The sequence below is a fragment of the Marmota monax genome, unplaced genomic scaffold, assembly GCF_021218885.2.
Source record: "Marmota monax isolate L192 unplaced genomic scaffold, Marmota_monax_Labrador192_F-V1.1 WCK01_AAM20220418_F8-fsc00061, whole genome shotgun sequence".
Taxonomy (NCBI): Eukaryota; Metazoa; Chordata; class Mammalia; order Rodentia; family Sciuridae; genus Marmota; species Marmota monax.
This window is the reverse complement of record NW_026695230.1, coordinates 8,650,746-8,774,829: the sequence shown is the minus strand read 5'-3', so window position 1 is coordinate 8,774,829 and position 124,084 is coordinate 8,650,746. Positions and strand designations below refer to the sequence as shown.

General features: G+C 46.7%; 2 protein-coding genes and 1 long non-coding RNA gene across 3 annotated transcripts; 2 read left to right on the top strand and 1 right to left on the bottom strand.

Annotated features, from left to right (window-relative positions):
* Positions 1 to 12,837: 12,837 nt before the first annotated feature.
* LOC124088539 (uncharacterized) lies at positions 12,838 to 83,573 on the bottom strand. The gene is made up of 4 exons (XR_006850372.2): positions 83,387 to 83,573; positions 28,603 to 28,748; positions 18,621 to 18,756; positions 12,838 to 13,128 (listed from the first exon to the last, which is right to left on the bottom strand). It is a non-coding gene; the product is annotated as an uncharacterized LOC124088539 (long non-coding RNA).
* Positions 65,495 to 67,392, top strand: Myod1 (myogenic differentiation 1). The gene is made up of 3 exons (XM_046438227.1): positions 65,495 to 66,121; positions 66,768 to 66,846; positions 67,142 to 67,392. The coding sequence occupies exons 1-3, from the start codon at positions 65,495 to 65,497 to the stop codon at positions 67,390 to 67,392; spliced, it is 957 nt and encodes a 318-aa protein (XP_046294183.1).
* Kcnc1 (potassium voltage-gated channel subfamily C member 1) lies at positions 79,962 to 123,323 on the top strand. Its single transcript, XM_046438229.2, has 4 exons — positions 79,962 to 81,865; positions 111,976 to 112,909; positions 119,735 to 119,923; positions 121,929 to 123,323. Exons 1-4 carry the CDS (start codon positions 81,296 to 81,298, stop codon positions 121,991 to 121,993), a joined length of 1,758 nt encoding a protein of 585 aa, XP_046294185.1. The 5' UTR covers positions 79,962 to 81,295; the 3' UTR covers positions 121,994 to 123,323.
* The last annotated feature ends 761 nt before the right edge of the window (positions 123,324 to 124,084 follow it).

The window sequence follows — 124,084 nt, the reverse complement described above, 5'->3', positions numbered from 1 at the left end:
TTAGTCAGAGGCTGTATGGACAGAGGCAGAGGGCATCAGATTAAGTGAGCCAGCCTTGGCCTAGTGTCTTTCTGCAGTCTCAGTTTGGGAGGGTAGCCCTGGGCTTTCAAATGTGTTTTCCACATTCAGTCTGTCACTGGTGACCAGCTTTAGGAGCTGGCCCTCCTTGGCTCCTGTCAGCAGCAGTTCTCAGCTTTCCTGCTCCACCCTCACCATATACCCACAGGAGGCCATAGCTTCTCTTGGTCATACCCCATTGCTGGAATTACAATGTGTCTGGCTGTTCATCCCCCACCTCACCTCTCTATTCCCATGCAGTCACCACCTACTACCTGTTCCCACCAGAACCCAACCTTCCATTCCAGTCTTTTGGCAAAAACTCCTAGTCTTGTTTCACAACTTGTTCTTGGGGAAAACAACTCTTTTAGGCCAAGATACTCTAGCAAAAGATTAACATGAGGCAAATCACTAATGCTGCTCTGCATTGTGAGAAGTCGAGATGTAAAAACTTTGAACCATTGTCAGCATTGCCCAGTTGCTCTCTGAAAGGCCAGTACCAGCAGTGTTGATGTGAGTGTTCACAAGTAGAATTTGGAGATGTGGATTTATTAAAAATAAATCTTTTAACTACATCATCCTACTTCTAGGCAACTGTGGTAGACTGAAAAACAACCCTCCAAAAATGCCCACATCTAACCCCTGGAAACTGTAAATACATTGCCTAACATGGTAAAAGGGACTTTGCAAATGTGATTATGTTAAGGATCTTGCAATGGGGAGATTATCTTGGATTATCCAGGTATGCCCAGGTAAACACAGGGTCAGAGTGAGAGAGAAGTAGAGATTGGAGTTATGCATTTTGAAGGTAGAAAAGGCAGCTCTTCCCAAGGACTTCAGGCAGCCTCTAGAAGCTGGAATTCAAGAAAATAGACTCTCCCCAGGTCCTCCAGAAGGAACACAGACCTATTGTTCCCTTGATTTGAGCCCAATGAAACTGATTTCAGACCTCTGACGTACAGAATTACAAGAGAATAAATTTGTGTTGCTTTAAGTCACTAAGTTTGTGGTAATTAGTGACACCAGCAATAGGAAACTCATAACAGCATCTAAAGAAAGAATTCATGCAAAGAAGCATGTGCCAGGTGGCATATTGCATCATTGTCCTAAGTTTTAAAAGTTAGTAGCAACTTTAAATGTCTATCAGTAGGGAACAAGTAAATAACCTGTTACAGTCCACTATATTATGTAGCCCTTTTGTGCACTGACATGTTGGGCTCTCTGGTATATGCTAAATGAAGAAAGGAACTTGTGGGTTGGTTCTCACAAAATGACCTACCTCCTTTATGCCCCTATAAAAAAATGGGACACACAGATAAATAGACTGATAGACACACACACACCACCCTTATGTTGGTCTCATTCCCTTGAAGGGTTTTCAGCACTGAGCAGGGCCCTTCCTGGCTCTTAGGGCCAGCTAGTCCAATGGCAACTGGAAGCAACCTTTTTGGTTCTGAGAATCCCAAGGGCTGTAACTGTGCATAGGAGGATGGATAGACCAGAATAGACTCAAAGCTCTAGGGACATCCATGGCCTCTCTTGCCTTCCTGTGGTTCCTCCCCACTCTCTGCCCATGACTTAAAGCCTGAGACAACACCAAAGGCCACACACACAGGTAAGGAAACAGAAGACCAGAACCAGTCTGGCTACTCAGAGAGTTGGTGGCCAAGCAGGGTGGCTGCCCAGCCTTGGTCCCCTGTGACATATTTGCAAACACGAGGGGTTTTGAGCCGCAGAACCATCCCATTCTCCGTGGTGCAGGCTCAAGTTCCCGCCCTGATTTTCTGGGCTTAATCCTCTTCCTGTGGAAATCAATAAGGACATTGTGATGGAATGATTCACGTTCAAGGTCAGCCCGGAGCAAATTGGAGGCGACATGCTGATTTTACTGCCCTCATTGAGAGGGGAGCCAATCCTGCTCACAGGCCCTTTAACCCTTTCCTTGCCTCTCTCATCACCTCCATCAGCACAAGCCCCAGGGCTGGGTCCCCATAGTCTTCTCACCCATGTGTAATCCTGCATTTTAGATTTTCCAAGGTTCAGACCACTCAAGGTCTCAAGGTCTCAAGATCTTCGCAGCGTTTGGGGAAAGCAGGTGGCAAGTTCAGGAACAACTTCAAGTTGAAGGTCAAATGCTCCATGAATAATTTCCTTGGCCACTTTCTGCCGAAGGAAATCTCTCTCACTCTCTTTCCCCTTCTAGTCCCCTTTTCTTGAGTTCCAGTCTTTCTTTGGTTGTCCCACATGGAAAGGTAGAGGAGATGGGGAACAAAATTCCTCTTTTGTTTGTAAATTAGATCTTTTCTGTGGATAACTTTGTTTCTTCTTCCTGTTTAAAAAAAAACAACCTCCAAATAGGTAGTCTTGGGTAGCTGGAAACATATGTCAGGAAAGATGAAGAGATCCTAGCTCCTGTGTCTGGAGGTGCTACCATCTTTAGCACAAGTCTCCCAGGGTCATATGCTCATGTACATTAAGCCAGGGCCCAGGCACTCTGGGAACATGTGCTGGAGGTATGTGGGACATGGAACTGAAGGTGACTTGCTTTCTTTCCCTTGGGTATATGGCCACATCTAACTACAAGGAAGGCTGGGGATGTAGTCCAGCTGTGTGCCCAGTTAAGAGGAAGAGATGGGTCCAGGGGACTGCATCTTCTCAGTGAGGAAGTGGAAACAGTGATGAGGACGATGCTGAGAAGATGAAAGGACAGAAGAGAGAGAGGGCATGAGGTCAAGGGAAAATTTATTTGATGCTTTGCAGAGGCAGTGATTTTACCATGTGTCCTGGAAGGAGCCAAAGCAGAAGGAACTTGCTGAGAGAAATACAAGGTTTCAGAGGGCCCAGAGCTGACATGAAGAGAGATCATGAAGGATCCAGGGACTTCTGGCTAAGGTGCCCTAGATCTTTATTCATTTGTATCCCGTAGGGTTGGGCATGTGCTCAGGGTAGAGCACTTGCCTCATATGCACTAGCTCCCAGGTTCAGTTCTCAGCAACACACACACACACACACACACACACACACACACACAATTTGTGTCCCTAGTATATAACACAGAAAGTAATGAAAAATAAGTGAGAGTGTATATCTAAGCTTGAAAATGAGAAGCCAGACAGCAAGGAGTTAAAGGGTGCAAGGGTGGGCAGAGCTGGGGAGCCAGGTGCCCCCCAACATATTGTGACAGTGCCAGTTAATCCCCTACAGCAGGCAGGAGGCCTGCACAGCTGTCTCTCCCAAGCTGGAATTGCACCCTCCTACTGCTCCCCGGCCCCTTGCCCAGAGTTCCTGGCAGACCAGGGATTGGGTGGAGGTAGGTAGAAGTGGGCAAGCAGCATGGTAGGGAATTGGTCCAGTCCTTGCACCCTTGCAGAGCTCAATTTTCTAAAGCTAACTTACTCTCTAGGTTTGCTACTCAATGCTCACTTGCCATGAAACCCCCACTACCTCCTCCCCAACCAGCCAAACCCAGCCCCACCCTTGCTCCTCCCTACATATGGTGTCCATACCTGTTTCTTTACTTCACTTGGAATAACTTGTTCCTTATTCTCCCTAGGCTGTCTCTGCCTACCCTTCAGACCAACTGCAAAACCCCAACCCACAGGATCCTTCTCTCTGGCCTCTAACCACTCCTAGCTCTATGTACTCCTAGCTCTAGATGCTGCTTATCTAGGGCTTGCATGCCAGCCTGTGTCCATGCTCTGCCCAGGGGAAAGAGATGTTGGCCTGGCTCTAGGAGTATACATTTATTTACCTACATCTTCATTCAACAGCTGAGGAAGGTAAGGCTTAGAGAGGCAAACAACTTCCACAATTGGAGAGTAGAGAAATCAGGACTTGAACTTATATTCAGACTTTCCTACTTAGCCAGGGAAGAAACCAAGAGGATTGCTGGGTGCCTGATGACATATACTGTAGGCCCCCTACTCTGGGAAGCTGGAGGGGCAGTGAAAAGAGGACTCCAGTCTCTCTTTGTCCAGTTAGCAGCTGGAAAACATTGGCAACTTTCTAGCCTCAGTCCCCCATGTTGAGGAGGAGCAACAGGTTCTACATCCTAGGGTTGGCATGAGAGTCGAATGAGATCATGGTTGAGAAAGGGGAGGACAACTGCAGTGACTGTGCTCATGTGTGAGGCTGCCAGGGCATCCCAGCCCAACTGGACTCAGGCAAGTGAAAAGCGGGAGAAAAGAGCTCAACCTGGCCCCCACCCACCCTTTACTCAGCAGGATCAGGACTCAACCCTAAATCTTTACCTCTGCTATGCCCCAGCCAGCTGTGATACCCTCCTCTGTCCACCTGAACTAACTTACTGGGTAGAGAGAATTGGAGCTGGAAGGGGATCAGGAGGTAGTAGAAGAGTCTGGATTGTGGGGTCAGGTTGTGGCTCAGACTCAGATCACCCATGAGATTTAATCTCTCCAAGTTTCAGTTTCCTCATCACTAAAATGGGAATGCAAATCAAGCAAAATGAAGGTGAGAATCTTTATAAGTAAAGTCCCTGGCCTATAGTATGCATTTAATGAATGGAGCTATTATTACTGCTACAGAATAACTTATAGTTGGTCATCTTCAAGCTACACGTTTTCAGGAGCAGAAAAGTGATACCAGAAAGGGACAGGACTTAACCAAGGTTCCACTGCAAAGTGAGTCATGGTGGAGGCAGCACCAGACCCAGACCCAAGGATCCTTTCATTGTCTCCACCAAGAAGTGTTCCCCAAGCTCCATCGCAGTGTGGGCCTTCCTGCTCTGACTGCGAAGCCTCAACTGTCTGAGTCACCCACAGCCCTTCTAGCATCTCTGTCTTCTTCTGAGATGAGAAGCTCCCCAGGTAGGACCTCTTGCTTCTGCCTGAGCCTCTCCCAAAGTAACTATCATATGACTGAGTCCTTTGCAAGGAGAGCTGGCCCAGCCAGGGAATCCAATTCTTCAAGAAGCTTTCTGGGACTTGGCTAAGCAGAGGGATATCAACTTTTGAGATGGAGGGGAGAGAGGAGAAAGAGAAGGAAGGGTTAAAGCCTCAGCAGCTGGGGCAGGCAGCCTGCAGACGGCCCAGCCCAATGCTGGGAGGCCTGCACCATTCCATTCCTTTGCAGATCAGTTACACCCAGCTGTCTCCCTCCTTACTGCCAGTGCCCCTTGGATTAGGCGGGAAAGGCTCCCCGGCCTGCGGCCTGCACACGGCCCATGGGGAACAACGCCTGCAGCCCACGCCTCCACGACAGCTGCTGAGTGTCAGGCAAGAACATAGATCAGCATGATCCTGGCAGAGGTGCCCTAAACCCAGACCCTGCCCCCAACATGTGCAGAAGGGGCTGCCTGTGGAGAGAGGGGGTCTGAAAGGGATTCGGGAGGTACAGGGAAGGGACTTCTCCCAAAAATATCTCCTTTGCTCATATGCCACTGTAATTCAAAATCCACCGTTAAGCATTTTAAAACTTTGGGTCACCCAAAGACACCCATTAAAAACTATGCCCATTAAAAACTCTGATGCACTGTCGATAGGAATATATTGGTAAATGTATAAAATTTTAATTTTAATTTGCTAAATACATATGAAGTCCCTTAAAAAATATCTATTCCTTTGTCTCAGTTTCCACTGAGAATTTTAACTCAAAGAAGGAATTACCTTAAGAAATAGTTTATAACATGAAAAAAATGGCTGTGGATTCAAGAGTTAAAAACAAAAAACCCTGAAGTCATGAATATTTTCAAAATGCAAAATCCAGATGAAATGACAAAAGAAAATTTAAAACTTGAAAATATCTGTATCTTTACTGGAAAACATGAAATGTTCCATCAATAGGCCAGAAATATGAATATGTTACTAACAAATGGGAGGCAGTGTGGCGTACAGGTTAGACAGATGGCTGGGCTCTGATCCTGGTTGCTTCCCTTACTAGTTCTGTGATGTTGACTAATTACTGAACCTCTCCAAGCTTTGGTTTCCTCAACTGTAAAATTGGAATAGTAGTTATAATAGTTGTGAGAATTACATGGGGATTAGGAGAGATCATGTGTGGGAAACATCCCTGTGACCCCCAACATCAGAGGGTACGACCATAGAAACCAGCACCACTCATGAATGAGTGGTTGTAGGATATCTCTCCCTGCCACCTACTAACATGGCTGCAAAGAACCCTCTCAGGGTACCAATTCTGATATCCTAGACTGTTGTTATACATACTATCATTGTTTATTTGAAAAGAGTGGACAACCTCAAAGTGATGCCCAAGTTGAGATGGGAATGTATGCTGCCCTCAGTGAAATACTATCAGTACAAGAAACGGAGAGGACATGAACAGTGTTCTAATTGATTTTTTCAGCATGATTCATGAGGCTATTATAACCATACAATAGGAAGCGTATGTATAAAAACATATTCGGGGGAAAAATGAGAAAATGTTCAGCCATGTGATGACGATTGCACAACTCTGTGAACATAATAAATATAGAATGCTATTCTTTTAAAGGATGGAGTTATGGCAAATGAATTCTATCCCAACAAAACTTATGTATGGAATCATTGTCAGGATAAGAAAAGCAAGAACTATCTATATGCTGGCTGCAAAAGACAACATTTAGAAACTGATAATTTCAAAGAAAAAAACAAAAGTTTTTATATTCTGCAAATGATGAACATGAGAGAGTTGGGATGCTATAATAACATAAACAGTAGACTTTAAAATAAGAAATATTTCCAGAGACCAAGAAGAATATTTCATAATGATAACATACTGACTATATCAAGAATGTACAAATGCATATATGTAAAAGCATTTTATATCATAGCCCCAAAATACATGAAGCAAATTTATCATAATTGAAAGAATAAATAGATAATTCAAAATTATAGTTGGAAATTTAATATTCTTCTCAGATACTGATAGGGAAACTAGACAGAAAATTTGCAATGATGATATGGAGAACTTAAACGACAAAGTCAACTTGTCTTCAAAGACATATGTTAATCTTCTCAACAGCGACAAAATAAACAATTTTCAAATGTTTAAAAATACTTAGATTGAGGTTCTTGAGTCTAAATAAATTTTAAAGAAATATTATCACCCCAAAAATATTTCCCAATCACTAGAAAACTAACTAAAAAAATTAACTAAAGAAAGAATCTCAAAATGTTCAAAAGTTAACATATTTCTTTGAAGAAGACTTTAGAAGATGGAAAGATCTCCATGTCCTTAGATAGGCAGAATTCATATTGTCGAAATGGCCATACTACTAAAAGTGCTATACAGATTTAATGCAATTCCTATTAATATTTCGATGACATTCTTCAAAGAAATAGAAAAAGCAGTCATGAAATTCATTTGGAAAAATAAGAGGCCCAGAATAAGTCAAAGCAATTCTTAGCAAGAAAATCAAAGCAGGACTCATCACAATATACTACAGAGCAATAGTAACAAAAATGGCATGGTAATGGAATAGAAGACACAGAAACAAACCCACATAAATACTAGACAAAGGCACCACAGACACACATTGGAGAAAAGATAGCCTCTTCAACAAATGGTGCTGGGAAATCTGGAAGAACGAAATTTAACCTCAATTTTTCACTCTACAGAAAATTCAACTAAATGTGGATCAAAGACATAGATATTAAACCAGAAACACTGAACCTACTAGAAAAAAAATGTAGACCCAACACTCCAACATGTCAGTTTAGGCACCAACTTCCTTAATGCATGAAGCATTTTTCCTAAAGCGCATGAAGGAAAATCAAGAATCAATAAATGGGATGGTATCAAACTAAAAGTCTTTCTCAAAGCAAAGGAAAAAAGCCAGCACAAAGAGAGAGCCTACAGAATAGGAGAAAATCTTTGCCTCCTGCATTTCAGATAGGGCATTAATTTCCAGGACATACAAAGACCTCAAAAAGTTTAACACCAAAAACAAACAAACAAACAAAAACAAATAACCCGATTAATAAATGGGCAAAGAGACTAAAGAGATACTTCTCAAAAAAAAAAAAATACAAATAGTCAACAAATACATGAAAAGATGTTCAACATCTCTAGCAATTACAGAAATGCAAATTAAAAATACACTGAGATTTCACCTCATTCCAGATGGCAATTATTCAGAATACAAGTTACAATAAATGTTGACAAGGATATAGGAAAAAAGATATAACCATACATTGTTGGTGGGACTACAAATTAGTGCAACCACTCTGGAAAGCAGTATGGATTCCTCAAAAAACTAGGAATGGAACTACCCTTTGACCCAGTTATACCACTCCTCAGTAAGTATCGAAAGGAGTTAAAATCAACATACTACAATGACACTAAGCCACATAAATATTAACAGCAGCACAATCACAATAGCTAAACTATGGGACCAATCTGGATGCCCATCAATAGATGAATGCACAAAGAAATTGTGATATATATATATATATATATATATATATATATATATATATATATACACACAATAGACTATTATTACTCAGCCATAAAGAAGAAAGATTTTATGACATTCACCAATATATGGATGAATTTGGAGACTATCGTGCTAAGTGAAATAAGCCAATCCCCATAACCCCAAAGGTTAAATATTCTCTCTCATATGTTGATGCTAACTTATAACAGGCAGGGAGGTGGTAAGGGGAGGAATAGAAGTTCAGTGGATTAGTCAAAGGGGAATTAGGGGAGGAGAGATAGGAATAGAAAAGATAGTAGAATCAATCTGACATAATTCTCCTATGTACATATATGAATACACCACAGTGAAACTCAACATCATGTACATCCACAAGACTGGAATCCTAATACAATATATTCCATGTTTGCATAAATACATCAAAATAGATTCTGCTGTCATGTATCACTAAAAAGAACAAATAAAAATAAAAATCAGCACATTTTTAAATAAAATAAGGAAAAATCACAAATGAAAACTTAAAATAATCGAACTTAAAAAAATAAAAACAAAATATGTGAAAATTATGGAATATAGATGAAGTGGTCCTTAAAGGAAAATGTATAGTTTTAAACACAGAAAGGGACAAAGATTCAAAATTAATAATCTAAGCTTCTCACTTCAGAAGACTTTAAAGTGATGGCTGAATCAAACTCCAAGTAAGCAGAAGGAAGTTAATCAAAGAATCAGACAGAAGCCAATGAAATAGAAAAAAAAAAGCATTAAAAGAAATTAAACCAATAATGGATAAACTTTTAGCTAGACTGACCAAAAAATAGAAAAGAGAATACACAAATTACTAAAAACAAACAAAACAAAAGATCTAAAGGAGGGGCCATTGCCACAGACAGAATTGACAGGGAGTATTATTAATAACTTTATAGTGACAAGACAGATTATATCAAATTTTAAAATTTTGAGAAAGACTTCGACTTGGTGTTACATACCTATAATCATAGCTACCCAAGAGGCTGAAGCAAGAGAATTTCAAGTTTGAGGTCAGCTTCTGCAACTTAGCAAGACAGTGTCTCAAAATAAAAAATAAAAAGGGATAGCAATTTAGCTCAGTGATAGAGTGACCCTGGGTTCAATCCCCCAGTACAAGAAAAAAAAATTTCTGAGAAAGATATAAATGACCAAAATTGACTCAGGAAGGAAGAGTAAATATCAAAATACATATCAAAAAAAAAAAAAGAAAAAGAAAAAAGAAATTGAATTGATAATTAAAATCATTTCATAAAAAGTTTATTTCCCCTCACAGTTTCAGAGATTCAGTCCATGATCAGGTGATCAGGTGACTCCTTAGCTCTGGACAGGAGATGTACAGAGAGCACATGGTGGAAGGGCATGATGGAGGAAAGATGCACAGGAAATGGCAACCAGGAAGCACAGGGAGCTCCACTCACCAGGGACAATATAGTCACATCTCCCAATGACCCACCTCTTCCACCTACACCTTCCTAGTTACCACCCAGTTAATCCACATTTGCAGAATAATTTACTGATTAGGTCATGAGTCTTATAATCTAATCAATTCACCTCTGAACAGTTTTGCATTGTCTCAAACATGAGCTTTTGAGGGCACCTCATATTTAAACCCTAACAACAGATTTAACATAAATTCTTTCAAAATAAAAACTGCCCAATTTGTTGTATGAAGCTAATATTATCCTATTTGCTAAAGATATGAAAAGAAATAAAATAACACTTCAGTCTCCTTCATAAAGTGGGTGTAAAACTCATTATCATCATAATATCTAATAAAATATTAGCAAAAAAATACATCCAGGAACATATAAAAAAGTCTGTATACTATGAACCAAGTGAGGTTTACCTGAGTGATTCAAGGTTGGTTTAACATTCCCAGATCAAATAATGCAATACACCATTACTATGGTTTGGATATGGGTAGTGTGTCCCAAAGACCCATGTATTAAATAAAGGCTTAGTGCCTAGGGTGATATAATAGGGTTATGCAGCTGATCATTTAGGAGTTAGGCCATTGAAGGTGCTTCTTAGGTCATTGAAGTTATGCCCTTGAAGGGAACTGTGAGACTCCATCCTTAAGTTGTTCTTTGCTTCCTGACTCATCATGTAAGTGGTTTGCTTTGGTATGTTGAGCTGCCCCTGGCCAGAGGCCTAAAGCTATAGGACTGCCTGATTTTGGACTGGAAACTCTAACACCATAAGCCAATGTAAACCTTTTCTTTTTATAAGTTAATTGCCTCTGGTATTTTAGTACAGTCATGCAAAACTGACCAATATAACCATATTAATAAAATGGAGAGCAAGTTTCACTCTACTATCTCAACAGAAAGAATAATGATAAAATCCAATACCTATCATGATAAAAGGAAAAAAAAAGACTCTTAATAAAGTAGGACTAGAAGGAAACCTACCAGATAAAAGGCACAGCCAAAAAAAACCCCCCAAAATCACTTACAAATAATATCACACTTAATGACCAAAGATTGAATGCTTTTACACTAAGATTGGAATTATAGTCTCACTACTTCTACACTGAAAGTTCTGGTGTCCTGAAAGTTCTACCAGTGTAGTAAAGCAAGAAAAGGAAATAAAGGGATAAAGTGGAAAGGCAAAGGTGAAATTTCCTTTGTTCACAAATTACTGCTAATTTATGTATAAAATCCTTGGAAAATGATCAAAAAAAAAAAAGCTACTAGAACTACTGGATGGATTTAGTAAGGTAATGCAATACAATATGTCAAACTCAATTGTTTCTATAAAATAGCACCAAACAACCTGAAAATGAAATTATAAAAACAATTCCAATCACAATAGTATAAGAAAGAACAAAATACTTTGGAATACATTTAATAAATATACAAGACCTACATGCTAAAAACCTCAAAGCCTTGATAAGAGAATTTAAAGAAGTGAATGTCTAGAGATAACTTGTTTATGGGTTGGAAGACTGAACATTGTTAAGTTGGCAATTTCCTCCAATTTTATCTATATATTCAATGAAATCCTCAACAAAATCCCAGGCAAACTTATTTGGTGGGATTTTACTATAAACGTATTAAAAGGTAAGTGGCAATGTATAGGAACAAAAAGTGGCCAAAGGAAAAAACTGGACAACCAGTTTTTGTCTAGGATATACCGCCTTTATTCAAATCTTCCTAATAAGTTACACTAATCAAGACTGTGATATGGGCCTAACTTTATAATGGTTCAAAAGTCATGTTCATTCAGTAGAAATGATACTTCTAATTTTGAATTTTGATCATTTCTTGGGCTAAAAATCTGTAATATGTAACTCTCTTGCAAGGCTGGGAAGGGGAAGCTCCCAGAAGCTCCCACTGGTCACACCATTACAAAGAGAAATAACTGATATTCCACAGCATACTTTTATTAAAATATACTATTTGGTAGATTAGGTGTGTTAAATGCATTTTTTTTTTGCAGTGCTGGGGATTGCACTCAGGGCCTCATACGCCAAGCAAGTGCTTTAACACTGAGCCACATCCCCAGCTCCTTAAATGCATCATTGACTAATGATGTTTTCAACTTATGACGAGTTTATTGGGATATAACCTCATCATAAATCTAGGAGCATCTATACTATATTAGTTGGCTTAAATGCCATAACAAAATTACATAGATTGGATGGCTTCAACAACAAAATTTATTTTCTCCCAATTCTGGGTGTTGAGAAACCCAATATCAATGGGAGAGCAAATTTGATTCCCAACGAGGGCTATCTTCCTGGCTTGCACGTGGCTGCCTCCTCACTATGCCCTCACTTGATGGTGAGAGAGATACAGAGAGATGAAAAGATAGAGATACACACAGAATCTTCCTATTCTTATAAGGCCACAGTCCTACTGGATTACAGCCCCACCCTTATAACCCTAATTAACTCCTAAAGACCTTACCTCCAGATATAGTTACATTGGGCATTAGGGTTTCAACATATGAATTTGGTATTGGGGAGCATAATTCACTTCATAGCAAATACCTTCTACAAGGGGCACCCAAACCCATGAAATACATATGTGTAAGGCTTACAAAATATATGATATATATAACATTACAAAACACAAGAAAAAATTAAGGATGACCCAAATAAATGTGATTTTGGATAGTAAGACTTAATATCATTTAGATGTCAGTCTTCCCTAAACAGATATATAGATTCAATGAAATTACAATAAAAATCCAAGAAGAATTTTTTGATAGTAATGACAAGCTTGCCGCAGTCTGGCTGGGCACAATCAGGAGCCACTTGTCAAAAGAAACTAACTTTATTTTTAGAACCACACACGACAAACAAAATAGTCTCTCAGGAAAAACCCTCAGAGCCTCAACTGCCACCACCGGCTTTCCCCAAGCCTCTCTCTCCCACACAAGCTTCTCTCCACCTCCCACAATCCTCCTGCTCTTGAGGCCGATTGGCTGGGTCACGTGGGCGGAGCCAAAAAAGTCCCCCAATGAGCAGCTCCGTGGTCTGAAAGGGCAGGGAAACAGTCCAATGAGCATCACCGCAGAGGAGCCAATCAGCTAGATGTTGCTGGGGCCGCTGTGAGCCAATCATCAGCCAGCAGCTGGAAGTTTGCTGGCAGCTGGAAGTTTGCTGGGGCCCCTTTGGCTGTGGCTCTCAACACAAGCTGATTCTAAAATTTACATGGAAAAATAGAGTAAGTCAAAAAAATTTTGAGAAACAACAAATGTTACAGTGACACAGCCACATTAATGTTTATAGCAGCTAAACTCACAATAGCTAAACTGTGGAACCAACCTAGGTGCCCTTCAACAGAATGGATAAAGAAAATGTGGTGTGTGTGTGTGTGTGTGTGTGTGTGTGTGTGTGTAATGGAATATTACTCAACCTTAAAGAATAATGAAATTATGGCATTTGTTGATAAATGAATGGCGCTGTAGAATATCATGTTAAGTGAAATAAGCCAATCCCTCAAAACCAAAGGCCAAATGTTTTCTCTGATATGCAGGTGCTATTTCACAATGGGGTGGGTAGCTAGGGAAGAATAGTTACTTCAGATTAGGTAGAGAGAAATGAAAGGAGGGGAGGGGGTTTGGGGGTAGGAAGAATAGTAGAATGAAATGGACATTATTACTCTATATACATATATAATTATACGATCAACAGAATTCTACATCATGTACAACTAGAAGAACAAGAAATTATACTCCATCATTTATGTATGATGTATCAAAGTGCATTCTACTGACATGTATAACTAATTAGAACAAATTTTTAAAAAAGAACAAATGTTGAAGACTTCTACTACCTGATTTCAGGATTTACTATAAAACTACAGTAATAGTAGAGTGTAGTATTGGCTAAAGGATAAATACATTGATAATAAAACAGAGTCAAAAATAAAGCAAAACAAGAGTAATCAAGACAGTTTCATTCTAGCACATGACAAATATATTGATACAACAGAATACAAAGTACAAGAATAGATGCATACATACATGGACAACAGATTTTCAACAAAGTTGCAAATTGGGAAAAATATTTTTTTCTCCATAATGTAATGGATAAAGAATGTTCCATGTCATTGTGGAGAATAAATATTCTTTTCAATGGTGCTAGAACAACTGTATATCTGTTTTAAAACAGACGTTCTATCCATGTCTCACATCATGTACCAAAATTAACTCAAAAGAGATCATAAATTGTACTATTATATAACTCTTAAAATCAGGCAGTTCTGAGGCATCCAACTTCATTCTTTTTCAAAGTGTGTTATCACTACCATAAATCCTCTGCATTTCCACATAAATCTTCAAATCAGCTTATCAACTTGTGCAAACATTTCTAAGATTTCAATGATAGTGTACTAAATTATATGTAAATTGGGGGAGAATTGACATTTTAGCAATACTTTTATGATCTATGAACACAACCTATCTCTTTTTTTTTTAAAGAGAGAGAGAGAGAGAAAGAGAGAGAGGGAGGATTTTTTTAATATTTATTTTTTAGTTTTCGGTGGACACAACATCTTTATTTTATTTTTATGTGGTGCTGAGGATGGATCCCAGCACCCAGCGCATGCCAGGCGAGCACTTTACAGCTTGAGCCACATCCCCAGCCCCCTATCTCTTGATTATTCAGATCTTTTCAATTTTTCTCAGCAGTGTTCTTGCAGTTTTTAGTGTATAAATAAATCTTGTGTGTCCTTTGGCAGATTTACCCCCAAGTATTTCATGTTTTGATGCATTACAAATGGTATCACTTTTTAAATTTTAACTTCTGATTATTCATTGCTGGAATATATAAATACAATTAATTTTTATATATTGATCTTTTATCATGCCATCTTACTAAACTCACTAGCTAGGTCTAGCAGCTTATTTTTATATTCCTAAACAGATGACTGTATTGACTGTGGAGGAAAAAAAGAGTTCTATTTCCTCCTTTCCAATCCGCATATCTTTTTTTTCCTTGCCTTATTACACTATCTAGAACCTACAGTGCAATGTTGAACAGAAGTGGTAGAGAACATATCCTAGATTGGTTTTCAAACTTAGGGAGAAACTATTCCATCTTTTACCATTACATATGATTTTAGCTGAGGGCTTTTCTTAAATGTACTTTTTGAGTAGCTGAGAGCGTTGCCTTGTATTTCTAGTTTGCTGGGAGATTCTTTTTTTAATCAGGGATGAATCTAAAAGTTTATCCAATACTTTCTTTATACATATTGATATGATTGTATGACTTATTTTTCTTGATTCTGTTAATATGGTGAATTACATTGGTTTATGTTTAATTACTAAGCCATCCTGGGATTTTTAGCATAAATCCCACTTGTTCATGATATGTTCATTGTTTTACAATGTTGAGTTTAGTTAGTTAAATTTTATTAAGAATTTATGTAACAATGTTCACAAGGAATACTGGTCTACATTTTTTTCATACAATTTTTTTATTCTATTTTGCAACTAGAGTTACCACTGGTCTGATAAAAATAAGTAAGTATTCTTTCCTCTTCAAATGTCTAGGAGAGTTTGTATAAATTGGTTTTATTTTACACCTTTTTTGCTTTATTTTTCTGCCTGTTTTTGGGCCTGCTGACTATTGATTGTTTGGATTCCATATTTATCTTCACTATTACTCTTGATATTTTCATTTTAGAATCAGTTTTCTCTCTGACATCCAATTCCCTCTTCCAGAAAACAATTTTTAAAAAATACTTATTTATTCTCTGGCAATGGTTTATCTGAGTTTTTTTCTGTCTGAAAATATATATTTTTTTCATTTTCAAAAGATCTTGTTTTACTTTGTTCATGTAGCATTTTAATAATGTTTCTCTTAGGGGCTGCAGGTATGGCTCAGTTGGTAGAGTATTGCCTTGTATGCATAAGGCCCTTGCTTCAATCCCTAGTACCACACAAAAAGGAGAATGTTTCTCCATTGTCTTCTGAATTGCATAATTTATGATAATAACTCTGCTGCATTTCTTAATACTTATAAGTGTTCTTCTACTTATAAGTTGTCTTTTTGCCCCAATTTTACAAGATTTCTCCTTTATTTTTGATGTTCAGCATTTTGAATGTGCTAAGTCTAGATATGGTTGAGGGGTTTTGTTGTTATTGTTTGTGTTTGTTTTGTGTTTGTTTTTGATGTTATTGGTTGATTAGTTTATACCTATTCTGCTTGTGGTTCTCTGAGCTTCTCAGATATGTGATCTGATTTCTTTCTTTATGTTTGGGGAAACACTTTGTCATTATGTTTTGAAATATTTATTCTGCTCTATTCTTTTTCTCTACTCTTTCTGAGATTCCAACTGTACATTATTTTGTTCCACAGAACTTAAGTGCTTTATTCTGTTCCCTGTCTCCGCTCTTTTTTTTTGAAAGAGAGAGAGAGAGAGAATTTTAATATTTTATTTTTTAGTTATTGGCGGACACAACATCTTTGTTTGTATGTGGTGCTGAGGATCGAACCCGGGCCGCACGCATGCCAGGCCAGCGCGATACTGCTTGAGCCACATCCCCAGCCCCACTCTTTTTTTGACTTGTGTTTCAGTTTCATTAATTTAAAATTGATAGAGCTGATTCTTTCTTCATCTATGTCAAGTCTATTTTATGTGTCCATTGAATGCATTCTTTATCTTTTTATCTCTGTTACTATGTTTTCTATTTCTAACATTTCTATTTGATTCTTTTTTTAATAATTTCCAACTTTCGGCTGAAAATCTTCATTTGGTTATGTATATTGTCCACTTTTTTCCACCAAGGCCTTTAATTTCTTAAATATAGCTTAAATATTTTAATGTATTATAAAGGATTATTTATGTAGACTCCTGAAACAAGTAGTCCCTAATCACAATGACTAGTCAAAATAAAGGCCTTAATTCTCATTTGCATACAGCCTGAACAGAATAACACATATTGTGGTTACAGGCTCTCTTTCAAGTAGTGACTCAAAGGTCCAGACTCTTGTTTCCTTACAACTCATAGTGTCACCATCTTTATGAAAGGCTGCCAGGTCATCATTAAAGGGGAAGAAGGAGCATAGGTAATCACACATGAATTTCTCATGGCCTGGAAGTGGTGACATTACTTTTACAAACTTCCCAGTATCTGGAACTCAGTTGCAGAGCCCCAAGCTAGCTGCAAAAGAGGGTAGAGATATAATTTTTCTGTGTCTTCAGAAAAGAGATTGATCTGTTTAGTCTCTGCAGATTATTATTTTATGGATGCCATCTTAAATTTCCCTGAGTACACAAAAATTATAATTACAATTGAAAGTACTTTTCTATTACTGTTACTACCTAGTTTTGCTTTTTGTGGTGTTTCCTGTACTTATTCAGTTAAATGACTCCATTTCTTGATGTTGTATTAATTCAATAAAATCTGTCCAGAAAATTCTCAGAACTTGTCAGCTATTACTGTCTTTTTTTCTGACTTTCCAGAGCTACTGTGCTTTTGTTCTTAGTTTTCACATTTTTCCCTGTCATTTCAATAAGATTTTTGGCAATGAGTTAAATATTTGAACTTGGTAAAGTATCATAACAAGAATGGCCATTTTTATACCTTTGTTTTATTTATCAATTTATTTATTTTTATATGGTGCTGAGTTTTAGACCCAGTGCCTTAAGCATGATAGACAAGTGCTGTATCACTGAATCACAAACCCAGCCCAACAAAAATGGCAATTTTTATAACCTTCTATGATCAACAAGTAATTTCGTGTGTTTGAGGTATTCCGAGAACTTAAAATTTCACTTTCTTGCAATGGGCAATTCAATAAATCTTTTTTTGATTTCTTCAGTCATGGAGATCATGATTAATCTCAGATATCAACTTAGATGCTAGATTAATCAAGATTCTCCAGAGAAATGAGAAAGGGGGGCGGGGGGAATGTTATGGGAACAAAATCACATGATTATGGAGACCAGAAATCCCCACCATCTGCCATAGAACCAAGAAAACCAGTGAGTGGTGGAATTCAGTCCAAGTCTGAAGGCCTGAGAACCAGGAAGACTGCTGGTGTAAGTACCAGAGTCTGAAAGCCCAAGAACTTACAGTGCCAATGTCTGAGAATAGGAGAAAGATAGATGTCCCAACTTAAGAAGATCCTTCATCCGCTTTTTTGTTCTACTCAGGTCTTAACAGTTTGAATGATGCCCACCCATATTGGTAAAGGAAGATATTTTTTACTTAGACTGCTGATTCACATTCTAAACTCTTTCAGAAACACCCTCATACACATATCCAGAAACAATGTTTTGTCAACTATCTGAATATACCTTATCCCAGTCACGTTGACACATAAAATCAATCATCACAAATAATTGATTTTTTTTTTCTCAAAGAAACTTCACCTCAGCCCTCTATCTCAGTGTCACAGAGTAAAATCTAGGGAATGTGAAGAATCAAACTTTATCAGAACACTTCATAGAACTTAGTATTTAGATGAGCCTGGTATTTAGATGAGGTCTGCTCTATCAATCTTGGAATATAGATGGAGCTAGAGACAAGACAGAGACAGGTGAAACCTTGGTTACAGGGGTTTGCCCAATAGAGACTAGAGTTTTGAACCAAACTAATAAATGGGTCTTAGAATTTGAATACAAAGCTGAGAAAAGGACTTGGTTACTTTGATAGTAGGAGCAGAAAGTGAAAGACTCACCAGGAGAAACCTGATAGGCAGTAGAGATCCTAGTGAGTAGAGCCATGACTCAGCAGTCCTTGAATGAGTAGTTCCGTGACTCAGCAGTCCATGGGCACAAGTAGTACCATGAATCAGAGCGTGTGGTTGGTGGTAGCTGACATGGAAAAAGTAACATATTTTAGTATTAAAGAACAGTTTGTCAGATTGCCTGGATTATCAATGACCTCCCAGTTGCTGAGCTAATTTCAAGACTATGAATTTAGTCACATTGTTGTTTCTGAGTTTTTATGAGTCTGAATACATAGCTGTCATTTGTGCTACAATGAATTCTGCTAATCAGGTCTAGCAAGGTTCCCCTTCCCAAAGAGAATCCCAATTTTATGCAAATGTCCACATGTCTTCCTCATAGTCCTTATCCCAAACTTCAGTAGTAGATCCTGATTAGTCTAAAAATCAGGTGTGTGAAAACTTTGTCTTAGAGAACTAAATGGTAAATGTTTTAGGTTTGAGGGCTAGGATAAAACATGAAAAAAAAAAAAGAAAGCTATTACCTGGAGATATATATATATATATATATATATATATATATATATATATATATATATATATATATTATGTATATATAACCTTTCAAGTGTAGCTATATAAAATGTAAAAGACATTCTTAGCTTCTAGCCTGTGAATAGTCAAGTAGCTGGCTTAATTTGTTTAATGGGCGTTCCAACCCCTGGACTAAGCCAACAAGCATAGTACTCTCCTGGTGACTGTTACTGGTTCAGGATGCAGACCTATAATCTCAAGTTGCCCAATGAAACTTAAAGACATACGTCCCATAGTGGGAGAGAGATTATTTTCCTCCTTCTCATTAAACAGAACAAAAGAAAAAAAAATCACCCTTATCTACTGGCAGCTGTCTTACAATTAGGAGGCAACAATCTTAGGAAATGGAGTAAGACAAAATTGAGAAACAGAAAATCTGAATCCTTGATGACATGGTTAAGCTGCTGAATCAATCAGTTCTGAAGCCTAATTCATCTTTGGACTTCCTGTTTCATTAATTAATAAATGCTTTTACTGTTTGATCCAGTTGGGGTTTCTACCATATGTAAATCCATTCTGCACCCATATAATCAGTCTTCCATTGCTGAATCTCTTCTTCATGAAAACAGAGATAGAATCACACAGACAGAAACCTAGTAAGATTAGGTTTGCATTTTATTCTGGGATATTTATTCTCCTCTCAACCCTCAATCTTCTTATAAACTGGTCCTTGACTTTGGCTCCAACCCACCCTCATCTCCAATCTGTAGACCACAGATCTATCATGAGACACTTTCAAGACATGCCTGGCCTCCATTAACTATGAGTCCAACTCAGTCCTTGAATTATTAACAGTAAAGCATCATCTATGCCTATTGCAGGACCCTACATGTGTCAGCCTCATAAGTGAGAGCCTGACAACCAGCTTCTCTTCCTGGCCCTGCTACAACTCACTGTGTAATCACTCTTCTCTCTCTGGAACCTAGCATTCTTCTACATGCTATAATTGAGCTGGACTAGATACCTCAAGGTCTCTCTTAACTCTGACTTCCAGCATTTCTGGACTTTAAGATTTATCTAACTACCAATTCTGGTTAACTCAATATGCTGTTTTGTATTTGGCATGTAGCCATTTAACATTGGTCTCCTGTACTGTGTGATGAATGTGGAAGGTCTCTGTTTTCTCCCCCTCCCCTGGAAGTTATGTTGGCCATTTCCTCCTCCAGCCCTCTCCCTCCCTACCAGCTACATCAGCATCCCGTCCTTCCCCATCCTGAGCCTTACTCCAATTTCAAAGCTTTCTCTGGCCCCAGCTGGGTTGAGAAACCAAGGAAAGGAGAAAGCATAATTTTTAGTCCTGTTTTGGGAATGGGCTACAAAGAAAGGCCCGTTTGAAGAGAGAAAAGAAGTAGAGCCTTTTGAAATGAAAGCTGGGCCAAGCTCATCGGAGATTAATGTAGGCAAAGCTGGCCTTGTCTGATAGGGCCCAGGTGGTGGGCAGCTTGCAGAGATTGCTGACAGATCCCATGGTGCACAGCCTGACTCCAACAACTCGTCCTCATCTTGGAGAAGATGCAGCTCCTCTACCCCTGCCTCAGGAAACTTGGGGCTGCCCCAGGACTGCCTCCACAGCAGGTGGGGAGCCAGAGCACTTAGTTGTTCCTTACTCCAGTTGCCCACGCAAGCGCACGCACGCGCGCGCGCGCACACACACATACACACACACACTCATGCACAGAAAGGGAAAGAGAGCAGACGTGGGACCCAGGCATGTTCCTCCATGGGAAGGCTGGCCAGAGGAGAAGAATCCTCGCTGGAAGTTGGCCGGAATAGGGCCATGACCTCCATCACAACTTCAAACCCTCCCTCAACCTTCCCTCATGCCTGTCACTGCCCTGTTTTCTTTTCTCATCTTTCTAGTCAATCTCCTGAAATTGGCTGGCTCCATTTGTTGTCCTTCACTTCCTCACTTCCCACTCATTCCTCCACTCCTTCCTGTCCGGATTCCTCTGTCCCTACCCAGGGAAGCTAACCTGTTCTGACGGCTTCACTGCTAGAGTTAATGAACACTTCTTGGTATTTAACCTCCTGGATCTCAATGTGAGGAAACACAGTGACAGCTCCAACCTTCCTTCCTCCACCAGGAACAGTGCTGTCTCCTGGTCTCCTCTGGCCATTCCTTTTCCACCCCTTTCACTTCTTCTCTTCTTCTGCCTTTCGGGCACTTTTCTTTCCCTTCCTTAAAGGTAGGGACTCCCCAGTGCTGTCCTCATTTCCCTTCTCTTAATGCACATTCTTCTCCAAAGGCTTTAAGCACACCAACTAGTGATGCCCAAAGCAACATCTCCAGCCTCAATCTCTCCCTCTCAGCCCCTGATTTAGCACCCTTCTGCCTACTAATATATTTTTGTAGGCACCCAAAATTCAACAAAGTCCAGACTACCATCCTTGTCTCTCTCCAACTCCTCTTCATCAGTTTTCCATCTCAGAAAAGGATACCACCATCTACTCAGTTGCCAGAGTCAGAAACCTGAGGCTCATCACACCTCCCACATCTTCTTGATCCACAAACACTTTTGATACTTCTTCCTAATAGCATTTGGACTCTGCTTCTCTCCATCCTCAAAGACCTCAGTAAACCCATGTCTCTTCCTTTCTCCCCTGGAAAACTGTAAGCAGTTCTGACCTGACCCCTTGGTCTTCATTCTTTCCCTTTTCCTATCACTTTTTCAAAAACTTCCCTGATCATCATTATTCCTTTGCTATCCTATTGTCCCTCTTCTGCAAACTATTTCACTCACAGCCAACACTATTTACCCTAGTGTTCAAAGACCTTCATGTTTGACATCATCTTGATTGCTATCCTATCTCTTCTCTATTTTTCTCTTTATGCCATCCACATGTACCCTATAACCCACCCAATGCATCCTATAATCTACCCCATGCGCTCTACAATCTACCTTATATACCCTAAAAGGCACCTCATGCACCAATTCAGACATACAGAGGAACTCCTCTCTCCATGCCTTTGCTTTCACTGCCTGAAATTTTTTTCTAGCTTCTCATCTAGAAAACCCAGATGCCATCTCCTCCAGGAAATATTTCTTTATTTTTTTTTCTTATTTTTCTAGTAACTTTCTCTCTTCTGTGGGCTGTCATGACACCCTTCACAGCCCCAGTGCAGCATGTATGTTGACCTTTACTTCATCCCTTAGAGTTCTGCTTTCTTAACTAGACTGTAAACTCCTCAAAGGACAGAAATAGTGTCTGATTCATCTTTGTATATCCACACCTTAGACCAAGACACGGGACATAACGGGTGATCAATGACTATATGATTGTATATCTAGTACTGTGGCTGCCTTCATGAAACCAAGTCAACATCAGGCTTGTTTCTCTGTCTGAAACTAGGATCCTGAAGGCCACTCTGGCTGACTGTGAACAAAGCATAATGCAGAGCAATTATTTCTGAATTGGGTGTTTTTGATGGTGTAATATCTTCCATGAACATTTTTGTGCATAAAGCTATTTCTATCATTTGGAATCTTTCCTTGGGAAAGATAAGAAAGAATGGCAACCAGACTGCCTGGTTCCTCTCTGGGAAGTGATAGGCCCTCTGTGTGGGGTAAGCCTCTTTGAAGGCCCTCTGGATACTTACCCTGGAACTTACCACAAACCAGTGGTCACTGGTTTCACATCTCGTTAAGAGGTTACAAAACATGAACAATGAGGAGACTTGGAATGATTTCACTCCACCATGACTGAAAATCTAAGGCTCAGGGAAGGACAATCTTAGAGAATCTTGGCTCAAATGAACTATATAACTGGGCCTAAAAAGTAGGACTTTCTGACTCTTGTGGCTTGCTCTTGCCCCTGCATCCCATGCCTGCCTTGGAACTGATAGTACATGACAAATTCCCAAGAAGGGAGATTAGGGATGGAAGTTGCAGAGATGGGGGAAAGTGGAAGCCTTGGGGACAGGAAGCAAGGGTTTCCCCAAGGAGGCAGTCTTCAAACCCTTCCCCATTCCTCTGTCCTCACAAGGAGATTAGCTCAGGATCTTTCTGAGATTGGAATAAGGTAGGGGAGGGGACAGAAACTAAAGCCCTCAGAGGATTCTGTGTAATCATCTGGTCTTCCTTGTGATCATTCTTAAGATAACAACAATAATAACAATGACAAGAAAATATACATTTAATTGCCTCAGCCTCTCCAGTGCCATATGAAATTATTCTTATCTTCATTTTACATAGAAAAGCAGCCTTGGACAAGTCAATCAACTTGTTCAAAGGCACGCAGACACAGTAAATGCTCACATGCAGAATCTGCCAGATTCCGAAGCACATGGGATTGACTACAGTGACAAAAGTTTCCCAATTTCCAATCAGTCCTAGGCCAGGTCTCTGTTGAGACAGTCAGGAAGGCAAGAGCACTAAATTCTGAGCCCCCACCTCTTACAAAGAGGTGTTATGAAGAATAAAAGATCAATAGGAACAGACCCACACATGGATGGACACTTGGTTTATGACAAAGATGCCACTGCAGTACACTAGGGAAATTATATATTTTCAGCAAATGGCAATGGGTCAATTGGATATCCACAGAGAAAGAAGAGAATTGTGACCACTCCCACCACCTCACACACACGCAAAACTCAATTTCAGTTGGAGTACAAACCTAAAGGTGAAAAGTAAAACAATAAACATGCTACACTAAAATATAGAATATTTTTGTCACTTTGCAAAAGTTTCTTAAATAGGGCATAAAAATCTGTAAATAATAAGGGGAAAAATTTTTATGAATTAGATCCATTTTAGACTAAGAATGCTCATTCAAAGATGCCACTAAGAGAGTGAAAAAAAGACAGTGGCACACACCTGTAATCCCAGCAGCTCAGGAGGCTGAGACAGGAGCATTACAATTTCAAAGCCAGCCTCAGCAACCCAGCGAAGCCCTAAGCAACTTAGGAAGACCCTGTCTCAAAATTAAAAGAGTAAATAAAAAGGGCTGGGATGTGGCTTAGTGGTTAAGCGCCCCTGGGTTTACTCCCCAGTGCCCTCCCCCTGCAAAAAAAAAAAGTGTGAGAAAAGGCAACATATCAAAATAATGAGAAGATATTTGAATTGAAAAATATTTTCAAAAGATCTATCTGATAGGAGGAGGAGGCTGTTATCCAAAATTTATAAAGAACTCTTAAAACTCAACAATAAAAAAAATCCAATTAAAAATGGGAAAATGTTGGGGCTGGGGTTGGGGTTCAGAGGAAGAGCACTCACCTAGCATGTGTGAGCTGTTGGGTTCAACCCTCATCACCACATAAAAATAAAATAAAGGTATTGTGACCACCTACAACTAAAAGATAAATGTTTTTAAAAAATGGGAAAATGCTCTGAATAGACACTTCACCAAAAAGAAAAAAAAATAGAGGGCAAATAAGAATGGGAAAAGATACACAACATCATATGTCCTTAGGGAACTGCAAACTAAACCAATGGTGAAATAACACTACATATCTCTAATCATGGCCAAACCCAAAACACTGACACCACCAAATGCTGTTGAGAATTTGGAGCCATAGGAACTCTTATTCATTGTTGGTAGGAATGCAGGATGGTACAGCCACTTTGGAAGACAGTTTGGCTGTTTCTTAAAACTAAACATACTCGGGCTGGGGATACGGCTCAAGCGGTAGCGTGCTCGCCTGGCATGCGTGCGGTCGGGGTTCTATCCTTAGCACCACGTACAAAAAAAGATGTTGTGTCCGCCGAAAACTAAAAAAAATAAATATTAAAATTCTCTCTCTATCTCTCTCTCTCTTTAAAAAAAAAAAAACTAAACTCTTACCATAGGATCCAGCAATTGCATTTGATGGTATTTACTCAAATAAGTTGATAACTTATGTCCAAAAAAAAAAAAAAACCTGCACAGATGTTTACAGTACTTTAGTTCTAATTTCAAAAGCTTGTAAGCAATCAAGATGTCTGTCAGTAGAGGTATGAATAAACAGACAGTAGAATATTACTCAATGCTAAAAAGAAATAAGCTATCAAATCATTAAAAGACACAGAGGAACCTTAGTAAATGTTTTTTACTAAGTAAAGGACTCCAATATGAAAAATCTATCTACATATGATTCCAACTACGTGATGTTCTGCTAAAGGCAAAACTATGAAGGCAAGAGTGGGAGGCAGGGAGGGATGAACAAGGGGAATGCAGAATATTTTAGGGATAATAAAATTACCCTGCAAATTATAATGATGGACACATGTCATCATACATTTGTCAAAACCCATAGGATATTAGAGTGAACCCTAATATAAGGAATTCAGTTGATAATGATGTGTCAGTGTGTGTCATTGGCTATAACCAATGGACCATTCCAGAGCAGAATATTGACAGTGGGGGAGGCTGATAGTGTGATGTGGGAGCAGGGACTACAAGTAATCTCTGTACTTTATGCTCAATTTTGCTGTTAATCTGAAACTGCTCTTAAAAAAAAGCCTATTTTCAAAATGGCAATAGAAAGTGGGAAGAGATATTGTCACATACTTACTTAATAAACACTCATATTCAAATTCTTATAAATCAACAAGGGAAGAAAAAGACAACATAATTTTCAATGGCAGAAATCTTTAACAGGCATTTCTCAAAAAAATAATATCCAAGTAGCCAATAAATATATGAAAGAGTCCTCAATTTCACTAGTCATCAGGGGAATGCAAATTAAATCTGCTACATAGTATTGATACCACTGAACAGCTAGGAGGAAAAAAGACTGAAAATACCAAGATTTGATACAGATGTAGAAACCAGGACCCTGTCAGCTGCTACTGGAAATGTAAGTTGGCATAACACAGTTGGAAAATTGATTTTCAGTATTTATCAAAGATAAACATAGGCATTCCCTAATACCCAACTGTCCTGCTTCTTGATACATACTTAAGAGGAATGATTATATATATTCACCTGAAGATACACTAGGATATTCAAAACAGCTCCATTGCTAATAGACAAAAATTGAAAAGTAACAAAATGTCTAACAACAGTAGAAGAGATAAATAAAAGGCTATGCACACAATAGGGTACAAGGAGAGTAAACAAACTCCAACTACACACAACAAGAAGAATAAATTTTGCAAACTTGATATTCAGTGAAAGTAGCCAGGAATGAAAGTATACTCTGTGGTACCATTTAGAAAAAGTTTAAAACCAAGCAAAATTTTGATCACGAATTTTTTTCTGTATCAGATTGTGCTGGTAATTACATGAATCTATAAATATGATAAAATTTCATAGAACTATATATCAAAAATGGGTGCATATAAAACTGCTGAAAGCTAAGTAAGATCTGTAGCTAATAATATTTTATCAACATGAAATTCCTGGGAGATGATGTACTATGGTTCTATAATGTATTGTTGGGGGAAGCTAGGTAAAGGATTCACAGGAATTCTCTGTACTATGTTTGCAATTTCTTGCAAATCTCAGATTATTTCAAAATAAAAGTTTCTCTTCAAAATCAGACATAATTAATATATGCTGCTAGTAACCTGGATGCTAATTACCTGGGGAAAATCTGAAGAGACTAGAGAAGACATTAGAGGCTCCTCAGGTCCTTTAATGGTCTGTTTATTGATTTAGGGGCTAATTACACAGATGAAAACCACCAAGCTGTATATTTCCATGTATTTTCTTCTATTTATACTATACTTCAATAAAAAGTTTGTTTTTTTTTTTAAACCAATAGGCTCCTAAAGAGTTGACTGTGCCTGGCACACTCTCAGTAAGTGTTTCTCAATATCCCCGGCTATGTTTTACCGTCAGGTTCCATCTTGTATTGTCCCCTCTGCCCAGGTGAGCACATTGCATAGCAGAGGCACTTTAGCTGACAGGACTACAAGGGTGGGAGTTTCAGGCAGATATTTTGAGAATAGCAAGATCTTCTGGCAGGAAAAATCGACCCCAATGTGAAGTCTCCTGTGCCTCCTTTGAGCACTAGCACAATATGAAAGGACTTGTTATAATAACCAGACACCCAACTTTACCAATCACCAGGTTATCGCTTAAATGATTCTACCAGTTATCGCTTAAAACAAAATACACTTCATCCTTTAAAAAAAAACACCTAAAAATATAAAATAAATCTTGACAATATAACAATCAAGCAACATTCTGTTGCTATGAAAACTTCATACAAATTACAGAGGGTATGCTCTGATTTTTCAGTTCCTGAGGGGAAGAGAGGTCCCAGCTATTTGAACATTTTGATTACAGTGCTGCCACCTCTTATCTTTCTTAAAAGAGTCTTTATTTTTACGTTGGAGAAATAATATTCTTCCAAAGTCTAAAGTGATAGGCATTGTGGAAACTACAGAATATACTACAGAAATGTCAGTTCACAGGTTGCACTATTTCATAGTAATCATCTCAGCAAATTTAGTTTTAATTTTTTTGCCAGTTTGGCTTTTTAAATGATTTCACACAAAGCAGCATTAATAATACTTCTGAAGGGTTACTTGAGAATTGTTTTTATATCTTTGGTGTGTCTGCCACACTGAATTTTTCACCCATTTTTAATGGGACTGGACTAAGAAATGCAAACAAAGCCAGTAGCTGTACTTAGTCTCTGAAATCTTATGTCTCAATGGGCAGTTGCTGTATCAATTACAGGATGAAAAATGATGCACTATAAGCCTTTCCCCTAAAGAATCTGCAGATCAGAGAACAATCATATATGCCCTGGACACATGACACAAATTTTTTTTAAAGTATTATCCTCTCAACCAAGAGGGTTTTATGATGTGGGGAAATGTGATTTAAAACAGTTGGATTTTACATTGCCTTTAGGACAATGACATTGTCCACTCTATGTTTTGTGACTGGATTATAATTTATGCATTACAGATAGAATTTTCTTTGTTTTTCTCTATATTCTTTCATCTTGTTTTAAAGTCTACAACCTGAAGGCTGGGGGATAGGTGGGACTTATTCTCCAACTTTTCTGGTTAAAATAGCCTCTAAGTCAGCTCACCCTCTGGGAGGTAGATACTCATATCCCAAGGCATTGCCTCGCGCGCCTTCCTCCCTTCTCCCTGAATGCTTTGGAGGCTCTGGGAGGAAGAAGGATGCTTCAAACCCTGGTGGCTTGGAGGAGAACCTCTGGCCTTTGCCACAGGGCAGGGGTAGGTGGAACGGGGGTAGCAACCCATATGGTTTCTGGACATGCATCTCCATCTTTCCTCAACAGTTGGTGAGCAATCTCACCATCTGTGCTGTCAGTATCTGTGCTCTCCAAGCACCCGATTGCTTTCTTGGAGATGGCCCTCTCATCTTGCTGTAGGCTCTTGCTCAAGCCACTGATCTGTGAGATGTGGCTACAACTCCCACCTGTACCTCCCACAGGCTTCTGTGTCTGAAGTCTTCAGACCTCCAAGCCTTGGAGGTCCTTGTAATTCCATACCATGGTGACCTTGGGGTTGGCCTGACAATTCTTAACTCTTGGCCATCTTCTCTGCTTGCCACAGACATGTAGATACTTCTAGATCTCTTCCATAGCACATGATAGCTCAGGTCATCAGGCTCATAACTCTCACTATGGGAGTGAAGCTGAAAGAAAATACAACAACATCATGAAAGTCTGCAGTGTTTCTCTGAACCTGTTGGGGGTGTGTTTTTATTGGGGCATCTATTGTCTTTTCTCTCCTCTATCTCCTGGATAAAGGCAGCATCCTGATCTTATCCTTTCCCAGCAATGAAGAGCTCTCTGCTTCTCCTTCCTGTCTGAAGGAACTTCCTTTACATCACTTCCTCTCCCTCCCCTGCACCAGTCCTACAGCTCAGAGGTTGGACACTGTAGGACACCAACCCAAGCCACACAGAACAGAAAAATATACAAGGAGGAGCTTGAAAATTATACATGATCCCTGAATTATGATTATGATAAAGTTTTCTATTCTCTTTCTGTTAACAAGCAGCCAAGTTTCAAAGGGCACGCAAACACTTGACAGCAGCATCCCTGCTGATGATCACTAGAACATCCAGGGACTTCCAATACACTGACCAGACAGGTGTATGTTAATTTGCATATGAAACCAATAGGTATAGTATAGCATAATTCAAAGATTTTAGAGTAATAAATGTAAGAGAAATGGTCTTTAACAAAATAAAGTGTGAATTCCAAAAGTTGAATATACTCATAGAGAAATTTCTTGTGCTATATTTTTAAAACGATGATGTTTTTGTTTTTATCATTACAATGCAGCTTGATCTTATAACTGCTTGACCAATTAAAAACTAATAGGATAGTAAATAAGTGTTATTGGTCAACTGGCAGAAAATAAAATTAACTGAATAATGCAAAGATGTACTTTAATATATTTTAGATCTTACTTCCTCTGTTGTAATAGTTATTACATATTGTGATACTGTAACTATATGTTTGAATTCCAAATCCTAAATCATATATTTGAATCCAATTTATGCACATACTTCTTTCTTTGATAATGTTTTCATGCTAATTTTTAGATGCCTTGATATATGTAATAGCCAGAATCAATACTGTTATCACCTCTGACTCATGTGGGTCTCTCCCCCCCTTTTTTTTAGGGGGGGAGAACTGGGGATTGAAACTGGGGGCATTTTCCACTGAGCTACATCACCATCCTTTTAATTTTTTATTTTAAGACAGAATCTTGCTAAGTTGCTGAGGATTTTAATAAGTTGCTTGCTGAGGCTGGCCTCAAACTTGCAATTCTTCTGCCTCATCCTCTCCTGTACCACTGCACCAGGTAGGAGCCATGGATATTTAAGCAACATTCTTCTACATTTTCCTGCTCTTCCTGGACCTTTGGCTTATACTTGAAACCTCTGCCTGCACTTCATACCAAGTAGGACCTTATGCTGGAATTGTTCTCACCCAGAAAGATAGAACAACTTCCATAAGATCATTAACAGTCAGTCAGGTCTGCACATTGGTGGACGTTTGGAACCAAAGCCTTAGCCACCTAAAGACAAGGCTGGATCTTTATTGTTCTTTAAGTTCCCTTTCTCTAAACACAAGAAAAATATCTAACATTTTCTGAGAACTTATTATTTGCCAACTATTTTACATTTATTATCTTATTTCACACCCACAATAAGTCTTTGAGGTATGCACAGCTAATATCCCTATTTTACAGCCAAGGAAAAAGAGGCTCAGAGAAGTTAAGTAACTTATTTAAAATCAAGTAGCTATGATTCGAAACCCATAACACCAGAACTCTTAGTTATTAAACTTGGGGTAATGAAAAGTGGAATCATTTGTCTATAGTTACAGAGTTTACAAGTGGCTGAACTGGGACTCAAATCCGACTCCAAACCTTTGTTCCTAACTTTGCCAGACAGGGAGAAGTAATGAAACAGAAACATTCAAGATTAGTCTGAGAGCAGCATAAATTTAGATGATCAGAGCAGGAAATAGCCTTTAAATAGAAATTGGATGGAAGGTTTATGAGACCAGACTAATCAGAGACTCATTTCAGCTGACTAGGTGGTGGATCTTATCAGTCTGAGAACTAAGTCTTTGGAGAGCACATGATGGACCTGACCAATGAGAGCCGCATATTGCGATGGGTGGGTGATGCAACTGGCCAATCAGTCACCGAAAAAAGAGGATTAGTCACTGAAACTGACCAATCAAGAACTCAGAGTCAGTTCTGGGGCCCTGAGCTGGGAACGTTCTCCTTGGAGAGGTAATCTGACTTCCTAATGGCCAAAGGCCACTCTGGGCTCTGACTGGCGCCAGGGTTCCAGGAATCAGATCTGAGGCCATTCCTGCGCCAGGGCTCATAGATCAGCCATGAGGTCAGCCGTTTGTGTGACTCACTTCGTGAAAATGAAGCGGCAGTGTGAGGCCTTACTGTTTCTCTGTAAGCATTTAAATTGATTTTTCCAGCTGGTTAAATTCCCCCCTTTGTTTTTATACAGAGGCTTAGGATGCGGCTGGATATCAGGCCCAAAGACATTACCAGGTAAAACAGCCTTCCTGCCCGCTGCCATGAAAGATCCAGACTCTGACCAAGAAAACTGGTGCATTGAAACCAGGGCCAGGAGTCCCTCTGAGGAACAGCTGAGAACCACGAAGACAGCTCTGCTAACTGACAGTTTGGGGAAGCCACCACCAAGGGCTGAGGAGTCCCTAACAAAAGACAGGGACATCTGCCTCCTGAAATATCCCACTGAGTAATGAATGACCCCACCCACTGTGACACATGACAAGAAATCACTCTCTTTAGGCCTCAACAAACTAAGACAGAAGCTTCAGGAGTCCTAGGAACTTTATTTGTGGAGATTCTCCGGGAAAGGAAAGGAGGCCCTGGAAACTGTCACTTAGAATTTGCCTTCCATTCAAAGCTTTTTCCTATTGCCACTATCATGGGTCAACCCAATTCACACAGCCTTTAATACATATGCGCACGCACCATCTTGTTTTGGATTTCCCTAGATGGTCTACTCAGAAGGTGATCTGAGAAAGCAGAAGTATAAGAGTAGGAAGAATGAGACAGGGATGTAGGAAAGAACCTCTGAGAAGTGTACAGAATGCTTCCAAGAAGTAAGTGTTCATCCAAAGACGATAGCTGGAATCTATCTGCTGCTCCTCTCCCTCACTGATTTAAGATTGTTTCTGGGAAACTTAACTGCCTTACACTATTTTTTTTTTAATTTTTAAAATTTATTCTAATTAGTTACCCATGACAGGAGAATGCATTTTGACACATTGTACACAACTTCTCATTCCTCAGGCTGCACATGGTGCAGAGTCACTCCAGTTGTGTAATCATACGTGCATCCTTTCCATTCTCACAGCCCCACTCCTTCCCTCACTTTCCTCTGTACAAACCAAAGTTCTTCATTCTTTCCCATCCACCCACCCCCAATATGGATCAGCATCTGCTTATCAGAGAAAACATTCAGCCTTTGGTTTTGGGGGACTGGCTTATTTCACTTGGCATGATATTCTCTAGTTCTATCCATTTACCTGCAAATGCCATAATTTCATTGTTTTTTTAAGGCTGAGTAATATTCCGTTGTGTATATGTACCACATTTTCTGTTTCCATTCATCTGTTGAAGGACACCTAGGTTGGTTCCATAGTTTAGCTGTTGTGAATTGAGCTGCTATGAACAATGATGTGGCTGTATCACTATACTATGCTGATTTTACCTCCTTTGGGTATAAACCAAGGAATGGGATAGCTAGGTCAAATGGTGGTTCAATTCTAAGTTTTCTGAGGAAGCTTCATACTGTTTTCCATAGTGATTGCACCAATTTTAACTGCCTTGCACTTTTAGGCAGACTTTGCACATTGTGAGCAAGCTTCTTTGTCATGGGAGAAACCCTGAACTGGAATCCAGAAAGACTCTAGCTCCTGTTTGAAGTAGGACTTTGAGAATGAATCTGTTTTAGTCACCTTTCTGTTACTGTAACAAATGCCTGAGATCATCACCTTACAGAGGGGATTTATTTTGGCCTGCAGTTTTAGAGTTTCAGTCCACAACCAGTTGGCACCATTGCTTTTGGGCCTGTGTTAAAAGACAGCATATCACAACAGGGAGCATGTGATGGAGCAAAACCTCTCACCTCATGGCTGAAAAGCAAAAGAAGAGAGAGAGAAAGAGTAAGATGCCAAGGTCCTAGAATCCCCCTCAGGGCACACCCCTACAGATAGAAGACTTCCCATTAAGCTCCATTTTTTAAATTTCCACCATCTCCCAACAGTGCCACTGTAGATAATGAAATTTTAACACATGGGCCTGTGGGGGCTACTTAAGATCCAAACCGTAGCAGAGTCTGAGCTTACACAGAACTGTTCAATACAGCAGTGGCAGGATCAGAGAGAGGCCAGGGACTGTGGAACAGCACAGAGGTAGGCTGCACACACTGACTTTTCTGAACAATTTTCTGAACTCTGATGGAGATCAACAGGAGAAAAAACTGAAATGGAACATGTGAACCAGTGTACCTCACCCACATGAGGCATGTACTATTCCACGCTTCTACCATAAAGGCATTGGAGAAAACCCTACTGATTTCTCAGTCTCACAAACTTGGGTTCAAGCCGTGGCTCTGCCACTTGGTACATTAGTAACCTTAAGCTCATCACCTGGTTGCTCTAAGCATCAGTTTCCTCTAATGTGTAATAGGATACAAATACTTGCCTTGTAACACAGTTACATGCAAAGCTCTTAGAACTTAGTAAGCCCTTTATACACATGCAGACTCTTACTAAAAGGCTGGTACATTTTGCAAAGCCCCCAAAACCCATGCCAAATGCCACCTCTGAGCCCTAGTCTGTCTCTGAGGGAAGGAGGACAGTTCATTTTCTGTAGACTAGAGCTGCCTAACATCCTGAGACGTTTAAGGCCAAGACCAGATAACCATATGGCCTCTGCTGTCCTCACCCAGAACCCTAACAGAATCTCTTGTCCTAGAGATCTGTCTCAAATCATTCAGGAGGTACAAGGAGAACAGGTCTAAGTGTGATATGTAAAATCCAATCATTACCAAAAAGGATGTGGTAAAGTTTGGTCTTTGTAGAATTATCTTGACCTTTCCCTCAATCACTAAAAAAAAAAAAAAGTATACTTTCCCCTGTGAATTTTTCAGTTTTACAGTCTGGGTTTACATACTATCAGGTGAAGCCAACAGGATATTTTAATAAGCAAACACAAATTCCAGGAGATAATACCTCTATATGTCAAATGCAATCATCTGTGGTTCTGAATTGTGCTAAGTTGCACAACCTATAAAAGACATTTTAAAACCTCATTGATTAATTTTATTTCATTTGTTCCCATATTTTTCATTCCTGCCACTCCTCAAATGTTCCCTTCAAATGACCTGAAATGTGACTTCCGTAATCTGGAAGGGATCATGCACTTTAGTCTAAAAACCTCCTTCCCTGACCTCTTCTTCCTTGAAGGCTTCAGGCTGAGCAGGAACCCCATGTCTAGATCTATCTGACATGCAGACAGTGGGGTCCCACAGACCAAAAGTTCTGCAGAAGAAAGGCCAAGCTCTAGAGCAGACTCTGCCATGAACAGACAAGTGACTGTGGGCAGGTGCCTCACTGAGCTGGGCTCTAGTTTCCTTTCCTTAAAGGTGAGGGCCTTAGACGGAAGGTGCTCTAGGAGTCAGTGGTTGTGATCCCTTGGGTATCCTGGATTTTCTGAGTCCCGCCATGATGTCCCTGGGTTGGCTAGGGGCTCCCGCAGGGCAGGATCACGTTGCCCCAGATTCCAGGACTGGCTGCTGCACAGACCCAGGATCGGGTGACAGATCCATCCAGCCTGGACTGGCTCAACCTCTATGCTACAGCCGGGGCTGAAAAACCAGAGCTAATGCAAGCCAGCTGGAGGCCAGGACAAGATTGATGAAGGATAGGGAGAGGATTTGGCTAGGGTTTGGGGGGTTGTGGGGGGGGTAGAGAATAATTAGTCTTGCCTGCTTCCCAGAGGGGCCCCCAAGCCTGGTAAACCTCATTAATTGGGAACCCCCAGTAGGGAATTCCTGCTCATGACCCAGAGAAGGAAGGGCTCGTTAGGAGTTAATTAGTAGTGAAAGTGCCAATTGGGGAAAGTGTTTAACTATTAAGTGGCTGAACACCTGTTTACTTACAAACAACTGATAGGTCAATTGTCTGGCCAGCAATGCTGGTCTCCTAGGATAGTGGTCACCAAACTCAGGCGATCCTGAGGGTCACCCAGGAACCTTGCTGAGCATCAGTCTCCATTATGGTGGTCCTGATTGGTCAGTCAGTGGTTAGAATCACTGCCATAAACTACCCACTAGGTCAGATCTCTTAGCCCAATTTTAGTGGCTACATCTATCAGCAAGCAAGTGGGACTATTTCTATTCTAGAACCCCCCATTTACTATACTGTAAGAGCAATGCTAGGTTTCTAGAAAGCATTGTCTCTTCTAATCCTCATTACAGTCATCTGTGGTAGGTGTTATTATCCCTTGTCTACAGAAGAGATATAATTGAGCTCAAATGGGAAGAAACTTACAAGATATAACAGAGTTAGTAGGTGGCAGAGATTATATTTTGTCCCAGACATCCTGATTCAAGGCCTGCTCTTCAGCCCAACTTTTCAAATAATCCCTAAAGCCTTTCCTGTCCTTTGAGTGATTAAGGCAAAACTTTGTTATGCTTTTAAGGATTGTCATCATGCTGTTCAAACTATTATCCATTATACAGATGGGAAAACCAAGTCCCCCAAAGGGGATATTAATTGATTCAGAGTCCAGGTTTATAGCTTTGTGCCTGAGCCATTTTCTTTTAGACAAACCTATCACCTGGGATCATGGACTAGAAGGAAGAAGAAAAGCCTGGCCTTCAGTACTCAATGTCAATGCGTGTGTCCTGATATTCAAAAGGCATAACATAGTTAGGATGCTGGCCCCTAACCATAGCCATACCACTGACTACAAAGGTGACCTGAGATGAGGCACTGGACTTCTGCAGTTCTCAGTTACCCCTTGTGTCAAATAGGAATGCCATTATCTGGTCTGTCTTCTGCCTTGTGAGTAGAGAGTGGATGAGGGAAGAGTGTACTGTTACGGTACTGTTAAGGTTTAAGAGATTGTTCCAACTATCGGGGAGCTGCCTTGACTATAGAAGGCCTCTTGTACAACTATATGTCAACTTAGAACTTGATAAAATGTCGTACTAGGTTTGGCCTCAGAGTCCTTCCTCTCCCTGGGTTGCAGGAAGTTATAGAAAACACTACCTAATTTTCTCCAGGGAGATGGAGAGGTGGTCGACCAGATGGCCCCCATGCCTTCTTCCTATACCAATGAGATTTGATTTTATTGGTCAGACAAGTTTTGTAGCCTTACCCCTCAGACCAAGGGCAGCCTGTCTAGAGCTACCCTCACCTAAGAGCCCCATGTAAATGCCCGCCTAGTTCCCTTCCGGCCCTGGTGGAGGCAGAAGCCTCCCCCGCCTTCTGCTCACTCCTCGCTTCTCGGCCGCCAGCCCAGCAGCTGTTGCCTCAGATCAGTGTGGACCATCTAATCCTCTCTCTAGAGCCCTGGCCCCCTCCTCAGGCAGTAAATTAAGGAGGATGTAAGAACAGAGGGCACCAGCGTCAGCAGAGCGGCATCCAAAACATCCTCCCCCACCCCATGCCTGAGTCATAGAGCCCTGGATTGGCCCCCTCTCCACCTCAGGGCAGGAAGGGGGGGGCATAACCAGGCCCAAGAGAGGAGGGAAGCAAAACCCAGAGGAGGGAAAGGGCAGGGGGCTTATACAGAGGAGCCAGCCCAGACTCCTGGGGTATTTTAGCTTAACTATCTTCCCTGTGACTGTGTAAGACCCCAAAACCCTACTCCAGAGTGATGTAGGGCTGGGAGCCCAGACATGAGTTTCTTTACCATGCCCTGACTCCTTAATCCCATTTCTTTCACATGCCAAACCCACTCCAACTGTGTGTCTCTGTCACTAAAATGGGTAGAAAATAGTCAACTGTCAAGAGTAGGGAATACCTCACTCCAGGATCTACCTCATATGCCTTTGTTGAGGGGCTATGGAGGCCGAGGCATCTTCAACAGCTGTTCTTACCTCCTGCCTCCGAGAGCATGAACTATAGGACAGACCTAAAATTCTATTACTCTTCATTGTAAAAGCACTACCTGAGACTCCCTGTGCAGATCATATAGTAATGCTCGTACCAAGAGCTTATCTGATTCCAGTCTACCAACTAAAAATGGAGGAAGAAGGAGAAAGATGACCAAATAGAATTAGTATAGTATTGTTACATATTGTGTGTGTACAAATGTGTAGCAACAAATCCCATCGTTATGTGTAACTATAATGCACCAATAAAAGTGTGGAAAACAAAGATAAACACACATTAGTTAGTATAGTTTCCATGGGCATGACCTAGAAAGAAGAGCAACGTAGAGATGCTGCCCGGTGTTTCAGAGATGTCACCTGGGAGGAGGGGCTGGGGAATACTTCTGAAGCAGAGATCAGAATAGAATGATGAAACTCAGGAGCCTGGGATTTTCAGTCAGCAAAACCAATATCACCTTGTAGATGATCACCTTGAGACATACCAGGATGAGACTCACTCCTCAGAAACAAGATGGGAAATGCTGCATGTGCACAAAGAAAATGGATCTGTTCAGAAGGAAGAATAAATAATCCTACGTGTCAAAAGCATCAACATTTGCATGTCAGACTTGCTTTAGATACTATTTATAATGCTGATGGTTGTCAACTTCTTACCTTCCTGAACTCCAAATTCATATCTGTCAAGCCTGCTTGATGTCATCTCTTGGGTAATCAACAGACCTATCTGAAACTGAACTTCTGATTTCCTCCCACAAATATTTTTTTAATGTTTTTTAGTTGTAGATGGACACACAATATATTTGTTTATTAATTTTTTTATGTGGTGCTGAGGATCAGATCAGTGCCTCACATATGCTAGGCAAGCACTCTGCCACTGAGCTACAGCCACAGCCCCTCCCACAAATATTTTATATATAGTTATCCCATATGAGTTTATGGCAATTCCACTATTCACATCATTTAGGCAAAAGCTCCACTACACTGTATGAACCTTCTCTTGGTCTCCCCTCTCTACTTTCACCACATCCAATCTGTCATGAGACATGACTGGCTTGGCCTTCAAATACTAGATCCAAAACTTGACTATTTCTTACCTCCATCAGTGTTACCACGGTGAACCAAGCTATAGTCCTCCTTCATCTGGAATACTGCAGTATCAATCCTCACTACAAATCCTTTTAAGTCTACCTTTGCCCCCACCCCACAGTCCTGCCCCATCTATTCTCAGCACAGCAGCTACAGGAATCCTTTTAAAAATGTAAATTAGGTCCCATAGCTCTTCTATTCAAAACTCTCCAAGCCTCCCCACTTCACTCAAACCAAAAGCCAGTGTCCTGCAATGCCTGCAAGACCCTACATGATCCTGTTCTTTCAACAAGGGGGACCTCATCTCCATCTTGTTCTGGGGCAGGTACACTGGCCTCTTGCTGTGTCACAAATCTTCCAGGCATGATCCTGCCTGAGAGCCTTGGTTGTAATTATTCCTCTGCCTGGAATGCTCTTCCACAAGACATCTGCCTTCTTAACTCCAACCACCTTCAAGCTTCTGCTTGAATCTCACCATTTCAAGGCGGCCTTCACTGGTCACTCTTTCACTGCAATCTAAGACTCCCTCTCCTCTAGGAGTCTCATCTGCCCAAACCTAATCTATTCTTTCCTTCCTCTCTCTTTCTTATTTCTTTGTAATACTAACACATATACAGTACACAATAATATCTTTATACTTATTGATCATCTTCCTCACCTAAAAGATAAGCCTCACAGGATCAGTATTTGGTTACTGCTATATCCAGAACAGAACTTGGCCCATTCATTCATGAATGAACCAGTCAATCAAGGTTGCAAAAAGAAGAGGCATTTCCCCTAAAGCTATTCTGGTTAGGTTAGAGGAGTAGGGGGTCTTCACCTCCGTGAAACATGTCCCAGGGCTTGTCAAGGGATCCACATAAGCAGTGATGGGTTCTCCATCCATCTGTATGTCCTGCTCTAAGTGCCTTGTGGCTAAAAATTGAAATATGTCACAGACCTTTAATACAGCCATAATGCTTGTGGTAGATCTAATAGAAACTAGCAAAAACTAGAAGCAACTTACTCTCAATATTCACCCCATGCCTGCTGCCTTATTCATGCCTTTATAGATGGGTAACTGTCCTGGCTCTTCATTTAGTCCCACCCCCTTAACTGTAACTGTCTTGACCCCCAGAGCAGTCCAGGCCTTTTAAGAATGTCCTTTATTGACTTCTTTAGCCACTCAACTCACATGGCTTATTTTGTAACCAACTTTTACCCCATTTCTGTTTTTAACATCTGGATTAGGTGAGAAAGTACCTTGAATTAGTTTTCTCTTGCTCTGTAACACATTACCACAAATGTGGTGGCTTATAGTAAATTACCCACTCAACATCAATTGTCATTAAGGAAAGGCAAATTAAGACCACAAGGAGATACCACTTCATACCTACTAGGAGAGTTTAATTTAAAAAGATATAACAAGTGTTGGTGTAAATATCTTCCCATCATCTATTACTGGTGGGAATGTAAATGGGTATAATCACTTTAGAAAAACCAGTCTGACATTTACTCAAAGAGTTAAACAAGACAGGCACAGTGGTGCATGCCTGTAATCCCAGTGGGAGGCTGAGACAGGAGGATTCCAAATTCAAGGCAAGCCTCCGCAAATTATTGAGGTCTAAGCCACTTTGAGCCTGTCTTAAAAATAAAACATAAAAAGGCTGAGGATGTAGCTCAATGTTAAAGAGCCTTTGGGTTCAACCCCCAGTACCCCACCAAAAAAAAAATGTTAAACAGAGTTACCAGATGACCCTGAGATTTCACTTCGAGGTGTTTACCCAAGAGACTTAAAAAAATATGATTTACAAAAACTATTCACAAATGTTCACAGCAGCTTTTATACATAATAGCCAAAAAAAGGAACATCCATCAATTGATGTCTACTTTAAAAATGCCCACTAATTATCTCCCAATATATTAGATTATATAAATATAATCTAATTTATTTATACAATGGGATATTATTCAGTCATAAAAAGGAGTTAAGTATTAATGTGTGCTACAATTTGGATGAACCTTGAAAACATTATGCTAAGTCAAAAAAGTCAGACCCAAATAGCCACATGTTTTAGTTAGCTTTTTTACTGCTGTGACTAAAGAGCAATTGTAGAGGAGGAAAAGTATATTCGAGAGCTCATGGTTTTTAGAGGTCCTAGTCTATAGAAGACCAGCTCCATTCCTTGGAGCTCAAGGTAAGGCTAAGAATCATGGCAGAAGAGTGTGGCAGAGGGAAGTGGCTTATATGATGACCAGGAAGCAGAGAATCCACTCACCAGATACAAATATATGCCCAAAGCCATGCCCCAATTCCCACCTCCTCCAGCCACATCCTACCACTCAGTTACCACTCAGTTGATTTCTATCAGGGGATTAAATCATTGATTGGGTTAAGACTCTCACAACCCAACCATTTCTCCTCTGAACCTTCTTGCACGGCTTCACACATGGGGGTCACCTCACATTCAAACCATAATACCACATATTATACAATCCCATTTATATGAAATGTCCAGAAGACGCAAATCCATAGAGTAAGAATGTAGATTAGTAATTTCCAGGGTCTGGGGAAAGGAAGGAATGGACAATGACTATTAAGTGGGATCTTTGATTTGAAGAGGTGACGAAATGTTCTGTAATTAGATAACAATGATGTTTTCACAATTTCTTGAATATACTAAAAACCACTGAATTGTCTGCTTTAAAAATGCCCACTAATTAGCTCTCAATTCTATAAGTCAGAAGTCTGGATGAGCTTGATTCTAATTTTCAGGTCTCACAAGATTGAAATCAAGGTGTCAGTAGGAGGGTGTGCAAGAGGTGTATTTAAAGAATCTGCTTCCAACCCATTCAATATGGTGGCAGAATTCAGTTCCTGTGATTATGGGAACCAAGGTTCCCATTCCTTACAGGCTAACTCTTCTTCAATACCCCAAATCCACCTGTGTTCCTTCTCATATGGCTCTATTTTGAGACCACCAACGGTGTCTTGAGTCCTTATGCCTTAAATCTCTCTGATTTCCTCTTCTGCTATAAGCACGAGAAAGCTCTTTGCTAATAATGACTTAGGCATTATTAGCCTGGACTCTGCTGTGATTTCAATCTGGACTGTTCTCCAAAGGCCCATGGGTCAATGGCTTGGTCCACAGGTTGGTGCCATTAAGAGGTGTGGAACATTTAGCAGGCAGGGCCTAGCAGAAGGAAGTTAGGTCACTGGAGGCATCCCCTGAAGGGGACATGGGGATCCTGCTCCCTTCTTCTCTCTTTCCTTTTGCTTCCTGACCACCCTGAGGTGAGCAGTCCTCCACCACACACTCCTTCTCCATAATGTACTGCCTGGCCACAGGCCTGAGCAACCATAGATGGAAACTTCTGAAACCACGAGCCAAAATAAATCCTTTCTTCTTTGTTAGAGACAAAAAGTCAACTAATACATAATTTATCTTGTTCAAGGTTAACTGTACCATACACAGCATAGCATAGTCAGAGGAGAATTATATTCACAGGTTCCAGGGACTGGGGCACAGAATCTTGGGAATCATTCCTAGAAATTCTGCCACTACCGCTCCTGATGGTTATTTTAATTTGACTTGCTGACAATTTGATCTTCTGGATGGGACAAGCATTCCTGAGCACCTGTTCCATCCACAGTCTGGGAGTTCCATGAATGATCTCTTTGTCTCCCTGGCTCCTAGGTCAGTTCTAGAATCTAATATATGCTTAGTAATTATTCATTGAATGTTTGCTGAACTGTCCCAACCCTGTGAGAAGTCACTGTTCACCCCCAAAAGACACACCCACCCATATGCCAGGACTTCAGGGGGCTAATTACCAATGAAGGGTAAGCACAGTGATAATAACACATGGGAGATTATAACGTAGGGAAACAAATTCTGACCAGTTACACAAAGAGGAACCTTGATAGAAAGTAACCAAGTTGTGAAGTAGGGAAAGACGATAGGCTCACATGAGTGAATGGGTTATTCAAGGATGAGATATTCTTAAAATTTAATTGTAAATTATTCCAATGAAGAAAAAATGTGTGGGAGGAAATGGGGGAAAGGAATGGGGATGGTAGCCAAAAAAAATTTTTTTAAAAAGCAACATAGAATAATAAAAATTCTTCAGAGTATCCTCTGATAGTCACATTTGTTCTTTCAATAAGTAACTGCAGAGGGCATTGTACTAGGCACAAAAAGAAAAATGGGAAATATAGTAGGAAGCCTCTGAAACGGCCCACAGTGGTTCCTGCCTCCTGGTATAATGTAATCCCTTCCCTTTGAGTGTCAGTGTCAGAGGAGTAGTGGGATGTCACTTCCAAGACTGGGTCATAAAGAGATGTGTCTTGTTTCAGGTGCATCTCCTTGGCATGCTCTCTTGGTTCACTTGTTCTAAATGAAGCCAGTTACTGTGTTGTGAGCTATTCCACAAGGCAAGGAACTGGAGCCTCCAGCTAATAGCCACGTGAGCAAGCTAAACATGGATCCTGCCCTCATCAAGCCTTGAGATGACAGCAGGCCAGCCAATACCTTCACTGCAGCCTTTGAGGGTCTCTGCAACCCCCAACACACACACAAGAGAGTGGGCACACTAAGCAGCTCCTGGATTCTTGACCCACAGAAACTATGGGATTATAATTTTTGGCTGTTGTTGTAGTAAACTGCTAATTTGGGGGTAATTTGTTATATAACAATTGATTGCCAATACAGGAAAGATTGTAATATTTTACAATAGTTGAAATAAGGCATGCAGGACACATATCTGAAGATGAAGCAAAGACAGGGCTTCAGGGCAGAGTCAGAAAGGGAGGGAACCCGTGTGGAGTGAGACTTGGGGAAATGCTAAAGGCAACAATTTCATCCTGCCTCCACTGTCTCCATAGGATCAGTGAGCCTCAAGCTGCTTCATTTATTTCTCAGATGTTGACAGGGGTGGTTGGAGTAGACTGAAGAAGGAGATGCGAGAGATTGTCCTAGAGCTCAGGGTTCTGTTCTCTGTCGGCCCCAAGGATCCCAGTGAGTCCCAACAGCATAGGAGGTGAGATTTAAGCATTAGCTGTGATCCTTGGGAAGACCCAGGATGTAGAACGGATCATTTTGTGAGGGAGCAAGTTTTATCTTTGACTCTAGGGGAAAAAAAGTGGACCCTGAAGCACATATACTAGGATTCTTGATCTGGAAAGAGGGTCTAGAACAGATTCCAATGGATGACATGTGAGCTCCAGTCCCAACCCAGAGTTCTCTAAACAGCTCAGGCCTAACCTTGTCTGTTTTCTTGTTTTTTAAACAGCAATGAATGAATAATCAGAGCCTGGATTCAGGTAAGCCTGTGGGAAAAGCATGTCTTGATTTCAACTGGGCATTTGACTCAGTCTTCAGTGTGGAAAGAGCAATGAAAATACTATCAGGACGATTTGTCACCATTAGAACAATTACTGCCAAAGATGACTAATTAAAGGAATTTTGTCAGCTAAGTCCCCAGGAACCTCTTAGTCCTGCCCTACTGGATAATATTAAGCAGTTAACATGTCTTAGAAATTTATACTGAATTAGGAACTAACTATTCCATGTATTTTTTCTCATTTGATTCTCAAAACAATCCTATGAGATAGATACTTAATATAATCAGCTTCACTTGACAGATAAGAAACATGAGGCTCAAGGAGGTTAAGTAACTTGACAAGGTCACACAGTTAGGATATCACAGAGGCAGGACAGGTGTCAGAATGTGCCTTTGCCTTAATCATATGATTCTACTGCCACAGAGATGGCAATGCCATATCTTCCCACCTTGGAAAAAGCAAATTGGCTCAGCTTACATAAGCATGAAGCAGGCTCAAATGTGAGGCATGATGTGTGCCGCCCTGTATTTGTGTGCATGTCTATGTGTGCAGTGTGAATCTGCATAAGTCTGATATTTATGTGTCCTGTGCTCCGAGTCAGCAAGTTGTTGGGAAAAGCTGAAGGGAAGGGGGCAGGGCACTGCACACAGTGCCCAGGGTGCTGGGAAGCAAGAGGAAGTTGGTCAGTGGGTCAGGCAGCTCGTCACCCAAGCAGGAGGGTAACAGGTGGGCAGGGTTCCCACCTGCTGGAGCTGTCCATCAGCTTCAGTACTGGCAGTGCCTGTAACCAGGACCCCCAGCAGGCCAGTGACAGAGTCACATCCTTTGGGGGACATCCTAAGGTGGAAGACCCTTCAGCCAGCCTGAAGTCCTGGTGCAGACCAAGCACCCAAATTCCACCCTCTTGTCCCTACAGTCTCTGGTATCTATCTTGGCCAACTCAGATCCTGAGAGCTAAGCGACTGGGTGGGTTGGGTGGAGGACACACGGCCAATGGGTGTCCTCCCAAGCTCATGTCTTTATTATTCAGATAAATGGATGTACATGACCTTGCTAATGTTGTGTGAGAGCAAGAATCCTCAAAAGTCATCTAAATCACACCACTGTGTTTTTAAGATAAGCAAAACTGAGGTTCAAAGAGGTACTAGGATCCCCATTACCCCTAAAGATCCTGGGATCCATCAGTGGCTCTTGGCAGGAGTTAGAGGATTAGAACTGAAGTTGGGCCTGAGACTGAGCAAGTCCTGCCTGGGTATAGCATAAGCAGATGGAGGTTACCAATGTGGGATGTAGGTGGCACCCTGGGACTTTACAAAATTCAGGTAGAGGAAGGGTCAGGGTCTGGCCAGCTGAAGGGCAGAGCAGGTAAATGAGAGGAATGGAGAGGGAGGGAGTAGTATCCCAAATTGTGATCCAGTGGAAGGGCAGGCACAGAGTTGGCAGATGGGTTGCTCTACAGTAGGGCTGGACACTGCAGGTCCTGCCTTGGAGAAATTCTGGCTCCAGGCAGCACCAGCCATGATGGAAGCCGGTGGGCAACGGGGAGGGGGCATTAGGGGCGGAGCAGTGGGGTGCTAAGGGGCAGATGGGTCAGAGAGCGGCGAGGGGCTGGAGAGCACTGTGCTGGAGTGAGCGAGGGCCTGGTGGTGGGCGCGCTGCCTGGGAGGGGACTGGGGCTGCGGTGAGGGGCGGCGCGTGGCCGGCCGCCCCCAGCTGTGGCGTCGCTCAGGCCGGGCTTAGCAGGGCCGGGGCCAGGGATTAGGGGCAGTGGCCGCACCTGGCGGGGCGGCCGCAGGGCTAATGCTGTGTGACCGAGGCGGCCCCTCCCGACAACTGGCTCCCTCCCGCCGAGAAGGGCTGTGGGCTCGTTAGCCCGCGCTGGCGTGTGCGCGGCTGCGGGCGGCGTGCGCACGTGTGCCGCGGGGCCCGCGGCTGTCGCTGACGGCCACCGGCTGCGCGCCAGAGCGTAAGGCTGCAGGGGAGCAGCAGCCTGAAGGTGTCCCACCGTGTGTCGGCTTTGAGAGTCAAGTGGAGGCCACTTGACTATGTGCCCCCTGTGAGTAATTGTTGCCCCGTGATGTAGGTCAGAGTCCCTGGTTGCCCGACTAGAGGGAGAGGGGCCCCTCCATATAGCCGCAATAGCCCCTATTACCACCCTATGTGAACTGTGTCACTGTCTAGGACCTTAGCCATACTGTGAGTGTCTTTGTACAGATTGTTTTTAGAATACCGCCATAAGCTTAAATGTTTGTTACAAGTGTTGGGCGGGGAGACGGCGGTGGAGAACTTCACCTTCTTTGGTGCTACTGCCCAAGTTACCTCTGCAGATCTAACTTTTGGGGTGAAAGTTTTCTCCACTAGCTGTCTAATTCCCAGTGGCAGTCAGCCATGTACACTGCAGGGACCCCAAGACCCCTGGTGCTAGGATGGAGATTGTAGGAATGGAGTCCTGGCCTCTGGTTCTTCCTTCCCTAAACTCAAGCCTGTCTGTCTGCCCATTCTCCACCTGATCTAATTCAGGGGCCCTAAACGTGCTTGAATGAGCCTGTTGTCTACCAGAGTCCCTGGATCTAAACAAAGATCTAATGATCTGTGTGAGAACTGAGAACTCTTATCTAATGCTGTGAATGAGCCTTTGGGCCTTTGCACCTGCCCAGTTTCCTCTGCCCTGAGGGAGCCTCCTCCCCTTTCCTAGAGCTCAGCAGCCACTCCCCTGGGAAGATTTCCTTGCAGCAATGGTTCCACCTCAGTCTTCTTTCATCTTGGAGAACTGTGGATCAAACCTGCCTTGCATTATTTTGATGTCATCTGCATCTCCTGGAGACAGTTGCTCCACGAGAACAGAGGCAGGTCACAGACCAGGCCTGGACATTTAATAAAATGAAGGAATGTTCACTGTGCTGAGGCACTGGGCAGGCAGAGCCATCCACCCTGCCCCTGCCACAGTCTCCCAGAGAAAGCCTGCCAGGGGCTTCATTTCTAAGGGGCAGGATGTGCTAGCTGGCCCTGCTTCCACTGCTCCCCCATACATACACGTGAACTCTCCCTTTTCATGGAGGCACCCCACTGACAGGAGCAACCCCACCCCCACACCAAGCTCCCCAGTAGTGAGGAACTGGATGGGTTGTCCTCACCTGCCCTCCTGGCCTCACCCTGGCCCTTCCCTGGTCCTGCTTGAGGATGCCAGGACCCGCAGCAGGTGCCTGGACAAGCTTGGAGCTACAGAGAGGGCTGGGCACAGCAGACCAGCCTCCAGCCAAGAACAGAACTCACACACAAGTTCCAGAATCCTCTACTTCCTCCTCCCCACTCACTCCTTAGTCTTGTTAATAGTAACAGCTACCACTTACTGACTGCCTTGTACAGTATTTAACACTGTATGTACATTGCCTATTTAATCCTAAATTAGTCCTGAAGGTAGGTATTAACCTCTCCATCTTTCCAATGAAGCACATTGTATAAATTCAGAGAGGTTATCTGCCTTGTCCAAGATTATCCAGCTGGTCAGTGGCAGAATCAGGATTCAAACCCCAGATCTTTCCATGTCCATATCCTCCCATGCTGATCCTAAGGGCTGCTGTCCCCACCCTGAGTAGTGACTCTCTGCTATATATCTGTGTCCTAGATTTGGGGGGAAGATGTGGGATAGCAAGGACCCTCCTATCCTCTTGATTGTCCCAGTGAAGGCATCTAGGAATGCTTGTGGAATAATATCACTTGCCTATTAGATGGCAGCGTGTGAGTGACATGTACAGGCTCAGTACATGTCAGAAGTCCCAGTGCTGGGGCTTAAATCTTACTTGCTCTATGACCTTGGGGTACTCATCTTTCTCACTATATATAAATTGGGCATGATAATAATATGGTAGTGTTCAGGAGATTGAGCTAACTTAGGAAAATTCCTGTTTCATAGGAGGTAGGGTATGCACTGGCATCCCTCTTATCCCACCAGACTAGAATGAGTCTTTCCCCACTCTTCTGCTGTATCCCCAGTACTAGTACAGGCCTGACCTTCCATGCCTCACCTGTAAAATGTAGCTAAAAAGAGTAAAGGGGGGGTGTATGTAAAATGCCTGGCACAGGGCAGAGGATGGCATCTGTAGTGGTTGTTGGTAGGGTAATGGAGGGCAAGGCCAGATTGTGCTCTCCTGAATACCCCATCTTGGGACCCAGAGCCAGAGGCTGCACCAAGCACCATCCTCCTGCCCATGTACCTACCATTCAGGCCCTGGTCACACAGAGCCTCACTCAGACCATGGCCCCTCTACCATGTGCAGAAACCTCCACACTAAATGTACCCTAGGGCTAAGATGCCTCCTCCTTACCTCTTCCAGGCCTCTCTCCCTAAAGGATTGGCATCTCGGGGCTTTGGGAATGGACTTGTGGACAGGGAGGCACTCAAATTTATTTAGGAGCAGAATCTTATCTTCAGATATATATAGGGGAAACCCTAATACATAAAGCAGATAGACGTGCTATTTGATTGTTATACATCAATTTGTAAGTTCATATGTATAACTCTTATTTCTAACAAAGTGCACTACTATTTTCTACCGGCTCAGCCTGGCACCTGGTAGGCAGTCGATTAATAACTGTCGAGTAGTCAATCAGTGGAGGGCTGATGAGTCTCTTTTGACAAATACAAATATGAGAAATAGAGTTATATATGATAATTGGAGAATCCTACTGAAATTCATAGTTTGAAAATCACTGATCCACACAAGTCTCCTTTGGGCAGATGAAGACATTAAGGCCATAGGGTCTGTGGCAGAGCTAAGCTAAAACCTGGGACTCCTGATTCTCCATCCCAGGATTTAGGGTCCCTTCAGGCCCTCAACAGGATGCATTCTGGGGCCATCAGCTGGGGGTCCTTCCCTGTCTGGGACAGCCCACCATCCTGTTCCAGGCATTTCCCGCCAGCCTCTGCCCCAAGCCTGAGCCAGGCAGGAGCTAAGCCCTTCCCACTAGCTCTAGGATGGGCTCTGTTCCTAATACATGTCATCCGTGAAAGGAAGGCCCACTGGTCACAACCCCTCTGGAACCACAAAGCCCCAAGGGTGAACGTACCCAAGTGAGCGCCCGGTTAACAGAACCTGGAGGTGGGTAAAGAACAGGAGCCATGAGCATCACTGAGAGACTAGGTGGGGGAAACACCCAGGAGTGCCCCAGAACATGGGCCCCACAGCAGTTGGGGGCATTTATGGGTCTTCCTATAAACTTCTGAGAGAGTAACTTTATCCTGCTTCTTTCGGCCAAGTATCCTCCTCCAGCAGCTGGTCACAAAGCTGGTTAATCTCCCAGAGTGCTCAGCTTAAAACCCGTGACTCACAGCACAGCCAGTGTGGGGGAGGGGGCAGCCGCCTCCAAAACGTGGCGCCCAGAGTCAGCTGTTCCGGGGGCCTTCTTGGGTTTCTCCAACTCAGGCCTGAGGTTTGGGGCCTTGTCTTTCTTCCTGGAGTCCTGCTCCTCACTGACCCCTAGATAGGAGCCATGAGAGGTCAGGGCTCTGGGAGGTGGGCCAGTTCCTGGGCCTTGGCTTTGGCCAAGTCCTCAGGCTATCCCCAGGAATGACTAGCAGGCATCAGCCATCAACGAAAGGGCATGATTTCAAGTGTAACTCTGGGAGACAGTGGAGTCCACCCTGAACTTGGGGTCCCTGCCTCACCTGTACAGACCTGGAAAAAAATCCCCTTCAACCATGACCCCACTGTGCCCCTGCCATTCCTTGTCAGTGTGGCATGTGAAGCTCATGGAGAACGGTGAAGTAAACTACAAAAAGTAACAAGTCAAGTGGCCTCTGACTTGAGATGAGCAGAATAAAATTTTGAGAGGAAAAGGGGAAACAGAGTATTGGTCTTAGAGTTGGAGAGACTTCAAATACCAACTCTACTGCTTGCTCGCTGAAGAGCTTCCCTGAGCCTCAGTTTCCTCATCTGTAAAATGGGGCTAGTAATAGAACTTACTTCACCAGTTAATGTGAGAATCAGGTCAGATTCTGTTTTTCCATTTAACAGGAGCTATTGATATTATTATTGTTATCATCACCACAGCTCAAAAATCAGGAGATTCTATATAGTTTGTCAGGGATTTATATCTGTAAAGTGAGAGGGAAGCTAATGGTTTGAAAGACTATAGGGAAGCTACTCAGATAAATATAACTGTTAATGATAAGTGGGAGAATCCCCTAAACAGAGGCACTGTGTTCTTTGTGAATGAAAACCAGATTCAAGAAATGAAAGGAATCTGCTACAGGTTCCTATTGGAAGCTCCATTGGGCAAAGTGTCAATCATATACTAACTCTTGCTACTTTGGCTTCAGGGCTCCTCGGTATCTTCTACTCTATCAGGAAAGCCCCACAAACACCCAAAGAGTCCTATGGATGGGGAGGAACTAACCACTAATACATTGCTATTGTGGATGAGAAACTACATGGAACACATTTATGTTTATGTGGGCACATCAAACTCTTGCAGCAACCCCTGGGGAAGGTATACTACTATCCCTATGTAGTAGACTAATTACATTAATGGATCCAATTCTTCACTCTTCCTTGGGCCCTATGACTTTGCAACTCTTCGACAGAAGGCATATAGTATATTTCTCCAAATTTCAATTCTAAGTTCAGCCATATAACTCCTTTTGACCCATGGGATATTCACATATTTGACTCAAGCAGAAGCTTGGTAAATGCTTTGTGTTTCTACTTGCACTTTTGCACCCCTGCCACCACCATGAAAACAGGCCCAGGCTAGCCTGCTGGAGGGATAGAGGCCTACAGAGGAGAGCTGAGATGCCCCACTGGCCTCAGCCAAAACCAGCCTGGGTCAGCTAAGAACTGGTCACTACAGCATGCGAATGAGCCTAAGGGACCCACGACATTTACCCAGAAGAACCCAGGAGAAGAGCCCAGTCTCAGTAGCCAAACTGCAGGCTCTTAAACTAAATAAATGCTTATTGTTTGAGATCACAGAGGAGTTTGAGGTTGTTCATTATTTAGTATTATCATTATAATAGTTAACAGGTATATACCATTTTTTAAAAAATAGACTTTATTTTTACAGCAATTTTAGATTCAACAAAATTGTGCAGAAAGTACGGAGAGTTCCTGTATACGCCCCTGCCATACACTCTTAGACTCCCCGTAATCAACATCCTGCACCAGAGTGGTACATTTGTTAGAACTGATGAAACTACACTGACCCATATCATTGCTCAAAGTGCATAGTTTATATTATAATTCAGTCTTGATGTTATACATTCTGTGGGCTTTAACAAATGGATAATGACATGTATCTGCCATTATAAATATCCCCCGGGATAGTTTCACTGCTCTAAAAATCTTCTGTACTTCATCTGTATACCTCATTCTCTCCCCTGACTCCTGGCAACCCCTAATTTCTTACTGTTTCCATAGTTCTGCTTTCTCCATAATGTCATATAGTTGGAATTATGCAATATTTACCCTTTTTAGATTGGCATCTTTCATTAGTAATATGCATTAAGGTTTCCTCCATGTCTTTTCTGACTGATAGTTCATTGCTTTTTAGTGCTGAATAGTACTCCATTATCTGGATGTACCACAGTTTATTTATGCATTCATCTGCTGATGAACATCTTGGTTTCTTCCAAACTTTGACAAACCATCTTCAGGTGAAGAAACTGAATTGGAAAGTAGTTACGGAGTCTGTCCAAAAGCCCAAGTAAGTGGCAGGCTTGGGATTCAGACTTAGGTATGTCATATTTCAGAAGTCATGAACTTTCTATTCTTCTGTTGGAGTGTTTCTTAAAAAATATTTCCTTTTAGATCTCTCTGATTTTGCCTATTCTTGTCACTGAGCTTAGAATGTTCTTCCTTTTCCTTCTCTCTATCCATATTTAGCTCAAAGAGCGACTATGTCTGAGAGAATTTCCCATTCCTCTCCTCCCACCGTAGCCAAGATATCCATCAGCCCTTCTGTGTGTACTTTGAATGATTCATGTAGAGGATGTTATGGAAGTTCTCACTGAGGAACACTTCCAATGTGAGGTCCCAAACTAAGATGTAAACATTCCTAACGAGGTGGTTGAGAACCAATTATCTTAAGATATTCAGGGCTTAAGGGAAGATTTTGTCTAGGAAGAGCTACTGGGACTATGAGGTCTCTTCTAAAGAGGTGTCAAATATACCTCTCCCCCACCTCAAGGCAAGAGGGAGGGGCTTTGAGGAGACTACATGAGGATCTTTACAGGTCTCCCCTGAAGTTTGGTGGATGTGGTAGTTTGACATCTGAGTCATACATACAACATCTAAAGAGTAGTAAGAAGATGATCAGCCGTGGCGCACTGCAGCTCGGGTGGCTGAGGCAGGAGGATTTTGAGTTCAAGATCAGCAATTCAGTGAGAACTTGTCTCTAAATAAAATATTAAAAGGGCTGAAGGTCTTGATTTTATACATTCTGTGGGTTTTTACAGATGGATAATGACATGTATCTGCCATTATCATGCCATCCAGGATAGTTCCCTGCCCTAAAAACCTTCTGTACTTCATCACATCCACTTTCTTCCCTAACTCCTGGCAACCACTAATTTCTGTTTCCATAGTTTTGCCTGGTTGGCACAACTATGGCTCTGTGGTTAAGCGCCTCTGAGTTCAATCCTGGTGCCCAAAACAAAAAGGGTGACCAGATGAACCGAGATTTCAGATTAGAAGCTTAAAATAACACATTTTACAGCTCAGTTCTACAGGTCAGCGTTCTGGCATGGCATGGCTAGGTTCTCTGCTAAGGGTGGCATGAGGCTGAAGTCAAGGTGTCAGCCAGGCTGAGTTCTTATCTGGAGGATATGGAGAAGAACCCACTTCAGAGCTCACTAAGGTTGTTGGCAGAATTCAGTTCCTTAGGGTTTTGTGACCAAGGAAGTCTTTCTGGCTGTTGATTGGAGGTCATGCTCCTCAGTGAGAGGGCTCTCTCAGGTCCTTTCTATAATGGCCACCTCTATCTTCAAGCCAGTAATGACACGTTGACTCATCCTCCTGCTATGAATCCCTCATTTCCTCTGTTGCAATAAGCTGGGGAAACCCACTTTGCTTTTCAAGGGCTCCTGTGATTAGGTCAGGACCACCCAAATAATCTCCCAATCTAAAGGCTAACTGTGCCATGTGACATAACCTATTTGTGGGACTAAAATCATCAAATTTTCAGTGCACATGGTGGGCATGAAGGGAACAGAAGACAGTCTTGGGGAATATCTTAGATTCCTCCACAGTATCACAGCCAGGAAGTCATGAGACTGTTCAAATTTCCATCCAGGAACTGGGGAAGAGGTATCACACTAAAGAGCAGATGTTTAGGACTGCAAGAGACCCCCTCCCTCCCAAAACCATTGTTTCATGATGACCTCTCACCAGTCCTTTTTTTAAAACACACACACACACACACACACACACACACACACATATATATATATATATATATATATATATATATTCCTTTAGTTGTCAATGGAACTTTATTTTATTTATATGCGGTGCTGAGAAATGAACCCAGTGCCTCACACATGCTAGGCTAGCACTCTGTCACTGAGCCACAACCCCAACCTTGTTGTTTAATCCACACAAACTCTAGAATCTTGTTATGGACAGACCAACTGGACTGATACATCCTGTGTTCAACTAAAAACTCTATCATTACATAAAAAAGTGAAGTGAAGTTGTCTCCAGCCAAACAAGTGAATGCACAATGTATGCTGCATAGCAGGGACTGTGCCAGGGAACTGGGGACTGCCACATGAAGAAAGTGAAGTGCTTGGAGGACCCACAGCCTAGGATGGAAGACTGAGAATGAAACCATATCAACATAGTGTGGAAAGTCATCCTAGAAGTCCTGACAGTGCTGAGCCACTCACTGTTTGCTTTTTTTACATTCTTTACTCATATTTAAGTATTTCATCCATCAAATAACTCCTTCCTGATGAGGAAACAGATGCCTGAGTGCAGAGAAAGGACACTGAATTATCCTGGAAGCTAAAGATCAAGGCCAAGACTGTTAAAAAAAAATCTTCCCTCATGAAACACCCTGAGTTGAGTCTTCAAAGACAAGTGACGGGTAGGACATGACAGGAAAAGAGAAATTCCTGGAAGGAGGAAAAGATGAGTTCTGGTCACGTGAATCATCCTCTTAGTGGAACCCCTGTTATTTCTCAGGGAACATTAAGCTAGGTGGCCCGAGAGTAAGTAGGGATGTGTTCTGGAAGGTCTCAAATACCGTGCCAGGACACTGGACTTTAACTTGGAGGTGGTGGGGAGCCATGAATGGGTGTTATATAGGGGAACACTGCAAGATTTCTGTTTTAGAGTTATCAGCCCAGTGGCAGGTTGGGATGGATTTATGGGGTCCTAAAATTCAAGACAGAAACACCAATGATGAGGTTGCTAGGATAATAGAGAGAAAAACTGTCGAGGGCTGCCATACAATGACAACAATCAGAACAGAGAGAAGGAGGTGGCTTCAAGGAACATTTACTTGGTGAGATCAGTAAGATTTAGTGGCCAATTAAATGAGACTGCAATGGGGAAAGAGGTGAGAGATGGCATCCAGGTGCCTACATTGGGTAACAGAGTGGATAATGGTATCATTGAATGAGAAAGAAAGATTTCCTGAGTGCTGGTTCAATTCCTGGGGGAAATAATGAGCATGTTTTGGGATATGATAAATTTGAGCGGCTTGTGAGAAATCCATGGGGGGACAGATGTCAAGTAAACCATTGAATACTTGCGTCTGAAGCTGGCAAGGGAGGTGTTGACCATGGGAGTGGATATGGATCAATTCATTGATGTACAGGCGGTGGCTATGTCTTGGAAATGAATAATGAGTCTGCAGAGAGTGGGGCAGAAGACGGAACCAGGTGGGGATCAGCTTGGGAAGCAAGCTTGAAGAGAATGGCCAGTGGTCAGAGCAGAGCAAGAGAGGACATTATCTTGGAAACCAAAGGAATAGGACATTTTGAGAAAGATGACATAATCACCTGTGAGTTTACTGAGAGCCCTTTAAGTCAAGGAGACAGCAATGTCCCCCTCGGCAATAATAAGGTCATTGGTGACTATTCTGATGAAGAATTGTCAGCAGAAACTTGTCTTTGGGGAGCAAATGAGAAAGCAGGAAGTGAGGAAGAGGAGCAAAGCCCCTCTATTAGAAATTTGGCTGAAGATACCCAGCCCATGATGAGCCCCTGAGCACAACGTTGTCTATAGAGCAGCCTTGCTCACACAGATCCATTCTGACTCTGACCAACCCTCCCTTCAGCTACTGATTTAGAGAAAATATGGGGAATAAGTGAACATGTTAACCCTATTTTAGGGTGAATCTGAAAGCTCCAGACTGGAAGAAACTGCAGGACAAACAACCCAGTTTTTTGTTGTTGTTGTTGTTTGTTTGTTGTTTTTTATAAACAAATTACAAAAGAAAAAAATATATATATATGTATGGGGAGGGAATTTTTAGATTTAAAGATGCTTAGGAGATGAGCAGCCAACTACAGTGTGTAGACGATTTGGATGCTAATTCAAACAAATAACATGTATGGGACAATTAGAAATTTTATTATTCACTGGATAATTTGATTGTAAAGGAGTGACTGTTAATTTTTTAGCACGATAATAATATTGTGCTTACATTTAAAAATGATTCCTTACATTTTAGAAATACATCATCAAATATATACAAATCAAATGATGTGATACCTAAAATTTGATTCAAAATAATATAAGAGGAGGAAGTATGTGGGGCTATAATGGGTCAGACTTGAACCACGGCCTTACGGCTGTCAGAGCTAATAGTGAGACTCATTACTTATTATGTCTATGTTTGAAGTTATTCATAATAAAGAGTAAAAAAAAAAGAAGAAGAAGAAGAAGAAGGCCTGGCTAGAAAGGGAAGAAGAAGCAGAGGAGGCCATGAAAAAATGAGGAGTAGATTCAATGGTCCCAGCAAGATCCCAAGACTAGATGTCTCTTTCTTCCATATCTGTCTATTCTCTACTTCTTCACCTGTCCCTAGTTCCTGGGACAAGCCCACCTGAGCTCCTGCCCCAAGATGAGGCAATGAGACCCAAGACCTCTGAGTCACATGAGCCAGAGATCCAATGACAGAGCAGAAGTGGCCACCTTTGAGCACAGAGAAACCAAATCAGTGCCAGCCCCCAGTGACCCTATGTCTGCCTTGATCCATCACTAGTGGGAGTGTCCTTGCTTCAGCAACATGAGGTGAGGTAATTCATCCTTATCCATTCAGAACCCATTCCTTTGCTTCCAAGCTCTGGGCTCTTAGAGTTTGCCAGAGACACAGAGACAAGAGATGAGTATGTCCATTCCAGAGCCTCCATATCTATGCATGTGTAACCCTGGGAAAATGGCTTCACCTCTCTGGGCCTCAAGCTTCTACCTATGCAAAGAGGATAAATGTGGTCACTGGTGTGGGGCAGAGTGGGGACACTGGCCCCTGAGACGTGGACTCTACTGAGCTTCAGCTTTCTGTAGGGATGCCTTCACAGAGAGCTGCCTTCTCCGCCTTCTCCGCCCCCATGCCGGCCTGCCTGCACCAGCCCCTCTGCATCTGTCATCAGCCCCCTCTGCTCCCCCTGGGCCAGGCTTTGTTTGGGGGTGGCTGGCAGGCTGCCCATGAATGATTGGAGGCAGTGACGCCTGCTGCTGCAGACAACACTTCACAGTCTGCATCATCACCCACACTACCAGCCACCTCCCATTCCACCATGGCCCCCAGTTATATGAGGTCCAGAGCCCAGAATAACCAGGCCAGGCTTCTGGTTATCATCACCCCCCACAACACACACACACACACACACACACACACTCTCTCTCTCTGCTTGTTCATAGCTTCCATCCATAAGGAAAGCAAGCAAGGCAAGAATCGTCCCCAAGTTCCTACTGTATACAGTGAGACAGGCCCAGCACACACACACCATACACCTTTGCTATTGAACCCTTGTATTCCTATGAGCTAGGTGCTAGTACAGGTCATATTTTACACCTGGGAAAAATGAGAGCCAGAGAGAAGTGAGAAGAAAGAGGGCAGCACCTCATTCAAATGCAGGTTATCAGACCCCTAAGTCCACTGGGGACACCTGGAGAACGCTGCCCCAGCCCCAGGTGAACCAGTCTTCATGTCAGACAAGATCAGCATCAAGTTCAAGTTCCTAGGCCAAGCATGAGGAAAGTCATGCTGCATCTTCAGGGGAAGGTAAAGGCTGTAACATTCATGGTGTCCCAGTGTTCCTTGAGATGGGGACCCCAAGTTAACTGGGGAACAGGCCTGTGATCTCATGCTGAGCCCCAGCTTCTCTTAGACTTCTGCTTTATACCTCCTGGTATAAAGCAGAAGACCCATGCCTGCATGGATCCATTCCTGTGCTGGGCCATATGGATGAGAAGGAGGACAGATTTCCAATCTCCTGCCCAAAGAAGGGGGGCCCAAGAAAGAGGCTGCAAGGCCCTGGAGAAGCTCGCCAGCAAGACCCCAGTCTGAGTGTGAGCACAGCTGGGGTCCAATTCCTTCATCCTACAGGTGGAGAAATGGGCCCAGGAAGGGTGCAGGAGAGCTCAGAGAGGGTCACACAGCAGAGTACAGCACAGTGACGTGAAAACCCTGACCTCTGGGCTTTGTTCCAGGCTTTCTCCACTGCCTAAGCTTGCTGTCCTCCTCTTGTTGTCTCTCCATGTCTTCCTCTTGCCCCCTGATATAACCTGTTGTCTTGCCTGGGAAACCAGTGGGTTTCACTTTAGAGGTCATGCACCCCTTTGGAGGTCTGAGGCAGCAGGTCTTACATAACCAAAATTACCCAAGTTATATGAGGTCCAGAGCCCACCGTGTCCACCATGCAGGGAACATCCCAAAGGTGTCATGTCTCCTGACTTTCACTCATGCCCTTCTCTCAGTCCGAAATGTTTTTCCCTTAAGCTCCTCTCTTTGGCACTCTTCCTCTTCCTTCAGTAGCCAAGAGGAAGAACAGTATTTCCTGCTCAGGGAAGTCACTTGGGTATGCACGAGAGAGAGTTCCTTGCCCTCAATGGGTTTTCCCGTAAGGTGCTCTGATGATTTGTTCGTGAGTCTCTCTTGCCACTAGGTGGAGCTCTCTGAGGCCGGGGGCCCTGTCTAAATTACCCTTGCTCCTGCCAGCAGTGCCTAGCTTGGGGCCTGGAAAGAGAGTGGGTGTTTAGGGCACACCTGAGGGATGGAGGGAGGTTATACCATTAGGGCCACACAAGCCATAAATCACTTTTCCAAATTGAGGGAAGCAGCAATCTAGGAAAGCTTCATGGAGGCAGCAGGATAAGGACAGAGGCAGACAACAGGCACCTGGGGCAACCCAAAGATCAGTCTCAGGGCCCTTTCCCCTCCATCCCTCTGTTAGAAATCCTCTGTCCTAGGTGCCCCTGGCCAGCGGTGGGCAGACTTTAGGGAAAGAATAGCTTGGCCTCTCCTCAGAGGCATGTGGCTGGGGCAGCTGCTGGGGGCAGCAGCTGGTGTCTGTCCCTGGAGCCTACCGGCTGTGTGTGCCTTAATCCAGCCCCTCGGAGCCCCCCAGGCTGGCAGGTGGGCCGATCAGGCAGAAAGGAGGTAGCATAGGGGGGTGGAGAGCCAAGGCCCCTCCCCAGGCCTCCACAGCTGCCCCTGGATCCTGCCACATGAACAGTCCCTGTCGCCAGGACTCCTGTCCCCAGTCCTCCCCTCCATCCCCAGATGGGGGTCCAGCTTTCTTGGAGCAGGAAGAGTTGGCTTACAAAGCTCAATCTGGAAACTGCAGGGAGACATGCTGCAGGCAATATGCCCCTTTCAAGTCTTCTTTGAAGGAGGGGGTGGGGGACATCCAGGCACATAATGGAGGTGGTGTTTACACTGGGACCCAGGTGTGTGTGGCAGTACCTGACATAGAGAACGAGCAGGTGGACATAAGGTGTGGTGTGTACACGGCATGTGAGGAGTGTTCTATAGCTGAGGTTATATGGCCTGGTGGTGGACACAGGTGTAGGTATTCACAGAGAAGAAAGGCATGTACTCTGTGGGGTGTGGGGTGTGTGAGGACACAGTATGGAAGGCTTGTTCTGTACACAACACATACTCACACTGAGACATACGTGGGGTGTTAGTAACAGTGTGAGGGGCATATGATGTGTGTGCAAAGTGTGCACCTGGTGGGGCAGGTGTGTACAGCATCAGAGGCATATACACTATGTAAGGCATTCACAGTGTTTGAAGTGTGGACTGTGACACATTATGCAATAGGTGTGTACGGACTGTGAGGTTATGTCATCTGTGAGGTATACAGGAGTGTGAGGTGTACATTAAGTGAGAAGTGTGCACGGAGTGGGGGTGCATTGCATGAGAAGGGTGTGCACAATGTGAGGGGAACATGGTGTGAAAGGGCCTTGCGATGTATGAGGTGCTCATGCCTGTGATACACCACAAACGGGCCTGGAGACACATGGGTAAGGGTAAACTGTTCTTCCAAGAAAATGTGCCTGTTAGTTCTGCCCTGGGCCAGGAGCTGAACCCTTGGCACAACCTCCTGCGGAGCATCAGAGGCAGAGGAGACAGAGAAACAAATCCTTACATACACAAAGGAGAAGGCAAGTTGGAGAAAGGTTCCTGTCCATCCTTCCACCCGCATCCATGCCAACTCAACTCAAGGACAATGTGCTCTTTGGGCAATACCATACCTCAGTAATATTATTTCTTTTGTCTGATTTAAATCCCTCTTGCTGCAAATTAAATTCACATTTTCTTTTAAGTGTTTTATTTAATAGAGGTGGTGAAGCCTCCTTTCGTGTAGCTCTCCTCACTTATGCTACCTCCTTTCTGCCTAAAAGCTTAATGCCCTTCCCTGGAAGAATGATTAACACCTTCATGAGCCTTTAAAACTTCTAGCCATTAAACTATTATCACATTACTTGTGACATTATGTGTGTCCGTAATAATGTTTAGTAAGTCATGTTTAGTAAACTACATTTGGTTTTTATTTGGGATCCCTGGAATCTAGACCTCTAAGAATCCTGCCCTCTCCTCTGAGACAGAAGACTTTAGTTACATAAAGAATAATCTTGAAGGAGATGAATCTTTCCAGAAGGTCTGTCCAGCATCATGAGCAGGTGGGACACTAGGTGTGGTATGTAAACAGTCCTTTCCTTAGGAGTTACATGCCATCCATCAAAACCCATCCTCAAACTCACTGTGCCCAAGCAGTGCCACGCATTCAGGCCAGAGGTTCCTGGGTGAGCAGAAGCCATGCCTGCCTTGTCACCTGTAGAATCCCCTGCTCCTAGCAGAGGTGACTGTCCCATAGAAGGTACTCAATAATTATGTGTTCTCTTTGTGGGGAACATTCTTTCCCCAGATGGCCACATGCCTGCTCCCAAATCTCTTTTAAATCTTTGCTCAGATGTCACCTTGTTGACCGCACCTGTATTTAATACTGCAACCAGACCCCACCCTGGCACCCCAATTCCATTCATCTTGCTCAACTTTTAATAATTTTCTACAACATGATCACCTTCTAGCACACTACATAATTTAGTTATTATGTTTATTTTTAATCGTCCCTCTTGCCAGGGAATATATGTTGGTTTGTCTCCTGCTGTATTCCCAGCACCTAAATAAATGTTTGTTGAATGAGTGAATGAATCATAGACTGGGCAACTGGCAGTGGGCACCCATGCCCCACTCTATACCCTGAACTTGGGGTAGGAAATTTTGCTGCCTCCCTATCCCTTCCCCCTCCACAGGGACCCCTGTTTTCTAGCTCCCAGCTCATCTGCCAGATGCCTGAGCCCTGTTCAAATGTGGGATGCTAGAGAGTATCCACAAAGTGGTAAGTATGGAGATTCTCTGGGACCCTGACCCTGAATCTGAGGCCCTGGCTATACCCTGGCAGCATCACAGTTTCTCCTGATCAACTCAGACTAGCCCCCAGGCAGGAGCTATACCTATGTGGTAGGCAGTTTCAAGCTTTCCCAGAGAACAAAGTTGACATGGGACAGAAAGGGACACTCATTGTGGGGCCAGGAAACAGAAGGAAAGACTGGAACAGAGCAGGGACCTAGAGCTGGCTCTGCTCCACCTGCACCACTTAGATTGTGCCCCCTGGCCCACGGGCACCCCCCCTCATTCCCCAGCCAAAAATGCAGCCCAGGCCTCCAAAGCAGAGGCCACAGGTCTGCCTGGGCAGGGCAGGTGCAGGCTGGATCGACTTTCCAGAAGCTATATATATATATAAAGGCTGCTGGGAGCCCCAGGCCTGCCGCTCCCTGAGGGCGCAACACCATAGGGACCCAGCCAGGCCCACATTCCTGCCTAGAGGCCAGCTCTCCATTTATAGCCCCTGGTCAGGCTGGCCAAGGGAGCTGAGTAGGGAGGACTGGAAAGGGCAGAGGGAAAAGGGGCAGCTGAGGCAGCTGCCCTTCCCACCTCCCACTAAGGAGCCCCTCTGTGTGAAGACAGGGAAACTGAGGCCCAGGGTGAGTTGTGCACTTGCCCTAGATCACAGAGCCCAGCAGGCTGTGTTAGAGGGAAACATATAACTTCCACCCCATAATCCCTCAGCCCATTGTCAGTGGCCTCTCTCAGTGCCCATGAATAGGGGCACCTTGAGTAGATCCATAGTGTAAGGTTTGAACTCTCTGTTTCCAAACTTGATGTCCTTTTTTCCTCTCTGCCCCTAATCCACCACTTGGACTAAAAGGACACCAGGTCGAGGGCATACACACTTCTCCCTGCTCTTTGGGCACAGGGATGGGATGACTGTGTTGACAAACCTCTCTCCAAATTTATGGCACAACCAGAAGAATGATCCCAGGTGGGAATGGATCCCAGACCTGGAGAGATCTACAGAAGTCACCAAGTTTAGTGACTTCCAGACATTTTTCATGCAACAAAGCCCAATATAAGAGTGGTGTTTTACCACTAGAATGTGTGTTCACTTTAAAACAGTGCTTCTAACTTACAGAATATGAAACCAGAAATAAAGTTTAAAACTATTAAAACAGATTTCTAACCCATAAGTATAAAATATTGAATATATTTGATAAGTTCAAACATATAGTACTTATTGTAAACACACCTTGATGACAGCCCACAGAAAGTTTTCATGAACAGAAAACATAAGAAGTAAAATTGGAATTCTTTAAGTCTCAGTATCCAATTTGTTTCTGTATTTTCTTTGTTTGCTCAAGGTTTGAGAAAAAAACTAGATTTGCACAGATAAGTAGTTTGAAGAGGTTCCCTGCACATTGCAGAATACTCTTCAATTAAGAGTATCTTCATTTATTCCTTCCTTCCTTCATCCATCCAAGAAATACTTATTGAGTGCATACTATATGCCAAGCATTCTGCGGAGGCTTGAACAAATAAGAGGAAATATTTGCTTTAATCCAAATCATTAATATAACAATTATTTACATTCCTCATTGTGAGTTTAAGTCAAATGAAAACACTCAAGTTTACAATAAACACCAAATTTCACTGTAGTGTACTATTACCATAATGTAACAGGCCACCTAGAATTAATTGCTCAATGTAAGGGGGCTTGCCCCAAGCCTGGGAAAGATGTCTATCTAATCAAATATATGGCTGCCCATTTTTTAAGAAATACAGCCATTTAATGAAGAAACACAAATTTATGAAGTTCAAATATATGCTTTGAGATCCAAAAAGCATGAGACCATCCATTCCTTCATTTGACATTTAACAGGTACCTACTATGTGACTAATGCTATGACGGTTTCTGGAAATGCCATGGTTGCCATCTTTGCCTTCGTGATTGACTTCATATTAACCAATGAACAAACAGATAGAGAAAAAGGTTAGAGGGTAGCAACACCAAGAAGGAAAAGGTAGGTGCTATGACTCAGAGTAAGGGAGATGGCTACCTGAAAAGGAATGGTCAGAGACATTCCAAGGAGGCAACGTGTGGGCTGAGATCTGATGCATGAAAAGCAGTCGATCTTGGAAGAGCCCAGGGGAGAGTGCAATAAGCTTAGAGCAGCAAGTTCAAGACTCTCAGGCAGGATCCTGTCCAGAGCATTGAAAGAAAGGAAAGGAGGTCAGCTAACTGGAATGGGGCCAATCAAGGGAATGGTGGTTTCAGATGAAGTTGGAGAGAGAGACTGTGGCCCGTTTGTGTCCCATAGACATACCAGCCTCCTTACTGTGCTTTCAAACTGCCAAACATAGTACTACCTCAGGACATTTATACATGCTTGTTTTTCTATCTGGTCCCAGATATCTTCTTTGGCCTCCTTTTATTCAATTATATTTCTTTTTTTTTCTTTCTTTCCCCTTCTTTCTCTCTTTCCTTCCTTCCTCTCTCCCTCCCTCCCTCCCAAAGGGTGTGCCTTTGGGGTATATATTTTGTCCCTGGTGAGAAGAACTCTCTCTCTCCTTCCTTGTTGCCATGTCCTGAGATGCTTTCCTCCTCCTGATATGACGGGCTGCCTCACCTTGGACCCAGAACAGGCGAGTCAGCCATCTTGGACTGAGACCTGAAGTTGTAAGCCCTAAATAAACCCTCTCTCCCTCTCCTTCCTTCCTCCCTCCCTCCCTCCCTTCCGGCTTTCTGTGCTAAGGACTGAACCCAGTGCCCTAGCACATGCTAGGCAAGCACTCTACCACTTAGCCACATCTCAGCCCTCCTGCTTCCCTTTATTCAGCTCTCTGTTTATGTGTAAGCAATTTAGAAAGGGGTTTAAAAAGCCCCAATATTTAACCCCCACATACTTAATCTTCATTGCTTTGTTCCTATTATGGTTTAGATATGAGGGGTCTCCCAAAAGCTCATGAGTGAGACAATGTAAGAAAGCTCAGAGGTGAAATGGTTGGGTCATGAGAGCCCAACCTACTCAGTGCATGAATCCACTTGACTAGACTAACTAGGTGGTAACTATACGAAGGTAGAATGTGGCTAGAGGAAGTGCACACACTGAGGGTGTGCCTTTGGGGTATATATTTTGTCCCTGGTGAGAAGAACTCTCTCTCTCCTTCCTTGTTGCCATGTCCTGAGATGCTTTCCTCCTCCTCATGTGACGGGCTGCCTCACCTTGGACCCAGAACAGGCGAGTCAGCCATCTTGGACTGAGACCTGAAGTTGTAAGCCCTAAATAAACTTTTCCCCCTCTAATTGTTCTTGTCAGTGCTTTTGGTTACAGCCCAAAACAGTTCACTTGCCTTGCTTTTTTTTTTTTTTTTTTTGGTAGAAGTTATAACTGCATTATGTAATTCCTTGTTTATTTGTTCATTGTCACCCTACCCTACAATTTAAGCACCATATGAACAGGGCCTTGGTCTTTTTCCTTGTTACATCTCCAATACCTGCACCAGTCCCTGGCATATAGTGAATACTGCACACAAGTAGCGTCAGTAAACAACGGTGATGTAATACATGAAGAGGGACCTTTGACACTACTCCCAGTGTCAGAGAAGTAAAGAAGGTAGGTCCCCCATGAGCCTTCTGGGTTTGATGGAAAGAAAGAGCTTCCCAAGACCCAGAAAGGCCAACTAGAATGGCTTCCCCAGAAGTTAATGGGAAAGGCACAAAGATCACTCTCGCTTAAATTTCTGGTGTACTGGAGGGAAGACCAGGCAAGGGTGGCTACATACATGATTAGACAAACATCTTTCCCAGGTAAGACCTGAGGCATGCCCCCTTCTGTTGGGTGCCCCAGAGCTGTGAACTGCAGATTCAGAAAGAGGCTGCACAACCTCATGGGAGTGGGATATGCTGGGGCTTGCCAGAGCTCTTGGGAGGTTGTGGCCTCCCCATTCTGTTCCCAACCTCTCCAGTGAGTTGCAAGGAAGAGACACAGCTGAGGCCTCCAGAGCAATAGATCCTGGAGACTTCACAGGTCCCTGCCAGGACTTAGTGCCCCAGACAAAGTCTAGGAAGCTGCTGGACATAACACTCACGCAAGTGCGGGGGACAGAAGCAAGACTCTAGTTAGCATACCCCTGCACCTCCACTGAGGGCTTCCACATGCTCCTTCTATTCAGATTCTCATCACCACCACAATGACTTCAAGACACAGTTATTATTCCCAGGTTTATAAAGTGGAAACTGCGGGTCTGGAGGAGATGTATCTTCCACAATATCCCCAAAAGACTCCTCTGATGGTAGATGGGGTGGTCTTCAGGCCAGGTCCTGGGTCTGGTGATCTTTACAAAAGGCACATCCCAAGGCTTTGCACAGTGAAAGAAAAAACAAGCCCCCTGGCAGAGGAACTTTTCTTCCCAACTAAAGAGGCATCTCAGCCTACCCCCAAGTCATGGCTCCGGACACCCCACAGGTTAGGGTGGGCAGGAAACATGCAGATTAAGGTGGGCAGGAATCTGCCTCCTTTCCTTTGGACCTCTGGACCTGGGCAGGATCCGAGTTTTAGCATCAATTCCCAACTCCTGTACAGATGCAGCAGAGTTCCTAAGCTTCCAGGAAATATGGCTAAGTTCGCGTCCCGCAGAGCTACTCCCTGGGTAGACAGGTCGGGTGAGTGTTATGGCCTCCACGTCGTTTGTCTCAGGCTCGCCCACTTAGATCTCCGACTCTCGCTGTCTCTCATAGGCTTCTCTGCCCCTGACTCTAGCTTTCTGCTCTCTCAGCTTCTTTGGGTGTCTCTTTCACCATCAATCTAAGGTCTAGGTGTATCTGCCCTATTGCCCTGTGTCTCCCTCTGGATCTCTCCTGGTCTGATTTCTACCTTTGTCCTGCTTCTACTTTCCTCTAAAAAACAGGCGACAGACTGGGGTCCAAAGTAAACTCCGAGATGAATGCTCCTGGACAGCATTCCCAGTGGACGCAAGTGTCCTTTGCTGGGGAAGCTTGGAAAGGGTGTGCTGGACGAGGCGCTACTGGCTTTGGGCTGCAAGTCTGCCTCTCTCCCTATCTAGGGAGGGGCCAGAGCACAAGCGCACTAGTACAGAGGGAGGGGCGGGGGGCACTCTAAGGCCACAGCGGCCACCCTGGGGACCCCCAAGCTCCGCCCCGCTCCGTTCCTATTGGCCTTAGGCTCCCCCGCCCCCAGCCGCCTGCTCCAGCACCCGGGCATTTAGGCTACCACAGATAAATAGCCCAGAGCTCCTGGCGCGCGCGAAGTTAGGGGTAAGGAAGCCCCAGAGCGCTCGGTTGCTTTGCCACACGTCCCGCCCCACAGGACAGGGCGGGGTGAGGACAGTCGGGCGTGCATTCAAACGCCCGGCACTTTGCCACTGCACCGCCGGGACTTTGGAGTGACAAGAAAGTTCTGGGCAACTCCTGCCGTTTCAAGTTGGGCGAGGCCAGGTTCCCTGCTGGGATATGGAGCTACTGTCGCCCCCGCTCCGAGACGTGGACTTGACGGGCCCAGACGGCTCCCTCTGCTCTTTTGCCACAGCGGACGACTTCTACGACGACCCGTGTTTCGACTCCCCGGACCTGCGCTTTTTCGAGGATCTTGACCCGCGCCTCGTGCACGTGGGAGCTCTCCTGAAGCCCGAGGAGCACTCCCACTTCCCTGCAGCTGTTCTCCCGGCCCCCAGCGCGCGCGAGGATGAGCATGTGCGCGCGCCAAGCGGGCACCACCAGGCGGGCCGCTGCCTACTGTGGGCCTGCAAGGCTTGCAAGCGCAAGACTACCAACGCAGACCGCCGCAAGGCTGCCACCATGCGTGAGCGGCGCCGCCTAAGCAAAGTTAATGAGGCCTTTGAGACGCTCAAGCGCTGCACGTCCAGCAACCCCAACCAGCGGCTGCCTAAGGTGGAAATCCTGCGCAATGCCATCCGCTACATCGAGGGCCTTCAGGCTCTGCTGCGCGACCAAGACGCCGCGCCCCCTGGTGCTACTGCCTTCTATGCGCCGGGCCCGCTGCCCCCAGGCCGCAGCGGCGAGCACTACAGCGGCGACTCAGACGCATCCAGCCCACGCTCCAACTGCTCTGACGGCATGGTAAGGCCGGTACCCCAGGGGGGAGGAGAAAAGAAGGCAGCGCTGGGGATATGTGCTACGCGTTCTGAACACAGGGAACTGAACCCTGAGGGGTGGGCCTTCCTGGTGAACTGGGCAGCGGTCGCGGGGGCGGGGGCGTGGATCCCGGTGTACTGGGCAGCTGTCGCCGGAGTAGCCTACTACTGTGGAGGTGCGCAGGACTTCAGCGATCCGCAGGATTGGCGGAGCTATTAGAATACTGCTCCGCGAACATAAAGGCACGCTTTTTCTTCACTTATCCCTACTTCCAAAATGCAGACACTGGCGGGGGTGGTGGGGGGAGGCTGGGGTTGTGGCTCAGTACTACAGTGCTCGCCTAACATGCTTGAGGCACTGAGTTCAATCCTCAGCACCATATAAATGTAAAATAAAGATATTGTGTCCACCTAAAACTTAAAAAATAAATATTTTTTAAAATGCAGATACGTCCATCCTTCATTTGTTTGGCCCTGCATAATGCAGATCTCTGCTTATGCCAGACGAACAGACGCGGTCCCGGAATTCCTGGCTGAAATTTTGGGAGTTGGGGAGGGGGCAGCTATAGGGAGTGGTGCTCGGGCTCCTCGAAGTTCCGTCGACCTGACATGGTCAACCTTGCCTTTTACAGATGGAGTATAGCGGCCCCCCAAGCGGCGCCCGGCGGCGGACCTGCTACGATGGCGCCTACTACAATGAGGCACCCAGCGGTGCGTATACCCGGCCTAGCCCTGCTCGTGCCTCCTTCGCGCGTTCCCTTTGAGCTGTTCCGTTTTCCCTCTAACTAGTACCTCCACCCCCAGCACACATATATGTTGGGTGATGGTGCAGGGAATGAAAACCTAAACGTTCAACTACTTCCCCTTTCGCCCCCCACTCTCTCTGGACAGTCCCAGACTCTGGTAGGTCCTCAGTCTCCCCTCTGCCCCAAAGCCTTGGACCCGTGGGGTGAGAGACCTTGCCACGGTTCAACCCCTGCTTACTAGCCTACTCCTCCCCGCGCAGAGCCCAGGCCCGGGAAGAGTGCTGCGGTTTCGAGCCTCGACTGCCTGTCCAGCATTGTGGAGCGCATCTCCACTGAGAGTCCTGCGGCGCCCGCGCTCCTGCTGACTGATGCGACACCAGAGTCACCTCCACTCCAACAAGAGGCAGCCGACTCCAGTGAGGGCGAGCGTGGGACCCCTGCCCCGTCCCCGGAAGCCGCCCCGCAGTGCCCTGCAGGCACGAACCCCAACCCGATCTACCAAGTGCTCTGAAAGGGGCAGGCTGCAGTGCCAAAGGGTGCCGCTGCCTACCCAAGGGATGGTACCCCTAGGGTATCTCGCACCCAAAAGATAGAGCTTAAATGCCACTCCTCCCAACTGCGCTTGAAAAGCGACCCCTCCCGAGGTGGGAAAACCGAAATGTTCTTCCCGTACCCCCAACCGGGCAAGAACTCAGCCAGTGTTTTCCACGAAGCACCCTGCCCTGATACCCACGTGATGGCCATTTGGTGTTTCTCCATGAGCCATAGCTGATCCTTGAGGAGCCAGGTTCCCTTTCCTTGCTGCCTCCCACTCCATTTGGGTTGAGACCCTCCCAAACCTAAGCCCTGCCCCTTTCCCCATGCCCAGGTTTTTCTTTTTCTTTTTTTTTTTTTTTTTTTTTTTTTTGTAGGAGTGGCGTTTCCCCTCTTTTCCGAAGCCCTCGCGACACCCACTCTTTCCCATAGCCGACGAGGTGCGCTCCAGTCCCAAATGTAACTGGTGTAACCGTACCCCACCCCTACCCCGCCGCGGTTCAGGACCACTTTTTGTAATACTTTTGTAATCTATTCCTGTAAATAAGAGTTGCTTTGCCAGAGCAGGAGCCCCTAGGGCTGTATTTATCTCTGAGGCATGGTGTGTGGTGCAACAGGGACTTTGTATGTTTATACGTCGGGCGGGAGAGCCGAGGGCGCTCGCTCGCTCAGGTGTTCGAAATAAAAACGCTAATTTATACCTCGGTGGCTCGGCTTTCCCTGGTCGTGGGAGCAGGATCCGAGGAAACTCCGCAGGCTGAGCCAGCTGTCCCGCAGCGACCCCTGTAGGCGGCTGACGGTTGCAAGGAGGCAGCAAGAAAGGAAGATGCTTGTCTCTATTAACAGGAGGGGAGGTTCCTCCAACCTTGAGGTATATCACCACACACAAGTCAGTGGTTCTCCCAGAAGGATGGGAGGGTGCTCATGGCATTAGAAGTAAAAATTAAATGTCCCTGGAGGAGCATTGCAAGCTGTATGGCACTTAAAGGCTCTTAATGATAGGTGTAACCACAAGGGGAGGGCACAATCAGAAAGGCTTCTCTACTCAGGAACCCATGCTTGAAACATCTTTGTACTGTCTCATCTCAAGGACACAGGACCCAAAGCCTGTGAGGAGAAGGCACAGGAACACAGTGGGTATAGGTGTTCATCAGGCTATAAACTCTCCAAGAGCAGGGGAGGGGTCATTGTTTTAGCCAGAGCTTGAGGAATACTTCCTGAATGAGGCACCAGTTGAGCTGTAGCTTGATAAACAAGAGAAGACAAAGCCCACAGAGGGACACCACATACACATAGCCACCTCTGTGCGTCTCTGACCCCAGAGGGATGGCTTGGATAAAGTTTCTCCCTGTCCACATATACCTCCACCCATGCAAACCCTCTTCTCGAAAACCTACAGGCCCGCTTTCAAGGCTTTGATTGTGGAGTCCTGGGCCCGTGCCAGGAGGACCAGCCTTGTGCCACACATAAGGATCCACTCTCTGATCTGAGGAGAGCCTCTGCTCCCTCAACACAGGGTCCCCAAGCAGCCACCTGGAGCATTCTGTTACTAGTGATGCTCTGCTTGTCTTCTGGCTGCTTCCTAAGATTCTCCTCAGGGTTCTTTACACTCCTTTGAGGCCCTTGAGAGCTCATTCAGGACTTTACCTATTCAATAGATGGCAAGTCCTGTGTTGGGGAAAAACAGAGAACGTTGGATGCAGTTCCTGCCCTTGGGAAACATTTGGAGCGTGTTATATTTCAAAGAATGAAGCACTATAATAGGGGTGTGTGTGCCATGGGATCAGAGGGGAGGGTTCCCTAACCATTCTAGGGAAGGTATAGACAAACAGATAAACTCTAAAAACAGTCTTGAAGAAACTGGTCAGGAAAGAGGGATCAAAGGAGGGTACTCCAAGCTGAGAAAACAGCAAGTGCAAAGACCCAGAGGTGAGAAAAAGCCATGCCTTCATAGAACTATGTGCTTAAAGGGAAGGGGCTAGAGGTGAAATGGGGAAAAGGCAGAGACAGAGCCACAGTGGGCCTCATTTGGTCTTTAACCTGAGGGCAATAGGGAGTCACAGAAGAATCAAAATGGGGAAAGGATATAAATAAACCTGTATTTTAGAAAAGTCAGTTTGGGTTGGCAGAATGGATAAGAGGGAACAAGACTTGAAATAGGAAGATCTGTCATGAGATCATTGATTTTGCTCAGAGCAGACATGACATGTCCTGAAATGGGGCAGTGATGGGGATGGAAAGGAGGCATAGAATTGGAGAGTGTTGTGCCAAATAATTACAGGTGTTGTGGGTACAGTGGAGACCTCTGATGACAGACTCCCTATTTTCATACAGCTTAAAAGCTGAGGAGGAAATGGCCATTAGACAAAGAATGAAGTGAATAAATTTAATGTTATAAATGGTGAGAAATGCTCTAAGGAAAAGCAAAGGGTGCGATGAGAGATGAAAGTGGGGAATGAGAAGGTCATCAGGTGACAAGAGGAGGAAGCAGGATTTCTGCACTGAGTTTCACTCCTGGGAAACTGCCTTGCAGCAGGGATCACAGCTCAGCAAGCAGAGAGTAAGCTGGACCCCAGCCCCCACTCACCTCCTTATCCAGTTGCTCTTGCGTAATGACCAACCTGCATAACTGCTCATAGCCCCTTGTATGTGGAGACTGTAGGGAAATGAAGAGAAAGAAGGAGCCATGAATGACTTCAGGCTCTGGTTCACTTTTGAGTGTATTTTGGTGCCATTATAAGGATGGGGACATCAGAAGGAGAAACATGTATAGGGATACATTTAGACTGGATGCTTCTGGTCATGAGTAATGGAAACCACATTCAAACTTGCCGCAGTCTGGCTGGGCACAAAATCACGAGCCACTCAAGCAGGAACAAAGTTTATTTTTTGAAACTGCCGCCAATGTCCGGTACTGCCCGGGCAGATTTTTTCCACCCACGCGGCCTCCTCCCGGACCCGCAGAGAGAGCTCCTCCCCTGGAACTCCCTCCTACTGTACTTCCCCAACCAATGGGAACTCTCCAGGAGTCCCGTAGCCGGCCTAGGTGAACAGCAGGAGTCCAATATCCATATGAATGCAAATCTTAACATAATCATATCATCTCAATGGCTAGCTGGCGTCACCTTTCGACCAAAAATGCCATGCATCATATACTTGGCTCTTAGCACAAACTAGCTTACACCCCACAAGGAGGTGGTCTGAAAGGACAATTTGGAAGTAAAGCTGTAAGCACCACTCTATCCATGGGTGTCAGGAGCTGGGACTAGAGCCCTTTCACTTTTTCATGCATCTCCCTCTTTGTCTCTACTCAGCTTTACCCTCTCCTAGTCCAGCAACTCATCTCAACATTGAATTCCAGTTAGAAGATTCCCAGAAGAACTCTAACTGGACCAAATCAGTCGTGAAGCAGGGTTTGCACTCAGGCTGAGGGACTCTGTACACTGTAATCTCAGCTGCCTTGCTATGCCACCTCCACAGAAGAAGTCAAGAGAGGAGTGAGGAAAGTTAGGAGATAGGGGAGCAGCTGGAGATTAGATCATTCACAGGAAAATGGGGTTCAGGCACCCTCCTGGCCTGTGTCTTACCTTAATCCCCATGGGGAACATCTAGCCGAGCTCAACTCCATTTGCAGTGTAGCTGAAACGTCTCTTGCACATGAGGCCATTTTTACCTGAGCTGCACCTGAGTAAGCACCAACGCCATGCCCTCCAGAGATGTAGCATGTGTCTTAACATATGTGCTCCTGTGATTAGAGTGCATCACCAGAGGCTGATATACCAAACCACCCACAAAGATTAGGCTTCAGGTCCTCTCCCTTGCACGAATCCCTTCCAAGGCCCTGAAAGAAGCCCTAGAAATATGTCCACATGGCCTAGTTCTTTTTTAATTTTCCAAAGCAAATTACTCTAAGCTATTGGTTATGACCATTGCCTCTTTCTGGTTCCTCCTTGTGTTGGGTTGCATTTGGGGCACATTGAGATCCTATCTAAAGGTATGAATTTCATTTGGGATGGGTGGAGTATATTTTAAATAAATGGAATATTTTTTAAAAGGTAATAATGTTGAACAATGATGTAAGTTAAGATGATTCTAACATTAAGAAGACAAACGTATCTAAAACATGTATTTAGATCATTCCAAAAAGTAGTTATTACAAGAAAGGGATAGCTTTTGAATAGATGCGGAAAAGACTCTTGTATTGTTTGATAATTCAGTCAATGAAGAATAGTGAATCATATAAACACATTGGGAAAATATTTAAATTTTTTGCTCATCTGGCACAAAATACTGACATCAACAAAGACAGCATATAATTTATAATACGCCACTATAACAAGACGTCAACACCAACACAATTTTAATGAACTTTACCAATGAAAAATATTTAAAATTTATTACCATACAAGAGAATTCAAAATGCCTTGCGCTCTTACAGCCCCCAGAGGAAAGAAACTTGATTGATATTTCCCCAAATGTGACACCAATCCTAAAAATGTACATGACATTTCTTTTTTTTTTAAGAGAGAGAGAATTTTTTTAATATTTATTTTTTAGTTTTCAGCGGACACAACATCTTTGTTTGTATGTGGTGCTGAGGATCGAACCTGGGCTGCACACATGCCAGGTGAGCGCGCTACCGCTTGAGCCACATCCCCAGCCCTGTACATGACATTTCTAATAGAGCTGTGAGCCTGAAAGAAGCTTCCTGAAATTATTCATGGTACAAACAAGTTTTGATCAAAACTTTGTTGAAAGAAAGACGGAATGATCTCTCTGTTCTCTATATCAAAAAAATCTTATTATAAAACCACATCACATGAAGAAACAATCAAAGAATGTGCAGCCGGGTGCAGGTGGAAAGGGGTAGGCTGGAAAAGGCAAGAAAAGGGAGGAACGGGGAAGGCAGAAAAATGAGGAGAGGAGGAAGAACATGAGGACAAAGATGATGTGATGATGATGAAGAACCAGTTTTTTTCTCATCTGTAAAACATTTATGCCACCTGCACACAAGTCACTACTATTAAAAAAAATTTGATTTGAGATTGGGTAATATTTGTTTTAATACCATACAGGATCATTTTTGCATAGTTAATATTTTTTCAGACAACAATTAACAGTGGGTTTTATTTCATGTAGAACTTTCCCAGGAGCAGGGAAAAGTGAGTCCAGAATAATACATGGATGGCTACATGGTGGCATGGGATTGAGGCCTGGCTGTGCCATTCATCAGCTGGGGGCCTTGGAATGTGACCTAACCTATTTGGGCTTCAGCTTTCACTTTGTAAAATAAATTAATGATTTTAAAAGGCATATCCCATGTGTTGGTCAGCTTTTTGTCACCACGACCCAAATACCTGAAAGAACAAACCAGAGGAGGAAAGGTTTATTTGGGGCACAGAGTTTCAGAGGTTCAGTCCATTGTCAGCTCACTCCATCGTTTTGGGCTTGAGGCAAGGCAGAATATCATGGCGGAAGGGTGTGGCAGAGGAGAGCAGCTCAACTCATGACAGCCAGGAAGGAGAAAGAGTGAAGAGCTAAAGAGGAAATAAAATCCCAAAGGCACACCCTCCAGTGACCTGCTCCAGCAGCCACGCCTCACCTGCCTACAGTTACCACCCATTTAGTCCATTTAGATTAATACATTAAATGGATTAATCCAGTGATTAAGTTACAGCTCTTATAATCTATTCATCTCACCTCTGAACATTCCTGCATTGTCTAGCAAGAGCTTACTGTGGGACACCTCATATCCAAACCATAACATCTCACGTCTGAAATTCTTTAGTACTTCACTTAAAGCATTTCAGTAAAACAAAAAAGATAATGAAGTGGATTTTTTACAGATCTGGGAACATATAGACTAAGATTTTTCTCTGACCTCCTGGTTAGCTGATCTTTCCTTATATTTTTTCAAAATATTTTATTGTTATAATTCATATGATATAAAACTCACCCTTTATAGTGTATGTTTCATTACTTTGTACCATATTCACAGGGTTGTGCAACCATCACCACTATTTAATTCCAGAACATTTCCATCACCTCCAAAAGAAATTTATCCCCATTAGCAATCACTCCCTACTATCCTTCCTTTCCCAGACCCTGGCAACCACTGATCTCTTCTGACTCCATGGATTTGCGTCTTTGGGACAATTTATATGAATACAAGCACACAATATGTATTTTTTCATAGAGGACTTCTTTCACTCAGAACAATGTTTTCAAAGATTGTCCATGTTTTAGCATGTATTAGTACTTCATTTCTTTTTGTGGCTGAATAATATTCCTGTGTATGAATATATCACATTTTATTTCTCTCTTCATCAGTTATGTACATTGGGTTTTTTCCACCTAGCTACTATGAATATCTCGAAGGAAATGCATGTACAAATTTTGTATACATGTGTACTTTTAATTCTCTAGGATATTTACTTAAAATTGAAATTTGTGGGTATATAATAACTCCATGTTTAAATTTTTAAGAACTGCCAAACTTTTTCCAAAGCAGCTGCACCATTTCACATTCCTATCAACAACGTATGAGAATTCCAATTTCTCCTTCTCCTTGACAACACTTACAATTGTTTGTCTTTTTTATTTTAACCATCCTAATGGGTACAAAGTAGTATCTCCTTGTGGTTTTGAGTTTCATCTCCCTAGTGATTAATGATGATGAACATGTATTCATGTCTTATTGGCCATCTGCATATCTTTGGTAATTTTCAAATCCTTTGCCTATTTTTAAATTGGGTTGTCTTTTTATTGTTGAGTTATGGGAATTCTTTATACATTCTAGATACTACACCTTTATCAGACACATGGTTTTCAAACGTTTTCTATCGCTTTGCAGATTGTCTTTTCATGTTCTTTGAAGCACAAAAGATCCTTTTATCTCAATGAAGTCTAATTTATCTTTTGTCTTTTTTTTTTTTTTTGCTTGTTTGTGATCACATCAAGACACCATTACCTAGCCCAAGTTCTCATAAGAATCTTATAGTTTTACTTTTACATTTAGGAATTTGATCCATTTATAGTTAATTTTTATATAGTATAAAGAAGGGGTCCAAATCTGTTCTTTTGCACACAGGTATCCAGTTGTTCTAGCATCATTTATTGAAAAGACTATTCTTTCTCCATCCAATTGGCTTGGAATTCTTGCCAAAAATTAATTGCCCATATGTATGGGTTTATTTCCTAGATTCTCAATTCTATTCTATCCATCTATATATCTAATCTTATATCAGTGCCACACATTCTTGATTACTGAAGCTTTGTAGTTAGTTTTGAAATTAGAAAGTGTCAGTACTCAGTTTCGTTTTTCTTTTTCAAGATTGTTTTATCTATTTGGGTCCCTTGGATTCTGTAAATACATTTATACAGCCCTGTCCTAGTGTTATTTTCAATAGGCACTAACCTTGCCTGGTACAACCAGAGACCTGAAAACTGGCATGAAATAATAACGTGGTTCTTGTTGGTGCCCCCCCCAAAGTTCTATAAAGAGAAGTAATATATTTTTCACTTTCAGTCATTTTTGATGCAGCTTATATAAAATATTTTTATAACTAAATATCATTGTCAAATTGCCAAAAAAATATGGCAATTGTTTTTGTTGGCATTCTGAATGCTTCCACATAAATATAACTTTCTTAAAAGTATTACATAGGTGTACAAGGCAGTAAATAAAAATAAGATTAATTTCTGTATTTTTTTTAATGTTTGTTGTTGTTATGGATCTGGAACGTTCCCAAAGGCTCATGGGTTGGAAGTTGGGTCCCCAATGCAGCAATATTCAGAGATGGAGCCTTTGGGAAAGAGGCTCTGACCTCATCAGTGGATTAATTCATTAATGGATACATAATTTGATAGCCTTATTAGGAGGTGGTGGAAATTGTGGGAGGGGGATGTAGTTGAAGGGAGTGGGTCTTTGTGGGTATGCACTTTTGAACTGTATCCTGTCCTGGTCCTTCCCTTCTCTCTCTTCTTCCTGGCAACCATGGAGTACATAGTTTTCCTCCATCCTTCAAATAAATCTTTCCTTCTCTAGGTTGCTTTTCTCAGGTATCTTGTCCCAGTGACAAAAAGCTGAATAACATAGTGGAATTTATCAGCTTTTAAAAATTTATATTTGGTCCTGATTTATTTTCTAAGTCTAAATAAAATATTCATTTTGTCCCCAATTTATATTCTTTTTCTGCCTTTTTAAAAAGGAATTACTCCCCCCCGCACATACACACAAATGTCTTGACTTTAGCCCCTACATCACCTGGACCCACCCTGGCACACTGCTGACCACATGTCTCTGGGGACTGACACATACATACACAGGTACCCACCAGTGCAGCAAGGCACACATGGAACGGCAAGGCTTTTCCCATCAGAAGAGCCACAAGTCTCTGGTTACATCTGGGAGAACTCAGTGGCCCCCTACCCAGTCTTGCTAGGGACAGGCTTGTAGAAGAGCCTGCACTCACCCATCTTCTCTGTACATGTGCATCCCTGACCATCTTCATATACCTTACCATGCCCATCATCAACTCCCATCTCCCTACCTCATTCCCACAGTCAGCACGGAGAGGAGTCAAAGTCCTTCTGAAAGGCCAAGCCCACCCAAGGAGGCCTGATGCTCTGCCCCTGGGCCACCCTGAAATGACCGGAACCTATGAGACAGAGAGGCCAAGTGAGGGCTGATCACAAAGAGATGGGGGCAGGTATGCAGCCCCAAGGGAGGGAGAAAAAAGAGGAGAGGATGTGAGGCAAATTCTCACAAAATAGTATTCCCTTTTAAACAGATGAGGAAACAGAAACCTAGAGACACTAGCTTACATAACTAGTAAATAGCAAAAACAAGATTTGTAACCAAGTCTGTCTAGATCAGGGATTCTCTCAAATGGAGAAAAATTTAGACCCCAGGGGACACTTGGCAGACACAAGTCTATAGATTTTTTTATGACTGCTATTGGAGAAGAGGATTCTAATGACATCTAGTGGATAGAGCCCTGCTAAACTTTCTACCATGCATAGAACAGCACCTTACACATCTCCAGCAAAGAATTATCTGGCCCAAAATGTCAACAGTGCAAAAGTTGAAACATTCTGGTCTAGACATCTCCCCAGAATGTTCTTCACCTTAGCCCCTTTCTATGGTTTTCATGGCTTAAGAGATCTGGGACCTCCTACCCAAGAGGTTGCAAGAAGGAACAGCTGTACACCCTGCTCCAGCCCAGTCCTGGTTAAGTACAAGGACTTAATCTACAGATCCTATGGACAAGATCATCAATTTCCCCCAATGGCAGCTTTAGGTTCATTCTCCTCTGCCCTCTGTAATGAGGAGGTCTGATCTGGGGAGGGGACATCTGCCAGACCTACTGTCTTCTATCACAACAGGGCTGCCCAAAGCCAACAGGGGCCAAGCCCAGCCTAGTTTAGTTTCCAGATACAGCCACAAGGTGGCAGCCCAACCCATCAGGAATACTGAGGTTGTCAGCCTGGGAGAGCAGCATGAAGACTGTGCCAACCTGGACAAAGGCCTGAGGGTTGGACTTGGGCCAGTTCCAGAGCCCAGCAGGACCAGATCTAAGGCCTGCAAGTGCCAGGTGTGAGAACATAGGCCAAATTTGGCTTCAGATCTTCCTTCACCATCTTCTAGTCCCCATCCAGTTTAGTTCCCACATGGAGCTTCCTGGAGCCCAGTGCTCCCTCCTGTCTAACCTGAGAAAGAAAAATTACAAAGCCAAGGAGTTAAGAACATAGGGATGATTGTTGCTCCCATTAAGTGATAAAGAAACTAAGGCACAGGGAAGTTGAAGAATTTGCCCAGGTCACAGCTAGTCAATGGTGGAACAGGGATTTGAACCCAAGCAGCCTGGTTCATATATACTCTTTTTTTTTTTTTTGTACTGAGGATTGAACTTAGGGGCACTTGACCACTGAGCCACATCCTTAGCCCTATTTTGTATTTTATTTAGAGACAGGGCATCACTGAGTTGCTTAGCACCTCACTTTTGCTGAGGTTGGCTTTGAACTCACGATCCTCCTGTCTCAGCCTCCTGAGCTGCTGGGATTACAGGTGTGCAGCCACCACACCCGGCTGGTTCATATATACTCTTAGCCACTGACCAGTACGTTCCCCACTCCCAACCCCAGCCACAGCCACCAAAGACCTTCTGGCAAGGGCTTCCCTCTGCAAGGGAATAGGCAGATGGTTATGCATGGGGAAACTGCTCAAAAATGAAAAAGGTTTTTGACTGAGCTAAGGATCCGTGGTTAGTGTTTATAGGTAAGAACCCAGGACTTGGTCAACAAGTCTTCCCCCAGCCACATTTCTTGGCATTTTTTGTTTGATTTGGTTTCTTTCCCCTTGCTTCCCACCCCCACCCTGTGTTGTCCTCTTGGTTTTTCTGGGCTTTCTGCAAATGCCAGTCTTCTCATAGTGTGAAGGGGAAGTGAGAAAAGGGACTTTTATGTCCTGCTTAAGTGACAGAAGAGGAGGGGCATTCCTTGGGGCTTGGGCTGGAGGGTGTCATCAGGCTCAAAGTGAGAATCCTAAAGCGGAATGGCTGGGATATCAGGAACGGCTACCCTCTCCCACTGGGGAGGCTCCTCTGAGTGTTCTCTCTTTACCTCTTCAGGGATTTTAGGGTGTGACGGATACCCTCCCACACTCTCTCCCTCTGACCCTGGCATTACTCTCTTTTTCTAGCACAGCCTCCAGAGCCAGGCCTGACCAGAGCTTCTAATCACCCAACCTGCTGCCTACTTCTCCCCACTGTCACCTGGGTAACACTGCAGCTCCCCGTTAGGAGTACCTGAGTGGAGCTCTGTATTGACCCCTAAAAGACCCTGATCAGACCCTCCCCCTGGTTTGGCCTCAAGGATTCCAGAGGCCTTTCTTGTCTCTTGGCATCTAATTGGTGGGAGTAGGTGTCCATGTCTCTATGCCCATCTTTTTCTCTTGCTTCATTATCTCCTAGAGTTGGGCCAGAGCTTTCTGAGAGCCTGTGTCCTGGAAATCTCAATATGGGTTAGGCTGGGTTGCATAAGGCCAGGCTTCCTCGTGGTTACAGGATGAGACAAATTGGTTAGGGTGAGAAGGACACTCCTTCCTGCCTTACTCTGAGATTGAAGGGGAAGCAGCTCCTATTTAGAGGAATAATGCATATCAGTCACTGGAGGAAGGGGGTGCCATCCTGATCCCAGATTCAAGCCCTTTCTTTGTCTCTACCCATCTCTCCGTTTCTGACTTTATTGTGCCTCTCTGTGTCTCCCTTTGGCCTTCTTCCATCCCTCATTCCTGGCCCTGGCCCTTACCCCTCTCCATGCCTCCAGGCCTTCTCTCTACCACAAACAGATTCTATGTGGCTGGGTCAGTGTTCTCCTGACCAAGTGAGTAGAGAGATGTGTGTGGCAGAGCTTTGTCCCCAGGCCTACAGCAGCATCTGTGGGTCAGGGTAGAGGGACAGCTGCCTGCACAGTTAGCAACTGCCAACAGGTAAATAAGAGCTTTGTGTCTTCTTAATTAATTCACTCTTTGTCTAGGCAGCCTGTGTTCGATTGGCCTGGGCTTGGATCAATAAATAAGTCTCTTTCTCGGCCCAGTTGACCCTGGAACTGGGCCTGACCTCCCCAGATCTGCCCAGTCCCACCTGCCCACTTCTCCAAAAGGCTGGGAGCTCCTTGAGGGCAGGAGTTGGAGTTTGATCTGATTTGTCCCTTGTGTCCTTGTGTCTGTGACAAAGCCTGGAACAAGTAAGGAGTAAAGGAATGATTGCTCAACTAAGTAAACTGAGGCACTGGTGGCAAGCAGGAACGAGAAAGGCTTTGAGGTGAGGGCAACTTCCATCCCCACAGTCAACTGTGAAACTGTAGGAATCCCAGCAGGCAGCTGCTCCTAGCCAGCCCTCAGACCTGCATGGGCTTAAATCCCAGGGCAGCTGAAGCTTTAAGGACAGAGGGAATGGCAGTACTCAGGAGCCTAGGAGAAAGTGCAGCCTTTTATAAGGGATCCCCACCCAGGGATTCAGAGTTAGTGCAGGAGGGTCAGTTAGCTGGTATTCACGAGGTAGAGTCTTGTGACACTACTCATGAGAGACTAGGTCGGTCTAAGTGATTAAGGACCTAGCAACAGGAAGGGGTCGAAAGGGGTTAATGAGGTCCGGGATTGGGTGTTAATGGGGAGCAAGGAGGACATGCATATGGGTGAATGGGAAGTGTTATCTTGGAGCCCATGCAAGAGGGTACCTCTGGAAGAATCTTGGGGACTTCAGGTTCCATGGGAAAAGTCGGTATTAAAGGGTTCTTCGGAGAGCTCCGTACTAGTCCAAGTCAAGGTGTCAGGATGTCCTGTCTTACCCAGAGCTCAGACAGTCCCTGGTTTGGAAGGAGATGGGCGAGTGCCAACGCCCTTCTCACCTCAGTTTGACCTGGGGTGTGGGCCCAGACGTTTCTCAGAGCCCCCGCCCATCGAGTGGCGTTCCCTGAGGGCGGAGCGTTGGCGGGTCCCCCCTAGAGCAGGAGGAGCGGTGCCCGGCAGGCGCCCCCAGTGCTGGGGTTGAAGGAGGCCGAGTTCCGCGCTGGGCTGGGAGGGGGGCGCGGAATCAGGGCTTTTTAGGACCCAGCGCGGCGCCTCCCTCCGGGGGCGAGTGCGGCTGCGCGCGCCGTGTGCCCGTGTCCGGAGAGCGGCGGGCTGGACGCGGACCGCGCGAGCGAGCAAGCAAGCAGGCAGCGGAGCAGCAGTCGGGGTGGAAGCAGCGTCGCGGCGGCGGCCGCGGCTCCGCGCCTCGCCTCCCTGGCCTCACCGGCCTTGCGGCGCCCGGACCAGCCACCCCCGCCTACCGGGCCCGACCTCCGCAGCCCCCTTCGCCTTGGCCGGCAGCGCCACCCGCCTGCCCGAAGCAGGGAGCGGAGCGCGGGGCGCCTAGGAACCGGAGCCAGTGCCCGCCGGCCCCGCAAACCAAACCCAGCCGGGAGAACCCCCGCCCGGCCCAGCGCTGCTCCACCAACGGTCCGGGAGCTGTCCCTTCAGCACCGCCGCGGAAGCCTGCGTCCGAGCTCAGCCCAGCGGAGCCCTAGATCGAGCCTAAGCGCACCCGGCGCAGCGCTCAGCCGCTGCCCCACGGGGCTGTACCCGTGTGCCCCTACCCAGAGGACCCGCCATCTCCTCCGGGAGGCGGGGAGAAGGAACAAGGAGGGCGGGCAGGCGGGCGGGCTCGCCCGCCGCCGAGGGGAGCAGGCAGCCAGGCGTGGAGAGAGGAAGGGGGCCGGAGCCCGCCCTGCGCCCCGAGCTGCAGCCCGGCCACGCAGGGAGAAAGCAGCCGGTATCCATCTCCCCCGCTCCTAGAGCGTGCTGCGGCGACCACCGCACAGCGGAGCTCGAATTTCCCCGGCCCCCTCTCTTCCCCTCCCCCTTCTGGGGGTTGGTCTATCCCTCCGGCCCTAGGAGCTGCTGACCTTCCCCCCCAAAAGCTTTGTGTCGATTTCTCCATTTTCCCGCTGAGATGGTAAAGGGAGCCCGGCCCCCCCACCCTCTTTCCCCTCCTCCCGGGGCTCGCTGCTGAGCGCCGCCCCCCTCCCTTCTTCCCTTCCACTCTCCCTCCCCTCCTCTCCTCTGCTTCCTCCGCAACCAGACCAGCTCCCTCCCACATCTGGCGCCTAGAGACCCTTGGGATCCCGCGCACACTCCCCTGGACCAGCACCGACCTCCAGCACCCCGAGGGGCTTGGGTCACTGGTTGGGGTGGCCAGAGCCGCGCTCCTCTGTTCCCCCCGACGGCAGGGGGGAGGGGGGAGGAGGCCGCGCGCCCCCCTCCCCGGCGCCAACTCCCCCTGGCGGCCGCTCCCATGGGTGTCGCTGGGCCGCGCCATGTCTAAGGGGGCGCCGCGATGGGCCAAGGGGACGAGAGCGAGCGCATCGTGATCAACGTGGGCGGCACGCGCCACCAGACGTACCGCTCGACGCTGCGCACGCTGCCCGGCACGCGGCTCGCCTGGCTGGCTGAGCCCGACGCCCACAGCCACTTCGACTATGACCCGCGTGCCGACGAGTTCTTTTTCGACCGCCACCCAGGCGTCTTCGCGCATATCCTGAACTACTACCGCACGGGCAAGCTGCACTGCCCAGCCGACGTGTGTGGGCCGCTCTACGAGGAGGAGCTGGCCTTCTGGGGCATCGACGAGACAGACGTGGAACCCTGCTGCTGGATGACATACCGCCAGCACCGCGACGCCGAGGAGGCGCTCGACAGCTTTGGCGGGGCGCCCCTGGACAACAGCGCTGACGACGCGGACGCCGACGGCCCCGGAGACTCAGGCGACGGTGAGGACGAGCTAGAGATGACCAAACGACTGGCGCTGAGTGACTCCCCAGATGGCCGGCCTGGCGGCTTCTGGCGCCGCTGGCAGCCGCGCATCTGGGCGCTCTTTGAGGACCCCTACTCATCCCGCTATGCGCGGGTAAGTGACAACTTACCCATCAGAATAACCCGGCAAGGGAGGCAGCATCTCTGCCTCCAGCGGGCAGGGGTGGACTTGAAAAGTGGCACCTAGAGAGTTCAGAACTGAAGGGGTGTGTACATGTGTAAGAGAGAGAGAAAGGGGTAACTTTGCCAGGGTGACTGATTTTGTATGTATAAAAGAGTCTGCCTGTGTTGCCGAATTTAATATGTATGAGTGAGTATGAATGGGTGTGTTTGTGTGTATGAGTAGATCGTGTGTGCATATTTATGTAAGTGTGGTGGTGTATATTTGGGTGGGTAAAGTATGTAGTGGGAATGAGTGAGCATGTGTATGTTGAGTGTGCATGAGAGCCTGTTCGTGCATATTTGTGTCTTTGCAGATGTACATTGTGAAGGTGTGAACTGACCTCTGGCGTGAGAGAGAAGTGGGGAACCCTTCCTCCCTCCCAGGTAAAGGGGTGTCTGGAGCCAGCTGCCCAGGAAGAGGGCCTCAGGCCTGCCTGGCAGCTTAAGACAGAGGGTCCCCTCCCCAGGGAGCAGCCTCAAGCCATTCTGAGGAGGTGGTCTTGGGGGGAATCTCTGTGGCTAATTAATAGTGTGGTAGTTCTCATAGCTGGGCTTCCTGGCAGGGGTGTGGTGATCCCTCTGAGACCTGCTCCTGAGATCAGAGATTGTCCTTCTTCCTGGTGGAAAGGGGAGGCACTTGGATGGGGTCATTGGGCTTTGTGCCTGTGCTTCCTTCTAACACCTGTGGGGATGGGCAGAGAGGGGGATTTTAAGGGGGAACCTGCAAGGACAAGGTATGTGAGGTGGGTGTGCCTTTATCTGCCACTCCTCTTTAGCGACAGGAGATTGTTGTCAGGAAGAAAGGACACAAGCAGGTGTCCTTTCTTGCTGACCTTGGCCCCTTTGATGGCCTCTCTATATTAGTTTCCTCATTTATAAAATGGGGGAGGGGCCCTGGTGGACTCTTGAGGGCCTTTACTACTGGACCATCAGTCACTAAACCCAAGAGAAAGACTGATAGCAGTCAGCTACCTTGGAAGAGATTCTTCAGGCCTTCCTAGGCTCTGTCCTAAGAGGCCTGAGTAAGCCACAGCCTGTGAGGGAGGGACAGACTTGGGAATTTAATGCCCAGCCTCTGAGCCTCTCTGGTATCTGTGAGCTATCCCTCTTCCCACTCCCAGGCAAAACACTGCCTCTGCCCTGCTGTCTTTTACAGTTCCACATCCCTTCCCTCCTGCCAGCTGAAGCCTGTGCCAAATCCAGGGGGATGGAGCTGGGGAGGGGCAGGAGTCTGCAGAGAATCAGTGGATGAAGGACATTGGGGGAGAGGGCGGGTAAGTGGTGGTACCCAGGGGCAGATAATAGCTACTTAGGTAGAGACCTAGCAGATTTATTACTGAGAAAAAACACAGCAAGGCATGTGAGGGAGGGGGCCGCAGGTCAGAATTTTACACCTTGAATTCTAGAACAGGTGTGTATATTAGGGGAAGGGAGCAATAGAGAGAGTACCGACCTCTTATCTTGCTACTGAAGATCTTGCCCAAGGTCACCCAGGGAGTTGGAGGCCAAGTAGCACTTGAACCCAAGTCTCGTGGGACCCTATCCTCTCCTGAGCTGGCCGTCAGCTTCCTGTCATTCTTGAGTGGACTGAGACCCTCTGAGGCCTCTTCCCTTCCTTCCTCCTGACAGAGGCCACCAGAGCCAGAGTATTATATAACTGGAGGCTTGCTGAACTGTGGGGAGGGGCAGAAATAGGGGAACTGAGAGGTTGAGCCAGCTCATGCTAGGGAGGGGGTGGGAGCAGGCTGGGCAAAAGGCCTGTGTTAGAACAGCTGCCCATTCAGCCCACGTTTGACCTTGGATAGCATTTTCTTCCTCTTGGCCCCTGGAATCAAGGGGTAGGCCCAGCTTCCTCATGACTTTCTACCTCCACTCCCCTCCTTGGATTCAACTTTAGAGCTCTGACCAATGTCCCTGAGTTTCAAGACAATCAGGGATCAATGGGATGTTCCAGCCCCCTCCTCTGTCCAGCTCCTCTGACTGGACCTTCCTAGGCTCTGGGATGGCCTCTTCTCAGTGGAGACAAATAGGCCACTCAGTGTGGCTTGAGGTCTCATTGGTGTATAAAACCATACTTGAAAAGTCTTGAACTGTCTCTCAAATGAATGTCCATTGAAAACCAGACTCAGGGAAATGCCGGGGGCAGTAGAGCATGTCGGGGAGTGAGGGTACCAGGGATGAAGGTGGGTGTTGGTGGGTATCTCCCCTTAGCATACCTATGCTACTCTCCCAGTTGCTTCCTAAAAGAAAGATTGTAGTCTTTTAGACTACCCTGAGGAGTACAGGAAGATACTGAGGCCCATTGGGGAGGGGGCTTCCCAAGGACACACAGGAACTGAATGAAGAGCTGAGATTAGAACCCGGGCTCCTGCCACCTGCCCAGCTGGCCTAGCTGCATTGCGCTGCCTCTCTGCAGCTCCCTGCGCAGAGACCAGCAGCTGCCCGCCCTCCTCCCCCTCCATCTTTGCTCTGCCGCTGCTGCTGTCACCTTTGTTTACCCCTCCCCACCATGGGTCCCCAAGCCTCCTCAGTTGGTGGGTCAGGAGTGGAATTTTTAGTCTAGATTCTAGACCAGAATCTAGTATGTGTGTGGCATTGTATGCATGTGTGAAAGAAAAGCTGTATGTGTGTGAGAGAGAATCTGTGTAAGAGAGATCCTGTGTGGGTGTGAGAGACTCTTCGTGTGTGTGAGAATAAAAATATGTGAGACTCTGGGTCACGCATACACGTGTGTGGTGAAAATATGAGAGACATCCCTGTGTCAGAGAAATTCTTTGTGGATGAGAGGGTCAGATTTTGTGTGTTTTGTGAGGCAAACTATGTGTGTACAAGACTGTGAGGGAGATAAAGTGTATATTAAAGCAACAGTATGTGTAAAATCCAATGCAATGTGTGAGACTCGAAGTGAGTGTGTCTCTGAGTGTATTGTGTGTGGCAAGTGTGAAACTGTATATGTGGAGCTCTGCATGTGAGTCTGAGTGTGTATGTAAGGCTGTGTGCATGAGACCATCTGTGCATGGTGGATGTCTTGTGTGTGACAGACTGTGTTTGTGGGGCTCTGTCAGAGTCTGTGCTAGATCCTATGTGTGAAAGCATGTGTTGTGTGTGTGAGAGAGACCCTGGGCATGTGTGTCAATGTTGCTGTGCTTATCAGAGAGACCCTATGTGGCCTGGGTGTAACCAGAAGATGAAATTTCAGTGTAGCATCCTGCCTGCTGCCTCTATCTCCTGGGACTCCTGAGCTGCCTTACTGAGGGCATTTCCCATCCTCATATATCAACAGAAATGCCATTCTAGCCCAGACCAGCTGTTGGTATATGGGCCAGTTGTGAGATCACCTGTCCCTGAAGAGATGCCACCTACCCCAGGCCTTGGTGTTGGCCCTGAAAGATAGGGGCAATACTTGGCTGAGGGTGGGATATTCCATCTGAGTTCTGAGGGTTATCAGTGGTGGCTGGAGCAGCTGGTTCCCTGACCCTTCTCTACTGGACACCAACCTGAGGGGGCAAGACAGGGCGAGGTAAGCTGGGACAAGATGGTCCTCACTTGTATTCGGGGTAGGGGGTGGGGGGAGGGGGTGCATGTACCACAGAGATACACAGAAAAGGATGATGATATTATGTGGTAAGGGGTAGAGGGACTTCCTGGGGCCATGAGAATAAGAACTGTGCCAGAGGAGGTCATGCTGGGGCAAGCATTGGGGGGAAGCAGGAATTAGCCAGGCAGCGTGCAGTGGACAAATAGTCCTTGCATGCAGAGTCACAGTGGTATGAGAGCAGGTATGTTGGGCAGTCTGGGGGAACTGGCTGGAAACTCACCCTCCTTTCTTTCTTGGGGGCCAGTTCAGGTGTGAAGTCTGGCCTTTTTCTATGATTTGTATGTTGTTACTAGGAGCATCATTCTTGTCACATCAGAGCCAGTGATAGTCCCTAGACTGAAAGCCAGAAACTGTTCCCATTATGTATATGGGGTATGTGAATGTGGTCACATCTGTCCCCCAAGGTCATTTGACTTTCCAGATTTCTAAGAAGTACCAATGATCTCCAAGCTGGGGAAGCCTACCTCCAGCCACCCCACTCCCCCTCTCCACTGACCCCTTATCCCAAGTCTGTCTCTTTGCCTGGTCCCCTCCTCTTTGGGACCTGATGTAGCCCTGACTCCCCCTCAGGCCTCTGGAAAGGAAACTTACCTGGTACCTAGAATGAGGAGCCTAGACATAGACTTCTGTTTATCCCTGGGGTCCCAGTAGACACGGGGCTCTCAGCAGAGGTGAAATCAGGGCTAGAGCTGTTATTAGGGCTTCCTAGGTACCTGACCTCTCACCTCAGATCCCCCTATTTGGCCATGGTAATGTGTGAAGGAGACCCAAAAGCAATGAAAAAGAAGCTGGAGGGACCTCAAGAGTCTCTTGCCAGTGTGTCCTCGTTCAGTCCATGTATTCTCTTTCCCATAGTACTTTTATAGGGGTCCTTGTGTCTTTGAATGGTGCCACCAGACCCCCCCACTCCACTCCTGGTAATGAATATCACTGACTTAGCATCTGCTGGTCAGAGCCCTTCACCTTTCTACAGACAAATGGGGTAATGACAGAACCGTCCTCAGAGGGTTGATGTAAGGACTCGCTGGGGGTGATCATGGATAGCCACGGCACATAGTAGGTGCTCAGTAAGTGTTGGCAGCTCTTATTACTCCTGCTGCTTGTGTTACCTCATGACCATCTCTAAACTCCATCTTCTTCCTACTTGAAGCCACCTTCTTCCCTCAGGCCCACCTCTCCAGCAGCTTTCTGACTGTTATCCCACCTTTAGCCCCTGCTCCTGCCAGTCCATTTTCCACTTGGCAACCACAGAGGTCTTTTCAACTCACTCATCTGTCAGGTCACAACCTTGCCTGCCTAAAACCCTTCAGTGCTTCCCTGTGCATACTGTGGCCTTGCAGGCCCCATGACCTCCCCACCCCCGTCTCTCTAGTCTCCTCTGGTGGGCTATCCTCAATGCCCCCAGCCTTCAGCCACCTGGCCTGTTTCAGTTTTTTGCTGGTGCCGAGTTCCCCTGCCTGAAGGCCTTTGCATACACTGTTGCCTCTGAAGCACTCTTTCCTCCTGGCTTACCCTTCTTTATCCTTCATACCCACCACAAATATCAGTTCCTCAGCAGTGTCTTTGCTGGCCCCACAGGCTGGGTCAGGGTTCAGAACCAGGACCTTCCCTTCAGAGAAGCTATCTGGTTTGTGGGGAAAAAATAAAACTCATTAACAGCCTTACTTGATTTGGGTTTGTCTTCCCTCAGACTGTAATCTTCCTGCATACTCAGTGTCACAGGAGCTTATAATTATGACAGTGGGAAAGGTGAGGCCAAGGGAGGAGTGCTTTTCCCCAGGTCACACATGAGCAGGTTAGCTGCCCAGCTCCTTCAGAAACCAATGTCTCCTAGTGCGGGGCTCAGTGCTGCTTCATGTCACACCTCAGAGAGTATTTGAGGTCTGGCACCCTGGGGGTGGCACCTGTGTTCAGGAGGTCTGGCATCTGCCAGAAACTTTGGGCTTGAGTCTCTCAAAGAAGGAGGAAATATGTTGTCTCAAAGGTGGGGGACAGGGCCTGGTGGGGGCTCACTCCAGGGCACAGTGCTGTGCTAGGCCTCCCTGGACAGCTGTATGTAGTTCCTCTGGCTATTCTGAGCAGTCTCATGACCAGTGTACTTGCTCTAGACCAAAAGGTCAGGTCCTTGAGCCACTCCTTCCTGTTAATTCCTGGGCCAGGCTGGCCACCACCCCAGTTCCAGCTCCCCATCCCTGGAAGAAGCTCAGAGCAAAAGGTGGGCCCAGGGACAGTTTGCTGCCCAGTGTCTGTTCAAGGGAATCACTTGGATGAGAGAGATTTCTTTCCAGGTCCATGGAACTTTTAGGGTGCATGGATGTTCCCAGGCTACCTCTAGTCACTACTGTTAAAGAAAAAATATTCAATGAGATGTGTTAGAACACATATTATTCAGGACTGTCATCAGAGATACAGGGACCACTGCAATGGGGTATTGCAGTGGAGAGAGATTAGGCTCAGCTTTGAAAACAACCTGGGTCTGGGAGTTTGTAGCCAAGGAGCAGGGTGTGGGTGGGTGAATGGAAAGTTAGGACCTGGAAATATCAGGGACAAGAAGGGGTTCTGGTTAAACCTACCTAACAGGATTCTTGCTGAAACAAGACCAAAGACACCACCTGGGAGTGGTAGAGGATGAGGAACCTGATCGGATGTGGAAGGTGATGATATATTGAAGATGAGGGGTTCTGGCTAACCAGACTTAAAAAGTTGCCTTTGCTAAAACTGTATTACACATGAAGTGCACAGATGGGCTTAGGAGAAGGTTCAGAAGCCTGAGCTAAAGTTTGGTCAAGCAAAGGATCTTTGTTACTATTGTCATCCAGTGTTGGAGAAATAGGCTTAGAGAAGGGCAGACACTGCCCAATACCATGAGGGAGTCTCACACAAGGGTGTGTGAGATCTGTTGGTCCAGGACCTGGCCATATGTATTTCTTTTGAGTCTCAGTTTTTAAAGAACCCAAAACTGCACCTGGAATGCTATTGCCCTCTTACTGTTCCCACTGACTTCTGCTCCTAAGGGAGGGAGAGTAAGTAGTTACCTGCCCTCCAAGGCTGGTTGAGACGCCGCCCCCCCCCCAACTCAGGTAGGTAGACTCAGACTTGGCCCAAATCCTCCCAACCAGGATTTTCCAGAATTGCCCTTTCTTTCTCAAATCATAATATTTATGGCTACTATTTGCTAAAACACTTACTATGTGTCAGGTATTGTCTTGATTTACTTATTCTCATTTAATTCTCACAAAGACACCCACAGGACTGCAGTATTATTATCATGCCAGTGTCACAACTGGGCTGCTGAGACTCAAAGGGGTGAAGTTACTTATCCAGGGTCACTCAGCTCATAAGCCACGCAGCCAACATTCAGACCTGGTCTGCCTGACACCAGAGCATTGACTAACCACCGCACAGTGCTGCCTCCTGACCATGTTCCAGAGATGGCAGAGTCTGTAGCCTGTCATGCTCTAGGCTTGAGTTTCCATCTGGTTCCCTCCATCAGACACTTTCCCCAACAACATGTCCAAGGATCCTGCTCAGCAAGTTCTGGCCCTGGATGACGGCAAGCGAGGGCAATGTATGACCAGCTAAGGGACTGCTGTGGCCCTCTCAAGAAAGAAGGCTTCCCCACAGTGCCTCAGCTGCCTTCTACCCATCCATACAGGCTGGGGACTCCATATGGCTTGGCGGGAAATGACAGAGGCACTGGGGAAGCCAAGAAGTTATCCTGCATGGCGGCAGTTCATGGAAGGAATGCTGCTGCCCCTCAGCTCCACATTCGACGCCTTCTGCTCTGGCCCCTGGCCATGTCTTCCACTTTTTATTTCCACCAAGGTCTCCCTGGCCTCCTCATCTTGAGCTCTCATTTTAACCTCTGGGTTTTTGCTCATCTGTTCTGCTCACTTCAGTGTGCTATTTGCTGAACATGCAGTCTGTTCCCTCAAGGTCCCTAACATTTAGCCTGGCTCCTCCTGCCCTTGCTCACTTCCTCCTCCAGAACAGAGGGCTCCCAGCTTGCATGATTCAAGTCTACTCTGAAGGCTTGGGGCTGGGACAGACAAGCCCCAGATCAAGGACTAGCCTGGGTATGTAGAGACATGAGGCCACAAACAAAACTCAGGTTGTGGGCATCAGGCAACTAGACCCTAGGAAGATCACCAAACCAATCAGACTGCCTGGGCAAGACCCACCACCCTTCAGGCTGCAGTTTCTCTACCTGTAATCTGTAGAGGTTGATCTAAATGACCAGCCCTGACATTCTGGGAGTCCAGGAATTCTGGGCTTCCACAGCCCATAGGAGCTGGGAGCACTAAAGGAGTCTTTTCCTCTCTTGTTTCACACCCCAGCCTAGCTGCTCTCCAGGACACTGGTGGGCTTTCCAGGCAAGGGTTCTGGCATCAAGAGGGTAGGAGCCCAGGGAGGGGGTCTGAAGAACTTCTCCATACATTTGGCCTCCCTCAAACCTGTGCTCATTCATTCTTTCAAAGTCTAGTAATCCAGCCCCTGTCTGATAGTCTCACCAGCCCTCTGACAGGCACAGAAACCAGGAGTACCACCTCTTTCAGGTGTGCTTACTCTGGTCCAGTAGGAAGCACCCGTTGCCCTTTTTCTCAGTCCCTATTCCTGTCTGTGGGCCCTCAGTCCAGGCATCCAGAACAGCAGAAGGCCAGTCAGAGGCCTTATTCTCATTTAATTCTCACAAAGAATTCCTGTACTAGGCTGTAGGAGAGGACCACAATGGATGGGTGTTGTGCTGGAGGGCTAGAGTGGAGATACTGTTGTTGGATGTCATAGGAGTCATTGCTGGAGGACTCCCACCCATGACTGACCCACAAAACTATCTGGGTTGCTTCAAGAAATCCAAAACTCCCAGGCACTGCCCTGGGAGGACTCAATTCCTAGATCTGTCCACTCCCAGGAGACTCAATGCTACGGGACCTCAGGCACGTGGGCTCCTCCTACTCAAAGTATGGCCCTCTGACTAACATAACATCACTGGGAGCATTTCAGGCCCCACCCCAAACTGAGCAGAATCTACGTTTTAACAATATCTTCAGATGTTTCATATTCATTAGAGTCTGGGAAGCACTGATGCAGACAACAGTTTCCAGCCGAGGGGTCAGGACGGAGAGGGCTATGTGAGTGTATGCAGGTTGACAGGGCTTCATAGATAACTCTGGTTTTCCTTGTGGCCAGTTGTTGGTGGCTGGGTAATGGCACCTAAATAAGGCTGAGGCCCCATTTTAGTAAATGACCACTGGCTCCATTCAGCTGCTGTAACGGAGCAGGATCCCTGGCCTCCTCTCCTTCTCTTACATGTCAGCAGATCCTTTTGTCTTTATGCTTAAGACACACGCAGAACCCAACTGCATCCCCTCACCCCCGCTGCTGCCTCCTTGGGTGAAGCCACCATCTTCCTGCCCCTGGATTATTGTTGAAGCTTCCCAACTGTCCTCCTGCCCCTGCCCTGGCCGCCCAGCCCTTCTCCGCAGGGCAGTCCAGGCATCCAGAAAAATGGTACTCAGACCAAATCAGCCCTCTGTCATCTCACTTGGGCTTCTTGTCTCTCTCAGAGAAGAAACCTGAGTCTTCTGAGGACTGTAAGTGTCCTTTGAGTGTCCCCACCTGTCCCCTCCCTTATGTCTTCCTCTCTGTCTCCTATGCACTCATCCAGGTGCCATTGGCCTCCCTCCAGCACACTGTGCTTCCACCTCAGGACCGTCCTTTCATGGGTCCTCCACCAGGAGCACCCCATCAGCAGATACTGCAGACATTTGCTCTCTCACCTCCTTCAGGTCTGTACTCAGGCGTCATCATCTCAGGGTGCACCTCTCCGGTTCCTTCCCCGTGTTGTGCTTCACTGTTTGTCTCTGGTGTTTACCACCATCTAACATACAGTATATTTTACTTATTTATTTATTTTCTGTTTTCCCCAGTAGGACATAAGTTCCATGGGATCCGGGATTTTCGTCTCTTATCAATAGCGCTATCCCTGGAACCTAGAGCAGGGTCTGGTACACAGTGAATGCTAAATAAATATTGACTGAAAGAATGTAAAAGTTGGGTGGGTTTGAAACCACCCCAGGTCAGACATGGGTTCCCCAAGCCTTTGATCCTATTCCTGACTGATCCCCACTTCCTTGCCTTACCTGGGAACACAGCCCTTCCCTCCCCCAGGCTGGAGCAGCAATGAACAGGCAAAGGTGGGGCAGGACCTCTGGGGTGCCCATCAGGGGAGAGTCCCACCTGCCATGGTCCTCACTGAGATGGGGCCAGATGAAGGTCTTCACATCCTAGTCCCTCTGTCTCTCAGAGGCCAACATGCTATTTTCCAAAACCAGTAAGCACAGCTCCCAAGTCCCACTTAGTACACACAACCTCAGCCCCAAGTCCAGTTCTTGGGATTCTGAAGGCCAGCCAGGTTTTAATTTTTTCTCTACCTTTCCCTCTCCATCTCCTTACCTTTCCCTTTTTATTGTCCTCTTTTCTCTGGCAACTGTGTTTATGGGAAGTTCTAGGTATTAGTCACTGGCTTTCAAAATAGTCTCCTCTCCTTGAAGGCCTAGGATGATTTTTGTCCCAAACCCCCCTGCTTTAAACCTCCTCATGTGTTCAGTTAAAAAAAAAAAAATGTGTGGAGTTCACATCTCCTTCCATCCCCCTCTGCTTCCTGCCTACTTGACCTTAGAAATATGACCCAGAGCCCCTTTCTCTCCTAAGAGCAGTCCTCTGCAACCAGGAAGTCTGTGTTTGAATTCCATCCCCTCCACTTTCCAGCTGTGTGACCTTGGACAAGTTCCCTAACCTGTCTGTGCCTCAAGAGAAAGATATTAATAGCATCTGACTCATGGGGAAGTCGGGAGTATTAAATGTGTTAAACACTTAGCCCAGAACCCAGAACATAATAAGTGCTTAATTATTGTGAGTTCCATTATCTTCTTTTCACCAGTTCTTGGCCCTAGAAAATCCAAACCCTTACCTCTTCTCCACCTGCTTCCTTCTTTCAGCTTCTGGCTCTTCTTACAAAGACCTCTTCTAGGGGGTCACCTTTCTGACCCTGACCCCTGGGGACCCTTCTTTCAGACTCTGTCAGGTATCAGGGGTGTCACCCTGGGAGGCAGGCCTGGATTCTCTCTTGATCCTCCCACAAACCCCCTGTGCATCAGGCAGCTTGTGCTCCCTCTGAGCCTTGGTCCCCCATCTGCTCTAAGGATCTGCTTATTGCTGCTGTGCCTCCCCCTCCAGGTGTAGTGGGGTTATGGGAGAGATGGATGACAGGGCTTCTGCCTGCTGGGTGAGAGAGAGGGAGGGCTGCTGACATCACGCTCTGGCTGGAAGCCAAGCATGGGGACCCGAGATGCTGACAAGTGTGCCAGCATGGTGGGCCTGGCAGGTAGGGACCACACATCACAGTTCAGGGCTTTGAAGCATCTCCTCTTTACAGGGATGCTCAGGCACAGGGAGGAGTGGCAACAGGGGCTAGACAGACCCCAGAGCTGCTGGAGCCTTGGGCAGGAGCTGGGGGCTTGTTGGTACCAGTGGGCAGTGCCTGCTGTGAGGCTGGGCTACTCCGCCAGGCTGACGCCAGGCTGGGTAGGGACAGGCTAATATTAGCTGGGGCAGCCCTGGACAGCTGAGCTCAGGGGGCCTCAGGAGCCAGCCTTGCTGCACCCAGGCTCAGATGCTGCTGTGGCCTGGGCCGTAGGAGCCAAATGAAGCTTTCTTAAGCCTGTGCAGGGCCTCAGATGCCCCTGCCATCCTGGTCCTACCCAGGCTCTTTCCCTGCTGGCATGCCAGCCCTGCTCCTGCCTGCCCCACTGCCCATGATGTTCCCCACCTCTTCTGCTCCTCCCCTATTGCAGTGCAGGAAGGCGTTCCTCTCCCCACACCCCTATCTACACAGGCTGCCCATGAGTAGTGTCCCTTCATGGCTGCTGTTAGCATCCATTCATTATTCATTCATTCCAAAGATATTTACGAGCACCTACTAAGTGATAGGCACTTCTCTAAAGGCTGGGGGTGAAGCCAAGAACAAAACAGTCAGAAATCCCTGCCCTTGAGTCCCTACATTCCAGTGCAGGGAAATGAAACTGGATTCTGAGGCTGTATGGTCTGTTTGATAGTGATGACTGCCATGGAGGTACGGACTGGAGAGAAGGTGCCTGGAGAGCTGGAGGTGGCAGTTTGAACTAGTGTGACAGGGAAGGAGGTAAGGGAGGGAACCATGTGATATCTGGCCAAAAGAGGAAGTGAGATGTGCAAAAGCCCTGAGCAGGCGTATGCCTGGGGTTAAAGGTGGTGAGTTTGGGTGTCCAGAGCCAGGCTCAGAAGCCAGGGCATCGTGATAGTCAGAAAAGGTAACACTCTTCACAGCCCCACTGGGCTCCTGACAGTGGGGTCTGTTCTTGCTGGGCCATCTCTGGGGCTCCCTGAGCATGCCAGCACAGAGCTTGGCTGTGTGCACATTTGTCTTGCCCTCCTACAGCCACATGGGCTTGCACACCTAACCCTCCATGGAGGGGTCTCGTGTCCTACCATAATGGGTGATCTCTGTCCTCTGTCTGAAGGTCGTCTGTGCTCAGGGGAAGACAAGTGAGGCCACATAAGGCTGCCACCAGGCTGGGAGGTGAGCTGTTCTCTGAGCTGGGTGTGAGGCCAGAGAGGAGTTAGTGAGGGGGGGGCTCTGCCAGACAAAAACCATGCCAGCCCTTTCCTGTCCTGGAGCCCTCAAAGATGGCTCACTGGTCACACTCAGGTATGCCAAGAGAAGGTGGTTTAGAGGAGAGGTTAGGGATCTGACGGGCTAGACTGCCTGACTCTGCTGATTATTAGCTGTGTGACCTCTGCAGTCCTCAGCCACCTCAGCTAGCTAGTGGAAATTATAAGAGTCCCCACCTCAAAGGGCTGCTGTGGGAATCTAATGAGATCTGACATAGATAGAGAGCCTGGTATACAGCACACACAGGTGTGCAAGTTATGCATCATGATCATTCTCATCATTTTTCAGATGAGGTATCTTTAAAGGATGCTTGGCAAACACTGGTCTTGGCCCTCCTAGGAGGTTCTGGGAATACAAACCTAAAGTTTAAAGAGGGGTTGTTGTAACTAGGGGGACTAGGCCTGTCTGGTAGTTCCCTGGCCACTAATGTGGTAGAGTGGCTCCCTTGGGCCTTGTCATGGGGCAGGGTTGTGAAATACTTCAGACCACAGTTACCGGCCAGGGTTAATGTCTCACCACTTAGAGATTAATTTTTTATGCTCAACCTCAGGGGCTCTCTGAACTGCTTGTGAGGAACACTGTCACCCGCTGGGCCACCTAGAGCTAGGCAGATCCCTGGGGTGAGGACCATGGGCTGGATTTTTTTTTCTCCCAGTACTGGGAATTGAAGCCAGGGTCTACTCATGCTAGGCAAGCACTCTACCACTGAGCTATCTTCCCAGCTCTGGGCTGGGCTCTTATAAGCCCATTTGGTGGGTCAGCCCTGTGCAGTATGCTCCCCTTCACATTGCCTTAGATGCTCCTGACTTGGCCCACACACCTGGAGCATGACACTTGCTTTTCTGGGCTTTTGTTTCCTTACCTATAAAGTATATACAACAGCATCACCGACTTCTCAGAGAGGTTAGAGAATCCAGTAAGACTAGATAAAGAAAGAGATCTTTGAGAGAGAAAATGTGGCTCCGAGTAAGGCCATGTCCTGGAAAGAGACCACAGTTCAAGGGCAGGAGGAGTTTGGGAGGGATCAGAGGAAAGGAGAGAGCACAGGGCTTTGGGCCAGGTCAGGACTGGTTTGGGTCTCCCTTCTGCCGCAGTATGGAATTGCAATGTGGAGTCAGCAAGTGACATCTAGCTAAGCTTGTTTCTTCTTGTGTGAAATGGGGATGACAGTATGTACTTTGCAGCTCGGGCAAGTCTTCTAGGGGCAAAGCCCTGAGCACAGTGCCTGGTGTCTACGAGGCACTGACTGAGGATAGGTCCTGGCTATCTGGGGCACCACTGTCACCCCAGTCCTGGGCTCAGATCCCCTGGGCTCAGATCCCCCAGAGTACAGTGAGGCTGTGACTGAGCCACAGAGACAGGGAGGGAAGCCATAGAAGCCTCATTTGGTGGCCTCACAGCCTCAGGGCCACGAACCACCGTCACCAGTGATATATTTAGCGGCACAAAGGTCAGAAATGCCAGGCACTGGTTTCCCTTCTGGGCAGCAGGAGTTGTGTCTCCTGAGACCTGGCTGTCACTAGCAGATATTTTTTCTCTCTCTGGCAGTCTGGGTAGTTGAGTGCAAGCCTGGGAGTTAGAAATCGCCAGGGTTTGCAGTGGCTTACCGAGGCTTTGCATGTCCAGGGTGCTCTCCAGAGCCTATTGTGCTGCCCTTGGAAACCCACCCCCATTCTGTTCTCTACACCGCGCATCTTGGCCTCAGGCTCCTCATCTCTTCCCCTAGCTCCCTTGCCTGCCTTTGGGTATGTTGTCTCTTGCACTAAGGATGCTCTCCCTTCCCCTCTGTGCTTCTGAACCAGACACATCCTTGGAGTCTGGCTTTGATGAACCCTTCATGATGGATCCTTTCCGACCCCACTCATGAAAGAGCCTGCTCTGTCCTTAGTGCTTCCAAAAACTTTTCCTGTCTAACTTCAGGCCCCTGATCCACTGACCTACTGAGGTCATGTGTTTCTTGGACTTAACCGCGACCTCCCAGAGGAATGAGGATCAGCTTAGCAATGGTGCCTGTTACATCAATAGCCTTTGATAATGCAACATGCCTTATGAGAGCTCTGTGAGGCATAAGGATTAGATATCAGACCTATTTTATTGATGAAGGAAATGGCCCATAGAGATTAATTTATTTGCAAGTGGTAGAAGAAGGATAAGATCCCAGGTCTTTTGGAAATGAAGGTAAACTCAAGCCAGGCCAGGATGTTGTGGTTCTGTGATCAAGAACAACATGGGTGAATAGACAAATGGATGAAAAGGTGGATATGTGGGTGCATGTAGATGAATGGATGGAAAGAAGGACACTCACAGCTGGATGGATACACAGCTGGGTGGATAACCGAATGGGTGGGTAAAGAAATGGGTGGATGGACGGATGGAAAGATACATCTCTATTGCTTGTCTTCAAGGTGGCAGAGGAAGTCCTGCCTCTCATTCAATGAAAATGTTCTAGAGGACTTCAGGGTGGCAGTAGGGTCCAGTAACTCAGTATACATGTGCAGTAAGTGGGATTACCAGAGGCAGGGGCTGGTTTGTGGACTGAGAGAGCTGGGAGCTGAGCAGTAGGCTGGCCTGAAGTATTGGCCCACTCTCTCTCCTCTGTTGGAGGAGAAAGAACCAGGCCCAGGCATGAAAGAAGTTTCAGGCAGAGTCACTTGAAAGGGGAGATTAGCCCCTCCCTACAACCACTGGAGGGCAGACAGTGAGTGCGGGATTGGCCTCTGAACCCCAGGCCCCTCTGAGCATACCTGCAGTTTCATCTGTTCTGCAGGGAGAAGGCCTCCTTCCCTCCTCAGGCCCCACCCCCGGCCCAAGCAGCTTGTGCTCAAGGTGGCAGTGCAGCTCTGCTGGCAGGGGAGGATCTTCCTGGGGCCCTGGAAGACCTTGATTTGGCTACACAAAGATCCACCATCTTCCTGCTGCTTTTGCTGTCACCCTCAGCCTCTAGCCATGAGCTCCAAGGCTTTAGTTCAAATTGTCTGACAAGGGAGTAAAGGGACCATGGGCATGGGTGGCCAGTAGTTGAGCTCGGCAGTGCCTAGATAAAGGCATCGGTGCTGTGGGCCTAGAGCATGTTCTTTCAGCTGGAACTAAGGCTCTGCATTTGCACAAAGCACAGCACTGCGAGCTCCAGGCTCCCTCCCAAAGCCCTGCTCTAGTGTTCTCCAGCACCAAGCTGCACCCCCCACACACACACACATCTACTGGCCCTGGCGATCTCCCTGGGAAACCAGGTCCTGATGAGTGCCTGGTGCACAGCTAACTGCTCATTACAGTCACGGCTGCAGCTAAGTATAGCTCCAGCACACACCAGACTGAGACAACAAGGGAAAGCCTTTCCATAAAAAAACCCCACGTGCAAACACACAGACATCTTCACACACGTGCTACCCACACTCAGGCACACAGTGGCCTTGCACACACAGACCCATATTTGCACGAATACAAGGCTTCCCTGTTCATTCATTCATTCACATTCATTCATTCATTTAATAAATGTGTGTTGGGGGCTAGGAGAGTTGTTAAGAGCATGTGTTCTAGAGCCAGGCAAAACTGGGGTGTAAATTCTAACTCCATCACTTCCCTGTTATATGACCATGGACCACTTACCTTGAGCCTCAGTTTCCTTCTTTGTAAAATTGAGAAGGTGACCATAGTGTGGACCTGAGAGCTGGAGTAGGGCTAAACAAGATGTTCATGTAAGAGCTCTTGGAAGTGGGGTCTGGCTCGGGATCAGTGTCAGTACATGGTAGATGTCCTCATCATCCCTGACAAATACCTACTGTGTGCCAAGCTCTGTGCTAGAAGCATTATTTAAAGCAGTTATTTCTGGAAGTAGTTGTGGAAATGGGGCCTGGTGCATAACAGGCATTCAATAAATATTTTATGATTATATGAAAGGGAAAAAATGCATGAGTGCCACATCAATGGGTGGCCAGATGTCCTTGGAACTTAATCTTCTCTGGAGAAGAACCCACTCTCACTTATCTGTCTCAGGCCAGTGGTTGGAGCCCAGGGTTGCCACCTTGAGCCAGCTTACCATAGTGGCCTATCACAGTGGATAGTGTCCAGTCAAGATGGAGCCCCTGAGCTGCAGGCGCTGGACACTGGATTCTGGGCACTGGAGTCCTACTCCTGGTTAGGACTGACATAGCATCAGGCAGCTCAGTCAGAGACCCAGCTAGGCTGCCACATAGGCTGGGGCATCTGGCCTGGCATGAGGAAGGTTCTATTTGCTGGGGAAGGGACCTCAGTTCAAACTAGGAACAAAACAGGCTTCAGGATTTGGAGACACTGTCACTGTTCCCAACCTTTGAATAAACCGGCTGCTAAAGCTGCCCAGGCCATCTCCTCCCATCACACCTCCTCAAAAAGAAAGTGACATTTCCTAGTGCTTTTTTAAGCCCAGGCTGGCTGGTCCAGACCAGGCTGTGGGGTGGGGAAGGAGCAGTTAGCACTGGGAGTCACACAGCCTGCATCTGTCCTCACCTTGAGTGATCTCAAGACACTGGGAATAGACATGGTCTCATCTCCTCACCATGCATTCCACATTCCAATTCTAATGCGCAGATGCCAGATGCCCCACTCCAGTGCCTGCATCTAGGTTTCGAATTCTACATTCCCATGCCAGTTGTGCCTCACGGGTAGGACCCAGGTTGTTGAACTACACCATGGGTAGGTAGCTTGCCAACCTGCTGGGAGGGGAGGATATATCTTCCTCCTCTCTGGAAAGGAATCCTGGTGACCTTAAATCTATTCTCCATGGATGACATGTGTAGCATGTTCATGGCCAGTGGGAATTCAGGTCTTTGTTCACTGATTGTACCCATTGTCAAGGAGATGGGAGTGATGATGCCTACTGCTAGTGTAGACATGAGTCTGCTGTCAACTAGTACACCCATTGCCAGTGTAGACACAAGTCTGCTCTCAATCACTTGCCCACTGTCAGTCTAACAGACCATCTCTGTGGAGACAAAGCATGCCTGTTGCCTATGAGAACATAGCTGAATGATTAGAGATTGTGTTCACGGCCCATCTAGTCAGAGATTACCAGACAGAGATGATTCTTTTGCCAGTTTGGTTGTTAGATGTGCAGTCTGTGTGGTCAGTGCCAGTGTAGATGTACATCTGAAATCAACAATTGTGCATTTTGCCAGTGTAGATACAGATATGATATCAGTGAGCCAGTGATTGTGCCCACTGCGTGTATAGACAAGGGAAAGGATCCACCAGAGAAGTGGCTCACTTCCTAACGAGGCTGCAGGACGCAACTATATAACCATTATGCTGACAGGGGATTGAGACATGTAACCTGGGACACATGTCCATGACCTAGTTTGCCTGAATGAGAGGCTGTGCTTAACTGTGCTCCCTGGTTCTGGGGAAGCAACCTCCCTTCTCTTACTAGTTGGAGAGTTTGGCTGGACTTTCACACAGGGCCAAGCCAGACCCTAGAATCAGCTACCACAGAGACTTCACCTTCTTAATGGGGAAGAGACAAACAATAAACATAAACACTAAGTAAATCAGAGAGTACAGATTACTAACACTCATCCAACTGAACTCAAAAGTGGTTGGATGTCATTGTATATAAGTTATACTTCAGCAAAGCTGGGAAAAGTTAGTGTATTTGAAAATGATGTGTGCTGTGGGAGAAAGTAGAGGAAGGAAAACAGATTACTTGAGGTGCTTGTTAAAATTTTAACAGGGTGGTTGGAGTAGGCCTCATGAGATGGTGACAGAATAGGCCATGGGGATGCTGGGCATCCTAGGCAGGGGGAGAAAGGGCCCTAAGGCATGCATGTGTGCAGCACATTTGAGGAACATGTCTGAAGATGTGGGTATGGCTGGAGGGAGCAAAGAGGATGGTAGTAGGAGAGGAGGTCAGAGGGGTAAGGGAGGCGCATGTTCAGCAGGGGTCTCCAGGCCATTTCAAAGACTTTTACCCTGGCAGGGTTCTGAGCAAAGAAATGAGGCAACTGGAGAGATGCTTTTAAAAGATCATCAGGCAGCTGTGTTGCCAACAGTCCTAGAGCACCAGGGTTGTGGGAAAGTAGGAGACAGGTTAAAAGACTATGGCCACAACCCAGTGGGGGAATGACGGTAGCAAGGATGTGGGTGGTGGCTGAGGGGGCAGGGATGGGGCTTGGAATCTGGATTTAGTTTAAGCAGAGCCACCAGGATTTCCTTACAGATTAAATGCGAGGTGTGACAGAGGAAAGGTGTCAAGGCTGACTGCAAGGTTTTTGGCAAGAATGTCCTGGAAGGATGGAGATGCTGTCTCATGAGGTGGAGAAGGCTGCGGGGGTGCGGGGGTGCTCAGGAGTTCAGCTGACATGCTGAGTTTGAGCTACTAGAACTCCCCCTGGAGGTGCCAGGAAGGTGGGTGCGGGAGTCCTGAGTTTAGGGGAAGTGCTGGGCCAGAGAGAAACACTGGGAAGTGCTGTGCGGTAGGATTTAAGGGTGGGGGGGAGCTGAAGTCTTGAAATGAATCCATCACTAAGGAATTGAAGGGTAGATGGGGAAGAGGAGCCAGCGCTACCCCGAGAGGCATGCTGACAGTGAGAGGCTGGGAGGAGAGGTTGGCAAAGGACACCGGGATGAAGCCCCAGGGAGATGTCAAGAAAATCAGGAGAAAATCAGGTAAGGTCCTGGGAAGTGAAACACAGAACTGAGTGATCAGCACTGCCGATGTGGGCGATGAGTCTAGGGACAGGAGGATACAGAATTGTCCCCATCTTCTGCAACTGTTCTTCCTTACACCTTGCATTTCCCTTCTCGATTGTTTCTATCCCTCCAACCTCTGCATGGTTGTCACTTCCTCTTGGAAGCCACTCTCACCCCAAGGCTTCTTCAAGTCCCATCCAATGCCTTGTACATCCCCCTTGGAGCTCCTGTCAGTGCCCCCACCAGGAGCTGTGGTTATTTTGCTCACTGTGCAGGCCTGGGATAAGATGGAAACATTTGTTGGAGGGCTAGCAGGTGGGCAGTCAGCTGTCTGAGAGGTCAGACAATGTCCACAGCCCTCCTCTACATGTCCCTACTAGAGCCATCTTTTAACCTCCTTCCCCAAACACTTATAGATACACCTATAGGTCCACACCTACGAGAGTCAGGATCCCTTAGGATGCAGGCACACAAGTGAGCCCTGGTGGGGACATTTCCTAGTGGATTCCTGGTAGACCTCACACCCAACTCCTCCATGGAACTTGGAGCCTCGGTTTTCTCATTTACCAGATGGGGTAATCAGAACTGTCCTGCTGACTACCCACCTGGGTATGTTGTATGTGTATAGGAGATTCAAAATGTGAAGATGTGTTGTAAACTGAAGAAGCCTGTGCCCAAAGTCAGGGCTTTCTGGAATGGGTGTGAAAACATTTGTAAGGGGAAGTACTGGAGCAGAGTGGTTTTAGAGTCAGAGACTCTAATCCTGCCTGCCACCTCCAAACTTTGTGGGGTATTTTTTGCCACTCTAAACCTCAGTTTTCTCATCTGAAAAATGGAAGTGATGATATTTTCTTCAGAGAGGGTTTTAGAGATAAATGATATAATGTTTATAAAGCACTTAGCCTCAGGTGAGCATGAAGTTATTGCTTTATAGCAGAGGACAGTGTGGCTCAACAAACTCATTACTCCTCTAACCAAGACGGCTTAGTGAGGATGGAAAGGGTAAAGTGTAGGATCCATTGTCTACACAGGGAGGAGAGTGCTTAACACAAGCAGGCCCAAGATGAGTGTGGGGGAAGTGGAGGAAGCCTGGCCTTCAGCAATGCTGGCTGTGGCTCAGGGGTGCATCCTGAGGCCTCTGCAGGAGTAGGCAGGACTGTCATAGGGAGGAAAAAGAGCAGGAGTGTTCTGGTGATCCCACCAGAAGTCTCCCCTTTCTGGGAGAAAGGGACAGAAGTTCACCAAGAAACAAATGCACCTCTCTCGGAGGTGTCCAAAGACAGAATGAGTGGCCTCATGAGTGTCTCCTAACCTATAGTGACCAACAGAGACATCTATCTCAGGGTTACTGCACAGGGAATCAGAAACTGCTTCCTGGAGGCCTGTGTATGGCTTCCTTCTCGGGGGTCTTATCATGTGTTTCTTACCTCTAATTTGTGGTTTTCTTTAGTAAAAAGGTTTGAGGCAATAAGACTCACCTCAACCAGAAGCCTTAAAATAAATCAGAAAAGAAAAGAAAGAATATTTTAATGAAAAGAAGAAATAGCTATACCCCAAACCCAGGTAAAGCATTAGCTCAGAATTGCACACCAAATTTAACTGAGCTCCTGGATGTCAGCGCAAAAGAAGAAACATGAAGAATTGCATTCACCCACTGACAGAAAGCAGACAGGGACACTGGGGACACAGGCTTGTCCTGACATATATGAAGAGTGTCCCATGTAGTATTCTGGTATATTTCTGAGTCTAAGATGCAACTGAGAAGTTGTAGGGAGACCATGCTATCTCCCCACTTCACTATCTGTTCTCCAGGAGACACTCAGGCCAGGAGTAGAGGCGGGTGGTGGTTTTTGCTCCTGACAGGGTCTTCCTGTTATGGGTCCCTCTGTGACAGCACAGATCCTAAGGCCCCTGTGCCCCTGTGTTGCAATCGCTGACAAAAATCAAAACCATATTGGAGTGGCCAAATCTAGCTCACGGGGCACAGCCTTGATGGCTTGTGCCATGGGGCCCATGTCTATCCATCTGGCTGCTTACAGGAGCTTATGGAAGGAGTTGTGGAGCAGGGTGGGACTGACCCCACTGTTGAGCACTCTGAAGCCTTGACAAGATTCTTCCCTCCCTAGACCTCAAACTCCTTGTCAGAAAGAAGTCATGATAATGAAACTTGCCTCACTGAGCTGGCGTGAGGCTTAAATGAGCAAATGTATGGAAAGTACCGGAAGCAAAGCCTGCTCACCACCAGTGAAGTTGTTGTCCTTCATCTTGTTTCCAGAATTGGGCCAGAAAGTTGGCAGGCAGCTCTGGCTCAACCCCCACTCATCATGTGACTTTGGGTGGCCTTTCCTTCTGAGTCTCAGGTCCTTTCGGCCTAGCCTGAGGCATGGGCTCATATGGAAACCCTGTAACCAAGATGATGCTAAGTCTCTCTCCCTCTGAGGACTGCAGGCCAGTGCTGGGTCTTGGATATGGCCTGGCCTTGTCCACAGGAAACAGGTTGTGGGGATCGGGCCTTCAGCTCTCCCCAGGCTGTCCCTTGCTCCTGATCTGTTGTTAGCAGCAAGTGGCAGCAGGAGCAGAACAAATTAGGGGAAGAAACTTAATGAAACACATTTCTCCCTTTAGCTATTACTGCTGCTCCTCACCCCTCTTCCCATCCCCTGCTCCCTCCAGTAACTTCAGCAAAACAAAAACTGAAGTACTGTGTTGGGAGTTTTGTGGAGGAACCCTGCAGCCCAGCTTTCACAATATCTGAGTGCAGGGAACTGCCGTCTGGGTTTTTTTCCCAGCCCCAGAACTCACTGGTGAGGAAGTCTCAGGCTCTGGCCATTTCCTCCATACCTCTCAATTTTATCTTACTTCCTGGAATGTGTTATTATTGTTCCCACTTTAATAATGATAGCACCGAGTCTCCAAGAGGTTACTCATCTGCAATGACATCCCACATGGCAGAGCTGGGATTCGATCTCAGGCTCTGAGCTGATCCAGGCCTCTACTGTTCAGAGCTGCCTATTGCCCAGCACCTAACACAGTTCCTCACATATCAGAGCTACCTGGCATTTGTCTCATCCCTCATGGATCCCAAATGCCAAGATGGAGATGGTGGCATCAGAGCCATCTGGGACACAAATCAGAGGTAAATTTCTGCTCCCAATCATAATACTGAACCCAAGCCTCGGAGGTTGGAGCAGGGCCTACATTGTATCTCCACTTGCCCAGCACCCGCTGCTGTCCCCTCCCACAAGCCTCTTCCCTCTTCTGCCTCCTTCTTTCCCACAGGACTCCTCCAAGACCACAACAGGCAGCAGCCAGGCTGCTCCAGGGAAGGTTCTTCCTCCCAGGTCTTTGCCCACTCTTCTAGGGGTCTGCATTTGCACCCCACCAACTTCTTGTTACTAAATCTGGAAACTTCTCTGACCCTGTCCCACTGGAGCTCTCTAAGCCTTTTCCCTTGGCAGATGCTCTTCCCCTGTACTCCAGGGCTGGCCTTCACTGGACAGCTTGGTCACTGTGCTGCTCTGTCAGGCTGATTGGGAGGTGGCCTCAGCCCCATTCATACCCCATGGGCTTAGTGTGGGTCTGGAGTGGCTTTCTTGAGGACAGTGGCAGTGTTTCAGGCCTTAGTTTCCCAGATGCCTCACAGCTCATAGGTTCCTATTCCCGGGCTGTAAGATTCTAGGCTTTTCTACATCACAGATACTCTAATGCTCAGTGCAGGATTGTGGCAGGAGCACCAGGGCAGAAGGGTAGGAGACAGCATTCTGCAGGACTGATGGTGGGCTGGAACCCCCACCTCTGACCCTCTGTGTGTTGTTCAATTTCATCAGCATGGCCACCTGGGAGGCAGGGATGAAAGCTCAAAAAGGGGCAGGGATGCTCCAAGGTCACCCAAAGACGAGCCAGACCTGAAAGTCAGGTTGGCCCAACGTCAGGGTACTGTCATTTCTGCTCCAGTTGCTACCTCCTTTGACAGAAGGACATGAGCTGCTTTTGGCCTGGGATCTAGAAGGCAGGTTGCATCTGGGGAATTCAAGAGGTCTGGAGGGTGGGGAGGATACTTGCCTGTGCAAAAGCTCAGAGGCCACAGTGACAAAAGACTACTCTGAGGACCAATGAGGGTGTTTCAGGAGAATATACCCATCTCTGGTCATCCTGAGAGCCCTGCAACATTGGATAGATCCCATCCTTTACTGTTCCTCCATTTCTCCATTCCCTGACAAGTAGCCTCTTCATAGAAACCTCTGCAAGCCTCCTCTGTCTTGGTTCCCTGTGTTTCTAGTGGTCACATTTCCACAAGTCCATCACACCACTGACTTACGACATATAATTATGTCAATAATATGACCACATTGAGGATGTGGGAAGAAATATTATTTTAAGGATGTGTGCATGTTATATATGCAAAATATGCTTCTTGAGGTGAAAACACCATGGGAAGCCTTACCACCTCAGGATTTCCCAGGCCAGCTGTCAGGATGGCTCTTTCCAATGTGACCTAGGTCTAGGATCATGAGAACAAATCTCAAAGGCAGTTATCACTCTCTCTGAGGGTCTAGACTCTCAGGCCTGGCTGCTGCCTGTTGTGATCCTGGCCCCACATCAGGTTGGAAGCCAGGATGGAGAGTGTCAGTATAGGAAGTAGGTATTCTGAGCTGGGTACCACCTAGCCAACTTCCCTGCCACCTTTTGCTGGGCCAGCTTAGGGGCCTTTTCCCTATCCCACCCTGTCTGTCCTTCTTCTTGGGCTAGTGTATGAATGACCATCTTTGGGATGGAAAAGGAACAGGACCCTGGGCTGAGTTCAGTGTCCCCAGCCAGATTCTGATCTCTCTAGGTGATAATCCATACATGCACACACACCACATACATGCATAGCCCCATACATGTGCATGCATATGCATGCATACACACTGCCCTCAAGATTTACCCCACACATGCACACACACATGCACGCCACAAACCATACATGTCTTTGAATATGTACACACCCAAATGTGCACATATGCCACATCCCATACAGAGCTCCATACCCACTCATGCATATACCCCTATATACCAGAAGCCACATATCCTTACCCATGTGCAGGCCCTTGCACACATACATGTTCTCATATGCCAAAACTCACACATAGCCCAATATATAGATGCACAAATACCACAAAACAAATATATCCTTATAGGTGTGTATAGTTGTGAGTACACGTCTACACACATGTATACAAATCATACATGTCTGCATACATGTATGTGTGTACACATAAACATACCATACCCCATGCACACGTGCACAGAGCCATGTACACACCCCAAACCATATATAGCCCCGTACATACACCCCACCGCATACATTTCTCCATACGCATGCACACACATGCCACTCAACACCTACCCTCACACACACACTCACACACCTCATATTTTCCTCCCACCCACACTTTTCCAACCCACATGAATCACACACAGTGACCACTTAATAAGCAAAACTCTGTGGAGAGGCCTGGAGTTGGGTCACAGAGAGACACCTTCGCCATGCAAACCCCTGCTCTCCATTTACACACTGCCTTCCAACAGGCTCTCATAGGGCCCAGTTCCTGCACGCGCTCACACTCTCTCGCTCCAGCACAGGGGACTGCGCAGGGAGCTCCTCCACCTGCAGGAGCCAACAGGAAGGAGCAGAGAGCAGGAGCAGGTGGGACCCACACACGGTGCCCTGGCCTCTCCAGCTTCATGGTGGAGGCATTGAATAGAACAAAAAAGAGACTATATCCCAAAGAGTCTCTTCCCCTCATCCTCCATCACAGCACTGGCCAGTCCAGCACACTGCGGGCACGTCCAGCCCAAGAAAGTCCAGACAAGTCTAATTCAGTTTCCAAACCCAACTCAACTGACAATTTATTTAGGACAATTGCCCATCCCGTCTGCTCTGCATCACTGACTCCACATGGATTAACTCAAATGCTGCACACCCCCGTGGGGCAGATTTAATTAGGTGGAAAAATTGACCTGGAGCCTCTGGGGGCCTCGGGCCTGGACATCAGCCAGGGCTCCCCTGGTCAGCCATCATGTGTGTTACCCCCTGCCCGCACTGCCTGCAACCTTGCTCTGCCTCAGAATCCTCAGAAGGGACAAAGTCCAACCCTCACTTTAACCTTGATGACATTAAGGCCCAGAGAAGGGAAATGACATGCCAAGGTAACACAGCAAGTGAGCAGCCAGGCCAGAATGTTGGTCGCTGCACCATGTTACAACCAGCACCTTATTCCTGAAACAATGAACTGCAAGAACACGGATCCCCACGGCAAACCCTTGAACAGCTCTGAAAGGCAAGCACAATTTTCTGAAGATGAGTGTGGCATAAATAATTCATAAATGAAAGTCATAGCACATATTGGTCATTTTAATAGATAGTAAATTGCCTTTCTGATTTATGGTTTTGGGGTGGGGTTATGATAAAAATAACTTGGTGATTTATAAAACATCTTCTTAAGTCAACAGATCGTTAGTAGGTTTGTCTGACTTTACAGCCAACAGCTTTACCACCCAGGTTACCATAGAAATGGGATGCCTCGCTCTGTTGCCATGGCTACCACTTTCTAGAACACAATTGGTGGGTCTCTCACGGTTAGTGATTTGGTTCTGGAAAAAATAAAAAGAGCCAGAAACTACCAGCTTGGGTTTATGTCACATTGTCAGGCAATCTCTCCTACATTGTCTTGAAATTTTACAGCCACAGAGCTGGCCAGGTGGTGTGACAGTTGCCCCTAGGCTGGCTGGCAAAGGTCCCTTGGTGCCTCTAGTCAGACTAGGAGCCCAGAAGGGACAGGCTTCACAACAGGCCATGGGTATGGTGGGGCTCAGCTGCTGCAGGAGTGGGATGGCAGAAACAAGACCTGGCAGGTGATGGGAGATCAGAAGGCCCTGGGATGAGGATCAAGGCCCAGGGACAGGAAGTCCAGAGCCAGCATCGTCTGAGCAGGCAGGCTCAGGAAGGGCCAGGGAGGCAAAGGCAAAGAGAGTTGTACCTACCCATGGTGTGGGGGAGAGGTGAACATCACCTCCCAGTGGGGCAGAGTGGGCAGAGCAGTACCTGGGGTCTGTGTGCTCGTAAGTATGTTGCATGGTGCCACCACTGCATCATCTGTGTGCTCTTGTGTGTATCCGCATGCGTTGTGTGTATGCACGTGCATTTGTGCCTTTTGATATAGCACCTGGGTATATCTGTTTGGTGTGCAGTGACATGACTCAGTGACTCTACTTGGACTCTCACATTCTGTGTGTGTGACCACGCATTGAGCTGTGGTTCCTGTGTCCTTGTGCTCAGTGTTGGTGCTTAGGTGACAGGTGAGGTGTGTTCTCTGGGTGGTGGTTGTGTCTGTGATCTGTGGGTGACAGTTTCATGTTTCTGGGTGACTGGGGATTTGGAGGCAGACAGCTCATTTGGAGGCAGACAGCTCAAGGTGCAGCCTCCCTGCCCTTGCCCTGGGGTTGATAAGCCCAGGGTCCTGCAGCTGCTGCTCAAGGATTATCATTCTGAGTCTGCTAAGCAGGGCTTCCCTCCCTGCCAGGGGTCAGCTGATCCCAGGCCTAAGCCCACATCTATGCCCACACCCTTCCCTGTCCCATTGGCTCAGCTCCCCAGAAAGTTCAGGTCTTCTCCTCAGTGGAAGAAAGAAGCCAGGCAGGGACACAGGCTAGGCTATCGAAGGATGCTATCATCACTGGAGCCCACCCAGAGAGCTGCTCCTGCCCCACGTCCTAGCAAGTTGTGGGCAATGAAGCCTAAGAATGATTCCAATGTGTCTGAACTCCTGCCTGTGGGCCCAGGTGCCATGCTGTGTCTGTCATAAGGGAGCTCTCAGGGAGAGCTGGGCTGTGGGTACCAAGCTCCAGGATGGAACCATCCAGACATAATCAGGCCAGCTGCAAAGTGGGATGAGTTGTGTTCTTTTGCCCCAGGAGCTTTGGAGACTTGGAGGTCAGAGCTTAGGTTGCAAAGCTTGGTAAACCTGGGTCCAGTCTCAGCTCCTCACTGGCTTTCAAACCTAGGCTTAGTCCTTTAACCTCTTGGTACCTGGCTTTCCTTCTTAACATATGTCAGTACAAGGATTAAAGGCTCATGGTAGGTCCTCAAGCTCTGCTTTCCTCCTTCTTGAGCTCAGCCAGCCCTAGGCATGAGCAGAGAGAACTGGAGGCTTGACTGCTGTCACTTTGGCTGTGTCCTTCGTTGTCCACCTACTAGTATCTGGATTTGGAGAATGTTGGAGTCTGAGCGAATCAGGAGCGGCTTGCTCCACAGCCCTCTAAGGGTCCTCTCAAACCTGAATGTTACTAGGGCTCTGCCTATGAGGGATGATGGCCACGCTTTGAGGCAGCAGAAGCCAAGAAAGCAGGCACCCAGGGAGCCTCTGTAGGGAAGAAGGCCTAGCCTCCACCCCTCCAGCTTTTCAGGGGAAGAAATCTTAGTGTCTGGCTCTAGGCTTGGTTTCTACTTCCCTTCATCTCCCCACTTCTTGGGCAGTGGATATCAGGCTACAGTTAATCCTGGAAAACCAAGGACTTTTCTATACAAATCTTACAAGGCCTAACCTCCTTCTGGGCTTCAGTTTTCCCATCAGGATCTGTAGTGAGGTAGGGCAAATGAGAAGAGAGCTAGAGGGCCTGCAAGGGCACCTGGGAGTTAGAAGGCTCCTGGGATATCAATGCCCTATCTGGGCTATTCCCACGAGCCTCCCAAGTCACTATAGAGCCAGGGTTGGAGACAGATTCTCTGTCTCCCTAGGGTGAATATAGAGACTCCTTGGGGAGTCCCTTTATTTACAGCCTTATAGAGACCACAGTGCCAATGAGAGCCTCACCCCAGGGGAAGAGATATTAATGAAGGGTGAATGGGATTTTCCCAGACAGATTGGAAGGGACACTCTCCCTCCCATAGAAGGAATAGCAGGTACAAAGCCACGAAAATGGGGGAGACACTGTGGTCAGAAATGGCAGAGAGTTTCACATGGTATGAATGTTGGGGACATGCAGGAAGAGGACCTTGAAAAGCCAAGTGAGGCCAGGGCATGGAGAGTCTCATGTTTCAGGCTGGGGAGTTTGGGCTGTTCTCTGTAGGCAGCATGGGCAGAGCTGGGATTCCCATGGGCAGCTCCTTCTGATGGCTGTGTGGCTGAGAATGAAGCCTTAAACCTGTGTTGATGGGGGGTGGCCCGGTTGAGAGAGAACACAGAGGAGGATGGAAGTGGGAGAGCTCAGGATAAGGGTGTCCTGGCTGGTGGTGCATCAAGAAAGGAGGTACCTCCTGGCTTCACCTTTGGTCAGATCAGGAACTCCGGGTGCCATGGGCTGTGCCTCTGAGATGCCCTCAGACTCTCACAGGGTGCATATTCCTGTCCGCTCAGGACAAGGCCCAGGCAAGGGGCATCACCTATCCTTAAGGAGTCTGGATCGTGAGTGCTAAGCTCCAAAATGGAGCCCCCAGAAGAAACTGGGGACCAGATACCCAGCAATGGGGATTTTTCCCCCTAGTACTAGAGATTGAACCCAGGGCCTTGTACACTCTAGGCAAGTGCTGCTCTACCACTGAGCTACATCCTCAGCCTAGGGGTGTAATTTTTAGCTCCAAGAGGTTTGGTTACTCTAGTGATGGAAAGAGTTCGGGAGCTTGGGGAGCTTGAGTCTGAGGTGGTAGCCTCTTCAGTTGCCTCTGCCTTGCTTTCCTGATCTTTCTCTGTGGCCTCCCAGGTCTGAACTATCTGCATCTTGAAGAAAGAGCTTTCTGGAGTTGGAAGACCTGGCTGCGGCCTCTACCTGCCTCTCTCAAGGGTGTACAAATTGTTCTCACCTTTTCCCAGCCCCTCTTGGGGCTGAGGGGGCTCATCTTTAAGCCGCGTGCATTGTATACTCATCTCTGTATGGTCCTTCACCCCCAGCTATTAGGGGAGCTCCTGAGGCTGGACAAAGGCTTTGTTCAACTCTGTGCCTGTCATAACCTTGTGCCTGGTGAAGATTGCCAAGAAAAAAGGATGGAGGAATGAACCAATGGGTGGATGGACAGGTGAAAGGAAAGGAGGGGAAAAAGAGGAAGGGGTTATAAAAAGAAAAGAGGAGGGAAGGGAAGAAGAATGGTGGATGAAAGTAAGGGAAGGAAGGGTAGAACAAACACACAAAGGAAGGAGGACAGGAAGGAGTGTGAATGGGTGAACAGATGGAAGAAAGGAAGGAAGAGAGGTAGAAGGAAAGAAGCATGAGTGGACAGATGGATGGTCATTCTGAAAACCTGACTTTGTCCCCCCTTCTTCCCCCTCCTCTCCCCTAGTCCACAATGTGGTTTAAAAAATCCATACAGTTCTTAGTTCCCAGATCCTTGCAAGATCAAGTGCCAGGCCCCTTGGTCACAGTCAACCCAGACTGGGTCATTCTGAGACTCCCAGTGTGGACCCCCCACAGTGGGGGGTGGGCATCATAGCAAACTCAGGCAATTGCCAGAGGTTTTGTGGCTGCCTTCTGCTGCTGACCTGGGGTGCGATCTTGACACTCCTTGATGGAAATAGACAGGAGATGGATAGAATAAAGATGAGAAATGCAGCCCCTGAATAGCTGATGCCCCTACAGCTGCCCCTCTCATTTCTTTGCGATCTTCAGCTCCAGCAAGCCAGGTCACCATGATTAGTCAGGGTAGCTAACTCTTTAACAAATCACCTCCGAATTGCAGTAGTTTAAGACAATAGAAGTTTATTTCCCATTCAGGTTCAATGAGGGTATTTAGTGGATGTCTTTCTTTCCAGGGACCCAGGCTCCTTCCCTCTGGTGACTGCTGGCCCCTAGGGCTTCAGTGTCTGGCTGGCAATGGGGGTAAGAAAGTATGGAAGATCAAGGAGGAGGGTTTTACCAGCTGGGCCTGGCAGTAGTGCACATCCCTCTGCCGAGGAAAATGTGGCATGTCAGCTAAGGTCATGTTGGAAGGGGCCATCGGTGGGCATCTTCCCCTGCTCTGGCCCTCTGCCTGGACCCAGCTTTCTGTAGTCTGGGTGGGAAGGCTTCCCCTCTGACACTCTGTGTTTCTTGCCCACAGTATGTGGCCTTTGCCTCCCTGTTCTTCATCCTGGTCTCCATCACCACCTTCTGCCTGGAGACCCACGAGCGCTTCAATCCTATCGTGAACAAGACTGAGATTGAGAATGTTCAGAATGGCACACAAGTGCGCTACTACAGGGAAGCGGAGACAGAGGCCTTCCTCACCTACATCGAGGGTGTCTGCGTGGTGTGGTTCACCTTTGAGTTCCTCATGCGTGTTGTCTTCTGCCCCAACAAGGTTGAGTTCATCAAGAACTCGCTCAACATCATTGACTTTGTGGCCATCCTCCCCTTCTACCTGGAGGTGGGCCTAAGCGGCCTGTCCTCCAAGGCTGCCAAGGATGTCCTGGGCTTCCTGCGTGTTGTCCGCTTCGTGCGCATCCTGCGCATCTTCAAGCTGACCCGCCACTTCGTGGGCCTGCGTGTCCTGGGCCACACACTCCGTGCCAGCACCAACGAGTTCCTGCTGCTCATCATCTTCCTGGCCCTGGGCGTGCTCATCTTTGCCACCATGATCTACTATGCCGAGAGGATAGGGGCACAGCCCAACGACCCCAGTGCCAGTGAGCACACGCACTTTAAGAACATCCCCATTGGCTTCTGGTGGGCTGTGGTCACCATGACGACACTGGGCTACGGAGACATGTACCCGCAGACATGGTCTGGCATGTTGGTGGGAGCACTGTGCGCACTGGCAGGCGTGCTGACCATTGCCATGCCCGTGCCTGTCATCGTGAACAATTTTGGGATGTATTACTCCTTAGCCATGGCTAAGCAGAAACTACCAAAGAAAAAAAAGAAGCATATTCCGCGGCCACCGCAGCTGGGATCTCCCAATTATTGTAAATCTGTCGTAAACTCTCCACACCACAGTACTCAGAGTGACACATGTCCGCTGGCCCAGGAAGAAATTTTAGAAATTAACAGAGCAGGTAGGAAACCTCTTAGAGGCATGTCGATCTGACCTTTCACCTCTGCCCCCTGTAGCGATGATTCCAGATTCAGTCAAACTGCTTCCTTAGTTCTGTGGGCGACCCCGGACCCTGCACTCAGTCTCGAGGTGTGGAGCCTGGGGGCCCAGGGAGATGCTGGCAGCCAAATTCAGAAGGCAAGAGCCTGCTAGAGGAACCTCACTGGTGGCCCCGGGTAAGGAGGTTGATGCGGTTGGTCTCGTGACATTCTGAAGAGACCACATGGCCTGTGGAGTTACTGAGGACTATCTTAGCAGGAGCCCCGGGGGCTGCTGCTCATGTGCGCAGGAGTCAAGCGTGAGTCTCAGACTCAGGCTACTGACCCAGTGTTGGGGCAGGATGGGGGCGGGTATGATTCGGAGATGCCAGGTAGCTTCTGATTTGGTCCTTAACACAGCATCCTTTAGGCTGTGTAGACAGCAGAAATTGTTCATGGGGTCTGGGCAGGAGGATCCCTGCAAAGGCAGTAGATTCTCAGCCCCACAAGAACCGTCTCCATAGCTGAGTAGATTCCTGCTCTGATTCCGGCTGTCTAGCTCCAGGTCCTTCTTAGGAGATGCCCCTAGCCATATGTGACAAGCTTACTTACCCATAGCATGCCGAACCAACTCATCTTCTACCACCACTCTAGAGTTTAGCATTTATCTTTAGGAACCTGTTGGAGTGACTCTGGCTTTCACGGTGTCTGTTGGGGTTGATGGTCCAGTGGGAGTTTCTGGTGACCTGATGGAAGCGGCTGGTGAGCAAAGGATTAGGGGGGGCCACCACCCTGGGCAGCTTAGATGAAAGCGCTACAGACCAGCAACAATCTCCACCAAGGGTTGTTCCCATGTCCGGTGGTAGGGACTGCAGCAGCAATATACTAGACATCCCAACCAGTGTACAACCACTTTCCCGTGAATTCACTGGGGGCTGGGGGGGAGGGGGGCCATGAAACAATACTAGTCACCATGGGATATATTCTAATATTCCATGGCTAGTGGTTCGTTATGGGACTATCTCAGTTTTATGAGAATCTGCAAATAGCACATAAAGTTGATCATGGGGCTCTGGTCTGAAGATATAAAGCCCATAGTCTACCTCTACCCATGGAATACCATCGACTTATTCTGTGGACACAGGGATCTCAAAGGATTGGATGACCCAGAGAAGAATGACAACAATGAGCTAAGAAGGAGTACCCGAGTGAGCACGAGGTTGAGGTTGACAGGAGAGGTTAGTCTGTGAAGGACATCCCCAAGCCCAGGTCTGGCATGGGGGTTGCAGACTAGTTCAGACCCAGATGAGGAAGTTTCCCTTTGGTTCAGTTGGCCTCCCCCAGTGGTGATTGACCTCCTTCCCTGCCCATGTGCTCTCTGACCCACTCCCTCATCCTCATCCTGTTTAGGCTTCATCCCATAGCTAGGCCAGCCAGAGCAGTATTCCCAAGGCCCGCTTCTCTGCCCCTTTGCCCTCCCCCATACCCTCTCCCCTGGGATTTCTGTAAGCACTTGAGAGGAACATGGCTAGTGTCTTGGGCTGGGCCAGAGGGTGGACAGGGGTCTCAGAGGCTGAAACAGGGGCCTGGGGTGGGGAAAGTCTTCCAGCCAAGTCATGACTGTCCATAGAAAGCCCTGCCCCACCCCTCTGCTTCAGATTAGCTAGCCATTTCACCACAGGATCCACCATCAGTGCAAGGACAGTTCCTGGGGCTCTGGGGGAAGGTCTGGGCTGGCCTAGCTTTCAGCTCCACTATGGGCCCCAGCATGCTCAGCCTGAGGGGTGTCATCATGACACTACTTAACCCTTCCTCTGCATCCTTCCTGACACTCCATCTTTCAGGACTGGTATCCAAGCTTAGGAGCCGCACACCAGCCAGTCAAGGATCTCCATTTCACTCCAGGCAGGCCCAGATTCCTCTGTATGCCTAGACAAATGGTGATATTATCCAAGTGCTGAGGACACACACACAGGAGCGTGGATGTGTGTATTCAGACTTGCAAACCAGCTACTTCCAGGGACATAGCCCCCTTCCCATGCTGCAGCAGACCTGTACTCCTGTGGGAGGGATTCCCCTGAGTTCCACAGTCCTTCCCCAGCCTTGGCAGCCCTGCCCCTGGGAGACACTTTGCTCTGGCTTCAGGTTTCTGAGACCCCAAGAGTCTGGGGTTTGGATAGTTCTATAGCTAAGGAGATGTTTGGGTGCCCTCTGGAACCTAGATGCCTAGACTCTCCTGCCTTCCCCCTCCACCTGATCCCTCTTGCTGTGTTCCCATCTCCTTCCCAAGCACCTGGTGGTGTTGGTGCTGTCCTAATGTTCAGACCCCCCCCCCAACCAGGCTCTGAGACCCCGTTTCCACTCTGAGTCTCATCCCTCACCAGAACACACCTCCCTCCAGGCATGTGAGACCTGGATTATGTGCCACCAGTAGGATATGGCTCCTAGGGGAGTGTCCTGCCTCATCTCTGTGTCCTGGCCTCCCTTCCCATTTTCCTCTGTTTCTGCTTGGAACTGTGTGCCCAGATGGGTACGGGCTGGGGGTGAGTTTGTGAGAGAATGAGGGAGAAGCCAGAGGCAAGGAAGGTAGTGGTGGTGGTGGGTAGAGACCAGACCCTCCAGGGATTTTGGCAGGTGAAATGCAGCAAACTCCATCCAGGCCTTTCCAAGGGCAAGTAAATAGTTCCATAAAACCCAGGGTTCTCCAGTTTCACTTCTGAGACCTGTGGGACCAAGTGCAATATGTGGGCCCTGAGGGCATCCCACTCTCACCTTCATGCCTAGGCTGGGCCCAGGACTGAAGCAAGTCCTCCTGGCTGGGCAGTTGCACCTTCCTTTCACCTCCACCTCTTGGCCACTCCTGAAACCTCAGTCTGTGTATATGTCCCAGGTTTGTTCTGACCTCCTCCTCTGAGCCATGGCTGATGGCCTCAGTGTTGGGAGTCTTGTCCTGGGGAATTGTCAAGGACCTGGTTGTCAACTTGACTGTGGGTCCTCATAGGGGGAGGCCAGACAGGCCCAGCCTGGGTCACTGGTGACCCAGAAGAAGCCGCCTCTTTCACTAAAATGGGCAGCCGGGGCCCAGACCACCTGTTCTGGGTAGCTTAGAGTACTCCCTTTGTTCTGCTATGTTCATTCACATGTGTCTTGTCCATCTCTGCTGCTGTGATGTGGGTTGATCCTTTGTGGTGCTGCATTCAGGAATGCAGGGTCTCATCATAGGTGAGCAGGAATGGCGAGGAAAGAGGGATGGTGGTATGTGTGCAGGGCAGCAGTGAGGTCCCAGAGAAGCCCCTACCTCAGCTTACTGGGACCACTGAGGCCTCTGGGTCATTTTTGGGTGAGGGGTTCCTCCCCTGAGAGCAGAGTACAAAGTCCCCTATCTCTGATCCCTCCGCCTGTCTCCTGGTGGGCTGCAGTGGCTGCCCAGGAAGTGGTGCTAGCCTCAGGGCAGGGAGGGTGATGGGATTGGGGGCCGAGTTGACCAGGCAGGATGTGGGGCTGAAAAGTCTGTGTGGGCCCAGCAGCAGAGTTGGCAGCGTGGACCCTGAATAGGGTCCTTGTTGTCCCCAGGTGGGCTAAGGGGGAAGCAGTGGAGAAGTACGCTGACTCGGAAGGCCAGGCATGGGTGTTCTTTTCCATGTTGTTCACATTCTGTCTTTCTCTCTCTCCACTAATCATGTCTCCCTCTCTTCTCTCTCTCTCTCTCTCCTCGTTTTGTTGCATGACTTGTGCTGGTTTTCGTGAACGTCTTTCTCACAGACTGTCCCCATTTAGCCCGGGATGTTTTCCCCTGAATCCCCAGCTGGGCAGATCCCTTGGGGCATACCCAGGGAAATGCCCAGAAACCCCCACCCCACCCCAGCCCTGCGTGCGCCACGGGCGCCCATGCTGGTGTGAACAGTAAGTACGTCGCGGTGCCTGGAGACGGGCAGTAAAGGCAGCCTGCTGCTGAGGGCCCCACCACACAGTTCTCTTTGCTCCAAAGTTTAAAAAAAAATGACCCTCTTGCGGACGCTCATCTCAGCCCATTTCAAAGCCTGGAAACCATCTCTGAGACGCTGCCCATGTTGTCATTTCATCATTGCAGCCTGTGGGTCTAGTAGGGGCCCGGGGGCCCTGAGCCAGAGGAGGCAGGGCCCCCAGCCCTCTGGAAAGCTGGTGGGAACCGAGGCTTCTAGCTGCCATCTCATCCAAAGATGGACTGGGGCAGCGGGTGGGGAATCTTGGTTGAGTTTGAATCTGTGGTCCTTTTCACTGGTTCCCCAGATTTAGACAGTTGGGTCTTTCCTGTCACCCTACTGGAGATGGAGAAGGAGGATGCCCCAGTTTCTGAGAGTATCCCGAACTGCAGACAAACCAGCAGCCACTCAGTCCTAGTTTCCTCCTCAAAGATCAAGGCTGAAAGAAAAAGCAGGCTCAAGAGTGTCCTGGGAATCCCCCCAAGGACCCCTGGTGGTTGCTCCTTGCCCCTGCCCCTTCAGGGAAAATAAGCCCCAACTTGGGCCCTTTAAAGTTGTGGGATTTGGGAGTCCTTGGGGCACGGGGACTTGTGGGCAGAGCTAGAGGAAAGTCTCTGACTGCACCATCTTAGTGGAGGCAGAGGCAGAGAGGGGGAGCTCTTCTGGACAAGAACTGCAGGCCGTGGTCACTTCCATTGATAGATCATGGCCAAGAAAGAGAACAAGCTCTCAGGCCCCTCCTAGAGGGAGCCACTGCCTGGGAGGGCCTACTGGCCTTCCCCTGGAGGGAAACTCATGCAGGGTACTATGGTCCCAACTGCCACAGCCTCATTTACTTCCACTTCATACTGTTTCCTTCCCTTCTGCCCAGCACCCTCCTCTGCCCTGAGATCCCTGGGGGAGGGAGACAAGGGCCAACCAGAGTGCAGGCCCTCTAGTGTGTCTGTGAGCACACACGTGTGCCTGCAGACACGCCCCAGGGAGCTAGGCAGCCCCCAGCCCCAGTCACATGGTGTCAGAGTTTCCTTGGTAACTGGCCTTTCTGGTTCAGAGTAAATTGGGGAGTAAAGCCCCTGGGATTTGTCAAGAAACGCACTGTACGTGAAATGCTTTGCCATCTTGTATGAGAGACTTTTTTAAGTTCCAAAATTATGATGGGTTTTTTTTTTTTTTTTTGGATTTGCTTTAATGAATAAACCTGATTGGTCCATTTCTCTTTTGACTGACTGCCTCTTTGTAGTGACATGATGTGTACACGGGTGATGATCCCACCCACGTGTACGCCAAGTGTGTGCACGCGGGAAAGGATCACTCTGCGTGTAGTTACATGATGTGAACAGGATCATGGGAAAGTGTCAACTTGGGTGGAAATTGTCTCCGGCTTTCCCCCTCTTTAATCTTCTAGAGAGTCTCCCCTAACATGGTTGCTCATGTTGGTTTCCTTCCACAAAAGGGCTTCCACTCTAGATGCAGTGTTTAAGTTGGCTGCACCTGGCCAGAAAGATTCTGCTTTGAGGGCCGACAGCATGGGACAGGCTTAGTCCCTAAAAGTGATGGGGCAAGGGCAAAGGCCACCTTGGCCAACCCAAGCTGCCACCACTCTGCTCCTGGAATTGGGAGAGACAGGGTTCCTTGCTCTGGCCACACATTGCCCCCAGCAAATGTGCTCCCTGACCTCCTCCCAGCTTCCTTCTCAGGCGACCACAGAGGCCAAGACTTGAATTTTCTCCACCCAAGTCCATCAGCCACTGTTGTCTTCAACACATCCATTTGCTCTGCTTTGCCAGGGACACTGACAGAGGAGACAGGAATGGGAGCCCCTCCCACATCCATGTCCCACCATCAAGCCTCATGCATACATCCCTGTTGTGCCTGTGTGAGCTGACCAGGCCTGCCAGAGCCTGTGGGCAACGATGCTGGCTTGGTGTGTGTGGGGAGCAGAGTGGACTGAGTGGTCAGTGTGGGTCTGCATGGGGACCAAGCAGATGGAGTGGTCAAATCGGATCTGAGTGCAGGGCAGAGTAAAATGTGTGACCAAGCCTAGTCTGCACAGGGGATGGGGAGTCAGAATGACCATATTGGGTCCTTATGGGGACAGAATAGAAGATGTACCCAGACCTAGTCTGTACAGGGGACAGAGTGATCAGATTAGGTCCTTGTGGGGACAGAGTAACAGCTATGAGCAGGCCTAGTCTGTACAGAGGAAGGGACATCAGAGCAACCAAATAGAGTCCATATGGAGTTGTGGGGGGTGGGTGGCGGAGAAATCAGAGTGTGTGTATATGGGAGAACAGAATGAACCAAGTGATCAGATGGAATCCAAACAGAGGTGGAGTGGAGAAAATCAGGTGGGGTCTGGATGGGGAGAAGTCTGACTGGTTGACTGAGTGTCAATGGAAGGTAGTTGGGCTCTGGTAAGTGGCAGAAGGGGGTCTGGAAGTCTGCCTCTTTGGATTGGAGCATTTTTGCGTGTCTGTCTGTCTTCTCCCTGAGCTCTGTGTCTGGCTCTCTCCCCATGACCACATCCGCACCATGCTGTCTCATTGGCCCTGCCTTGGGCCCTGGGCCTGGCCCCCAGCATTGCATGCGGGGCCCATCACCAATTCATCTTTTTGCAAACTTTGAGCAAACCCAGGAGCCCCTTCTCCCTTCCCAGCACGGTGGGCAGCCTGTGGGCTGCCTGAACGAGCTGAGGCCTCCCCAAACCTTGCACCCTACTCCATGACCTGCCCACTTTTCCATCCTTACGGATGGGCTTCCCTTTGTCAAATGCCCCTCCTCTGGCCTGTCCCCCCCCTCACTAAACAGTTTTCAGTGTCTCAATAGCTTCTGCTTATATGTTTGAAGATTCCAAACTGAATGGGGAGGTGGCGAAGGCCGCGCTGGCGAACGAAGACTGCCCCCACATAGACCAGGCCCTCACTCCCGATGAGGGCCTGCCCTTTACGCGCTCGGGCACCCGCGAGAGATACGGACCCTGCTTCCTCTTATCAACCGGGGAGTACGCGTGCCCACCTGGTGGAGGAATGAGAAAGGGTATGTAGAGGAAGCTGGAGCACTATGCATCGGCCGGGCCCGCCTCGCGCTCCTGCAGGTGGGTGGGCAGGGCGGCGGGCAAGGGACGCTGAGGGGCAGGCAGGCACAGTAAGGGGGGCAAGGATGGAGGGAGTCCCCCAGGGTTGGCCCCTGGAGGTCAGAGTCCCTTTCTCCCAAGTGAGATGTCAGGCTGGCAGAGAAAACCTGTGGCCCAGGCAGCTGTGGGTCAGTACTGAGCTAAGTAGTAGAAAGGGGATTGGCACAGGCTGGCTGACTATGGGTGCACCTGAAGGCAGGGTGCACCCAGGGATGCAGGAGCAGCCTCGGCTTCACTAGGTTGGTTTGACAGGGGCAGGTCAGGTCCACAGGCAAAGTGATCTCTCTTCTCCCTTGATTGAGGAAGATGGTGAGAGGGGCCTGGCATAGCCAGGACCCTGTAAACTTATCTACCCAAGATCCATGTTATGGAAGAGGCATCCTTTAATAAGAATCCACAAGTCAGAAGGAGGGAAGGCATGAAGAGAGAGGTGGCTTCAGGGCTTGGGGATAAAGGCCATTGTCCTTGCAGAGGTAAGGTGTATGCCAGTGGCAGATAGAGTATTACTAGTGGCAGATAGAAAACTTGCCAGGAGGAGGTGGGTAAGCAGGACTCTGTACAGCCCCTTCCATCGCTAGTGCCCATTGGCCACTGCTGGTGTGCTCAGCGCCCCCTTGTGGTTGGCAAAGACTGAGACCAGTGGTAGCCTTTGCTCAAGTTCTCTGCACAGTCAGAACTTCAGGCTGACATGATGGAGACAGGCTTCTGTTAGAGCTTGAGCATGGGCTGGGGAGAGGATGGGTTGGGCTGCAGAGCACTCTAGGGCAAGGCTCCAGGCATGGCTGGGCTGGAAGGCAGGGCAAGCCTTTCTCTGTGCAGCAGGCTGGCTAGGCAGCTCTGCATGTCTTGGAGTGCCTCACACGCTCACACGGGTGCATGCCAATGAAGGGTCAGTCAAGTAGTCAGATTTTTGAGGGTAATAGTTGGTGTAGCTTGTGGCATTGTCAACTGCTTCAGTATTTGAAACCAGATTCGAGAAGAAAACAGATTTTGAAATCAAAGGCAGACCTAGAAGAGGAGAGGCAGTGTCCAGTGAGATGAGGGAAAGTCCTTTGGGTCACTAGTGCTTAGTTGTGCCACCTGATCTAGGCTGGTCCCTGCTTCTTTGCCCTGCCTGAGGTCCCTCGGACCTCAGTGCGGTGTACCACTCCCTGCATGGTGCTGCATGGTGGAGGGCTGCCATCCTTGGGGAGGCCCCATTCTTGGCACTGTCCATTGATGGGTCTGCTGCTCCCCTTTGCAACTGGCTTTTTACCAGGTGGAGTCTCTAGAATGTTTAGGAGCAGGGGCCACCCTGGAGAGTAAGGGGGAAACAGGGAGACCATTTCCAGTAAGTTCTCCTGGGCTGCCTGTCTCCTTCATCTTGAATGTTGGCTCAGTTGATGTGGCCTAAAAGAGCAGACAAGGGAGTCTCCTGCTATCTTTCCAGAAGCCCTGGGAATGTGGGACAGAAGCAGCCCCATCTCCCTGGAGCAACTGGGGAGCCCAGCAGCAACCACTGTCCACAGGTGTTACCGTCTCCCAAGCCCACATGGCCTTAGGAGCCAGAGTCTTTGTGCCCTAGCCCTGTTCACCAGCCCCAGCTCTCATGGAGTCCTGACAGCCACCAAGGACTTGCTTTTTTCAGGCTGATTCAGAGCCGTAAGCCCTGCAGATGTTTCCTGAGTCCAGGTGTTTGGACTCAGAGTAGGAGAAGAAATAGGGACTCCACTGGTTTCCTCAGGAGGGAGAGAAAGAGGCTGCTAGGCTGGCTCGCTGCATGGGAAACCAGCCAGCTGGAGAAGAACCTGCCTGCCTCTGCATGCGGCTGTTCTGTCTTTCCTCCTCCTTCCTTAAAAACTAAGTACCAAGCGGGATGGGAAAGCCAAGAAGAGAAGCTCAAGTGTTAATTGTATTCTTTACATACAGATCTTTGCAAAGAAAGCCCTGTCATTGCTAAGTATATGCCGACAGAGGCTGTGAGAGTGACTTGACCAGGCGGCTTGGCCGAGGACACTGGTGGCTATTAAGCATCTGGGTGGACCTGCAGCCCCTCCTCACCCTCGGACAGAGTAAATTCACGCCATGCAGGTTTGCCGGACGAGTCCGAGTGGCCCAGGCATTGTGCTAGGACGGACGTAGCTTTTCCTACGGCCAAATGGTAACTGACCGTAGAGGATTTCTTTTCCTTCTTTTCATTTTTTAAAATTTTATTTTATTTGGGGAGGGAGGGTGGAGGGGTTCCTTAGCATGACTTGCATGAAGTTAAACAGAAAACCCAGCAAACCAAACCCACCAACCTCCCTGCAACTGTATGATTACCCTCAACAACAATAACAAAAAGAAAACGAAAAAGTCCTATATTTTCTTTCAGAGCTCTTTACTTTTACACACATTGTTGGAGCCAAACTGTAACAGCATTCAGTAGAAACCTATACATTTCTGGGAGTGGGGGACCGGGGAGGAAGGATGGAGATGGGGAACAAATTGCTTCCCCTTTTGTACACAAGATCGAGAGTAAAGGTTCCAAAAAGGGCAGTCAGTCGGTCATTGGTCATATTGACCTCACCTTCATAGTTCATCTCTCACACGGAAACTGAGAACTTTGCTCCAAATAGAATTGTGGAAACTCGCACTGCTGCCTTCTTCCCTCTCTGTTTGGCATGCTTGTGACCCAGCGGACGTCTCCCCAAGACCCCTGGCAGCGGCTAGTCTAGGTTGAATCTCTCATCATATCGGTGTGTAGATCCAGTGTGACCAACTTTCATAATAAATTGTTCATAGTAAATAATCAGCACCGTATGGATTTTCCAAGTGTTATTTTAAAACCAGGATGTAGAGCACCAAAAGTTCAGGACCACAGGAGGGGCAACCTCCTCCACCTTTACCAAGGCACAACCTGGCGATGTATGCAATTTAGTACTTCAGAGTAAAAAACTGCATGCCCAATGTTATGCAAAGCGATTCGAGCATGAAATAAATTTTGTATCATGGTTTCTGTATAGTCTAAAGCAGATTTGTTTTCCTGAAGCAATTGGAGGTTTGCAGAGACACGCTTCTGCATCTCGAATAAATATAGTATTTTCCCAACAGAAACAGAGGACAGTAGCTTGGCTTTGGTCTGATTCTAAAATTAGTGGGGGGGGGGGAGAAGGATGATATTTTTGAAAAACACATGCTTGAGTTGAAAAAAAAAATGCAACATCTCGAGCTTTCACTGCAGCTCACAACATTTCCTGGAAAGAGAGCAACGATGCTTTAGCTCAACAAACTCCCCTCCCCGGGCCCTGGACCCGGAAATAAAAAGCTGACTTCTGAGATGAAGCATGGATTCGGGTTTTTATTGCCTTCAGGCAGTGTCGTGATTCTCTTCCATGGCTGGGCTGGGATAAGCCTGGGCCCTGACTATGCCAATCTCAAGGACCCACCTTGAAGTGCTGTGGTCTACTCGCTGGGGAAAAGCTAAGCCCTAGGAGGAAGTTGCCCCATGCAGGGGGGACTGGGCAGGGTGGCCCCTTGCACTACACATCCTTTTGGAGCAAGGGACAGCTCCCAGGGGCACAGAGTGTATGAAGATCTGACAAAAAACCAGCACATCCTCTAGGGAGTTACCTGTCATGGAGATTTCTCCCTGAATCATGCTATGTTGATGCATCCTTGAATCTGGCCATGTCAGTGCACATACTGCTCCTGCCATCCATGCAGACCATGGTCACCTCCCTCTTAGGGCCATTGTTGTATCTGATGAAGCCAGAGACAGAGATCTGACTGTCAGGTCTGGGTGCCCTAGCTAAGTGTATCCTTGCAGGGCCTGGTCAGGTGACCCACTTCACTGAATACCCTTTCTCCCAATCTGAGGGCATCTTGGAAGGAGTGCAGTCACCTCCCAGGGATCTTGATTTGCTTTGGTTGTTCACTTGATTTCGGTGTGGGGCAGAGTGGCAGATCCAACACTTTTTCCTATTCATTAGTGACTTGATGAATGCGGGCGGAAAGCTCCTGAAGGTCAGGGCAGTCAACCTCTGAGCATTTTTTGAGAGAAGGAAATGAGGCCCAGAGAGGAAAGTGATCTTTCCAGGGCTACT

Excerpts from the sequence above, each read along its gene's own strand:
- Kcnc1 (XM_046438229.2), top strand. The coding sequence starts at position 81,296 with ATGGGCCAAGGGGACGAGAGCGAGCGCATCGTGATCAACGTGGGCGGC. Across the intron at positions 112,910-119,734 it reads TTTAGAAATTAACAGAGCAG|ATTCCAAACTGAATGGGGAG; the intron begins GTAGGAAACCTC and ends ATATGTTTGAAG. Across the intron at positions 119,924-121,928 it reads TGGTGGAGGAATGAGAAAGG|ATCTTTGCAAAGAAAGCCCT; the intron begins GTATGTAGAGGA and ends CTTTACATACAG.
- Myod1 (XM_046438227.1), top strand. The coding sequence starts at position 65,495 with ATGGAGCTACTGTCGCCCCCGCTCCGAGACGTGGACTTGACGGGCCCA. Across the intron at positions 66,122-66,767 it reads CCAACTGCTCTGACGGCATG|ATGGAGTATAGCGGCCCCCC; the intron begins GTAAGGCCGGTA and ends TGCCTTTTACAG. Across the intron at positions 66,847-67,141 it reads CTACAATGAGGCACCCAGCG|AGCCCAGGCCCGGGAAGAGT; the intron begins GTGCGTATACCC and ends CTCCCCGCGCAG.